The 144,179-nt window shown below is 43.2% G+C and overlaps 1 protein-coding gene across 1 annotated transcript; it reads left to right on the top strand.

Annotated features, from left to right (window-relative positions):
- The first annotated feature begins 28,026 nt into the window (after positions 1 to 28,026).
- LOC124562375 (vegetative cell wall protein gp1-like) lies at positions 28,027 to 138,626 on the top strand. The gene is made up of 3 exons (XM_047130943.1): positions 28,027 to 28,030; positions 38,923 to 39,338; positions 138,351 to 138,626. The coding sequence occupies exons 1-3, from the start codon at positions 28,027 to 28,029 to the stop codon at positions 138,624 to 138,626; spliced, it is 696 nt and encodes a 231-aa protein (XP_046986899.1).
- The last annotated feature ends 5,553 nt before the right edge of the window (positions 138,627 to 144,179 follow it).

Genomic DNA, 144,179 nt, shown 5'->3' with positions numbered 1-144,179 from the left:
AAACTGAGTAGTTTTCTCCTGCTGACAAATCGATTGTGTTTGTGTCAAATTGCAGTGGGGCTAATAATGTTCCTGAAGAGAGTTGTGGTTTTGAAGTTGAGCATTTATCCATTGAAGAGGCTGAGGTTCTACTGAAGGTTCTTAAACGGGTTCCTGATGTTCTGACAGACTGAGGTTCACCAGTAGGATCCGTTAAAAAATACGGTTGATTGATGATGTCCCGATCCGACAACCTCCGTATCGGCGAAAGCCTTATGGCAGATAGTAGATAAAATGCTAGACGAAGGAGTTTTTAGGGTATACTTCCCTTTACGCCTCTCTTATGTTCTTAGTCTCTAAAGGGGAGTCTCGCTGTCGACTAGTGTTGAATTACAGGTCATTTTGGACTCTTTTACATTTCCCAAACTGCATCACTGTTTTACAGGGCTAAGATTTTCATTGTCCTTGCCCTGAAGAAGGTCTATTATCATATTCCCCTGACTGAGGAATTCAAACTGATCACAACCTTTCGCACCGCTTTGTATCTACAGGAGAACAATCGGGTTCCATTTGGGTTGTTCATTGGCAGAACCGTTCTGTCCCTGTTGTTGGATTATGTTTTCAGGGATTTGAAATGTAAATTGGTTTATAATATCTTGACAATGTTGTGGTAGTGCCAAGTTTGAAGAGCTCCTTCAACATCTTGAGCAGGTGTTATTTCGTTTCTGTGCTGCAGGATAAAGTGTTAAACCATCTAAGGTAAGTCTAGCATGCAAATAAATCTCCTTCCTGGGGTATTTAATGTCAGCCGATGGAAGAAACATTGATCAGGACAGGACTAGGGATTTACATAAATTTCCTCCACTAAAACCAAGAAAGGAATTGCACATTTCATTGGTATGAACAATTTTTGAGGAACTTTGTCCCCCATTTTGGCATCTGGTGGCCCCCAGAAACCTGCTGCGTAAGAAGAATGAGGCCATCACGTGGGGGAATCACACCAGTCGGCCTTTGAGGCTATCAAGATCGCATTGTCCTTCCTATTCCTGATATTGATAGGCCTTTTATCGTGCCTCTTATTTGGGCGTGGGTGAAGTTGTGCTGCATGAAGATGAAGCTGAACGTCATTCTGTATTTTACACGTGTAAAACGTTCCTCGCTGGAGAAGTAAAGTATCAGTTTATGAAAGGGAGGTCTTATCAGTAATATTTGCCTTGGAGAAATTCTACTTCCATTTAGAGTATCGGCATTTTGATCTTGAAACCGATACCATGCTTTAAGTTGGGTTTTGGTCCAGTCGAGGACGACCGGACGCATCGGCCGCTGGGCAGTCCGTATATCAGCCTTCTGGTTCACAGTCAGACACATAAGGGATTCCGATAACACGGTAGCTGATGAACTAAGGATTATCTTCGACGAAGGTAAGGACGACAATCAGGATGTGCCACCTAACGAGAAATCCAACTGGGCAATGGGAGTCCTCTCGGAAGTTCCCGAGCTGATTGGCAAGTAGAGGGAAAAACAGAGCCAGAACCCCTCCTTGAAGATCATTAAGCAGCAGGTGCTTGACGGTGCGCAGGTACCAGGATACAGTTTTCAAAAGGGTCAGGAGCGATGGACGCATCAAGATTTGTTTAGCAGGTGAGCTGATTCTAACTATCTATCATCAGTTTCACAGTTCTGTAATAGGGGAACATCTGGGAGTGGCTAAGACTATTTACAAGACTGTAGACGGATATTCAGAAGTTGGTGGATGAATCGTACAATTGTGAGATACCTAAGCCTAATCTTAACTTGAGGAAAGGGTTCTTGCAGTCTTCAAGGGCGGATGGCCCGATGGAAAAGTAGGTCATTGATTACACTGGACCACTGCCCAGGACACGGAATAGCAACCGTTAATATCTTGGTTGTCATCGATTCGTTCTAGCATTTTGTCCGGGTTGTCCCCAGTAGCTGCGTTAAATCCGGTTTAATTAAATCCAGTTTAACTATTCATCGTTTATCCGATTTATTTTCTGTCTTTGGTCCTCAAAGATCACTTGTTAACGGCAATGCCTCAGCCTTTGTGTCACGACAATTTAAGAGGTTTTGTTTCGAGAATGCAGTACGTCATATTTCCACTATATCTTACTGTGCGCAACCTTCGTTTGCAGAAAAGGGTCAATTAGAAACCGAAATACGATCTTGTTGTCAATCCACCAGAATTCTCAGCGGAAATGTGATATGTCACTAGCTTGGTTAAACTTGGCTTTCAGTATCGCTCACCATGAAGCTAGTGAGGCTACTCCAGCTTCCTTGACTTTTAGTTACCCCTGAACGCCTCAGTGGCCAATCTGTGGTCGATTAATAGTCTTATGACTGTGGAGTTATTATGGAAAACTGGAAACGTGTACGTAGGCATACAGAATTTGCACAGATACGCCGTTATAATGAAGGGCATCGCCTCTTTAAGGTGGAGTCGGCAGATAAAGCTATCGCTGATAATTTTGCTGGTGGAGGAAAAGTAAGAAGGCTGTCTCAGATAAGTTGTAACAGTGCTTTGAGAATAGCTCCGATGTTTTAAAGGTCCGTATTCCAGTTAGTCTGTTGATCTGGAATATTCAGATGGGTCAGGCCTCGAGAATCCATGTAGTGCAGGTGAAAAGTGGGGTGGTTGCTTCCTTCCTCAGCTGGTTATAGAAAAACTGGCTGGGTTCTTCGATTTCCTACAGGCAACGTGAGCCGTGTAGCTAGCCAGATCAATCTGAGTTTGAGCTATCTCTCAGTTTCACGCTACAGGGAGGCGACTCGGGACCGGCGGGTTGGAAACGGATACAGCTGCAGAGCAGGCTTTTTCCGGCTTTAGGCTGGAGTTTATCTTCCACACTGCTCTGTGATAGGAGGGCTATTTCCCGAACAGCTCATCAGTATTTCTTCAGTGGGCCGAGCTGCACGGGGAACAACGTGGCTCGTCCTTGTGTTTACGTGGGGCGGCTGGAATGATCTCCCCCGGAATTACTGGTTGCTGGTTGTGTCAACTGAGTGTGCTGTGCTGTAGATGTACTCTGCATCTGCCTGGCCTTTCCAGCAGTGGACTATGAGAGTATATCGCCGTGCTGTCCAAGTTCTTGGCTGCACATTTGGGATGGTCGTCTCTTTAACTGCTTGGCTGTTCTAGTATATTATTCTATAACTGGTTGTTTGCCAAGCATTCATTTTCTGGAGTTGTCATTTCAATATCCTTTGAGTTCTTCGTTTCTTGAATGTCTAAAATTTTCTATGATTACATATTATTGTTTAAAAGGAGAGTTTCTGGTGCTACTGTTATCGCCATTTGGGTGTAACATTTTATCACTCCCAAGAGTAATTATTTTTGAATTTAAATCTGATTTTTAATATTCGTGTTATTTAACATTTCTGTTCCTATGTTTTATTATTTTCTGGTTTAAATGAGGTTTTCCTGCCTTAGACGGTTCCCGTAAATGAAGTTGATTTGAAATTTTCTGTCTTTTAATTTTATTTTTTACTGCTGTAAATAATAATTTTTTCTTACTGTTAACCCCATTGGGACATATTGCATTTATTACTGTCAGAGTCAAATTTGCAGTCAAAATTGATTTCATACTTTCATTCACTTAAATTTACATTCTGACTGACGATTCATTATCCTTACTCTTAATGCCACTTTCGGCATTGTTAATCATTTTGGAACTGCAATTTGATATTTAATACTGGATTTATCTAACATTTGTGCTTCTATGTCTTACGATTTCTGTTTTAAATGACCTAATATTAACCCCTTTTGGGCGTGTAATCTTTATTACTTTTAGGTTTTCCCTGCTTTCCCTAAATCGCCGCAGCAAATACCGGGATGGCTACTTCTAAAAGGTGGCCAGTTTCCTTCATAATCTTCGGTTCGGTTAAAATTCTGATCTTGCGTGAGTGTGCAACACTGTGGCTGCAATCGTTGTCATTCTTCTGGGCGAACAGCACTTGCCAGCCTATATAATTACGCAATGTTTGTATTGCAGCTGAGCAATTAGTTGGAATTTGAGAGCTTTTACTATCGTCAAAACGTTTTTTTAGTTTAGAAAATAAAGGACTATATGTGTGACTACGAATGCTGCTGCCTTTGCATGTTTAACTCGCTCAGCCCTCCACTCCACAGCATATCAGGGTCCTGAGCATATTGCACCCCGAACCATCACTTCTGGTTGTCATGCCGTACTGCGGGCGACCTGTTTGTATCACACCGCTATCTTCGGCGTTTCCAGACCGTCTTCGGTTTGGAATCTCATTGACTGAAGTAGAATTGCCTTCAGTGATGAGTGCAGCTTCGAACTGAGCCCCGATAACCAGATATAAGACGTGTCTGGAGATGCTCTGCACAGCAGTGGGGACATGCCTGTCACCCACCATACAGCCCAACTACACGGAATGATGGTCTTGAGTGTCATTTCTTTCATAGGAGGACCAATTTGGTTGTCAGCCGCAGCACCCTTACAGCGCAGTGATCCGTCGAAGACATTCTGTACCTCGTTTTCTTGCTCATCATGGCAAGCTGTCCTGGGCTTACATGTCAGTGAGGTAATGGGCCTATAATGCCCACCTGCACACGGCGAGAGTTTCCACTGGTCGTTTTTGTGCTTCACAAACTCTACCTCGGTCAGCAAGGTCGCCGCGTCTCTCACCAACTGAGAACGCTTGGAGCATTATGAGCAGGGCCTATACAACCACCCAGGGAGGCTGACGATATAAAGCGCCAAATGCACAAAATATGGCACCATGTCCCTCGTGCCATTTGGATAATTCGTTTTTGGTGCTTCGCCTTTTCTAATTATCTCTTTTTGTCTTGCAGTGTAAGACATGAATTTTTATGGCAATTAACGAATGCCATTCTATTTTTTTAAATTTCCAGATTATTTGGATTTTTCAGTAATCTGGATGACCTACAGTCTCACCTAGTCTGCGTAAACGAGTTTTTGCTGTAGCAATTTATGTGTTTCTCTGGTTAATAAAACAGGTAACTACTGAATGACTGGACAGAGATTAGGATAACACTAAACAATTATCAATTTCGTTCCTCGAATAATGTACAAGTTTTCATGAGAAGTGGATAAAACACGGAACAAATGAAGACAGTTATCCATCGTTATTACAGCCAATAACTTCTATGGCAAAGTATACGAAAATCTCTCGCGGGCCAATTCATAAAACGGTCGTGCACGTTTTATATGCAATCTTCAAGAAATTTCGTTGATCTGCGCTGCAATACTTGATCGCAAATCATTACATTCAATACATTTCGTGACTCAGATGTAATAATATTTGGGCCACTCTTATTGATAACAGCTCTAAACAACAAGGGTGTCCTACTTAGAAATCGATTGCGAATTAATATTAGAGACTAGTTTCGGTTAAATTTCTACCGTATGTATTCTTCAAGGACGACAAGTAACAATACTTAAGTTGAGTGTCCTAACTCGTTACCATTTAATAGTCCTGATACTATTTCTGCATTCTTATTTTTACCCGGAGAATGGCCTCGCATGAAGAGAACGTAGTCAGTGACAGAAGTACTTTATTTTATTTTATTTTTTCTGACAGGCTGCGAACGACGACCTCACGAAGCATGTAGGGGGCGTTGCCCGAGTGGAGGTAAACGAGGAGTTAATCTTCTTTGCATATCTTTGACTCAGCACGAACATACTTAACCTCTATGCACGAGGTCAAGGGTGCGTCCGTACTCGGCACAGAACTTATGGCCACATACTGGTGTCTAGACGACAGGCATGCCGATGGGCGGGGCTAAGGTACCGAGAAACGAACACTGGACGATTGCTCAGCTACGGCGATGGCTACCACATCACTCTCCGGGTTTTCAGTACAATATCAAGTGAACGGGAAATACTTCTGAGCTATTGATTTATTTTCCACAGACCTTCCTTCCTTTTAAGGATATCGTACCTCAATCGGTAAAAACGGAAACCTTATAGGATCAATTTTTTTGTCAATCTGTCTGCCTGTCCGACTGCTTCAAACGTTTTTTCTCAAGAAAGGGCAGATGTACCAAGTTGAATTTCAAGTTACATTTTAAGGTCTACGGTCCCTTGGTGGTGTAAAAACTGGAAGTTTCTACATCAACGCAATCAAAATTTACGACCGTTTATATCACATACACTGAAGCGCCAAAGGAACTGGTAGAGGCAAGCATATTCAAACACAGAGATGTGTAAACAGGCAGGAAACAGCGCTGCGATCGGAAAAGCCTATATAAGACAACAGGCGTCTGGTGCAGTTGTTAGATCGGTTACTCCTGCTACAATGGCAGGTTATCAAGATTCAAGTGAGTATAAAAGTGGTGTTATAGTTGGCGCAGGACTGATGGGACACAGCATCTCCGAGGTAGCGATGAATAGGGGATTTTTCCGTACGACCTTTCCACGAGTCTCCCTTGAATATCAGGAACCCTGTAAAACATCAAATCTTCGACATCGCTGCTGCCGGAAAAGGATCCTGCAAGAACGGGACCAACGACGAATGAAGAGAATCGTTCAACGTGAGAGAAGAGCGACCCTTCCGCAAATTGCTGCAGATTTCAGTACTGGGCCATCAACAAGTGTCAGCGTGTGAACCATTCAACTAAACATCATCCATAAGGGCTTTCGGAACCGAAGGCCGACTCGTGTATCCTTGATCCTTGATGACTGCACCACACAAAGCTTTACACCTCGCCTGCACTGTTTATGACTGGAAACATGTTGACTGGTCGGACGAGTCTCGTTTCAAATTGTATAGAGCGCCAACCTCATGAATCCATGGACCCTGCATGTCAGCATGGGACTGTTCAAGGTGGTGGAGGCTCTGCAATGGTGTCGGGTGTGTGCAGTTGGAGTGATATGAGACCCGTGATACGTCTAGACACGACTCTGACTGGTGATACGTACGTTAGCATCATGTATCATCACCTGCATCCATGCACGCCCATTATGCATTCCAACGGAGTTAGGTAATTCCAGCAGGACAATGCGACACTCCACATGTCCAAAATTGTACAAAATTGTTACACTCTTCTAAGTTTATACACTTCCGCTGGCCACCAGACTCCCCAGACATGAACTTTCAAAAATGGTTCAAATGGCTCTGAGCACTATGAGACTTAACATCTGTGGTCATCAGTCCCCTAGAACTTAGAACTAATTAAACCTAACTAACCTAAGGACAGCACACAACACCCAGCCATCACGAGGCAGAGAAAATCCCTGACCCCGCCGGGAATCGAACCCGGGAGCCCGGGCGTGGGAAGCGAGAACGCTACCGCACGACCACGAGATGCGGGCAGACATGAACTTTATTGAGCATATCTGGGATACCTTGCAACGTGCTATTTGGAAGGGATCTCGACCCCCTCGTACTCATACGGATTTATGGGCAGCCCTGCAGGATTCATGGTGTCAATTCCCTCCAGCACTACTTCAGACTTTAGTTGAATCCACGCCACGTCGTGTTGCGACACTTTGCGTGCTCACGGTGACCCTATATGATATTAGGCCGGTGTGTCAGTTCCTTTGGGTCTTCAATTTGTTTCGGTACTTGAAAACTCATCAAAACCAGTGGGGTACTGGCAGTTGTCCTGAAATTTGGAAATAAGCAATAGTTCACAGTAACACTTACGAGAAAAATTCTAATTGTTAATTTTTTACCTGTAACACACGAAATAAATGTTTTTCGTTATTTGTTATATTTCTGTTTGTCTGCGTGTGTGTTAAGCCTTCTATTTCTCAGGAACGGATTGATGTATCAAGTGCCTTGGCAGCGTAAAAAAATATGCTCTACATCAATGAAATCTAAAGACATCGTCAGATATTTTGATATCTTGTCAGTATGGATATGGACAACAAGCAAAAATCGTCGAAATTACCGAGTGCCGAGATGGATGAACAATCTATATACATAATTAACTTTGTACATGTACAGAACCCTCGATGCGCAAGTCCAAATCGCATTTATCCGGATTTTTTAATATTTGTCATTTATATACTGTGTTTCAAAAAGAATCGTCCAGTTTTTCAAAATTATGCACTTCACAAGAGCACGTCTGCTACGTGAATCAGTGGTTTAGCAGTAAACTCCCAGACTACTACAAACTGTTAACGAAGGTCGGAACGTACGGAGCAGATGACCATATATGTGGAACTACTCGAAGACCTGTTAAGTAATAGAACTCCGTACTTTGTCCTCGACGACGGGAATTTGTCAGAGACGAGGGTACAGCCTGGAGTGCCTCAGGAATGTGTGGGAGGATTGCTCTTGTTCTCTGTGTACACAAACGATCTGACAAGATAGCAGCAGCCTGTGACAGTTTGCTGATGACGCTGTAGTATACAGGAAAGTATCGTCATTGAGTCACTGTAGAAGTGTACAGGATGGGTTAGACCGAATTTCTATTTGGTATAATGAATGGCAGTTTGCTGTAATAGTAGAAATATGCATGTTAATGCAGATGGGTAGGAAAAACTATCCTTAAATGTTCCAATATAGTGTCGTTGGTGTGTAGCATGACAAAGTCACATCGTTTAAAGATATAGGGATAACGTTACAATGTGATACGAAATGAAACGAGCACTTAAATACTGTAGTAGGGAAAGGGAATGGTCGACTTCGGTTTATTGGGCTAGTTTTAGGAAAGTGTATCTCATACACAAACAAGACTTTGGATGGACTGCGCATACTTGAGTGCTGCTAGAATGTTCGGAAGTCCCAGCAGTTCTAATTAAAGGAAGACATCGCAGCAATTCAGAAGCGGGCTCCTAGATACTTTACCGGTGGATTCGATCGCCACGTGAATATTACGGAGATGCTTCGTGAATTCAAATGGGAATCTATTATGGGAAGACGACACTCTTTTCGCGAAATACTATGGAGGAAAGCTAGAGAACAGGCATTTGCATCTGACAGGAGAACGATTCTACTGCCACGAACCCTTATTTCCTGTAGGACAGGGAAGACAAGAAAGAGGAAATAGGGTTCGAACGGAGGCAAATAGACAGTCGCTTTCCCCTCGCTCCGTTTGCGATTGGAATACGAAAGGAAATGACTAGTAGTGGTACGTGATATCCTCCGCCATAAATGGTGACTTGCCGCGTACGTTTGTAGATGTAGATATGGGTACGAGTCCAAGGGTCTTACTATATTCACTGTCACCTACCACTTCTTGCCACCTGGAAATGTGAAAATTTTCGAGTAGCACCGTGATTCCACGATAAACTGTCGGTTCGTCTGTGCCTAGCTGGAGAAGTCAGTTCAAATGTCCCGGTGAATGAACCTACTCGTCCTCTAATTGACTATACAGATGGCCATCTACGCGTGGGCCTAGTAGGATCACAGCTGTGTATGCCCGGGAGACGATCAAGATTGATATGAAAAATGAAGTAACAAACTTCAAAGTGCCACCATTTCTTTAGTAGAGCAATGAATCGGATTACCGGTTTCGGCAAACTGTGTTGGCATCTTGGGATCTGTAAAGGATCGGCCGACTAAGCACAAACACGGTATCAATCCGTGACGTAACTTGTGCACCGTATTTTAAAGGCGATCACGATCTTGCAGAGTCTGAGTTGTCAAGAGCATGCAATGCATGTCCAAAGCAACAGCCACCTCGGTGACTACAGCCGTTAAGAAATACACCCCACCATGCATGTCCGAAGGTACAGTGTGTCGTTTTTCTTAGCAGTGCAGGCACTGCAGTATCGTTAGCTCTCCGCCGATAACAGGCAGCGACTTTCAATTACAATGTCCTCTCCTGTAAGGGAATTACATAACGTGTCCACGAATAGAGCTTGTGAAGCAGGAACTACGACATACGGAAGTTTTCGTCTGGCCGTGAGTTGTGCATGGACAGCCGAAACGGTTAAACCTACCGCTCGCATAAAGTGGGAAACATGGATTCGAGTCCAGGACCAGCAAAAATTTTCACTGTCGTCATTGACCTATATAGCTGATGGTTGTTCGTATTCGCAACTACGAATATATTTCGTGTAGTACACTTTATAGAATCTCATCCATGTGTACAACAACTTGTGTCAAATAATAAATAGACATGGCGTAGTACATCGGCATGTCAAAGTAAAACGATCATTATAAAAAGAATGAGATACAGTGCACCGAATGTACATACTCATGCTAGCTTAAAAACCTCACACAGACTGAGTTTAGGTAGTAAGCATGGCACATATCACAATCAGCCACCAGGTAAAACTACAGTAGTAACAAACTGAATTACAGCGTTTTCTTTAACGTCCAAGCACTCCGTCTTCAGACCCCAAGTGGCCCATCGGGACCATCCGACCGCCGTGTGATCCTCAGCTAAGGATGCGGATAGAAGGGGCGTGTGGTCAGCACACCACTCCCCCGGTCATTAAGATGGATTTCTTTGACCGGAGCCCCTTAAAATGGCAACAGCGCGTGGCAGCCATGATAGACACCCATCCAACTGCCGGCCACGCTTGGCAGCGCTTGAAATTCGGTGATCTGACGGGATCCACTGCGGCAAGGCCGTTGCCTTTTAACGCCTAAGCACAAGCATAAATTTATGTCCTGTTTAGATTATAATTATACAGGGAGTATAATCCAAATAACTTCTTAAAATTCTTTCAAAATTATTTAATTTTATAATTCTTTGTTACCTATAAAAGCATGTGTTGCATATTGATAGTTATAATTCACTGTGACGTAAGGAAGCGAAACACTTGGTATGTTCATACTGAATACATCGACAAACGGTTCGTTAAAGTGAAAGTGAAGGGAACAAGATACATAATAGAAAGCTTGTATTAAAACTCTAATGTTTTTCATTTACTTTTTTTAATTTTTTCATGCTATAATTGTAAAACGTTTTTGCATTGCCTTTCTCCAAATACAAAAAAGTAAGTTTTAATAAGAAATATCTGTACTCTGCCCTGTTCTCTACATGTGATGTGGTTTTTAACGACTTGTTTGTCGATGTATTTTGTTTGAACAAACTATATGTTTCTCTTCCTTAAGACACGCTGAATGATAATTGTGGATAAGCAGCATTTTCTTTAATCATTGACAGATACCAATAAAGAAACATATTTTTAATTTTTTAAGAATTGCTTTTGAAATATGTAAAAAAATTAAACGTTGATTTGGATCGTTCCCTCTATATAGCCGTTACACGAAAATCTGTAATTCAGTTACTACTGTAGTGCTACCTAGTGGCCGATGGTGATATCTGCCAGGCTTACGTCTCAATCTCAGTCCATATGGGGCTTTTAAGCTAGCATGAGCTTGTATATTTGGTGTACTGTGTATGATACTTTATATAATGACTTACTTTTGTCTTGCTAGTATACTACGGCATGCATGTTCTTGGAATTTCTGATTATTACGTGACACAAATTATTGTTCACATGGACGAGTTTCTTTGAAGTGTAGTGCATAAGGTATGTTACAGATCCATATCAAGTCAAAAATCATGTGTTGATGTCCCACACCCAGTTGGTCTATGCCACACACAGCTAAAGATGGCAACATGTTTGCTGAAACCGGGAACCTGAACAAATACTCTGCTACAGCGGTCATGGAGTTCTTACTTTTTTTTCAATGGACTTAAGGCAATCGTTCTCAAAATAATTAGTCATTAATGCAAAACTGTACAGCAATTTACTTTTACAAATAACTTACCTCCTTCTTACGCATATTTTGAATTATCGTCATTAAGTACTGCAAATTTCACACATCGACGACGGTAAGTACTAGGATATTGTGGGATGCTCACAGCATAACAATGGAATTACTTCTAAATTTGGCCACCAGGACATAAACTCTGTTCACCAACCAGTTGCTTATCAGGCCAGTACTTATTATGTGACTTACCTTAACGAACGTGTGCCGATGAACAGTTTGCTTACATTAATAACCGAATCAATCTGATAATTAACAAAAGGGACTATGTATTATGGTTTTAAATCGTAAAGAAATCAGACGTAAAAATTACAGAAAAGTTTCAAATAATCGGTACAGAAATGAGTAATATGATTAGCTCTCGCTATTACGATCAAATATCGTACCCGTGGTCTAGGGGTAGCGTCTTTGATTCATAATCAAAACGTCTTCGGTCCCGGGTTCGATCCCCACCACTGCCTAAATTTTGATAAATAATCAGCATTGGCGGCCGAAGACTTCCGGCATAAGAAGTCAGCCTCATTCTGCCAACGGCCTTGTCAAAGAGGGCGGAGGAGCGGATAGGGGTTCAGGGCACTCCCTTGTCCTAGGGGTGGGAAATTGTCCCTAAAGGCGGAAGAATCAGCAATGATCAACGACATGAAGATGCAGAAGGCAATGGAAACCACTGCATTAAAGACACGTAACGTGTATCCACAGGACATGTGGCCTGTAATTGAAGAAGTGTCATGATGATCTCTCCATTGCAAAAGATTCCGGAATAGCCCCCATTCGGATCTCCGGGAGGGGACTGCCAAGGGGGAGGTTACCATGAGAAAAAGATTGAATAATCAACGAAAGGATATCGTTCTACGAGTCGGGGCGTGGAATGTCGGAAGCTTGAACGTGGTAGGGAAACTAGAAAATCTGAAAATGGAAATGCAAGGGCTCAATCTAGATATAGTAGGGGTCAGTGAAGTGAAGTGGAAGGAAGACAAGGATTTCTGGTCAGATGAGTATTGGGTAATATCAACAGCAGCAGAAAATGGTATAACAGGTGTAGGATTCGTTATGAATAGGAAGGTAGGGCAGAGGGTGTGTTACTGTGTACAGTTCAGTGACCGGGTTGTTCTAATCAGAATCGACAGCAGACCAACACCGACAACAATAGTTCAGGTATACATGCCGACGTCGTAAGCTGAAGATGAACAGGTAGAGAAATTGTATGAGGATATTGAAATGGTAATGCAGTATGTAAAGGGGGACGAAAATCTAATCGTCATGGGCGACTGGAATGCAGTTGTAGGGGAAGGAGTAGAAGAAAAGGTTACAGGAGAATATGGGCTTGGGACTAGGAACGAAAGAGGAGAAAGACTAATTGAGTTCTGTAACAAGTTTCAGCTAGTAATAGCGAATACCCTGTTCAAGAATCACAAGAGGAGGAGGTATACTTGGGAAACGCTGGGAGCTACGGGAAGATTTCAATTAGATTACATCATGGTCAGACAGAGATTCCGAAATCAGATACTGGATTGTAAGGCGTACCCAGGAGCAGATATAGACTCAGATCACAATATAGTAGTGATGAAGAGTAGGCTGAAGTTCAAGACATTAGTCAGGAAGAATCAATACGCATAGAAGTGGGATACGGAAGTACTAAGTAATGACGAGATACGTTTGAAGTTCTCTAACGCTTTACATACAGCAATAAGGAATAGCGCAGTAGGCAGTACAGTTGAAGAGGAATGGACATCTCTAAAAAGGGCCATCACAGAAGTTGGGAAGGAAAACATAGGTACAAAGAAGGTAGCTGCGAAGAGACCATGGGTAACAGAAGAAATACTTCAGTTGATTGATGAAAGGAGGAGGTACAAACATGTTCCGGGAAAATCAGGAATACAGAAATACAAGTCGCTGAGGAATGAAATAAATAGGAAGTGCAGGGAAGCTAAGACGAAATGGCTGCAGGAAAAATGTGAAGACATCGAAAAAGATATGATTGTCGGAAGGACAGACTCAGCATACAGGAAAATTAAATCAACCTTTGGTGACATTAAAAGCAACGGCGGTAACATTAAGAGTGCAACGGGAATTCCACTGTTGAATGCAAAGGAGAGAGCAGATAGGTGGAAAGAATACATTGAAAGCCTCTATGAGGGTGAAGATTTGTCTGATGTGATAGAAGAAGAAACAGGAGTCTATTTAGAAGAGATAGGGGATCCTGTATTAGAATCGGAATTTAAAAGAGCTTTGGAGGGCTTACGGTCAAATAAGGCAGAAGGGATAGATAACATTCCATCAGAATTTCTAAAATCATTGGGGGAAGTGGAAACAAAACGACTATTCACGTTGGTGTGTAGAATATATGAGTCTGGCGATATACCATCTGACTTTCGGAAAAGCATCATCCACACAATTCCGAAGACGGCAAGAGCTGACAAGTGCGAGAATTAACGCACAATCAGCGTAACAGCTCATGCATCGAAGCTGCTTACAAGAATAATATACAGAAGAATGGAAAATAAAATTGAGAATGCGCTAGGAGACGATCAGTTTGGTTTTAGGAAAAGTAAAGGGACGAGAGAAGCAATTCTGACGTTACGGCTAATAATGGAAGCAAGGCTAAAGAAAAATCAAGACACTTTCATAGGATTTGTCGACCTGGAAAATGCGTTCGACAATATAAAATGGTGCAAGCTGTTCAAGATTCTGAAAAAAGTAGTGGTAAGCTATAGGGAGAGACGGGTCATATACAATATGTACAACAACCAAGAGGGAATAATAAGAGTGGACGATCAAGAACGAAGTGCTCGTATTAAGAAGGGTGTAAGACAAGGCTGTAGCCTTTCGCCCCTACTCTTCAATCTGTACATCGAGGAAGCAATGATGGAAATAAAAGAAAGGTTCACGAGTGGAATTAAAATACAAGATGAAAGGATATCAATGATACGAATCGATGATGACATTGCTATACTGAGTGACAGTGAAGAAGAATTAAATGATCTGCTGAACGGAATGAACAGTCTAATGAGTACACAGTATGGTTTGAGAGTAAACCGGAGAAATACAAAGGTAATGAGAAGTAGTAGAAATGAGAACAGCGAGAAACTTAACATCAGGATTGATGGTCACGAAGTTAATGAAGTTAAGGAATTCTGCTACCTAGGCAGTAAAATAACCAATGACGGACGGAGCAAGGAGGACATCAAAAGCAGACTCGCTATGGCAAAAAAGGCATTTCTGGCCAAGAGAAGTCTACTAATATCAGATACCGGCCTTAATTTGAGGAAGACATTTCTGAGGATGTACGTCTGGAGTACAGCATTGTATGGTAGTGAAACATGGACTGTGGGAAAACCGGAACAGAAGAGAATCGAAGCATTTGAAATGTGGTGCTATAGACGAATGTTGAAAACTAGGTGGACTGATAAGGTAAGGGATGAGGAGGTTCTACTCAGAATCGGAGAGGAAAGGAAAATGTGGAAAACACTGATAAGGAGAAGGGACAGGATGATAGGACATCTGCTAAGACATGAGGGAATGACTTCCATGGTACTAAGGGAGCTGTAGAGGGCAAAAACTGTAGAGGAAGACAGAGATTGGAATACGTCAAGCAAATAATTGAGGCCGTAGGCTGCAAGTGCTACTCTGAGATGAAGAGGTTAGCACAGGAAAGGTATGCGTGGCGGGCCGCATCAAACCAGTCAGTAGACTGATGACCAAAAAACAAAAAATTATGATTAAAAGTGCGTTACCTCACAATAGTGTTTATCTGCACATCCAAAACTTTTCTGCTTCACAAACAAAGAAGATAGTATTTCATTGTTTGAAATAATTTAGAACACACTGCATGAAAAATAAATCATAATTCAAGAGTCACAACACCGAAATATGAAGTAAGGAAACAGGAAGTAAGAAAAAATCATTTTCACAGAATCACTCATGAACGGAAATTGCTTTAACAGCACATCCAAACTGTAATGACTTTTACTACCGCTGATTTCTGTATTTTACAAATTGACTGAATGATTAAGACGTTATTACTGAACACTTTAGATTGTTTTCCAACAAAAAATGGCAGGAAGTCATAAATATATTTCTTTCTTTCACAGATTTGATACCTGTTAACGACACTCGGTTTTATTATAATCAGAAAACTACAAGATCCATGCCCAGGAAATAATGAATGAGGGTAATAAGTCATAATTTTGCCTGGCTAGTGTTATTTACTTCTCAATAAAATTTACTTGGTACGTTTTGAAAAAGTTCTAAGCGTAACTGATGTGAACAGTCTTACAGGTTGTCGATACTGCTGAGATGATGGTGTCTACGGCAATGCTTCTTTGACTGTAGTCGTTGTGAGGACACTGTGCTTAGCTGCAGAGGGTTTCGGGGCAGGCTCTTATTATATGGAACTTAATCCACATGCCCACATGTGTTCCTCCTACCGTATTGATGCCCACTTGTAAAGTCACCTGGGCTAAATTAGATTGTTGTTTAGGAAATATTCCAATGTCTTTATAATAATTTCTTATTCTTATTCTTTTTATCATTATTCATCATATCTTATCTAGGAAGGATATTGTTTATTTGTGATTTTGTCGGTTTGAAGATATTTTTATTATCAATCGTGAATGTTATACACTGACAAGCCAGTAAATTATGACCATTGCCCACCACGATGTTGGATTCCACCTAGTGGCGTTGCATACCCACGATGCGGTGGCAGAAATATGCAAGCAGAGCAGACAAGGACAGGAAATCATCCTAGCAAAGCTAAGTAGAAGGGAAATGGCGACACCTCCCGAGTTTTGATATCAATTTGATATGCAAATAAATTAAAGTGCTCAATCAATTGCCACCAACCCCCACTGCTCGCCTACACCCACGTCCACCCCCACCACAGATGACTTCATGTGTTCTCCTCAGCCAGCATGTGGGTCCGCACCAGCTCTCCTCTCCCCACCCCACCGCCTCCACCACCACCACCTACCCCATTGGCGGGAATTTCGAATTTTTGGCGGGGACTTAGATTTTTGGCGATAATTTCGAAATCTGGTGGGAGTTTCTTTGTCCCAGGCCTTTGTTGACGTCAATCTTACCCCTCAAAGGTGAACTGGCAGGAAATTCAAAATGGTGGCTCCTTTTCAAGGTCTCAAGCCAGTCCTTCTGAAATCGAAGTCCAGGTGCACTCTCCTCAACATGTGGAAACTGCCCAGATGCAGGAAAGAACGTTAATTAATGTACCTCATTTATTTTGGTTGGGAGCCTTAAGTATACATTGGTCCCAATTACGTAATTACTCATAAAGATTGGTCCTAATTACACAACTATATGCACAGTGCTACACAAGGAGTGCCTAAAATCGCCATACAATTAAAAAATCACGATACCATACAACTGGTGTTATTCTTCTGGGAATGAATTTCACATTACCACTCGAAAGTACTGGCAGACCCACTCAAAATCTATCCTTCACCCAGAAGCTGTCAGGCAAAAAGGCTGTAGTGAAAGGTACTGTCTTAATTTTTTTGGTGGGATATATGTTAAACTGACAATTTGCTGGTGTTGGACAGAAGTAAGTTTATTAAGTGTATCACCTGTAAGCATACAGTTGAGGACTGTATCTATCGCTGTTTGAGGTTGGAGTTCGCTGTAGACGTCTGCCCATGCATTGCACTACCCTCCCAGCCATGGCAAACGAAGCCAATACATGCAACCGCAATTGAAGGCAAATGCTTCACTGTCCTAATTAGACATCGAAATTTACATAAAAAAACCAACACTCATAATCAATGGGTCATAATGCAACACATGCACAGAGAAAAATCGTCCCCCCAAAAGATAGTAGATGGGCGGCTGCTGGAACTGCGTTCTCCTCGACCTACAGCTAGGTACTACTAAAACTATAATCACTACTACGTCACCTCATTCCTCCCATCCCCTCTCTCCCTCCCTCTCTCCCTCCCTCCCTCTACCTATGGTGGAGACACAGCTTTTTCAAACCGTCAACGCAAGCTGTGTGGTTTTTCTGTAGCCATCCCCCTTGCGCACATGGCCCATCTCGAGGTGACAGTTTATGCTTCAGACTTTCACTAACATAAAAGGATGTAAAGACAACCAAAAATAAGAGATAAATGAGGGCTACCCCAAGTGTACATTGATTGTTTGTATAAAATATAACAGCATCGCCCCACAGTACCCCACTTGTCGCAACCTAGTGGGGGTGCATCTGCATTGCTGACCTCACATACAATGTAGTCATGCCCCAACGCCAACCATTCTGAACGTGAAAACACTTCAGCGTGACAGCTACATTTAACATCAACGCACCTCCCATAAGCGAGCACCCATTAAAAAGGAAAACACAATTGTGACGATGACAAATTTCCTCTTTCTGCAAGAAAAGGCGCAGTCCATTCTCTTTTAGTTTTATAAGCAAAATCGGTATAGTTTTACATTCGACTGTGGAATACAATGTGCATCCTTATATCTACATCTACATCTATGCTCTGGAAACCACTGTGAAGTGCATGGCATTATTTTACGACATACAGTGAAGTGAAGAAAACTATAGAAACGCCGCCGATTACAGATGGCCAGACTGCAACATGTCCACTCAGCCTAAAACCAGAAAAAAACTTTACTATACTGCTGCGAAAATTACCAATCAGCGTAGATTATTCTCGTTGTTTCGAAATGTTGCTGGAGCAAAGAAAAGGCAAGAATTTACACTCTGAAGAAATAACATCTATGTTAGGAGGAATGAGGGAAGGAAGGCGTGCCTATTATTTCACTAGTGCCTGGCCTTACATCGAGGAGAATACACATTCAACGGCCACCCATCTGCAAACTTTTGGGATGACGGTCTTCCCCAGCACATGTGTTGCATTACGACCCATTTATCATGTGTAGTTGTGTAAGTAGAACCGATCTTTATGATTAATTACGTAATTGGGACCGAGCTTTGCTTCAGTTTCCCAATCAAAATTATTAAAGTACACTAACCAAACCTTACTCTCCTGCACCTGGGCGGTTTCCATGTGTGGTGGGAGTCCATTTGGACTTTCTGCCCCAAAGGACCAGGATTTGAATCCTAGAAAGGGACTACATTTTGAATTTAGGGCCAATCCCCAGATGGGATGGGGAGTGGGACGTCAGCGTAGCCCTGGGGGAAAAAATTCCACCTAATTCGTAAATGCCGCTAAAATTAAAAATTCGCGCTGAAATTTGATATTTCTGCCAATAGGGTAGTTGGTGAGTGGAGGCCTGGGAAGGAGGAAGGGTGGGGACCCACTAGCTGGTTGAAGAAAATACATGGCGTCATACAGGCATTGAGCTGGGATTGGATGTGACTGTGGGGCAGGGGTGGGGGTTGGTGGGGGTAATTGATTGATCTCTTTAATTAATTTGCATATTAATTTGCATATTAATTTGATATAAATTTGATATTGAAATTGTGGTATGGGCTAGCATGGGGAAATCCATTAAGATAACCGACTATCAGAAAGAGCAGATTACTATTACACAGAACTTGTCAACGAGTGTCTCGAGAACGGCGGAGCTGGTTGAATCTTGCTACTGTCTTGAGCATCTATGGAAAGAGGTAGAAGGACAGTAAAACTATGAATAAATGCTAAATTGTCGGACGTGCACAATTCTTCACAGAACGTGTGAGCCAGAACCGTGATACAGTGTACTTGTAGCATTACAGTGAACTGACGTTGATGTCTCGGCGACAAAATTGGCCTGATGTAAATACTATCGGGCGCCATGGCCGCTTAAGCAAATCAGCGACCCGTTATTTACGCATATTACGTGACCTGTAGGTATACGTCTAATTTCACATACCTCCACAAACCTACCAAAAAACTGTCGGATTCCTGATGCACAGAATCAGTGATGTATTTCGTTCCACAGACGGACAAACAAGGTATTAAGCAGGTGAGCATGATGTTTTGGATCATCAGAATATAATTTTTTTGTGCTTCCGTGTTTGCATGATTTTTAGTAAAAAATATTTAAAATAAGCCCATGCTCGTACAAACCCCAGCCCAAACTTCACGCCATCCAAATCTCGCGTTTCAAAATTAGTTCTCAGTATTTGGACTTGTTTCACAGTTTCTCGTGTCACGCCCATCAGTTACAAAACAGTAATAGTGAATTGTACATCAACATTGGAATGGAAAAAACAGGAATAACATTATTTAATGTTCAGTGAAATAAGTGGCAGTAACGTTGAAAAGTGGAGGTGCATTTTAGATCAGAGTCTTTGTCATTCCGAGTACTCTTCATCTTCTCTCTCTTAGCATCTGTGCCTGTGTGACTATCAGTAACAGCTGTAAAACATCGTTACAGAAAATATTACGTAGCCCTTTAAAAATGACGAAGTAGATGCATGTAGTTCTACAGTCATTTCGCTTGGCAGGAATGAGCGAAGTAATTCATGGAATAAATCCGGTGGTTATTTCTGAGCTGCATGATGTGCTCTCAGTTACTGCCCGCACGTGACGACGTGAGGAATTAAAACGCTCACATTGCGTGCGCTATCGTACAAGCAAAATGCAGAAATGCTAATAGTTACCCTCTTTTATTTTCTGGCATTTACTCGTTACAGAAACCAAGTAGAATTACGATTTTACATCGTTCCTTACCTTTCTGTTTGTTATCGCTAAAGACCATCGTAAAAATTCTGTGCACGTTTCTTTTCATTGCCAAGTAATGAGATGTATGTTTTTCTCCTCTCTCCCTTGATGCAGTTTATCAGGGCATTCCATCATATTATTTGCAGCCTCTCAAATGCCATTAACACGAACTCAACTCCTCTCATTCCTACACCATAAGATTACGAACACTGAAATAGGAAAGTATGTGAAGGGTAAAACGAAAGACCCATTATGCACTACTGAAACATCGACGAGTAAACGAACGAAAACGGAAAACGAAAACATTGTCTTTATTTTGAGAGTAAACTAGTAGCGTGGTGTAGAGATGATGTTGCATTTTCTCTGTGCTAGCTTCAGAACTGTATTTTTACTGCGACTCAAGGTATCATTGCAACAGACTACGTCCAATGTTCAGTACTTTACACTTTTCATAAGTCAGAAACGATTTAGAAACTATACTTATGACTCAAAGATTTTCTCTGGTAAGCCGGCCGGGGTGGCCGAGCGGTTCTAGGCGCTACAGTCTGGAACCGCGCGACCGCTACGGTTGCAGGTTCTAATCCTGCCTCGGGCATTGATGTGTGTGATGTTCTTAGATTAGTTAGGTTTAAGTAGTTCTAAGTTCTAGGGGACTGATGACCTGAGATGATAAGTCCCATAGTGCTCAGAGCCATTTGAACCATTTTTTTTCTATGGTAAACAAACAGCGTTAGAAAAATCAAGATAGAAACAGTTTGAAATCGAGCAGTTTTGTGCAATCGTTCTCCTCAAGTAGAGATAATATACCGTCACACAATTTCTTAAGTCTTCTGCTCAATTAACGAGAAGAGTAGGAAGTGGAGTGTAACTCGTCTTTTTTTCTTACGAAAGGAAATAACTGTACTCAATGGTCAGTCTTATATTCGATATTTCTCAAAACAGTTTGTCCAAACATTTTGTTCTAACAGTTCTAACGCTTGTGTAAAAAGTTCGACTTTTCACAACGATGACTATGAGCCATGTAGATGACATGGTTTTCTTTTTAAGTACTCGTATGACCACAAGAAATGTTCAGTGTTTTCTCTTGTACAGCATGGAAATCTAAATACTAAATGCAGCACAAAAAATTAGCTTGTATGCCAGTTGTAGACACTAGATACTATGCTATGTGTAAACTGCACTTTTCCACCTCACTCTCCGCCCCCCCCCCCCCCCCCTCTCACTCTCTCTCTCTCTCTCTTTCATTCTGAGTCATCCTCCTCATCCACTGCACCAAGTGTCGTTGATCACCAAATTATGTGTTGGCGGATATCCTTGCAAATACTGCACTATCGCCGAGACAACGCAGTTAAAATCTCTCTAAGCGCTTCTAGTACGTGGATGAGAGCGCATACTGTTTCGTACGAAAGAGATGATATGAGAAGAGCAAATTTTTCCTCTGTAATCGATAATGTAACAATTCTTTTTCGCTGGTCGATAATATGCTGATGGACCCAAGCACCGTCCTGCATTTTAGCTGACTGTCGAAGACAAGTGAATCCCAGAAAATATTAACTACACGTTTTTGAAACTATGACTTATTTTAAGTTGCTGGAGAAAGAGAAGTTACTGATCTCCTGTTTCTGGTTACATAATAAATCTGTCAAAAGTATTGACATGTCTGTGAACGTGTCTGGGTTTATATTCATGGATGACAGTAATAGTAAGCCAAATGAAACTAAAATGTTTGTTTACTGTGAAGAATAATAATAGCAAAAAAAAGCAAACAGTCTTTTTGTAAATACATATCTTTCTACGTCTGTGGGATCGTAATCGCCTCCTGGATGACATTGGGTTCTGTGTCTCACTGCCCAGTACGTTACAACATGCTTGGATCCCCCTTAGTACTGTAAGCACAGTGCTGCCTCACCCTTCAAAAGTAGCCCTGAGGTCATTCACTGTATGGGGATGGTTTCTGCGGCGATGCACTGAAAGATTCAGCTGCACCCAACCACGCTCTGCCGGCTTCGTGTCAGAAGATACCGCAGATCACTTCGCTCGCCTGACTTCCAGTTCAACGAAGGTTTGCATGATCTGGATGCGTTGTGCTCGCGCACCTATCGCCGAGGTGTTGATTGTGGAGCTGTATAGTAAGTTGAACTACACTGCTGAAATACTGTAGCGTCCTCAAATTACATCCGGTTGCAGTGAGAGATGTCCGTCATCGGCCCGTAGAAACGGCCTGAATCATGAGTGACCTAGTGCCGTTCGAATAGGTGCGCCACCACGACTCCAAGGTACTTTTTCAGCTGACTGCTTCCATATTGCTTATATTGTCAAGCTTCAGGCAAATCCTGAACTCGTCCGTGACGAGAACCTGGCACCACTAATCCAGGTTCCATTCCTGGCCGTTCCATTCCCACCTTCCTCGCGCACCATCAAGGTGACGGGGCTTTGTAGTGTTGTTTGTAATGGAGCCCTTGAGTCCAAATTGATCGTGTGGAGAGGTTTGTCTCTGGGACGACAGAGCTCTCTCCCACATGTCTCCAAAATGGCAGCTCGCGGTTACGTCGCATTTTCATCAGGGTACCTAGGAACCATGATTTGTTACCTGCTGGTGTTGCTTATCGCGAATGTACCACAACGAGGCAGATCCTCTCAATGCTTTGTGTCTCTCGACAGCGGTCTGACGTTAAAATGACGTCGCTGTGCTGTACGGCAGAGCCAACTCCATGCGCAGCACGCCACACCCAACTGTACTTGGATTTCAGGACTGCATTATCTCCATTGTACTTAACGATTTCCTGCTATCGAAACAGTGTTGAGAAGAGTTTAGCAATTTTTTAAATACCACTCTGATTGTTTTGATGGTAGTAAAAAACTTACTTTGGGCAGTTTGTTACGCTGCAGTAGATGTCTTCTAAGTGTGTAAAGTACGTGAATGTCGATTTTACATATTGCTCTGAAGAGCTACAAGACACGTACCGAGGGAGGTGGCGCAGTGGTTAGCACCCTGGACTCGCATTCGGGAGGACGACGGTTCAATCCCACGTCCGGCCATCCTGATTTAGGCTTCCCGTGATTTCCCTAAATTTCAGGCAAATGCCGGGAAAATTCCTTTGAAAGGGAACTTCCGACTTCCTTTCCCATCCTTCCCTAATCCGATGAGACCGATGACCTCGCAGTTTGGTCTCCTCCCCCAAATCAACCCAAACCCAGCCTAAGTACGACCTTTAAAATATTACACCATCTTTGTTGCAGCTGGCTCCCTGACATTCACATATCACTCTCAGTTTGTTTTGCTTTGTGCTAATCGGCACGTGGTCCTACGTGCGATGTAACGTTGTTTGATTTTAGGTCGCTTCTGTAGTTATTACTGAATTCACGTACTCTGTTAAATATGTCGCTGATTGTCTGTTGCAAGCACATACTATCAGCAATGCATTAGGGTCTGCGAAACGTAAATTTCAAAAATTTTACATCCTGTTTCTTGAGCTTTCAGTGTATGCAGTTTTGAAAACTTGCATCGTAACGTCTACGTATAGACACTGTTAATTCTTCACATTTTCACGTAAGTGTTTAGCAATAGAGTTGCATGTTTTTGACACCAGTTGTAATATATTAGGGCTGCTTCTAATAAACTTGCTATTATTCTTTGACATGACTGACTTCTGACAATGGACTTACTTCTCAACAGGTTGCAGTTACGTAGTAAACTCAAGGGATTAACACACCATTTACTTTCTCTTTCCTTTCGTTATTAGGTTATTAAATAGTTTAGTCTGAAATATTTCAGTACATGCGCCAATGTTTTATGAAATTAACTATCACTCTCACCAATTAGTAGCGGGTAAAACTGTCTCAGAATTTGTGTTATCTGTGCAAGTCTATACTTTTCAGTGATACATTTTCTATTTTTTATCAGTGGATTAAATAATATGAAAATGTTAAATTATGTAGTGTAAAAGACAATATTTATTTACAAACAAGAGAGCTGAATTATACAGATCTAGATTGTTTTGATGTAGAACAAAGACGAACCAGTCAGTATCTGTGGTCCGATTTTGTGAATGGCAGTAAATGTTTGAAACCATTAATTCTTACGGAAGAAGTCACTTCATCAGAAAAAGATCCAATATTTACTGACTCATGGATAATGCTGTTGCAGAGTTATCGGTACACCAGCGCAAACCAAAATCAGGTCGCTCTTGAAATTTCGGTTTGCCTACAAATGAATAAATTACTACTACTTGTCACTAAATAAATAATCACAGAATTACGGTTTCCACATCAACGCAACCGTTACTTAGCACTGAATTCATTACAAAATATCTTGCTTGTTATATTGCTACTTTATTTTTCCGTTATTATATTTTTAACAGTGTGTTCGAATGTGGTTCTCTTATACTGTCATGGTTTGTCGTACAACGTATTATACAAATGAAATGTTGTTAGACCTCGTTGTAATCACTCACCTTTCCTCCACTATATTTTCTATTTTGAACCATTTTGTTGAAAGGCAAGTGAAAACGGTCTGCCTTCTTTATGGTTGAATGCATTTATGTTAGCTGTTACAGGATTTTGGATGTCTTCTCTAAATTCCTTAGAAGAAAATGTGAGCTACGCTACAAAACCTGATTTCTGCACTAATGTGTCAACTGTAGTGGAATGGAAAGTAATTAATTTTGTCCTGAAACTTGCATTTTCACACCAGTTAATTTAAAGGTTGATGGTTTATCTGTTACTATTTCAGAAGTTAATTTGTTAAATTTTAACTTGACCAATTGATCTAGGCTGAAAAAAAAATCGTTGTAAAACCTGATGTTAAATCTCTGGAGCAAATCTGTTGCCCAGCATTTGTTTCATGCCATGCAGTTTTATCGCTCTTCCTGTAGCCATCTTCTTGTATGAATGTGCTAGCTAGCAGTATGCATTGGCTGCTTTTGTGATTACATATGCTAATATATTTACATTTAGTTGGATTACCGTCTCGAGGATCTTCACTTACACGTGTTGAACAAATACGCAAAGTAAAGTAAAATATAATTCAATAGTGAACCATAGATCGTTCATTACATATAACAACCAGGATATCTTTTGTCTTCGAGTTTTTATGGTAGTAAACTACTTTTGTGTGTTTTCCTAAACAATTGAAGCCCTATGCCGCTGTGACAGAGGTATTATACATATATTTACGTTATTGTTCTCGGACGTCAACAGAATTATCTTAAAAATCAAATCTGCAGCACGATTCTCGTTTATTCAAAATTATTTAATAAAATCTAATCAGCTGTCTAGCGGACGCTGCAGTGGGTGTTGGGAACTGGTCGTGACAGTAGTGACTGCCATAGTGAGAATTACCAAAACTACCGTTCGGTGGCTTAGGTACACAACATAAATTACGTAGTAAGTGGTAGGCTTACCTGTAGTATGGGAGCGTTCGTAGAGAAAGGAATATTAATGAACGGGTAGTACAGAAACTGGGAGCTCACGACTTCTCTTTGTTTTTTCTTTGTTCGGTTGTTCGTTTTACACATAATTAGTACCGTACATCAATCAGTTTTAGTCCAATGTGTAATTTATATCGTTACAGAAAATAAATTGCATTTTATAAGTAATAAAAATTAGTTTATCGCATAACTTCTCCACCTTTATGTGACCAAAGTAATTACTTTTGATGTAAGTACAATTTATATGCAACACACACACACACACACACACACACACACACACACACATGTATATATAATAACAGAAACATGATTTATATAAGTTTGACGATGTACTGAAGTGATGTTTGATATATTTGTATTTTGTGATTTTTTTGCTTTACCTTTTTGCTGAGGAAATTACATTTCCTAGCGCCATACGATAAATCTATGTTGTTTTCTTTATTTTTACCATAATATCCCTCTATTTTGCATTAAAAAACAACAATTTTCGAATAAAACCTTAACTAAACATTAACAGTTTCTATTTTGATACAAATATTGATTATTTTGAAGTAACAGACAGGAGGAGGATAAGTCTGTAGAACAAAAAAGCTACGTAGGTTACCTGGCGCTTTATATATCCTCACGGTTCACTACTTCCAGTTTTAAGGAGAATCTAGTATGACAGTGATCGCAAATGTAAAGAAAGAGATCATTATGAGGTAACCCCCGATAGGCATGCAACACACCTATCATACAGGTAATACGGGTACGACCTTAACTGCCCAAAGCTACTACAAAAACAGTTATTTATAATCCGTCTTGATTGCAAAAATTTTTTTTGTTCATATGACCGGTTTCGGTTCATTCAGAACCATCTTCAGATCAAATCCAGCAACTTTCACAGCATGTGAAAGTTGCTGGATTTGGACGGGTTACTCCTGTAATTGAAATATCAGATCTGAAGATGGTTCTGAATGAACCGAAACCGGTCACATGAATAAAAAAAAATTGCAATCTAGACGGATTATAAGTAACATTGTACAATCACTGATTGCTGCTATCTCATTAGACATTATGTCTGTTTTTGCACTAGAAAAACTATTGTAGGTTATGATAGTCTATAGTAGCCTATGGCAGTTTATAACTGTAGCGAGAAGGGAGGCGGTGTGGCAGAATACCAAAGCGGAGACCATTAAGATCGAGTAAGTGGCTGTTGGGTGTCTTATATAGCTTGACTCATTCTACATCATTGAAGGTTCTGCTTCCTGAAGAGATTTACAGTCACACGAAAAATGAATGAATGACTTATTGTGTGTGTCCTTACACGTTCTCGGTCACGAAGTCCGACGTCGCACAAAGCGTGTGTTTGCGGTCTGCGGAGACTTTGGTCCACACAGTTTTAGAGACTGCACTAAGAAAATGCGAGCACTGCTGCGGGCAGACGGGAGGTGTTTTGTGGGCGTGTGCCTGACTGCGACCGCAGACGGGAGGAACCGGATACGGGCATTACAGGCGCGACCCGGCCACGCCCACACCGCCGCTTGCGTAAGCAAACACTGGCGGCGCCGGCGGCTAATTGGAGGGGCGAGGCCGGCGGCTGCGAGTACACAAGACCTCCCCTCCCCAGCTCTGAGACGCAGGCCAACGCCGAGGCCTCCAAAAGTAATACGCAGCGATGGCGAGGCAGCACTGCTAAAAGCTGCCTGGCCTAGGGCACAGCGGGGGCGACTTGTTTACCTTGCACATCGTGGCTGATACTTTCAGCACCAAATAAAAAAGGAACTCCACGATGATTCGCTAAGGCAAGGCTCTCATCAGCGATAACGTCCGTTTTAACATCACATATGTTGGCCGAGCTTGATCCTGTTGGTTGTAGTGTGCCACTACATTTCTCCAACCTGCTGCCTCCTGCAGTCCTCGAAAGTATCGAAGAAGAGAAGAAGTAACTGGTAACATAACACCAAGGTGTTACATAAGCCCTGCCACGCGTTTCCAGTTGGCATCTACCACAGATTCAGAAGATTACATCTCAACATCAAAACCATGGAACACATGAAGTTCAACAATATTTGTCAATCCAATAACCTTGTACCTAACTAAACAATAACCTACATGTAAAAATGCACAAATCATGTAATATTTCAGGACACCAACTGAAGATGCATTGTAAAAAAGGCGAAACGCATCTGGGTGCATAAAAAAAATCCGATATGCAGCATGCAAAAAAGGCATTTTCTTTGCAACATCTGCAATATATATACAGCTGCTGCGAAAATGGCCATTACAGGAAACGTGAAAATAACATCGATGGAGAGTAGACAACAATGGGTAAGTTAGGTAAAAAATACGAAGGACGTTCAATAAGTAATGCAATACTTTTTTTTCGCGGCTAAATTTGGTTCACAAAAAGCCAGAATTTGTTATTGCACATCGTGAAAGCATTCTTGGCCGCGCGGGATTAGCCATGCGCTCTAAGGCACTGCAGTCATGTACTGTGCGGCTGGTCCCAGGGGAGGTTCGAGTCCTCCCTTGGGCATGGGTGTGTGTGTGTTTGTCCTTAGGATAATTTAGGTTAAGTAGGATGTAAGCTTAGGGACTGATGACCTTAGCAGTTAAGTCCCATAAGATTTTACACACACAAAGCATTCTTGCTTCAGTCCCTTTAGCTCCATGAAGTTCTGATAGGTGGCAGCGCTATACGTAGCCATAAAAATGGCGTTTGTAACAGAGGTGCGTTCCAAGCAAAGAGCTGTTACCGAGTTTCTCTTGGCAGATAATCAGAGCTTCGCAGATATTCATACGCGCTTACAGAATTTCTACGGAGACCTGGCAGTGAACAAAAGCACTGTAAAACGTTGGGCGAGACGCCTGTCGTTCTCACAACAAGGTCACGAAAACTTGTCCGATCTCCCATGTGCCAGCCATTGCAACACATGTGTGACTCCTGCAGTGGTGGATCGTGCGGACACTCTCATTCGAGGTGATCGATGGATCACAATCAAAAACGCCGCTGCACAACTGGGCAACTCTGTTGGTAGTGCTGACACACTTGGCCACCATTTGGGATCCTCGAAGGATCATTCTTCCTAGTCCACCCTACAGCCCGGATCTCGCCCGACTTCCCGCTGCTTGACGCAGTGAAACATGCACTCCGCCAGAAGAAGTATGTTGAAGATACGGAAGTTGTTGCTGCAGCAAGACGTTGGCTCCGACGCTGATCAGTAGAGAGGCGCCATCTGTACATACAGCCTTTCCTAGTAAGGTGGTGTAAGGCCATCGCATTGAACGGAGATTACGATGAAAAATATGGTTTTGAATCAAAAGAGTGGGGGATAATACGGTGTATCGGAAACCTCAATAGCACAAACCGCTTTTAGGAAAAAAAAGTGTTGCATATCTTATTGAATTACCCTAGTAAATTATGTTCTGTAAACTTCTGACATCCACAGATCGCACAAGAACGACTTCTTAATAGAGTATATGCGGTAAGACGAAACAAAGCACACGAAGAAAAGAACATCCTTCACACTCAGCACCCTGTGAATTTCCAAGTGACCGGTCCTCATTGGCGTCCACAGAATTTTTTGCAAAATGGAGTAAGGTTCTAAAATAGGCAGTTTCGGTTTAACTGCTCTACTAAGTTTGAAAACCTGTTTTTCCTGAAGAGCTGAATTTGACAAGAGGTACACAAAATGTGTTGCATCTGAAACAAACAATAGTTATTCACTTAGTATTTTCAACATATGTGAACCTTGAGTTTCTCCCGCTTAAAAAAACTACTGCATAAAATCTACCGTAAGGATGTTTAAACAACTTACCTGAATGCAGCCGGACGATGTGTTCGACAACCACTGATATCTCAACCGGTGAAAACCTCGTAATTTAAAGCACCAATACAACGGAGGGAACAAGTGAAGGAAAATTAATTTTTTTTGCGAGGCGCTCTCTGGTTACATTTATATCTTGAAAATTATATCGTGTCCACCTGTCGAGATGTCGGCGATTGTCGTAGACGATATACGGCTGCGTTTTTGGAAGTTGTTTGAACTTTCTTACGGTAGATTACTTTGATCCCTGAACGGTCACCGTATTTCAAAGATATAAACGATGAATATCTTTTTTCGTATGTGGATGCCACTTATAAAGTTGAAATAGGAAAAAGAATCCGGACGACTGAGAAAAATGCGACTGAATTTCAACAAAAATAACCACATAAATACTCCCTGAAGTAAAGAAACAGAGATTAAACTTTAATTTTCATGTCATCTGCAAAGCAAAAAAATCAAATGGCTCTGAGCACTATGGGAGTTAACATCTGAGGTCATCAGCCCCCTATAACTTAGAACTACTTCAACCTAACTAACCTAAGGACATCACACACATCCATGCCGGAGGCATCATTCGAACCTGCGACCATAGCGGTCGCGCGGTTCCAGACTTAAGCGTCTAGAATCGCTCGACCACAGCGCCCGGCATCTTCAAAGCAACATTCGAACAGGTTGCTATTCGTGGAGAGAACTTGTTTTTTGATCTTGCAATTTCACATGGTTTACTCTCCCCCCCCCCCCCTCCCCTTCTTGCATAGAAAACACTATTTTATTTTCTGGACTGATGCATTTGGGCCTATACATAGTCACATCTATTTGGTCCTGTTCTGCAGAGTCCACTGATATATATGTATCGTGTGAAATTGAACGTATAAGGAGCAAGTCATCACGTGTCAAACGAAGAGCAAAACCTTTCTTGCCGTTTTGCTGGAAAGACGGTAGCATCCATTTGGGAACTGCAAACAGATGACGGGCACATATACTGATCAGCCAGAACATAAGGAGCACAGACCTTCTATCGATATAAACCCATCCGGGCGATAGCTGCGTCACCTGGCGGGGAATGACTGCTGGTCAGACTCACGAACGGTGGATGTTGTGCCAGTCGGGAATCAGCGCGTTAGACCGCGCGGCTAGCTGGGCGGGCTTCACAGTGTCATACTTAATTTTTCCTCAGATGTTCTGACACCTGAAACTCATGTGCGTGTATCAGTTACATTCTACAAATTATCCATTGAAAAGAGTAAGACTGCGCTTGCTGACTGTTTATGAATTGGCAAGATAACAATCATTCAGAAGTTGTGCTCTGCGTCTCTTTCATGTTCGGCTCTACATTCTCTATGACACTATGTGCAGTGTCGCCACTCAATGTCTCACATCGTCTGCAGGACATACCACCAACCTCTACGAGAGATGAATAATGCCAAGCGCCACATACACACTTTGGGTCCGTGAAGCATTGGCAAATACCACTGAGCTCTACGAATATGGTACCACCATTGTTCCAGAGGGAACTTAACACCACAGCTAAAGGCACATCTAACATGCATCAGTGGCAGTCCAAAGTCCCTCGAGAAAGCAAATCAGGCACAATGAATCTCAGGCATGGCCGAACATAACAGTAGAGCAAAATGCCAATATGCTACCAACAAGTGTAAAGACAGGCAAGGCCCAGAATGCTAAACCAACCAGATGTCGACGACCTGTATTAGCCAGCAAGTTTCTGTCACATAATAGTCAACACGATCGACAGAAAAATGGGACACAGTTGTAAGTGTTCACATCACTTACGTATAATTTCCAAAATAATCCCACAGAGTTTGCAGCACATCCATTACACCCTTTTATTAATGTAATAGGATAAATAGACAAATACGGAGATTTCACATCATAGTACAGTTAGAACTGTGTGACGCCGTGACTAATTAATATCAACATCACTCAGAAGGCGCTCACTGTTACTACAAGGCAACCACATATTGCTAGCCTGATTGAGCCAGCATCAATTTTTAACTCAACGTATCGTTTAATGTGACATATGTGATGTACTCGCACCAGTTTCTTAATTTTAATAAATGCAGCTACATTAGGTGTAGTCCAGCAAGTTGATTCGGCTCGATCCGATTACTGCTGTGGGTGTATTATAAGCCTTTCCCACATCCCCATTATGTTAGTCGCGAGAGTGGTCACATAGATGGTGCTGGTTTTGTTGGATTTAGTAGTACAATCTCCAAAATTTCTGCCGGCTGGTGATTGGTCTCAGGTTTACGCCAGTTCTACTCAAATTGACAATTGTTGTTTCCCCTGTAAAAATTGTTCCAATTCCCTCTTCACATTGGTTGTGGTTGGCTATGTCTGAGTCCTCCTGATGCCCTGTTCCTATCACTCCTCAACTCATTATTTCTGCATGACGGCTCGCAAGAGTTTTCATCATAATTTCTCTTTCTCTCTTGGATTATGCGTCTCATACATGAATTCTAAGCCGTGGGGAACGCCTTTCAAAGTTTCCACATTATCCGCACATGGCCCAGCAAGTACCTGTTGTCAGTTAATTGTGAGCTTCATATTGCAGAAACCGATTATTTCATTTGTGCTACACGACGAATCCAGGGACTGATATGTTTTAAGTAATGACTCAAATAAGTTCACTGAGCTTCTGAATCCTGACTATTCCAAACTTGTAGATGTCTTTATCTCTTGTTTGATTTCATCGTGCATCTCATGTGACCGATAGCTGGCAACGAAAGCTGCTCTGAACTCCCTCCACGATCTGTTGGTGGCCGCAATTCCTCAGCTACCGATTCTTCCGTGTGTCTGAAAAAATACTCTAATTTATATTCCAATAGCCAGAATGATGATATTAACGTATAAAACTCGGCGATAGTTTTGGAAGTTGTGCACTAACATAAAGTGTTTGTAGTCGAATGCCTTGTCTTTTCTTCTGATTGTTCTTATCTCGCTGCTGCTACTCTCATTTCCTTCACATTATGTATAAACCTCGTGACGCACATATCTGCTGTTTTGTTCTGCGCTGTTTCGTTGTTACTATGCGTATCACACGTGCTGAGTCAGACACAATTTTCTGAGGGATCGCTCACCGTGTCGCGGCCTGCGGTTCGTGGCTCCACTGACTTCTGCGTGACACGCGTGTACAGGCCAGCCTACCGAGGAGTCTAACACACAAACACACCTGTTCTGTTAGATCGCGGTCCTCCCTTTCTCACTTCCTGCTTCACCAGTTTCAGACGGTTGTCGTTTGAAGTTTTTGCCAATTTGATCTTCTGCCCGTTCTTCTGGAGCCCTAGTTTCTTTGAGTCGTATTTCTGTTTGCTGTTTGTCTATCTCATCTGTTCTCTTCCTTTCCTTGGAAGGTTCTACCTGAGCTTTCTCTACTATGTTTTGACCTCATGCTTGCAGTGTTGCTAGAACTTTCGTATTTCGACTCGCTATATTCCTCGCCAGAGATGTCTGTTTGGCTCAAATGGCTCTGAGCACTATGGGACTCAACTGCTGTGGTCATAAGTCCCCTAGAACTTAGAACTACTTAAACCTAACTAACCTAAGGACAGCACGCAACACCCAGCCATCACGAGGCAGAGAAAATCCCTGACCCCGCCGGGAATCGAACCCGGGAACCCGGGCGTGGGAAGCGAGAACGCTACCGCACGACCACGAGATGCGGGCAGATGTCTGTTTCTTGGCTACTAGGACCACTTTCTTGGCTCTGACAGAATCCATCATGGGTATTCACGCACGTTTCTTAGCTGCAGTGGAAACTTGTTTCCACTCAGCTGACACTTTCCCAGTGCCCATCACCTCGTCTTTAATTTCGTTCAGGTATCTTGTCAACCTCTTTTCTGACTCCTATCTGCATTAGGGTTTCTTGGACGATACTCCTCTGAGTATTTTTTTCTATCATAGAGTCTGGTGTTGTGGTGTGTGACTGCTCCGTGGACGGCAGCTCGGTGTCGAAACTGGCCTATCATAATCCCTTAATAGAATGTTACATATTTTCACTACTGCATCAGTGTCTCAAAAAACGACTAAATCATCATCTCTGCTTGCACAGTTTACTTCATCTAATTCACTCTTATTGGGTGTTCCTTTCTCCATATCGCCTACCCTTGTCTCTGACTGTTTCATTGGAAAGTTAACACCTCCCAACTGGCCGCGTCCCTTCTCTGTTTTGACTATGCTACTTGTCTTTAAAATGTTCACTCTTATCCTCCGCGGTACTAAACTCACTTTCCTTCTGCTTCTCACTCAAGTGGCTGTCTGACATACCAACACGTAAATAAAATCAGTTGGCAAACTATGCCTAACAAAACATTTACATATATAATCAGCCCTCACAAAAATTATAAAATGCTGATGGCGACACCGTTATTTCAAACAGATGTACAACAGAATCCATGGGACTACAGAAGGAATGCTGAAATTAACGCACTTATTAATTATAAGACTCCAGCAACCATACTAAAACTACTGCGTAACTAAAGGAAATATGAAAAATGTAATTAAAATTTTATCTGATTGCGACCAGGGATGTTTCAGTTTGTCAACTATTCTGGCACTACGTCACCTGATTTATACAAGACTAGACATTAAAATCTTCCTGCAAAGTCCAAATCCATGGAAGAGCCGTCAGTTTCGACAAGATGCTAGTGGATTTGGTAATGTGGGAATTGTTATATCCTAGCCAGTAATGCCACCCGAGCCCGCTGCCAAAAGGTTGGCAGCATCAAAGTCCGGACGGCGTCCGCATAAGCAGCGCCAGCGAGACAGCAAATCGCCGCAAGTCTGCGCGCGCCACCGCTGGCTTCTGGTTTCTTAAGCGCTGGAGTCGCGAGCGCTAGGACAGTTCTGTATTCGCCGCTCAGTTGTATACTCGCCACCGAATTGTGTACTTGCTAGTCAGTTGTGTGTTCATCGCAGCAGAGTTGTTGTTTGTCGTCAGCCGACGCTGACCTAGCCGCTCCGACTCGAACTAGACAGATTTCTGTAGACACGGAGTTCACTACTGTTTTGTATCTTCGTTAATAAAGATAAGTACCGACTTTTATTTAATCAGTGTTTGGGTTTTCATCATTCTGTTCACTGTTCCAGCGGACCGGTCGGCCCGCTATTAAAAGTGTGGCGGTGACTTCGTAAGCCGTTTCTACAGCGAATTGCTTGTCGCTACGAACGCCGCCACAAAACTGGCGACGAGGACTTCCGAACTCGTGTGCAGGGCTGGTTCAACTTGTTCTTGTTCTACTAATTATAGAGATAAAATTTTGGTGGCTGGTTTAATTTGTGTTCACTATGTCTGCCGACTTACAACAGTTGATCTTGTTACAGAGTCAGCAAATACAAAGTCTGGTGGAAGCAATCGCCAAACAAGCGGCTAATCCTCCAACACAAAAGGAACAAGCACAGGCAGCACCACCTTTCCGTGCTTTTGATGCATCAAGAGAAGAATGGCGAGAATATTTCGCGCAGTTGCAGGCGCACATGACAGTCCACAAAATCACGGGTACTGAGCGGCAGCTTTATATAATTTCCACTGCAGGCGTGGAAGTCTATCGACTACTTTGTAAGTTGTTCCCGGAATCCAAGCCAGAAGCTTTAGACTATGACGTTGTTGTTAACAAGCTTGCTGAGTATTTCGAGTCGCGAGTTCATGTGGCAGCGGCCAGATTCAAGTTCTTCAGATTAAAGAAACTGCCACATCAATCTAATAAACAGTGGTTAACAGATTTACGGGGCCTCACCCGTCAGTGCCGATTTAATTGTGTGTGTGGAGCTTCCTACAGTGATGTCATGTTACGAGACGCTATTACTCAAAACATTGCAGATTCTCGTATTCGTGCTGCTATCTTAAAGACTGCTATCTTAGAGACTGTGATGAACATCATTGAAGCCCAAGATACTTTTGACTATGCTGAGTGTGAGTTAGATCAGCCATGTATTTCTCAAATTGCCTGTGCTAAGCAAGTTATGTCACGCCCGCGGCCCCACCGGCAGAATCAGACTGTAAACACATTCGTCAGCCGCGTGTGCAAAATGATAGAGTTAAGTCTTGCCCTAAGTGTGTTCTTGCTCATCCTCGTGAACGTTGCCCGTTGAGAAACGCGGTTTGTCACTTTTGTCAAAGGAAAGGACACATCCAGACTGTTTGTTTGCGTAAACGCAAGAACAATTCTAGTGCTGCCCAGCCCATGGATATTCATGTTCTTCAAAGCCAGCCCGCCCAGAAGGTCGCGTTTAAAGACTCTTCCACGGTTCGTGTGGGTAATAAACTTGTTCGCAATAAGCCACCCACCCAGCCCTCTGCTATGCGACCCAAGCGTAATTCAAACGCTGTAAAAAGTAATGTACAGACTGCAAGTGAAGCGGGAGTTGTTGTTCCACCCGCCCAACCCACGAGTTGTCGTAAGCAGCGAACACGCGCTAAACGCGCTGATTTTGTGTCTTCCGCCTCCACTGCACCGATCCAGAGACAGTGTAATAAACTATTTGTGAAGCTACGCATCCAGGATAAGACCTTCAATTTTCAATTAGACACTGGTGCGTCTGTGACTCTCATAAATAGTGCTACGTATGCGGCTATCGGCCGCCCTAAACTTTCAGCGGCAAAACATTCTTTGGCTACTTATAGTGGAGAACAAATTCCTGTGTTAGGTGTATGTAGCGTGCCAGCCACATTCCGTGGCAATACAAAAACAGTTTCATTCACAGTGCTCCGCGCTACAGACAGTGTAAACATTTTCGGATTAGACTGTTTTGACTTGTTTGGCCTGTCTATCCAAGACAATGTGTTGCAAATTAATTCTGTTGTTGTTCCTCAAGACTGCATAACCGATTTGTGTAAACGATACAGCGACATATTTAAAGACGAACTAGGTTGTGCTGCGAACTTTGCCGCTCATATTACGTTAAAAGATAATGCTCAGCCTCGATTTTGTCGTGCTCGTCCAGTGCCTCACGCCCTCCGGGCACCTGTAGAAGATGAACTTCGTCGTTGCCAAAACAACGGTGTTATTCAACCCGTTTCATCGAGCCAGTGGGCTTCTCCCTTAGTTATTATAAAGAAACCGTCTGGCAAGTTACGTTTGTGTGCTGATTTTAAGTCGACAGTTAATCCTCAGACTGTCATTGATTCTTTTCCTTTGCCTAGACCGGACGAGCTGATCGATAAGTTAGGGGAAGCTCGTTTCTTTTCCAAAATTGATCTCCGTGAAGCATATTTGCAATTGCCCCTCGACGAGCAATCACAACAGTATTTTGTCATAAACACGTCGTTGGGGTTGTTCCGTTTTCTGCGTTTGCCTTTTGGTTGTGCGTCAGCTCCAGCTGTTTTTCAGCGTTTTTTGTCACAACTTCTGGCTAATGTGCCATCGTGTTGCAACTATTTAGACGATATTGTTGTGTCCGGTAGGACGCCTGCTGAACATTTCCGTAATTTGGAGTGTTTGTTTACAGTGTTGTCTCAGGCAGGCCTACGTTGCAACATCGATAAATGTTCATTTTTCCTTACGGAGTTGGAGTATCTGGGACATGTTATTAATGCTCAAGGCATTCATCCCTCCCAGTCACATTTAGCAGCTATTCGTGATTTGCCCGCCCCTCGCAATCTGCAGGAATTGTAAGCAGTTCTTGACAAATTGACATATTATATTAGGTTTATACCTAATGCATCACAGATTGCTGCACCGTTGCATCGTCTCCGCCGTAAGAATGTTCCGTTTGTGTGGTCAGCTGATTGCCAATCAGCCTTTCAGCAGCTTAAAGATTCTTTATTGAATGATCGTTGTCTGGTCCATTACGACCCTAACAAGCCTCTGGTGTTAGCTTGTGATGCCTCTTCTTTCGGCCTCGGTGCTGTGTTGTCTCACCGAGTCGGTAACACCGAACGTCCTATTGCGTTCGCATCTAAATTGCTAAACAAAGCTCAGTGTAATTATAGCCAATTGGACAAGGAAGCGTTGGCTATTGTGTTCGGTGTCACAAAATTCCATCACTACCTCTATGGTAGACCATTCTATTTAGTAACAGATCACAAGCCCCTGACGTCACTGTTTCATCCGTCTAAACCAGTTCCTCAGCGGACAGCTCAGAGACTACAACGTTGGGCTCTTTTGTTATCACAATACCAGTATGAGATACTGTATCGCCCTACAGCTCAGCATGCAAACGCTGACGCGCTTTCTAGATTGCCGATTGCTGCGGATGATGTCTTCGATTCCTCTGAAGACTCTTGCCATCAGATTGACGCCGATGAGCATCAATCCCTCCGGGATTTTCCGATTGATTATCGTCAGGTGGCACGTGAGACAGCTACGGATCCTCATCTGAGTTTACTATTACGTTTTGTTCAACGTGGTTGGCCGTCCAAGGCAAAGGACATATCGGATCCTGTGGTTCGTCGCTATTATCCGCAACGTCATCTGTTGTCTGTTTCGCACGGAGTTTTGCTGTTACGCACCGAGAATGACCAGCTTCGTGTAGTGGTTCCCCAAGTGCTCCAATCCAAGGTCCTCGACTTGTTGCATCAAGGTCATTGGGGAGTGGTCCGCACCAAGCAGCTTGCCCGCCGTCATTGTACATGGATCGGCATTGATAAGCAGATTACGCAGATGTCTACAGATTGTTCGACGTGTGCCGAACACCAAGCTGCTCCGCCTCAACGCTATTTTGAGTGGGCACGCCCTGCCGGTCCCTGGCAGCGAGTACATATTGATTTCGCTGGTCCATATTGGCATTCTCGTTGGCTCATCGTGATAGATGCATTTAGTAATTTTCCGTTTGTTGTGCCCATGCAGTCTACAACGTCTGCACAAACTATACAGGCGTTGACTTCAATTTTTTGTATTGAGGGTCTTCCAGAAGTTTTAGTGTCTGACAATGGTCCACAATTTACCTCTGCTGAATTTGAAAGTTTTTGTTCTGCCAATGGCATTCACCATGTTCTTACTCCGCCGTTCCACCCTCAATCGAATGGTGCAGCGGAACGTTTTGTACGCACATTCAAGGATCATATGGACCGCCTTCGTGCTACGCACTCTCGTCAGCAGGCCCTCATCACGTTCCTGTCGTCGTACCGGACCACGCCACGCGACGGCCCTTCGCCTGCGGAGCTTCTCCACGGCCGTCGTCATCGTACCCTACTACGGTTGTTGCACCCCCCGGATCGACCCGCCGCTTCTGAGCATCGCACGCGTTTTCAGCGCAACGACGCCGTTTTTTTCAGAGTTTATCACGGTCGCCGTCGTTGGGAACGTGGTACCGTGATAAGAGTCCAGGGTCGCGGTTTTTATACTGTTCAAGGTGCTACTGGGGTGCACAGGAGGCATCAGAACCAGTTGCGCCGCGCTGGCCGCCCGGATTCTGCCGCTCGTTCTTTGTCCACAGATTTGGTCCGCGGCGGGTTCCAGCCGCGCCTTCCGACTTCGCTGCCGCCCCCAGGGCAGCAGCAGCAGCCGTCGCCGCTACCACGCCGACAGCCCGTCCCGTTGATGCCTCCCGCGCAGCTTCATCCGGGAGCGCCCCAGGTGGTCGCTCCGGCGCCTGCGGTCCCTCTTACGTTGCCACCGCCTTCGGAGCTGATGGACGTCGACCCCTCAGCCGGGCCGCCTTCCCAAGAGGTGGCTGTGCAGCCTGTCCTGCAGCCGCTTTCCTTGGGCGCCCCCAAGGAGTCTGACACCGCAGCGCCTTGTCCGGCGCCCACTCAGCAGCCGTCGACGCAGCGTCAGGAGACGCTGCCTCTCTTCGTGGGTCCCGACGCCCCGTCGCGTCCAGTACCAGAAGCTGCGCCCGTGGTCACAGGCGTGCACCCTGACCTCGGTTTTCAGTCGGTGTTTCCCGAGGCCCTGCGCAGCCCATGCTGGGGTGCGGACCGGGGACTGCCACCGACAACAGTCTCCGCCCCGGTCTCTTCTGCTACGCCTGCGGCCAGACCCCTCCCCCGCCGTCGACGCTCGCCACGTCATTATTCAACGACGGTGCAGCGATTTGGGGGGGAGGAATGTTATATCCTAGCCAGTAATGGCACCCGAGCCCGCTGCCAAAAGGTTGGCAGCATCAAAGTCCGGACGGCGTCCGCATAAGCAGCGCCAGCGAGACAGCAAATCGCCGCAAGTCTGCGCGCGCCACCGCTGGCTTCTGGTTTCTTAAGCGCTGGAGTCGCGAGCGCTAGGACAGTTCTGTATTCGCCGCTCAGTTGTATACTCGCCACCGAATTGTGTACTTGCTAGTCAGTTGTGTGTTCATCGCAGCAGAGTTGTTGTTTGTCGTCAGCCGACGCTGACCTAGCCGCTCCGACTCGAACTAGACAGATTTCTGTAGACACGGAGTTCACTACTGTTTTGTATCTTCGTTAATAAAGATAAGTACCGACTTTTATTTAATCAGTGTTTGGGTTTTCATCATTCTGTTCACTGTTCCAGCGGACCGGTCGGCCCGCTATTAAAAGTGTGGCGGTGACTTCGTAAGCCGTTTCTACAGCGAATTGCTTGTCGCTACGAACGCCGCCACAAAAGGAATTACCTGAGATTAATTTCCGACCCGCAGTGACTGACGACGCAGAAACATTTTTAACAAACACTTCTGAAATTTGTGCGCAGTAGACTATCCGAACGCTCATTAACGTTTTCTGTTGTTGAGATAAAACAATAAGTGGCATGTAACTTCTAAAAAAAAAGTAAAAATTAGCAAATCTACAGGTTAAATTCTCTATTGGTGTCAACAGTCTTGCCTCAGTGGTAACCCCGGTTTCCGTCAGCTCACCGTAGCTAAGTGCTGTCGGGATTGGCTAGCACTTTGATTGGTGACCGTCCAGTCTGTCGACGCTGTTTGTAAGTGGGTTGCCTTGTGAAGCAACTTGAGGAGCTACTTGAATGAGAAGTAGCTGCTCCGGTCACGATAACTGACATACGGCCGGGAGAGCGGTGTGTAAACCTCACGCCCCTCGATATCAGCATCCAGCAACGCCTATAGGCTGAGAATGACACGGCGGTAGGTCAATACCGTTCAGTCTTCAGAGACCTGTCCGGACAGAGCTAATTTCGCTATCGAAATACAAGCTATTATTTGAGATGACTAATTTATTACAACAGAATCTCACATGAAATATTATGTTCACAGTAAACGGTACAGAGGAACAGGTCCTTCAAAACACATCTAGATCACAATTACCTCAATAGTAATCCTCGGTTGACAAAGTTTCCTCAAGGGATGGTATTCTCTAAGTGACGCCTTACTCCTCGTCTAACAACGCTAACGCTATCTGACTGACTCTACCTGACATGACAAGTGATCTGTGAACCACGAAACGAGAAACTATAACAACATGCAGTAGTTAATTAACTGCTGCTGGAAGTTGAAAGAACACGCTTGTGAGGGCGTAGAGCAACTCTTAAAATCCCCTGTGTGCCAGGGCTCCAGAGATGTTTGTCGCAGCCAGCTGCCTGTCGTGGGTGAATCCTGTGCTCGGCGCTGTGAAGAATCAGCGAGTCTGCGCTCGTTATGCCATGCTCAGGCGCCAATGTCGCACTTCGTCTCGATCGCGACCCTCGGACACAACTGTGGGTTCTGAATCGAGCCCCAATGCGTACTCCATGTCATTCCCAAAGGAACTTTCATCACTCCAGTGCTCCAAAAAGAACTCTCCTGGCCTCATTCGAAAATCTCCACTAACAAAAATTGTCTTTGGACATGGGGCGCCTCTGAAACTCGTCCTACGAATAGCATGCAGCAAGATTCCTGGGCCCCAAACACGTAATCAAAGATAGCCGCACTGTCTCCCCCCGGAGATGAAAACAAGACACTTCCCCAATAGAAAGGCTTACCGCCACAAGTTACTGACACCATCGTTATGTGTCTGACATCAACCTCTGATTCCCAGTCATGGAACTTGTTTTTAGCACGCGTGGGAATCCAACTTTCCAAAAAATACATCTGTTGCGTCAGCGACAGACTGCCTGTCATCCAGTAGTGAGAGACTATTTTAGATTCAGAGAAGAATGTTTTAATATGTTTGCGGATAAGCTTCTCTCAGCAAAAGTCCTGGGCCACCCGGCCTGTAGACACCTTCAGATTCCGAAAAAATTACTCTTCCGACCGGGAATAATTACCAGGGCACCTGCTCGTCAAGCCAGAGGGCTTGAAATTCCACTCCTATACACCGGGCTGTGTTAGCAGCACGGCACTGTTGGTCGCTTAGGTCGGTATTACACTATCTTACTGCTTTGGAAAAGAAATATGAGCAAACATTAGTAAATTTTTTTTGACAAAGTTTTCTGCGTTGATGCCAGAAAGTGGTATTACACTATCATCATATTTTTCGTCCAAGTTCAAGATGGCAGACAACAAGGTATTATTACACCCTGCAGTTTGCTTGTAGCATAATTGCATTGTGTGTGTATTTGGAAGAGAAGTGGCAGAAAAAAAGGAAAAATATTTGGGTGAAGCCGTGGGTGTCGAGATGATAAAAGCATTCATCAAAATTTGTTACGAGAGCTGGTAGTGGACGACGTCAAGTCTTCTATAAGTTACCTACGAATGGATGAGAGTACATTTTAGTATTTGCTCAATAGAGTGGCTTTTCATATAATAAAACAGTATACTCCCTTGAGAAATGCTGTATGTGCAGAACACAGACTCGCCATAACACTGTCATTTCTTGATACAGGACAGAGCTACTTTAGTTTACAATTCAGCACTCGAATACCACAGTGCACATAAACCAAAATAATTCCAGAAACGTGTGAAGCGATTTATAAAGCACTGAAAGTAAGTAAATGTTTAGTGCACTGTATGGGCAATAAGAACTATTTTTATTTTTGAATAATTCAATTAATAGAAATAATGTTCCAACAGCTACAAAATTAATAAAAGGTACGAAAAAGATAAAGCACTTTTTAACTCGTGGCATACGGTGTTCAAAACCAGACAACGTAGAATGGAAAGCTAAAAACAAATTGCTTTACTTCCCTATTGCACTGTCAAGATTTTTGATACAAATATTTGACATATCTACTTTGATAAAGAAATAGCGACTCCCCATGGAGTCTCCCATTACAAGAAAGTAGTCACTAGTCCCCGACTGGCGCTCTCCGCCATCCTATCTGCAACTAGCCGCTTCCACCTTCCCCAATTCGACCCATTAAGGTGGCCCTCAGGTAGAAGTCTGAGCAGCGAGTTTCTCCACATATTACGGCAGAACAGATAGAAGATGATGAGTATTTCACTCCTTGAAACACCGCGGTTTTATAATGCTACCACCCGGCTGGAAACCCCAGAGCTTTTCACCAATAATAAGAATGAAAGGAAGGCAAGCGCTGACGACTTCCTATCTTTCATCCCTTATCCCCTTTCAGATTACTTTGGAAATATTGCTTTTCGGAGGGGAACGTCCTTTGAAAGGGGTCATCAATTCATAAATCGACAGGCGATCTTCAGTTTCAATCTGTTTCAAATTTTCTTTCAAACCAGTAAAGAAAGGACGAATTTTAATGAAACTGTCATGATTTGGGTAGTCTCTGCGTCTGAATATATTATCATAATGTCAATTCTATTCCTTGAAATAATTTCTGCAGTTTTGTCTATTCGACCATGTTCATATTATTTTCAATGACTTCATCATCTGAATCTTCCCCCCAGTTCTTCGACATGAGTGAACCACCATTCATCACTCTCTCCAGAATCTCTTCGGCTGACATTTAAACATCTACAGACAGAATTAAAATTGGCTGATTCAAACAGCAGGCATCAGCGGTCAAGGGTTAGGCATTCGATCAGAGAGCTGGCTGGCCTATGTAATAAAAAAAACTGAGCGAAGGGATAAACAAAGAACTTAAACAGATGTCATCTGACGTCCACTACGGCCAAATACAACAAACAATCACGAACAAAATGAAAAAAAAAGCGTTAGTCCCTGTGATTAGTAATCAACATGTCTTCGGCCCTGGTTCAAAACCCGCCATGGATGAAATTTTGATTAACGATCTGCACTGGCTGCTGAAGAGTTCCGGCGTAGGAAGTCACTCTCATTCCGCCAAGAGGGCGCAGGAGCGGACAGAGGTTCAGGGCACTCTCTTGTCCTTGGGGTCGGAAGCTGCCTCTGAAGGCGGAAGAATAAGCAATGTCCACGACATGAGGAAGCAGAAGACAACGGAAACCACTGCATTAATGACACATAACGTATGTTAACAGGACATGTGGCCTGTAATTGAAAAGGTGTCATGATGATCTCTCCACTGGCAAAAGGTTAAGAAATACCGCCATATTTGGATCTCCGAGGAGTGCTAAAGGATAGGCGCCCACGAGAAGGAGATTGAATAACCAAAGACGCCATAATGTTCTACGACTCAGGGCGTGGAATGTCAGAACCTTGCACGTGGTAGGGAAGATAGCAAATCTAAAAAGGGAAATGCAAAGGCTCAATCTAGATATAGTAGGGGCCATTGAAGTGAAAGAGAAAGAGGAGAAGGATTTTTAGTCAGGTGGGTATAGGGTGACAAGAGCATCAGCAGAAAATGGTATAACGCGAGCAGGATTCATTACGAATAGGAAGTGGAGGCAGAGAGTGTGTTATTGTGAACAGTTCAGTGGTAGGCTTGTTCTTATCACAATCGACAGCAAACCAACACCGACAACGATAGTTCAGGTATACATGCCGACGGGCAAGCTGAAGATGAAGAGAAAAATAATATGAGGATGTTGAAAGGATAATACAGTACGCAAAGGGAAATGAAATTCTAGCAGTCTTGGGGGACTGGAATGCAGTTGTAGGGGAAAAAGTAGAAGAAAAGGTTACACGAGGAGATGAAGTTGGGACAAGGAATGAGAGAGGATAAAGGCTAATTGAGTTCTGTAATAAATTTCAGCTAGTGATAGGGAATACTCTGTTTGAGAATTATAAGAGTAGATACATTTGTAAAAGGCCAGGTGGTAAGGGGAGATGTCAGTTAGATTACATCATGGCCAGAGATGCCGACATCGGATCTGGATTGTGAGGCGTATCCAGGAGCAGATATAGACTCAGGTCACAATGTAGCAGTGATGAAGAGCAGTGAAGTAGGAAGAATCAATACGTAAACAAATGACACACGGAAGTACTAGGGAATGACGAGATAATTTCAGCCTCCAGTTGCATAAGCAAAGAAACTTTACCTAGGTTTCGGCTATAATAATGCAACCTTCTTCAGAAATGTCACAATATAAAATTAAATTAAAACATTGGCCTTGTCAAAACTAAAATGATAGTACTACAGTGCATAGTCATAAGACTGCATCACTTCTACTAACGTTATGCCGTTTTGTGCGACCTAACGGCGAAACTTTGGTAGAAGTGACGCAGTCTTATGACTATGTGCTGTAGTACTATCAAGTTTGACAAGGCCTATATCTGGCATTGTCGTTTGTTGTTGTGGTCTTCAGTCCTGAGACTGGTTTCATGCAACTCTCCGTGCTACTCTATCTTGTGCAAGCTTCTTCGTCTCCCAGTACTTACTGCAACCTACGTCCTTCTGAATCTGCTTAGTGTATTCATGTCTTGGTCTTCCTCTATGATTTTTACCCTCCACACTGCCCTCCAATGCTAAATTTGTGATCCCTTGATGCCTCAGAACATGTCCTACCAACCGGTCCCTTCTTCTTGTCAAGTTGTGCCACAAATTCCTCTTCTCCCAAGTTCTATTCAATACCTTTATTTTATTTTATACTGTGACCTTTCTGTAGAGGGCTACATTATTATAGCCGAAACCTAGGTAAAGTTTCTGTGCTTATGCAGCTGGAGGCTGAAATTTAATAGAATTACATTTTACAGTTGCTGATTCTGCTGCAACATGCTAAAAATATTCAAATGACGAGATACGCTTGAAGTCCTCTAAGGCTAGTGATACAGCAAAAAGGAATAGCCTCACAGGGAGTACAATTGAAGATTAACGGACATCTCTAAAAAGGGCAATCACAGAAGTTAGAAAGAAAAACAGAGATACAAAGAACGAAACTGCGAAGAAACCATGGGTAACAGAATAAATACTTCATTTGATCGACAAAAGAAGGACGTACAAAAATGTTGAGGGAAACTCTGGAATGCACAAATACAAATCGCAGAGGAATGGCATAAATAGAAAGTGTTGGGAAGCAAAGACGAAATGGCAGCTTCAAAAATGTGAAGACAACAAAAAAGAAATAACTGTCGGAAGACTGACTCAGCATACAGCAAAGTCAAAATAACCTTCAGTGAAATTAAAAGCAAGTATGGTAACATTAAGAGTGCAACGGGAATTTCACTATTCAACACAGAGGAGAGAACAGGTAGGTGAAAAGAGTACAATGAAGGCCTTTATGAGGGGGAAGACTTGTCTGACGTGATATCAGAAGGAACAGATGTCGATTTAGAAGAGATATGGGGTCCAGTATTAGAATTATAACTTAAGAGAGCTTTGGAGAACTTTAGATCAAAGAAGGCAGAAGGGATGGATAACATTAAATCAGAATTTCTAAAATCATTGCGGGAAATGGCAACAAAATTATTGTATATGTCGGTGTGTAGAATGTATGATTCTGGCGATGTACCATCCGACTTTCATAAAAATACCATCCAGACAGTTCCGAAGACTGCTAGAGCTGACATACGCAAAAAGTATCGCACAATCAGCTTAACAGCTCATGCCACCACATTACTGACAAGAATAACATTCAAAAGATTGAAAGCTTAACTGAGGATGCCTTCGGTGACGATCAGTTTAGCTTTACGAAAGGTAAAGGCGCCAGAGAGGCAATTCTGACGTTGCGGTTGATAATGGAAGCAAGGCTAAAGTAAAACCAAGAGACGTTCTTAGGATTTGTCGACCTGGAAACAGCGTTCGACGATCTGAAATAGTGCAAGATGTTAGAAATTATGAGAAAAAAAAGGGGTAACCTATAGCGAGAGACGAGTATAATAAGAGATGGGGCCCCTCTACGCCCGCATCAGCGTGGTGACCAAACCAAAAGTTCTACTGTCACCTCCGTAAACATGTAAGTTATCTAGTAAGTGGATCACAGGATGCTGGGCTGTGATGTTGTCCGTGCGTCTGCGTAAGACTACGCATTAACACGGTCCGTCAGGTGATAGATAGTGGACGAAACGCGAGTGAGGGTAGCGATTTGAAGAGCAGAGGGAAAAAAGTGCTATGGCTCGTGCCGTGGGAAAAAAACCTCTGCGACAATGGGATGGGTAGTAAGAGCAGTAGTGGCTTACTAGCTGCGATAGCTCATGCAAGGTTCGATTTGTTAGTATAGGTATCATGCATCATTACCGTGACAAGCGATGGCGATGTGTCCCAGTTGCTGCAGCTGCTACATTCCTGGAACAATCAAGATCGTTATACAGTGGTGGGAGATCGGCCATAGATCATCTCACTATGTGGGGGATGTGTGGAGCTTGTTTGCATGCAGTGTACGGTACGGCTTCCCTGTGTGGTGCCAGTTATTCGGCAGTGTATTTCAGCTGGATATCCAGTAATGGTGTCTGATTAACAGGGACTCGCCTGTGCCGTTATGTTTGCGTATGCTTGGCCATAGATGTTATGTCCTTACAAGTATGTCTTTTGGTCTTTTATGTTTCCATCTATGGTTGTGGTCGTAGTTCCCCAGATTCAGAATAAACGGGTTCTGCGAATGTCTGGAGTTTCTGTATAGTCTTGTGGTGAGTTTGTGGATCCGTGAGAGTCTCAAGTTGGTATTCCCGGTGAAGGTCCGCGATGCGTGTGTATCGTGGAGCATTGCTTATGATTTTGAGTACTTTGTTTTGTATGAGCTGCAGACGGCGCAGGGGTGTAGGCGCAGCGTATCCCCAGACAGGAGCTGCGTACGTCATCAGGGGTCGGATAAGTGTCATGTACATGGACCTCGACACCCTTCTGTTCAGTGTCCTACGCCTGTTGAGCATAGGATAGAGCTGTTTGAGCCTCGCGCTAGCTCGGTTGGTCATGTGTTGTATGTGTTCCCCCCAGAGTAGTTTCCAGTCCAGCCAGACACCGAGGTATTTGACTTTCTCGCGGAAACGTATTGGACGTGCATGTAGAGTTATTGGCCTGCAGTAGCGGTGTTTGCGCAGTTGCTTCGGTCTTCTAGTGAACAGAACGGCTTCGCACTTGTCGACGTTTACTCTAACACGCCATTTCTCCAACCAAGGCTCGGCCACTGTGAGTGCAGTCTGTAGGCGTGACGTAATGTTTGATGGTTTCCAATCTTGCGCAAGGATGGCTGTGTCATCCGCGAAGATTGCCATCATTGTGTTGTGTGTGGTTGGGAGATCGTTTATGTAGAGGTTAAACAGTAGGGGCCCTAGGATGCTTCCCTGGAGTACTCCCGCGTGTATACCGTGTCGTGTTGATTGTTTTTCCTGCACGTCAGTGTTGAAACTCCTGTCTGTGAGGTATGAGTGTATTAGACGCAGCAGCCCATCGGGGAATCCCGCGTCGCTGAGTTTGCGGATGAGGCCGTTGTGCCATAGACGGTCGAAAGCCTTTTCGATGTCCAGGAACACTGCCCCTGTAGCTTTGTTTATGTTGAAGCCATGTGTTATATGTTCAACGACCCGTAGGAGTTGTTGTGTTGTGGAGTGGTGATTCCTGAAGCCGAATTGCTCCGGTCTCAGGATGTCATTTGTTATGCAGTGCCTAGTGATGCGTTTGAGGATCACCTACTCAACAATCTTACTGAGCGAGCTCAGAAGGCTGATGGGTCGGTAATTTTGTGGGAGGCTGTGGTCTTTCCCCGGCTTCCTGAACATCAGGACCTTGGCCGTCTTCCAAAAGGCGGGGAAGTGTTGGTGTTTTAGTATGGCATTCGTTATGTGTGTTAGGTACTCAGTTGCTTTATCCGTGAACTCCTGGAAGACACGGTTTTGAATGCCATCATGACCAGGGGCTTTCCTAGCAGCGGAATGCATTATAGCCCAGGAGACTTCGGCTGTGCTAGCATGTCGAATGTCGTCGCGCGATGGTTGGGCTAGAATGCGTGTAAACTCCTGGTCAGTAGCAAGTGTGAACACTGGATCCGATGGTACCAGGTTCGGTGTGAATGACGCTGCGAGTGTGCGGGCCATTAGTGCTGCTTTCTCTTCCGCTGAGTATGCAGGTCCGTCAGGCCCTTGAAGCGTTGGGGTGTATATTTTCTCCCTGGTGAAGTGTCGGGCTAGCTGCCACACGCCAGGTCGTGCGGTGTCCAGCCCTTCGAGTTTTTGGTTCCACTGTTGTGTTCTGTGTGTTTGTATTTTATCGTGTATGATGCCCTGTAGTCTGTTAATGTGCCGTTTGAAGTACGGACGCCTGGTGCGCTGCCATCGTTCTTGAGGCGATTCCTCATTGAGATTAGGCCCAGGATTTCCTGGGGCAGGGCCGCACTGCGTTGTTGTGAGGTGCGATCAGGTATGGTGCCTGCCATTGCGTCCTGGACGGCGTTAGTGAGGGTTTCTACTGCCTCGTCAATTTGTGCTGTTTCATTCATTTCGCGTATAGGTGGGATGTGGCTATCGAGCGTTTGCTTGAACAATGTCCAATTCCCACGCCCGTAGTCCAACATCTTGCGTTGTTCCATGTGCTGCAGTGTTTCCTCAATGTATAGTATTACAGGTTGGTGGTTTGAGGGCAGATCGTTTTCAACGGCAACGTTGAGTGTCGCTGTAATGCCCTTGAAGAGGGCCATGTCTATCACGTCTGGCCTGTGTCCCCTCTGATAGGGAATGTGCGTCGGTTCAGTCGGCGCTAGTATAATGTAGTTTCTGCCTGGTGAATGTTCGTACAGTTTTTTGCCGTTGGGATTTCGTATGCGTGAATTCCATTCTGGGTGTTTTGCGTTCAGATCTCCAGCGACTATTACTCGAGGTGAAATGTTGAATAATGTGCTGATATCGCGTGTTGAGATGCCTACAGGGCTGTTGTATACCGATATCAGTGTGGTGTAGGCTCCGTTGAACTTGACTCTGACGGCCGTAGCCTCGATTTTTTCCAGTTCATGGAGCTCTATGTTTGTGTGCTCAATGTCTTTGTGTATGACGATTGCAGTTCCACCTGCCACGGCGTCGCCCGGTCGGTCGGCACGATAGACACAGTAGCCAGGAAAGTTTAATTGCTTGTGCGGTTTAAGCTTAGTCTCGCTCAGGATTCCCTTGCGCTCCATGAACGCGGAAAATTCTGCCCTTTTGTTGTGGATCGAGTCTGCATTCCAGAACAGGATCTGTGATAGTGTGTGCGGTTCTGCGTTATGGGCCGGGTGTGGCATATTATTCATATAAGAGTGTGAAAGAGTGTTGTGATGGCAGTGTGTATGACAGCCCACTATTTCCCGGGTTCGGCGCTCATGAGCTGGGTGATGAGTGTAGTGACGGCCGTCAGCACCTTGGTAAGGATTTGAACGGTCGTGTGTCGAGGGAATAGTGTTTCCGGCATTCCCCCAGGTGGTGTGTTGGTGTTGGGTGTGGCAGTCTGAGGTGCTGTTGTGGAGTTAGCGGCCGCTTGTGCGGGTATTGGTGTGTTGTTAGGAGCGGCATTTGTGTTTTGTGACAGAGGATGTGGCACCTGTGTTACTTCTGTGGTGAGGGGGATGGTAGTGTGAGTTACAGTGTCGGTGTCTTGTTGACTGTTTTCCTGTGTGTTGCTGTTCTGTTGTTGCTGCGTGGCCTGTTGTGGTTATTTCGCGTTCCCCGCCCTGTGTTTGCGTGTACGTCTATTCCTCCTCTGGGCTTGGGGTTCGGGGGGTTCTTGTGTGGATGTGTTTTCCTGTATATGGTGCGTTTCTTCGCAGCACGTGATTTTCGGGAGTGGGGTCGTGTTGTTTGGGGGCATAGGTGTTGGTACCGATGCTTTCAGGTGTTGTCTGTGACTGTTGTGTGGCTGTTGCAGCGGTTGTTTCGCGTGTGTGTGAAGGGCGCTGAGGTTCCGCGGCCTGTGCCGTTCCGCCAGGGCGAGAGACGAGTAGTACACAATATGTACAAGAGTCAAGTGGAAATAATAAGAGTGGATGACCAAGAACGAAGTATTCAGATCAATAAGGGTGTAAGACAGGAATGTGGTCTTTCGCCCCTACTGTTCAATCTGTACATGGAAGAAGCACTGATGGAAATAAAAGAATGGTTCAGGAGTGTAATAAAAATTCAAGATGCAAGAATATGAATGATACGACTCGCGGATGAATTGCTATCCTGAGTGAAAGTGAAGAAGAATTGCAGGATTTCCTGTATGGAAAGAACTGTCTAATGGGTGCAGAATATGGATTGAGAGTAAATCGAAGAAAGGCGAAAGTAATGACAGAAATGGAGGCAGCTAGAAACTTAACTCAGGATTGATTGTCACGAAGCAGATGACGTTAAGGAATTCTAGTACCTATGGAGGCAGCTAGAAACTTAACTCAGGATTGATGGTCACGAAGCAGATGACGTTAAGGAATTCTAGTACCTATGCAGCAAAATAACCACTGACGGACGGAGCAAGGAGGACATCAAAAGCAGACCAGTACTGGATAAAAAGGCATTAATTGTAAAGAGAAGTCCACTAGTATGAAACATACGCCTTAAACTGAGGAAGTAAGTTCTGAGAACGTACGTTTGGAGTCCAGCATTGTATGGTAGTCAAAGTTGGACTGTTGGAAAACTGGAAAAGATAAGAATGGAAGGATTTGAGATGTAAGCTGCAGACGAATATTGAAAATTAAATGGACTGATAAGGTAAGGAATGAGGAGGTTCTGCACAGAGTCTGAGAGGAAAGAAATATGTGGAAAACACTGATAAGAAGAAGCGACGGGATGCTATGACATCTGTTAAGACATCGGGGAACGACTTCCATGGTACTAGAGAGAGCTGTAGAGCATAAAAACTGTAGAGGAAGACAGAGACTGGAATACATCCAGCAAATAGTTGAGGACGTAGGTTGCAAGAGCTACTCTGAGGTGAACAGGTTGGCACAAGAGAGGGATTCGTGGCGGACCGCAACAGGCCAGTCCGAATACTGATGATGACTCAGAAAATAAAAGTTTTGTTACATCACCTCACTTGTAGGCCTATCCCTAGATACTTATTGACGGGGAAGAGGAGATATGTACTGCCAGGAGTTTGTCGACCGTTATTCATACTCAAGAACAAATAATCTTATACTGATTTACTAATTTCTCTCATTACCTCACTGGGAATGAAGAGAGATTATGTCCTAGGTGCAAATGACGACAGTCGAAAGTTAATAGAAATGTGTGCTTCTTGTAAAAAGATCAATGCTCGAAGCTTGCAACAACTATCACCGGAGAAAATACGGGTCCTACGTAAAATCCTAAGTGGGTCTAACCGGTCAAAGAAACAGGTACTCAGACAACAACCATTGGATATACAATATGTGATCGAAAGTATCTGGACACCCCCAAAAACATACGTTTTCCATATTAGGTGCATTGTGCTGCCACCTACTGCCAGGTACTCCATATCAGCGACTTCAGTAGTCATTCATCGTCAGAGAGCATAATGGAGCGCTCCGCGGTACTCACGGACTTCGAACGTGGTCAGCTGTTTCGGTGTCACTTGTGTCCTACGTCTGTACGCGAGATTTCCACACTCCTAAACATCCCTATGTCCATTGTTTGCGATGTGATAGTTAAGTGGAAACTTGAAGGTACACGTACAGCACAAAAGCGTGCAGACCGACCTCGCTGTTGACTAACAGAGGCCGCCGACGTTTGAAGAGGGTGAGGGTGTGTGATAGGCAGACATCTATCCAGACCATCACACAGGAATTCCAAACTGCATCAGGATCCATTGCAAGTACTATGACAGATAGGTGGGAGGTGAGATAACTCGGATTTCATGGTCGGACGGCTGCTCATAACCGCACATCATACCGGTAAATGGCAAACGACGACTGAACAATGGAAAAACGTTGTGTGAAGTGATGAATCACGGTACACAATGTGCCCATCCGAAGGCTGGGTGTCGGTATGGCGAATGCCCGGTGAACGTCATCTGCCAGCGTGTGTAGTGCCAACAGTTAAATTCGGAGGCGGCTGTGATATGGTGTGGTCGTGTTTTTCATGGAGGGAGCTTGCACCCCTTGTTGTTTTGCGTGGCAATATCACAGCACAGGCCTACATTTAATGTTTTAAGCACCTTCTTGCTTCCCACTATTGAAGGGCCATTCGTAGATGGCGATTGCGTCTTTCAACACGATGGAGCAACTGTTAATAGTGCACGACCTGTGGCGGAATGGTTACACGCCAAAAACATCCCTGTAATGGACTGGCCTGCACGGAGTCCTGGCCTGAATCATATGACCCCCTCTGGGATGTTTTGGAACGTCTACTTCGTGCCAGGCCTCACCGACCGACATCGATACCGTGCAGCACTCCGCGAAGAATTTCCCAAGAAACCTTCCAGCACCTGATTGAACGTATGCCTGCGAAAGTGGAAACTGTCATCAAGGGCTAACACCATATTGAGTTCCATCATTATCGATGGAGGGCGCCACGAACTTGTATGTCATTTTCAGCCAGGTGTCCGGATACTTTTGATCACATAATTTAAGTGTAGATACCGTAAATTCTTGTAGCGAATTCCTGCAGGATTCATGTCGAAAAGCGATGTTTGAGCAAGACATGTTATAATTCTGCCGTCTCCATCGTTTAACTAGTATAGAACTTACGAGATTAAGAAAGGTCGGGAAGCTTACCGAGGCATTGCTACATATATTTTTCCCTCGTTCCATGCATGTATGGGACAAGTCTGGTGTGGCAGTAGAAGACAGCAAAACTAAAGCAAGGTTCGAAATTTCGCTCAGTAATCTTTCACGCAGAATAATCGCACAAACATACCGTCTGACCATCTCACAGACTCCCTTATGGAGGAGAGGGGTAAGCATTGCTGGCGCGGAGAAACAGCCGAAACAGTTGAAAGCAAATAAGTCGCAAGGTGCTGATGGAATCCCAATTCGGTTTTACAGAGAGTACCCTACAGCACAGGCCCCTTACTCAGCTTGGATCTATCGCGGATCTCTCACCCAGCGCAAAGCCCCAAGTGACTGGAGAAAAGTGCAGGGGCTGAAAAAAGCGGAGTTGACTCTTCTATACAACCAGGGTAAAAGAACGGTCACGCAAAATTGCAGACCAATCCCCCTAACATCGGTTTACTGCAGAATCTTTGAACGTGATCTCAGTTCGGCTGCAATAAATTTCTGTTCATAAATCAGCATGGTTTTAGACAGCATCGCTCGTGCTCAGCTTGAACTGCGAACTAAGGATGAAAGACAACAAGCGGATTCCGTATTCCAAGAGTTCCGTAAAGCATTTGGCACGGCGCCACACGCAGTATGTTGGCGTCGACGGCGTGTGTTCATCAGAGACCAAGGTATCGTCAGGAATTCCCCAGGGGCGTGTGACAGGGCCGCTGTTATTTTCTATAGACTTAAATGATATGGTGAAGAGGGTAAGCAGCAGTCTGTGATGTTTCCTGATGCTGCTGCGGCGTACGGGAAGGTGTGACCGTTGAGTGATTGTAGGAAGATACAAGATAACTTAGACAAAATTTCTAGTTGGTGTGATGAATGGCACCAAGTCATAAACGTAAAATATGTAAACTAATGCGGATGAGTAAGAAAAACAAACCCATAATGTTCGAATGCAGCATTAGTAATGTGCTGTTTAACACAGTCACGTCAATTAAATATCAGTTCGTAATGTTGCACAGGAATGTGAAATATATTGAGCATTTAGGAACTGCAGAAGGGAAGGCTCATGATCGACTTCGGTTTATTGCGAAAATTGTAGGAAAATGTGTTTCATTCATGAAGGAGACCGCATATGAGACACCAGTACTGCCCATTGCTGTTCAGTTGCTTGGGATAAGCACCACGTCGTATTAAAGGAAGACATCGAGGCAATTAAGAGGCGAGGTGCTATCGGCAGTTATCGGTATGTTCGAACAACAAGCAAATATTACGGAGTCGCTTCGGAAACCCAAGTGGGAATCATCGGAGGGGAGGCGACCTTCCTTTCGAGGGACACTACTGATAAAATTTAGAGAACTGGCATTTGAGGCTGACTGCAGAACGATTCTCATGCCGCCAGCATGTATTTCCCGTAAGGACCACCAATAGAAGATTAGAGGGATTAAGATCCGTGCGGAGGCATGTTGGTAGTCGTTTTTCCCTCGCTCTGTTTACGAGAGGAACAGGAAAAGAAATGATTAGTAGCGGTACTAGGTACCCTCCGCTAGGCAACGGCATACGGTGGCTTGCGGAGTATGTATGTAGATGCTGATGTAGAATCTAGTTTACGAAATTTGACAGACGTCTCGCAATTAAATGCAATGAAGTATTAATGTATCAGGATGTACGGATAGCAAGTGACGATTGTTAGAGACAAGTCTGTCTGGTCAATTTAGTGCTGCTTTCAAGCATTTTACCCTATTTTCTCCACAATTCTTTTGTTTTCGACAGACATTGATCTCGATGGATATCTAAAATTTTTTGTTCACGATATTTGAGTACGTCTAATTAGAGGATATTGATTCCCTTCACCTATGACGGTTTACGATCTGAAACGAATTGTCCTAGGTGTTCTGCCATTTTAGAAGCTTTTGATTGTTACTGATATTTGATTTCTACTGTATGCTGTTTACACTTTGTCTGGGATTCAGCAACCTGCAAAAAATGCGTGAATACTGCTAGACCATGCTGTTGTACGGTTATAATTATTGTACCCATCGAGCCGCTAGCTTATAAAAGTTCTACAACATCTAAACATTTCTAGATTTTTATTACTTTGCAGTAAGGCACACGGTACGCTGGCACGATTTTCGTGATTCCTGAAGCATGCCTAAAACATTTTTTAAGAACTATGAGAACCGTCAAAAAATACCTTCCAACCCAGTGTGATAAAATACCAATTTCCATCTCCTTGAACCAGCTGAAATGTCTGATAAAGAGATTTTTGCAAGGACTTTAAGTAAACAGGACGTTTACATGCCCGGTTCTTTGTTTTGTTTTTCCTTTCTCACCCTCCCACCTTCTTGTTATTGATCATACTACGCGATGAAGTAGTGTTAACTGTAAACGTGTTCCTCGTGTGTACAGAAGTGACAGAGAGCAAACAAATGAACTGTTCGGGGAAAGCAGCAAACACCATTCATATTGAATATGTTTAGACAGCCCTGTATGCTGCAGCTCTTATCTTCGATCCTTCGCCAGTATTCTTGTGCAACGTTTTCATGTTCACTGCAGAAAACTAGGAATGTGATACTTTGCTTATATTAATCATCGTGATGTCTAAGTCGTTTGGGGTCCCGTTGATGTCGTCTCTTTCCCATTTAGTTCGTCAGTTTTATTTATTTAGAATACAGCGATAGAGAACAATGTTTCATTCTGACAGCGTGTTAATTCTGTAAATATTAGCTGTTCCAGTTTACCGCATTGTAATCACCTATTTCGATAATCTCCTGACAGATGATCAGGGTAGTAAGTATTATACTCAAATGTTTATGTTTTTATGATACACTTTCTCACATGTTCCACACCCACGAGAATGATCTCGATACCGAATGTAATATAATCTTTGGTTTCGCTATGCTGAATTGCAATTAATATTCAGGTGTACAGGCAGGAATGGTATGCTATTCAATTCAGTAGCTTATTTGGAAACGACAAAGCTTCCCGGAGTTTTATGAAATGAATACAGCTCGAAGAGTATGTACAACCTTGCGCTGTGAATAATTACAAGTGTGCCACTTCCCTCTTGCTTTTCATAAGAAAATCTTTTGCTGGTCATGATTTTTTTCTCCGTATGTAAGCCTAGTTTGTAAAACTTGCCGAACGATAGCATCGACTGTATTTTCTAGTAATATATTATCTTCGCCTTCGTTCTAAACTGCTGATCGAACATTACCGGAAAGGATTCCTTCTTTCTTGTTGCTTAACAAGCCTTACCACACTAGCAAATTCATTTATTGTTTTGGTATTTCCTTTTCTAGTTCTTCACTCTTTCACTGTATTATAACAATGTGTTCTGTTTTTGTTTCTTTGTTACATATTCTAATCTGGAGCAATCTTTAACCGCTCTTCAGGATCTCATTTCTGCTGTTTGGATCTTAATCATATCCTCAAGTGTAGGTTTCCAAGTCTTACTACTATTCATTAAAGCTGGTGTTGCCATTATATATTCTGATGTCCTCACTTGTGTTATTATACAACGTTCTGTTTACCGTACCGCATTTTTGTTCCAAATGTTGAACCTTGTTTCTATCTTTCTGTCTTTATCGTGACCTATCTCTACTCGTATAGAGCAGAAATGTGAGAGTTATTCAGTGGCTATTCTGTTGATGATTATAGTTTATCGGACTGCGTATCTCATTTGAAATGCCATTGCTCTAGTTTTAGCGACCTGTCCAAATTTCTAAGCTACATTCTTTGACAGTTTGTTCAAGTCTACACACATATCTTTGAATATTATCTTCTCTTTTTTGTGTCACTGTAAAATAATCCGCAAACAATAAAGCATTTATTGCTGTAACCTGATTTATCTTGATTTCCGATTCTTTAACTGTGCGGACAATGTGTAAGTGAAGTAATTTGGGTGAAATGCTACACCCTTGTCTGAGTCCTTGGGTAGTTCGTAGTTTATTGCTTTGTCATCCCTCCGGTTTTGTTTAGCCTCTGAATTTCACACTTCCTCGCAACGGAGCGACAACTATTTATTTACAGCTCATACAAAATAGACACGTGTTTCAAAGTTTTACTGACCTTCAGAGTAGCCACCAGCATTGTGTTTAACCAGTTGCCAGCGATGTGGAAGTCGTAGGATACTCCTAGCAGTGCCAGTTGTGTTGACAGTTCGAGCGGCGCTGTCTATTGCGCTTCGAATTTGTAGCAGTTCTGAAGCGAATGCCGTCAAGTGTTTCCTTCAGTTTAGAAATCGAGTTGATCTTACGAGGGCTTAAATGAGTGGAGTGCAATAGCTGGTATAGCACTTAGCAGCCCCATCAGTCGAAGAAATCAGTTAACAGCTTGCACAGTACGTGCTTGAGCATTATCCTGCAAAATGGTGGTCAGGTCCTGCGTAAAGTGTCATCACTTTTATGCTGTTCATTTATTTTTGGAACACAACCTACGACCAGCTCTCTCTCATATATATATATATATATATATATATATATATATATATATATACAGGGTGAGTCACCTAACATTACCGCTGGATATATTTCGTAAACCACATCAAATACTGACGAATCGATTCCACAGACCGAACGTGAGGAGAGGGGCTAGTGTAATTGGTTAATACAAACCATAAAAAAATGCACGGATGTATGTTTTTTAACACAAACCTACGCTTTTTTAAATGGAACCCCGTTGGTTTTGTTAGCACATCTGAACATATAAACAAATACGTAATCAGTGCCGTTTGTTGCATTGTAAAATGTTACTTACATCCGGAGATATTGTAACCTAAACTTGACGCTTGAGTACCTCTCCTCCGCTATTCGATCGTGCGTATCGGAGAGCACCGAATTACGTAGGGATCCAAAGGGAACGGTGATGGACCTTACGTACAGAAGAGACTGGAACAGCACATTACGTCCACATGCTAACACCTTTTTATTGGTCTTTTTCACTGACGCACATGTACATTACAATGAGGGGTGAGGTACACGTACACACGTGGTTTCCGTTTTCAATTACAGAGTGGAATAGAGTGTGTCCCGACATGTCAGGCCAATAGATGTTCAATGTGGTTGCCATCATTTGCTGCACACAATTGCAATCTCTGGCGTAATGAATGTCGTACACGCCGCAGTACATCTGGTGTAATGTCGCCGCAGGCTGCCACAATACGTTGTTTCATATCCTATGGGGTTGTAGGCACATCACGGTACACATTCTCCTTTAACGTACCCCACAGAAAGAAGTCCAGAGGTGTAAGATCAGGAGAATGGGCTGGCCAATTTATGCGTCCTCCACGTCCTATGAAACGCCCGTCGAACATCCTGTCAAGTGTCAGCCTAGTGTTAATTGCGGAATGTGCAGGTGCACCATCATGCTGATACCACATACGTCGACGCGTTTCCAGTGGGACATTTTCGAGCAACGTTGGCAGATCATTCTGTAGAAACGCGATGTATGTTGCAGCTGTTTGGGCCCCTGCAATGAAGTGAGGACCAATGAGGTGGTCGCCAATGATTCCGCACCATACATTTACAGTCCACGGTCGCTGTCGCTCTACCTGTCTGAGCCAGCGAGGATTGTCCACGGACCAGTAATGCATGTTCCGTAGATTCACTGCCCCGTGGTTTGTGAAACCCGCTTCATCGGTAAACAGGTATAACTGCAACGCATTCTCTGTTAATACCCATTGACAGAATTGTACTCGACGTTTAAAGTCATCACCATGTAATTGCTGATGTAACGACACATGAAACGGGTGAAAGCGGTGACGATGCAGTATGCGCATGACACTACTTTGACTCAGTCCACCGGCTCTCGCAAAGTCCCGTGTACTCATGTGTGGGTTCATGGCAACAGCAGCTAACACACCAACTGCACCCGCTTCTCCTGTGACGGGCCTGTTACGGACCCGTTTGCGTGCTACGAACATACCTGTTGCATACAGTTGGCGGTAGATGTTTTGCAATGTGCGGCACGTTGGATGCTCTCTATCCGGGTACCGTTCTGCATACACCCTGCAGGCTTCAGCTGCATTTCGTCGACACTCGCCATAGACGAATATCATCTCCGCCTTTTCAGAATTCGAATACACCATGGTCACAGTTCCTGCAACACTACACTATCACAGACGTCTGGTAACACGGTGTACTACAGTTGGTCTGTGTGCGGAGACGAATGCAGATGGCGCAGTGGTTAGCACACTGGACTCGCATTCGGGAGGACGACGGTTCAATCCCGTCTCCGGCCATCCTGATTTAGGTTTTCCGTGATTTCCCTAAATCGTTTCAGGCAAATGCCGGGATGGTTCCTTTGAAAGGGCACGGCCGATTTCCTTCCCAATCCTTCCCTAACCCGAGCTTGCGCTCCGTCTCTAATGACCTCGTTGTCGACGGGACGTTAAACACTAACCACCACCACCACCACCACGAATGCAGAATAACATTAGCAGCAAGCGCTACATGCGGACACTGCGACAGCTAGACCAAACCACAACAGTGCACTACAGCCACACTCGTAAACACGGTCGTCATCGTAATCATGTCCCTGCAGATGCTGCTCGCCGACTGTGGCCCGTGTTTGTTACAACACGCAACTGAACGTCGGAGGTTTCAAGCGTCAACCTTAGGTTACAATATCTCCGGATGTAATTAACATTTTACAATGCAACAAACGGCACTGATTACGTATTTGCTTATATGTTCCGATGTGCTGACAAAATTAACGGGATTCCATTTAAAAAAACCTAGGTTTGTGTTAAAAAACATACTTCCGTGCATTTTTGTATGGTTTGTATTAAACAGTTACACTAGCCCCTCCCCTCACGTTCGTTCTGTGGAATCGGTTCGTCAGTATTTGATGTGGTTTACGAAATATATCCAGCGGTAACGTTAGGTGACTCACCCTGTATATAGGGGAGAGGGAGAGGGAGAGAGAGAGAGAGAGAGAGAGAGAGAGAGAGAGAGAGAGAGATAGATAGAGAGAGTGGAATATATCCAGCAAATAACTGAGGACGTAGGCTGCAAGTGCTACTCTGAAAAGGGACAGGAGAGGAATTCGTGGCGGTCCTCATCAAACCAGTCTAAAGACTGATGACTAAAAAGTATCAAAACCCACCTGGCTGAGAAAGGAAGCAGAGTCCGAGTAACACTTCTCTAAAATAAACAGAAAACTTAGTTTTACCTAGCTCTGCGTGCTAGTACTAGGAAATGGTTCATTGCCGACTTTACGATGACGTCACCTGCAGTGACGGCGGAATAGAGGACTGCTGATATGGTGATGCTGGCGGAAGAGGCAACCACAGCTAATGTACACTAAAGAGCCAATGAAACTGGTAAACCTGCGTAATATCGTGTACGGCCCCGTCGAGCACGCAGAAGTGCCTCAACGCGACGTGGCATGGACTGGACTAATGACTGAAGTAGTGCTGCAGGGAACTGACACCAGGAGTCCTGCAGGGCTGCCGATAAATCCGTAAGTACGAGGAAAGTGGAGATCTCTTCCGAACAGCACGCTGAAAGGCATCCCAGACATGCTCGATAATGGTCATGTCTGGGGAGTTTGGTGGGCAGAGGAAGTGCTTAAACTCAGGAGAATGTTTTTGGAGCCACCCTGTTGAAATTCTGTTGGTGTGGGGTGTCGCATTATCCTGCTGGAATTTCGCAAGTCCGTAGGAAGGCACAGCGGACGGGATCGTACAGAATACTTACATGAGTGTCACCTGTCAGAGTCGTATCTAGACGTGTCAGGGGTCCCATATCACTCCAACTGTACACGCTCCACACCATTACGTAGCCTCCACCAGCTTGACCAGCCCCCTAATGACGTGCAGGATCCATAGTTCATGAGGTTGTCTCCATACCCGTGCAAGTCCATCCGCTCGATACAATTTGAAACGAGTCTCGTCCGACCAGGCAATATGTTTCCTGTCATCAACAGCCCAATGACGGCGTTGACGGACCTGGGCGAGGCGTAAAGCTTCGTGTCGTGCAGTCACAAGGACACACAAGTGGACCCTCGGCTACGAAAGCCCATATCAATAATGATGTTTCGTTGTACCTTCGCAGTCTGACACTTGCTGATGGCCCAGCATTGAAACCTGCAGCAATTTGCGGAAGGGGTTGCACTTCTGTCAAGTTGAACGATTCTCTTCAGTCGACTTTGGTTCTGTTCTTGCAGGATCTTTTTCCGGCCGCAGCGATGTCGGAGATATGATGTTATATGAGATTCCTGATATTCACGGTACATTCGTGAAATGATCGTACGGGAAAACCCCTACTTCATCGCCGACTGTAACACCACTTTAAAACTCACTTACATCTTCGTAACCTGCCATTGTAACAGCAGTAACGATTTAACAACTGCCGTCCGTTGTGGGCGAGCGGTTCTAGGCGCTTTCGCCTGGAACCGCGCGACCACTACGGTCGCAGGTTCGAATCCTGCCTCGGGCTTGGATGTGTGTGATGTCCTTTGGTTTAAGTAGTTCTACGTTCTAAGGGCTGATGATCTCAGATGTTAAGTCCCAGAGTGCTCAGAGCCATTTGAAGCATTTTTTTCTCATTTTAATTTAACAACTTCGCTGGACACTTGTCCTCTATAGGCGTTGCCCACCGCTGCGCCGTATTTCGCCTGTCTGCATATCTGTGTATTTGAATACGCATGCCAGTACCAGTTTCTTTCGCGCTTCAGTGTATGAGGAGCTTTAAATTCGACTACTCATTTAGAGGAAGGAAGCCTCGAACAAAAACCGGCAGGGTTATGAAGCCTCAAGTTGCCAGCCTCATCAACAGATAATACCCAAAAATACTCATACACTTCATGCAGAGAAAATTAATCGCATTATGAAGACGACGGACTAGGCAAGAAAAGGACAAAGGACTTGTCTCTTCACGAATAATTAAGACAGATACATGAAATGTAAGAGTGCCCAAAAATAAAGGCGTTAAACCAATGAATAAAATGAAATTCACTTGATGTAGTTCCGATAACTGAAACGAAAATGGACTAAAAGGTACAAAAGAGCTTGAAGAATACACCATGATGTATAGTAGTTCCCCAGAATAGAATGGCCTTCTTCTTGAGTTACAATAATGATACCTGGAAATCGAAAACAAGAAGCCACTCCTGCGTCCCTCAAAGTACTGTAACTGTGAAGTCAATAATAGGCAATTAACCTAAGGGTATTATCTGCGTTTATGCTCCAGAAAAGTGGAAAAAATAGACGGAACGGTAACATTCTGTGATCCACTCCAGAAGTTATTGAATAAAGCGGTAAAAACATAACATATCTGCATGTACAGCCGGAGACGTCAAAGCTAGAGTGGGAAAATACCTATCGCTAAAGTGGTGGCACCTACGAGGAAGTTGTTTTAAATAACGATGAACAAGAAATTCCACAGTGACCAATATTTAATCAGTTGAATATAATAAATATCTAGTTTAGGAAGAGAGATATTCACAAACATACGTGGACAGCTGGAGGATAACGATCACTCATCGAAAGTACTGTTGTCAACAATAAGAAGAGTGACGTTATTAAAGGCACTAGAGTATTTAGCGAAACCAAAATGTAATAAAAATGAAGATGTTTATGGAGAATATGTTCTGCAAGAAGAGTTTATGAAGTTTTTATACGAGACTGTCAAGCTAATACTATAACAAAAGATGATGGGGAAAGTATAATGAGTGACATATGTAAAGTAAAACGCAAATGAAGTCTTGAGAAAAATAACAAAAATTCGCGAAAGTGAAGGCTTAATGATATGAAATGGAAAAGTAGGTAAAATAATCAAAGAGAAAAACGCAGCCTAATATAAATATCTAAAATTACCCAAGCAAAAGCTTTTGCTAGAATAGTTCACTATCAAGCTTTGGACATATATGTAAGCAATATTAAACATAATGTTTGTGACTGACAAGTGATGGCTCACAAAGTACTAAAAACCTCAACGCAACAGAAAATAGCTAGGTAAGATTAAATACAAATGGTGATTAAACGCAGAAAAACTGCTACGAAATTTTTTGGGATAGTGACATAAAAAATGTAGAAGATAACATTGACAGAGGATAACACTATCAGAATTCCGACAAGCATTAAAAGAACTTTAAAAAATAGAAATGTTTGCTAAAATATGGGGAATGTCTGTGTGTGCGTGTGTGTGAGTGTGTGTGTGTGTGTGTGTGTGTGTGTGCGTGTATGTGGAAATGGTTGCTCTGTGCAGAAATGATCTCTGGTACCTGGCTAAATTAATTACTGAACATGTGAATTTCTCACAGGTGTTGCTTTACTATAATTTGGCCTCAAGCGGCTGAATAGACCCTGGAAATCGAATCCGTGTCCTTCTACACCGAGGGCAGCTACACAAAGCGTTCGGTAACGGAGACGGTCGGCACCATTTTGGGGTTATGGTAGTGAAACATGGACCATTAAGAAGGAAATTAAAAAAAAAAAAAAACCCTTGCATTTTGGGAAGAGTGAGAGAGAGAGGAAAAGACAAAGGGTAGGGTGGGAGAGACAAATTGGTGAAAACACTGAGGTGAGAAAACTAAAAGTAAATACGACCGTACTAAAAGTGAAGAGGAGGTGTCTGCAACCTGTGGGGTGAACTTGTGGTAGGTGGACCAAGGAACTTCTTTGCCAAATTACCGAAAATACCGAGAGAATGAAGTAGTGGTGCTGGACATGCTGTAGCATCATGGACGCATGAAGAGAGTATAGCACTGAAAACAACAGACGTGGCATTCATATAGCGGTGAATGCAAAATAGCTGACGATGGCTATAATGATGGCAAATGAATGGACGTTATTTTGGACATTCTTTACATCTTTCACCAGTGAGTCTTTTGACACCATTTCTGTTTTTCTTCTGCAAGTGAAACTTTCAGGGTGCCGTTGCTAATCTAAAACTTTGTGGGCCTCAGAAAAAGTCGACTGTGGTCTCACAGAGGGAAAACAGGTTCTCTTTAGAGAATAATCTGTAAGAGAATTAAATAACGAGGAAGAGCTGCACCATTCGTTGCAATGCGCGGTAGATAGTGTGTCACGTCCTGCACACGCTCGGTCTGGGTCTCTCAGGAATTTGGAACGACGGTAATGGGAGGGTGCGGCCGAAGCGCGCTATTGGCTTGTAACACCTGCCTCGTCTTGGAACAATGAAGACCCATTTGCTCAGCGAATAGGCAACGGACATAAGCATTTATCACGGTCGACGTCCTGAGAGCTTCGTTAAAATGCATGGCGTCGCCAGCGCCGCCTTAATGGAGCGGTCGAATGCCGCTACTCCGGCGACTAAACGGCATCAGAAGAGGGAAGAGTGAGGGGCGTGGGAGGAGCAGATGGGGGAGAGACACCACGAACACCATTACAGGACATGGCAGGTCGGTGATTTCAAATGCGGCCATTAGAGGCACTCCGAGAAGAATCAACAGTCACAAGCATGCCCTTAATGTGGCATGCAGAAGATCTGTGCGTGGCAGGGGTCCGAACAAGCTGGACGTCTTGCGAGAGAATCAGTCCTGCGGTATTTAATGGTTGCTGATGGTAGCTACTGACAACTTCGATGCTCGTGGCACAGCATTCTTCCCCAGTAGTTCAGTCAACGTAGGAAAAGTAGGGCGAAGAACTAGCGTAGTCGCAAATGTTTGTACAGTGATGAGAGTTCCGTGAGAACGTAGCTGCTAAGCAACCTGGGGATGAGCGCCGGAGCTGGGGTCCATTTTAAGATCGCTTTTTTGTGGAATAAAGCGAAAAAGCCGCCTATGGCGGAAATATAACATTGTGAAAAATTAAACTACATCAAATTTCCTTTCACGTCAACTATTTCTCTAGGACCATGTAAAATCTCAGAAATATAAAAACAATCTTTTACCAGTATAAAATTAATGATAAACACAATTTGAAGTTAGAAATAAAATTCTGTCTTGACTGCCTCTGCCACTGAACGGGTTCCAGTACAGTAGCTCAGCGTGTTTGTCAGTCAGGGACTGGTCAACTTCTGGAGAAAAAAAAAAAAAAGAACTGGGTGAAGTTTAGCGTCAGTGATATTTGAGGGACTGACGAAGCGTGTCGAAGAAGCAGAAAAAAAAGAAAAGGGAGGTCTGGAAGAGGTTCCACTCAGTGACTATCAATTAAAATTGTACGTGAATTACATAATGTACGTATAATTACAGGTTGTGATGCAGGAACGACGACGTATGGAGGTTTGGGTCCGGTCATAGGAAGTACACGGTTAGCGAAAGCCGTTAAGCAAAGCTCACGTAAGGTGGAAAGTCCTGGGTCGAGTCCCAGTCGGACACCAATTTTCACTGTCATGATTCTCTTATACAGTCGACAGTTGTTTTAAACAAGCAACGGTTTCATTGTTAGTAACACAATTATTTAAAAATTATCACAAAAAATACGCTACAGGCAATGCTTAACCTGCAAGTTATTCAAAAAATTAATGATATGAGGCTTTTTTGGTATAAGTGTTTAAAATTCGTGAGCGAGCACTTTGGAATGGGCGCTAGGTGGCACAATATTCTCTTGTCATGGCTGCATCTGCTTCTTCGATGATTCACCCATTTGGCAGGAACTGCTGTACAAATCGCTATTAGGACCTACTCTTCTCGCAGGACATATGTGTAACCTTTCCACATTTTAAAGTGCTTCGAGTGCGCCTTATCAGATACAAATCTGACAATGTGTATCTTTCGGTGTATTCTTCCTACGCGAAAAATTTCAGGGTAGGTTTTGACATGTCAGACAGGATCGTTCCCTTGCACGTTTAACACGTTGCTTGCCACAACGCCGCTGAAAGACATATCAATAGTAGTGGGGCAAAGGGGGTTCTGGTGCAGTTTTAATATCAAATTGATATGAAAATTAATTAAATTGTGACAGCTGATTTCTTAATGACCACAACCTATTGGTTTGCAAATTGGTTTCTCATGCAAGCCCCACACATCATTGCCCCAGGTGTCCCTTAACATACTCTTGTGCTAAGTGGATTTTCATATAACTCCTACCCCTCATCGCCCTTGGAGTCCATTAATCCCTTTTCTGTTAAGTGGTTTACCATGTAACCCCTAACCCTTCTCACCCCATGGGTCCCTTAAACTGTTGCTCTGCTAAGTGTTCCCCCCTTAACCAATTGTTATGCTAATTGATTTATGAACCCCTGGAGTTAATTTATCACCCAGGTAATCTCTCCTTCTAAGAAACCCCATCATTCTTAACCCTTCCCCTCATCCTCCTCATCCCTTTGGGAAAAGAGAGTTTTTATTTAATCAGTTTGCAAGAGCCAGGACTCCCCCAGTTGGTTCAAATGGCTCTGAGCACTATGGGACTTAACTTCTAAGGTCATCAGTCCCCTAGAACTTAGAACTACTTAAACCCAACTAACCTAAGGACATCAGACACATCCATGCCTGAGGCAGGATTCGAACCTGCGACCATAGCGGTCGCGCCCCCCAGTTGGGTAGAGCTCATGTCTGTACCCTCTGCCCCCACATCTCTGTAAGCACCAAGGAATGGACTTAATTGCAGTACATTAGCCACTGTTTTTGGTACTATACACCACCGACTGCAGACCAGGCATTGGTGTCTTGATAAATCAGTACTCGGTAAACCACTTTCACTTTCTCAACTTCCTTTTGTAACACCTGTGCCTCAAACCTGTGGGCTGTGGTGACATGCTTGCCCACCTGAGAGACCTCCATTTGATCTCATGGATCCTGATTAAAGCATCAGGTGGTGGCATTCCTTTGAACGAGAAATTCCAGACTCTCTTCCAGTCTCTGTCTCTCTCAAATATTTACTTCCTGTTTGTGTGAACACATGCATGAACTAACATGTGCAAATACGCAGATAGAGTATTTCACCACTGCTCAGAGTACTGTGTGCCTGTTGGATCCTGTTGGGAACAAGGAAAAAGCTGATGCAATTGAGATATCAAAAATGGCGAAAAATAGCCCATTTGCAATACACTATCAAATTTATTGTCCAACAATTTACAGGAGTCAGATTGTACAAAACACTTATCAGTACTCTATGATGATTCTTCCTCATAATAAAACATATTTTCAATGTTTGAGAACCACACAAAACATTTTGCAAATCAAGTTATTAAATCTCTAACACAAATAGATCATGGCACTAAATATATCAGTTTTGTATGCATCAACATTTGAGGACACAAGCACCCTCCTCCACCACAATGTTTCCAGTAAATATATCTGGAAAATACAACCTTCCGATCGCACAAACTCGCGATTGCGAACTGTGCACCATCTACTGACTGCCAGGGAGCCACTGCTGCACTAGTCGGAGATGCCCACACTCACATCAGCCAAGCTGGTATTTGTACGCACACCTCTAGCTGTACCCGACCTTCAGAGGCCAAAGAGACTGTAACAGTGACCACCAAGCAATCAACAAATCAATTTACAGCACAAACACTCGCGATATTGAATTTTCTCGACACAACACGTACAATCACTTCTGTCACCATATTGGTTACATTGCTATTCAACCACCCAAAGGGCGCCACCATTGTGACTTGTCCTAACAGCTATGGACAAGAGCTGACAGGCTGGAGGATTCTTTGTAACTAAATGTTCATCATGGGCTAAGCTGCAGCTTTCAGTCAGTCAAGCCCCATGACCACACACTGTGAGACAATCAGGTGTTGCTTGGACGTATAGTTCTACCAGAAATTCCACCCCTGACATAGACTCTCCCAAGTTTAAAAAATCCACTTCACCCGATCCGAGACACGAATGTTGTTATCTACAAACCGCGAATTTCTCACGCAAAATATAGATTCATTCCTTTTATACAAGTAATTTTCAAACATGAATCATACAAATATTTTCACATCGCTTAAGTATTGTGCCATGTTGTGAAAATTCTGTACAACAGTATTACATAGGCTATATTTCCTCTAAGTATTTCCTCATTACGTAAAAGAAAAATCTGTTCATATTAACTTAATATCTGTCACATTCTGCATCACAGGACTAGAATATGAAACTCATTTTTGGCTCATGGCAGAGTATTAGGAGCATTTTCTACCTCTGACACAGGGTGTCTTCTTACTTTTGAACTACCTTCAAGTAGCCAAATGCCTCATCACTTACAGGTTAATACTACGCGTAAGTTTATAAATTGGGTAATATAACTGATTTTATTACGATGGACCCCGCCCCTGTGTAGATGGGATATTGAAATTTCGTTAATACATCTTGCCACAACGAAAGAACGCCTGATTACTGCTCCAACTTACGAATCATGTCTGTGGTGCTCTCACTCTCAGCTCTAACTACTGAATGGCTTCTTATTGATACCAAATTGATTGAGTAATTAATTAAGTTGATCATGAGAGTACCTTTGTATGGCGAGTAATTTCTTTCATGCAGGCGGATTACACTCGCCATGTAACCTTTGCAGCCATTTCTGTGAGGTCTCAGCAGATTTCCTACAGGCTGGGTAGTAACTTCCTCTGATACCAAAATGAGTGGTAACTGTCATTAAATAGCTGAAGATATCTAACGCTAGTCGTGTTCTGTCTGTTTGTTGCCTTATGAAGTTGATGCGAGTAAGTCACTCAGAATTCCACTATACTGCTCCCAAACCAATCCTGCTCAGCCCTGTCACTATATGGGAGTAGTAGGACGTTTCACTCTCTTTGGCACATCTGCAACACCACCGCCTTTGTCCCAGCCGCCGCTACCGTCCCACATGCAAAATGCCGACACTGCAGACACTGCCAGTCCTGTATGAGCCTACCGACATGGGTTTCCCTCAGAATACAGCTTTGTAGAAGCATTCCTATTGGCTCCAGCCAAATTAGTGGACGGATGCTTCAAAAACTCAAATGGCAATCCCTGCAGAGAATGTGACGTTTTTTCAAGGAACACAGTTGAGAACTGAAACTTGAAGCTGGCTGCAGAAGGATTCTACTGTCGCCAACATAAATTTCACACAAAGATCACGAAGATAAGATATGAAAAATTAGCGCTCTTCTGGAGGCATATACACAGTCCTTTCCCCTTCGCTCTATTTGCCAGTGGTATGTGAAAGGAAACGGCCAGTAGTGGCACATGATATGTTCTGCCACACATTGTGTGATGAATTCCAAAATAAGCACATAGATGTAAATATAAATTTAGTCTACCGATTGAGATGTCACTCCATCCATTTATAGGCACACAGAACTCATAGACGAATTTTGTCTATTACTTATCGAGAAATCAAAAGATGTAAGTTCTGCTGCTAAATGTCTCTTGGTAAAAATCTTAGTATTCCCCTCCAGTTTTCTCACTGCAGTTGCTTCATGGGACTTATGTGAGAGGCTATAATATCCTTGCCCACAACACTTAGAAGCAGCAGTATAGAGCTCACCTCTCAACTCCCCTCTCGTCAGACTATCACTTACCAGCCATATTCTCACCAATCTTCCAGTCTTCGATTTATAGCACGAATCTGCCGTATCTCAATGAGTAAGAGATGACCCCCGTCAAGTCGCAGACCTTTGCTAATTCTCTCGAAATCCCACTGCATTCTGACAGCACTGTTCCATTAGTTAAAAGGCTGTCTAGTTATCCACCCATCAGTGACTAGGTAGAGATCTATCACAGCTACAACAAGAGCTCATAGGAGGAAATTCACAAGCATGCAGAGTATAGACAGACTGCAAAAATAAATTCAGAAATGTAACACCTGCAAGTCATTTGTATTGAAAGACTGTCTATAAATAGTCCCCTCCTCTACCCTTACATGTCATAATCTCCTTTATGATAGTCCTGTAATTATTACGCTAGAAATATGACAAGGTAATGGCGTCAGAGTCTTCGTTGACAGCACAGTGTGTCTCTCTCTCTCTCTCTCTCTCTCTCTCTCTCTCTCTCTCTCTCTCTCTCAGTCTTCTCGTTACTTTTATAACATCCAGTGGAGTAAAACTATGAACTACAAAAACTTCGCTAACGCCTCCTGGTAGAGAACTCAGTAAGATTTTACCCCATCTCTGTCTGTATGTTGACATCGAGTATATGTAGTGATCCCATTAAAAATAGATGTATTTGTCGACTGGAGCAGGTGACCAGTGATCGAAGTTGCTTCCACAGATCTGCATGTACCTGTAGGAAGTCCATATCTCACAGACTATCAATCACACCGGAGGGTTTCTGTGTTGTTGTTTCAGAAGCTGTTTGATACGTTTTTTTCCTTTTTGTAACACATCGAAGCAATGTATGACTACAGCTTTGTACATACCCATCCATTTTGGTTTCCTACCATGACTCTGAGGTTTGTGTCAGGTGCTAAACCAACATTAACATTTTTCGATCCATCAGCTCTCACAGAAAGCTGGACATTGTAAAGGTGTAAGATAAGCTGCCCCCACAACACTCGGGATGGTTGAAATAAAAGACAGAGGCGGCATTTCTTATTAAGAAAAATGGGGAAGACATCACAGCAAGTGTAAACTGGAAGAGTTGCAGCATATTTTAGAGTTACCAAGAAGCTTGCTGAAGATGGACTATACATTTAAACTCATGTTCCACAGTGACAGAGTAGAAAATGATTCAGCATTCCATTTTCTAAGAGACCATGTGCGTTGATATTGGTGGTGCATATTGCACCCAGGTACATGATCTTGGTTTCGGTCTCCTAGGTGGTAGTCATCATGATCTCCAGATCTTTTGACATTGCATCTTTCAATTTTATGACTTACAGCACATAACAACATGTGGAATGAGGGGGTATTCGGTGTGATTTAAGCCCATAGAGCACCGATAATATGCATCATGAGTTGTCAATCGCACCGCTGGAGGAACGCAGTGATTTTCATACATCCAGGCGAGCATGTAAGTACCCTCATTCATCCACATTTTTGGCTTCTTTTTCTCAGTTTTGAGAATTTTCCATCAATTTTCGTTACTTTACCAGGTTTTCCGTAATTTAAACATGCTTTGCGAAACTATGCAATTTCCAAATCACCACTCCCGAAGACTTGTCACGTCAAGAAAACGACTTATCGCATGAGGCTATTAGACAATGAAACTGCAGTTTGGTTCTCAATTTCTGTGTTATTACTAAGCCATGCCCTCCATTACATTGCGTGTGCTATATGCATGTGAACATATCGAGAACGCTGTTACACTGCCTACATCATGTAATACAAATACTGTTTCTTACACAGGAAATTCCCCATACCACCCCTCTCAGATTTAGTGGTAAGACAGTCCAGTGGACAACCCGTCAAAAACTGAAGACGTATCAAGTATGAATACAGGAAGAAGATGTACTGAACTGTGAAAGAAGAGTCAAAATAGAAACAGTGAACAGTCCATGAATAATAAGTGCAGTAAAGAGCAGCCTGAAGCAAGAGCGTCGTAGGTAAGTGGGCATGGTGTTTGACTGCTAAGCCAGTGAGCCATGTTCAAATCTCCTTCTTTATTTATTTTTCTGCACAAAATTATGAACTGTCTGTCCGGGCATTGAAATGACTGATCTCTTTCTGTAGTCTTGGCAGTTGTCATACTATACATCAGTAATAGAATATGAGTCATATCGTAAGAATACGTTACCATCATAGGTAAATGTGATGAATAATGAGTGAGAGCAGGCGAGATAACATATAGAAGTCTCACAGAAATGAAAACAACAAATAGACGACTGTGAATCATGTTACACCAAAGGAATTCAAGATTCAAGACTTCCAAAACGAACGCAACTTCAAAAACGTTAAAAATATATGTTTCGACAGAGCACAAAGAAACTGTGTGATTGTGAAACTGTTGCGTTCATTTGTTGCATATTATGTGACGAAACTATTATGGTTTCATTGTTTCCTTGGAAGTGATCACATTCACATGCATACGAACAGGCAAGGAGGCACATCTCACTCACTTGCAAGTCGTACAAATTAGGTGCATCGATAAGAGATTCCTATCATTTGACACACGTACTGTCAGTAATGCCATGTATGACACACCGGACGTGTTTTCCGGTGGAGAATTTGGTTGAGTTGTCACCCTGTCATCAAACGTTTGCAGTTCCCATTCGAAAGCCTCTTCCTTTTGGCCGCTAATAGAATAGCTGTGCAGGATAAACTACCTCACACCTCACTGTTGCAAACGGACATTACACCTTCACAGACAGAAATCTGAATAAAGCGAACAGAAAAAAGAAAGAATTGTCATTAGGGAGGTCTGAACAACGCTCTCCCTCATGACAGTTCTACCACTTCACCACAAAGCCATTTCTCTACCCAACTCCTCTATACTGCACTTCTTGTTCTTGGACCGTTCACTGTTTCTAATTTGCTTTTTTTCCCACAGTCCATTACACCTTCTTCCTGTTTTCATGCTTGATCTGTCTTCAGTTTTTGATGAGCTATCCACTGGGCCATGGTACCACTAAATCCGAGGAAGGTGCGACGGTTCGTTTCCCTTCTTAGTGTAGGATATATCCATCAGCAGAGAGGAGGTTCAAAAACTACGATTTTTGGACAAAACACTTAACAAACTTGATAAGATTTTATTACGATTGTCCATTTCTCCCTAGGTCGATGAGAGTCACAGAGTATCTCGCATTCATTGTATAAAATATGAAATTGGAGTATCTTACCAACACAGTTATTATCACCCCAACAATCAAATCATATACATAGCAGCACTCTGCCCTCTATTTGGGAACGATCTGTCCTTTCATTGAATCTATCAGCTAAGGATTCTGAGAAAAACTCTAGATGATCTCTCTATGCATTTTTAACTGTTCCCCTGTCTTTAGCCAATCTTCCCTGCAGCACTGTCTCCGATTTACTTAAGAACTGACCAGAAGTTGAAGGGCACTATACCCGCTACATTCGACATCTCGTGAAGGAACAGAACGAATTGCATTTCACCTAATGAACACATTTCGATATTTTACCTTCGGCAAGCATATAATACATGTTCCAAACTTGCACAAATGACCGAAGCTAGTGACATGGACTGCGTTCTGCGAAGACTGCTCCATACCAATGTTACTTGTGTCACCCATACAATTACACATGATCTCTCTAAATGCATGCATGCTGAGGAGGTTAGCACTCCTTACTGGTGTATACAAGATACGAGCCTGATACACTGGAGAGTTTTAAGGTGATATAACATTCAGTTAAGAAGGAGAATGTATGGTTTATGGAAGATGGAGCCCCAGACAGGAGCAGCTTGAAAGATCTTACACAAATCACTTTTACTATCAATTCGGTAGTACTGTTGTGGTGTTTGGATTCCATACCAAGAAGGTACTGTGAAGAGAGAAATGATCATGGCATATAAACACACACCCCTAACGCTACACAGTTCTAGACGTAACACACTGTAATGTTAAAGATGGGGTTTTCAATATATTAGTCACGTGAAATGCAACGCGCCAACGGCCTTGCCGCATTGGAAACACCGGTTCCCGTCACATCACTGAAGTTAAGCACTCTCGGCCTAGGCTAGCACTTGGATGGGGGACCATCCGATCTACTGAGCGGCAAGCGGGGTGCACTCAGCCCTTGTCAGGCAAACTGAGGAGCTACTTGATTGAGAAGTAGCGGTTCCGGTCTCGGAAACTGATCTACGATTGGGAGAGAGGTATGCTGACCGCATGCCCCTCCATATTCGAATCCAGTGCCGCCTATGGGCTGAAGATGACACGGCGACTGGTCAGTACCCCTTGGGTCTTCATAGCCTGTTCGGGCGGAATCTTTTTTACGTTTACCCAATGTAACGCTGTTAGCACTACAATGCAGGAAATATATTTCGAACACCTGACATACATTGGCTTTTCAAGCTTATCCCACACACTATGACGAGAAACTTTAAGATGACAAAACCACTACCTTTTACACGAAAGGAAAAAAACAAATGTAGATTCTTTGTGACACTTGTACTTTATAGCTTTCTGGAGGTATATAGCGCCCACTGTTCAAGTCTGATTATGGTTTAGAAAATATGCTACGCTTGCATCAGTGCTACAAAATGATCGTCAGCAACTGAAAATGGATCAAATAACGACATATTATGAGAAAACAGACAAATGCGTAGCAGAGGAGTGTGATATTTAAAATTACACAGTGTGTCAAGCAAATGCATACACAAGGGATTGGAGTACCTCACAAACCGCTGTCACTGACTTAGAATCACTGCAATTATGAAACTAAAGATCGATGTTTGTCCAAGATGTGACAGGGAAATGGAGTACTTCACGTACATCGTAATTTGTCTAGAGGAGGATGATGTAATATGTTTTCCATCAGATTGGTGGACATGATTCATATCACGCATGTATTGGAAGTCCTCTGCTGACTGCAGTATGGGGAGATTTGCTGTTAACGATTACTGGTAGATAGAAACCACACACAGAACATGCAGCTGTATATGAGTCGAAGGCAAGTTATACCACACGATTTATACAGCCTAAGAGACCAAAGGAAAGAAATGGTTAAATGTTCTATAAATGACCTGCGCCGGCCTGGGGGGGGGGGGGGGCGAGCGGTTCTAGGCGCTACAGTCTGGAACAGCGCGGTCGCTACGGTTGCAGGTTCGAATCCTGCCTCGGGCGTGGATGTGTGTGGTGTCATTAGGTTGGTTAGGTTTAAGTAGTTCTAAGTTCTAGGGGACTGATGATCTCAGAAGTTAAGTCCCATAGCGCTCTGAGGCATCTGAACCTTTTTTTTAAATGACCTGCCACAACATCTCCCTCTCTCTAGAATGCATCATCGGTTAACCATAAAGTCGCAGCTCATTACATCCCCTCTCAACCGATTACTCCATCTTCTTTCTATCATCCTTTAACGCACATCTATGTCAATTTAGAGTGAGATGGTTCTCTTTTCTAGAAAAGCATCCAAGACAGCAGTCAACTAGCATGTATTTCTATTACCTCAGTAGAAATGCTGCAGAATGCTGTTAAAAGCCAAGGCACAACTGTTCGATAAGTTATTTGTTAGCTGAAACTGCATAGTTGTGATTGGTGGAATGTGCAGAGAAGCACATTATAAGTACTATTTGTTAGAGTTAAAACACTTAAACAGTGTTGCACAGGATCAAACACTCGGTCCATTCTGTAGTTGCATATTGCAGTCCGCAAGCTGCTAATACTATGGTCTCTAAGGAGAACGTAAAGTTTATCGTAATAACATGACTGGACACATCTTCGGCTTACATTTCAGAAAGATAGAGGTACTGTCGTTTGTCTTCGTGCTTGTCAAACCCTACCATGTCCAGTAAGATGAACGTATCTCTCTCCAGTTGAGATCATTTGGTACACTACGGGCAGGGCCCTCCAGCCAGCTCGGGATTTTGAAGATCTAACGCGCCAATTGGATAAAAATTCGCATTATGTGCCTCAGGAGGATATCCAACAACTCTGCAACCCAAGTAAATTATGCCTACTTTCATTCACTGCTTTCGTATGGCATCATATTCTGGGTTAATTCATCGTTGAGTAGAAAAGTATTCATTGCTCAAAAACGTGTAATCAGAATAATTGCTGGAGCCCACCCACGGTCATCCTGCAGACACCTATTTTAGGATCTAGGGATCCACACAGTAACCTCACAGTATATATATTCGCTTATGAAATTTGTTGTTAATAATCCAACCCAGTTCAAAAGTAATAGCAGTGTGCATAGCTATAACACCAGGAGAAAGGATGATCTTCACTATGCAGGGTTAAATCTGACTTTGGCACAGAGAGGGGTAAATTATGCTGCCACAGAAGTCTTTGGTGACCTACCAAACAGCATCAAAAGCCTGACAGATAGCCAACCAACATTTAAAAATAAATTAAAAGAATTTCTAGATGACAACTCCTTCTACTCATTGGCTGAATTTTTAGATATAAATTAAGGGGGGAAAAAAAACTTAAACATTAGTGTCATGCAATATTTTGTGTAATGTAATATCTTGTACAGACATCTTTTATTAACCTGACACGTTCCACATCATTACGAAGTGTCGTATTCATGATCTATGGAACAAGTATTAATCTAATCTAATCTAATCTAAATAACTGCTTGCAAAAGGGCCAGAGGTGGGTTAAAGCGTTTTCGATCAGCTCCATTTTTAATCCGTTTCTCTTGCACAAATCATTCAATTTTTCTGAAACTGTAATCATTTGTTTGTCTGTATATGTACATCTCACCTAACTTTTTGTATTGTATAGCAGAAATAGAAAAGCACGAAAGAAAAGCCGGTAGTGGTACTTGAAAATATATGAAACTTAAACGGCTGGAAGTACTGAGGTTTTGAAACGAGAGGCCAAGTCAGTCACATTCGGTGAAACCTGCAACAAATGGCTCTCGCTACCTTGCTATTCAGAGCATCATTGTTTCTGATTCTCGTTGTGTAACAACTGACCTGCAGCAGTTTGCTTCCTCATTTGCACAGTGAGTTCACATGTTACAAAGATAAGTGACGTGTATGCAGGGATCCTACACACTTCTTCCGAAATTTTGAGCTATAAGGGACTTGTAAAAATAGCGAAGGACCAAAATAACTTTATTTTATGTGATTTACGTATGTTTATGTTGAGCTGAACTGGCCTGGCAATGTGGTAGCCTGCGAGCACACTTCACCAGGTGTGAGGTTGGGCTGTCTGCGCCAGTGACCCCGTTGTCGTCAGTGAGGAAAGCGAACTGCGGATACGTCGGTGAAACTACGAAACAGTGCGCAGCTGCTTCCTGTGCCGTGGTGTGGCAAGAGAGTGGGGACTCTCCTGCTACAGCGTAAATCATATGATAGTATTTTCTCATTATGAGCATACTGAAGGGCAATCTGTTTTAATTGCTAAGAACCATTCAAAAACCAAGATTGCACAAAATATTTTTTATTCAAGACAATCGGTTTCAACAATCTTTACTATCATCTTCAGGTCTTAAACAGCTTTTTGTATTAAAACATGTTCATTGTACGCTGAACCTGATGCACAAGATATCGAGAGTGTAAGGTAGTGAGTTTCATCCACTTGACATCTTGTGCACTAGGTTCAGCATAAAATGATCATGTGTTACTCCAAAAAGAAGTTTAAGTCCTGAAGGTGACTGCAAAGACTATTGAAATCGGGTGTCTTGAATAAAAAATGCTTTGTGCGATTAAAGCTTTTGAATGGTTTTTAAGATGAAACATAATATGATTAGTTGAATTCTCATCAGGCACCTCTGTGTAGATACAGATTACGTGGTACAGATCCCATTTTTTCTGGGATTGCATTCCATGCGAGGTGCCTAGTTGCTAACACCGCACTGGATGAAATGCACAGACTTCTGTTAATTTTGACCAACCTGCAATCTTCAAAAATGTCCCCTGCGCAAACGGCAGCACGTAGGTCGTAGATCCGTTATGTTGAGGCTCTAATGAACTGTTAGTGAGGAGGAACTGATATTACGTAAATAACTGGTTCGTTCACTATTCTGGGCTACCACTCATATTTCTTTAAGTAGAACATGAGAAACTGGAAGTTACAAACTCTATCCACTGTCTTTTGAATAACTCACAAGTTATTAATCTATCTACTAACTTTATCTTACGACACCAGCAATTGATTACATGTTACGGATTTTTAAAATATTCTACTTCATTATTCCTGCACAATATTAAGATTCAGCCGACCGCACAAGAAAACATGTCTGCCACCATGACTGACCCTTATGATCTGGTTAGCACTTTACTGAACTGGCACACAATTGAAACATAATTGTACGTTTCAGACACTCATCTGTCTAGGAGGAGAAGCTAATGGACGCTCAACGCCACGGTTATCAGCGCACCCATCTGTCTACAATGACTGTCCCTTCAGATTTGATTAACTCATTACCGTATTTACATAGAACTGGAGCATAACTGGCCGCGACAGACAACACGTCTGTCTCCCATGGTTACCTGTTCCGATCTGTTTAGGCCGCACCGCTACTTCGCTTGGGAGCCCGGCCTAGATGAGTCCCGAAGACAACCGAAGAGTTTCTTCCACCTTTACGTTTATCTTATGATTTTAGTTTTACTTGTAATTCTGTCTTTCGAAATAAGAAGACGATAGCTTGCTATTTAGAGATACCCATTCCAGAATGTTAATGAAGTTTAATCCACCTTTATTAAAATATTAATGCAAGAAAACTGGCATTTTGGCGCCCAGCCTCCGAACGTATCAGCCAATTATGTTTAAGTCTTATATATGCCACGGCGATAAAACAGGAAACAGCGTCAAGTTGTGAAAATATGGCGAAGTGTGAAATGAAAGCCAATACAGCGTGTCCACAACACATACAATGTATATAGAATAGCAGAAGATAATGATTGCTTTGGATAGACTCTCTGGCATAATAAACATATAGACTCCCTGGCGTAATAAACATATATAGCGCCGCCACAGAGAAAATCGACTAACTCCCTTTCGTCTCGCTGTACACTGTACGCTGTTGGTCTGACTACTTGCAACGCGGAATCGTATATACTGTAAATGGATTACTTTGTGCTTAATTCTGAAGGTAATTCAATATTTAAAATATTAAGCTACTGTGTCCTTTTCAGAAAAGCTCGTCTCCTTGAATTATTAAGTAAATACGTAAGAGTGTTCTAACGGCCATAAACCATTGCAGATCATCGCTGGATCGCGGTCATAAACCACTTATAGCTTTATATTTATATAATAATAATATAGCGGAAATGAGAACTGCGAGTAACCTAACATCGGGATTGATGGTCACGAAGTAGTTGAAGTTATGGCATTCTGATACCTAGGCAGCAAAATAGCCAATGACGGACGAAGCAAGGAGGATATCAAAAGCAGACTAGCGCTAGCAAAAAGGGCATTCCTGGTCAAGGGAAGTTTACTAGTATCAAACATAGGCCTTAATTTGAGGAAGAAGTTTCTGAGAGTGTACGTTTGGAGCACAACAGTGTATGTTAGTGAGACATGGATTGCGGGAAAACGGGAATAGAAGAGAATCGAAGCATTTGAGATGTGCAATGTTGAAAATTAGGTGGATTAATAAGGTAAGCAATGAGCACGTTCTGCCCAGAATCGTGGAGGAAAGAAAAATGTGGAAAATACTGACAAGGAGAAGGGACAGAATGTTATGACATATGTTAAGACATGAGGGTTAGGTTAGGTTAGTGTTGTTTAACGTCCCGTCGACAACAAGGTCATTAGAGACGGAGCGCAAGCTCGGGTTAGGGAAGGATGGGGAAGGAAATCGGCCGTGCCCTTTCAAAGGAACCATCCCAGCATTTGCCTGAAACGATTTAGGGAAATCACGGAAAACCTAAATCAGGATGGCTGGAAGACATGAGGGAATGACTTCCATGGTACTAGACCGCCGCGTGAAACCAGTCAGAAGACTGACGGTGAAAAAGCAAAATAATTTGCTGGTTTCACCTGTGTTATTGAATAATATCACAGGAATAAAAGTCAGTAGAATATTGAGTCTTTAATGATGCCATAACACAAGAGCGCTCGGAAATAATTTTTTTTCAGCTTACGTAATAAAATGCTCTGACTTGATCGACTTCGCTTCACGGCATCTTATAATAGTGGAAGTTTTATTAAAGAATTTACTTGAAGACAAATACTGGACAGATAACTGAAGTCGAATTTTTTCAAATGGTTCAAATGGCTCTGAGCACTATGGGACTCAACTGCTGTGGTCATCAGTCCCCTAGAACTTAGAACTACTTAAACCTAACTAACCTAAGGACATCACACACATCCATGCCCGAGGCAGGATTCGAACCTGCGACCGTAGCAGTCGCACGGTTCCGGACTGCGCGCCTAGAACCGCGAGACCACCGCGGCCGGCGAATTTTTTTTTTTTTTCATTCTGGATGGACAAATAGTAAGAATTACTTTATTACAACAGTATTTTGTTACGTGTTTATGCTGGCAACCGCCCTCGATAGTGTACGTTGTATGACGGGCAATAGTAAACAATATCGATCGTACAACTGGCGTCGTATACGCGAAGCTTTATCCGACATATTGATTCGCAAGATTAATTTCAACAACATTTCAAAATCTTTTGCTCATGTCAAATCATTAACAGTGACAAATATAAGGTTTTTTTCTGTACTTTGCCGCTATATTCATTTTACTGTTTTCACACGCCAAGCGGCTGCAGCGCGCATGTGTGTGTGAATCATTACAGGCAATTCCGGTCGCATAACCACCTACCCACTAAAATCAATAGGATCATTCATTTTTAAACATTATATATAAAATAAATTCAATTAAAAACATACACTAAGAGAGGGAAGGTCACAACACACCCATATTGATAGACTACGAATCTAGCAATCTTTCCGGCAAGAAAAGTACCGTATACTACTGGTACGTCACATCACTTATTACATCGTATGCATAATGCTGCAACCGTAACTACTCTGAGGTGCGCCCCTGGTAGCTGAGTGGTGCCGGTACAGTAGCTCAGCGTGTTCGGTCAGAGAGCCGGTTGGCTTCTGTAATAAAAGAACTGAGTGGAAGGATCAACAAACGAACTTGAAACGATGTCATTGTGACGTCCGCAACGACCAAACACACACACACACAAAAAAAAGAGTTATCAGCGCGACAAATGTCACTCCTAAGGGCCCGGGTTCGATTCCCGGCTGGGTCGGAGATTTTCTCCGCTCAGGGACTGGGTGTTTTTTTGTCAAATCGAAAGACTTGCACTCGGCGAACGGTCTACCCGACGGGAATCACTAGTCACACGACATTTACATTTAACTACTCCGAGGACAGAATGTAGGAGCTAGATACGACGGCTGCTAAACCCAGAAATATCACACTACTCGCTCTTCAGTTTGAAGACGCGCAAACGAGTTTAAGTGCTAGATCGTATTCCGGCGCCGTCTTCCCTCACGCTTCTATCCCGTATCCCTACCGACCCTCCACCCGTCCAGAAATCAGTTTATCCCTTAACGTGGGTCCACTGCACTTAGATGTCGTACAGTCTTCTAACATTCCTTCTTAACCCAATTTATTTTACGGTAAACATTTATTTTATACGATAAATCTGCGATTTTTCCGTACACTGCACCGCACAAACTGTTAGTCCGAGAGAAAAAATGAATAGGGCATTGTTGTAGGAAATTTAACGTACTTTGATTTTACACTGAAGAGACAAAGAAACTGGTACACGTGCGTAATATCGTGTAGGGTCCCCGCGAGAAAGCAAAAGTATCGCAACGCAACGTGGCATGTACTCGACTAATATGTGAATTAGTGCTGGAGGAAACAGAAACCAAGAATCCTGCAGGGTTGTTCATAAATCCGTAAGAGGTGGTGGAGATCTCTTCTGAACAGCACGTTGCAAGGCATTCCACATGTGTTCAATAATGTTCATGTCTGGAGAGTTTGGTGGGCAGCGGAAGTGTTTAAACTCAGAAGAGTGTTCCTGGAGCCACTCTGTAGCAATTCTAGATGTGTGGAGCGCCGCATTGTCCTGCTGGAATTGCTCAAGTCCGTCGTAATGCACAATGGACGTGAATGGGTGCAGGTGATCAGACAGGATACTTACATACGTGTCACCTGGTAGAGTCGTATCTAGACGTATCAGGGGTCCCACATCACTCCAACTGCACACGCTCCACACCATTACAGAGCCTCCATCGGCTTGAACAATCCCCTGCTGATTTGCAGGGTCCATGGATTCGTGACGTTGTCTACATACCCGTTCACGTCCATCCACTCGATACAATTTGAAACAAGACTCTTTCGACCAGGCAATATGTTTCCTGTTATCAACAGCCCAATGTCCGTGTTGACGGGCCCAGGGGGGGGGGGGGGGGGGCAAACTTTGAATCGGCAGTCATTAAAGGTATATGAGTGGGCCTTAGGCTCCGAAAGCCCTTTAGGAAAATGTTTCGTTGAATGGTTTTCACGCTGACACTTGTTGATGGCCCAGCTTTGAAGTCTGCAGCAATTTACGGATGAAGGTGCACTTCTGTTGAACGATTCTCTTCCGTCGTCTTGGTCCCGTTGTTGCGGGATCTTTTTCCGGCCTCAGCGATGTCAGAGATTTGATGTTTTACCGCGTTCCTGATACTCATGGTACACTCATGAAATGGTCGTACGGAAAAATCTCCACTTCATCCCTACCTCTGAGATGCTGTGTCCCGTGCGCCGACTATAACACTTCGTTCAAGCCCACTTAAATCTTGATTACCTGTCATTGTTGCAGCAGTAACCGATCTAAAAACAGCGCCAGACACTTGTTGTCTTATATAGGCCGACCGCAGCTCCGTGTTTTGCCTATTTACATATCTCTGTATGTGGATACGCATGCCTACACCAATTTCATTGACGCTTCAATGTATATGGGGATATGTTTTCGGTACAGGCCGTAGCTTTCTAGTTATTGCAGTAAAAAAACATGGACCTATACACGAACCTCCACCCCAACTCCCACACTCCGCCGACCAGGCTTTTTAATGTGTTGTCCGTAACACTCATTCGACCTCTGTTCAAAACTTTGAGACTATTCGAGTCAGTTCCACCCGCTCGTTTTTCGGTCTTCGTTGCCTGGGCTACACGGGGTAAACTCATTGAAGGTTGTGTTGCGAAATGGGAGGGAGGTAGAGCTACCGAACAAAGATAGAGTAAGAGAGAGAGAGGACAGTAATACGGAGGAAGAGACGGAGATGTAATATGGCTGACAAAGATTAGTGTCTACGCGTAAAGAATAACTTCAGCGGCGTTTTCTTGGATAAGACAACTTTTAATTTGTGCCACTAATTTGGATCAGAGTAGAAAGGACGGAAAATTTGAGTTTAACGATATGCAGAGTGATTCAGCAACAACACCCGCTGCCGTTTTACGCAACCCACAACGTTATATATGGCCTTCATTAGTCATGCGTGAGAGTTTCATATTCTTCATATTCTACGAACAATCTATTAGCCCTACAGGAAAATGCAGAGGATCTCTTTTTCTTGAAAATTTAATGTAGTTAAATTTTGTACTGGGATACGTTTTCATTAGAAGCCGTATTTTTTAATTATTCAAGTAAAACAAACAAAAGTGACCTTCAAACGCATCCACACTCTCACACTCAGCCACCGCCTCTCAGTATTTCTAGCACTCTGTTCGTGGCACTCATTCCTACTACTGCACAAATTTGACCTCTATTTTTCTTCATTTACTGGCCTTATTATGCCGCCAGCTTAGTCGAACACTTACAAATTGTAGCACTGATACCTGTGTAAATTTTATCTAACAATTTTGTGAATTATAACAGCATAAAATAAATATTTACGTCGTTGCATTCGTCAGGCCTTCTGACTACGGAACTACTGTGCTCTCAAGGGTTAAGTTTGTATCGGACTGTCAACGTAATTACTTTTAGCGTAAATTTTACAAACGTTTTCCTTTCATTACCCTCACTGGCAAGTTTAAACTAATAATGTTAACGGAGTAGCCGACTATCCTCACTCAACAGAGACCAAAAAAGTGGAATATCGTGAATCGGCACGTAATAGTTCAGTGATGGGACGGAGTACAGTAATAGGAGGGAGTACTACGAACAACATACTAGAAATGAGGACTGATGACCGGTGAGTGTGGGGGTGGAAGTGGATCAAAAGGTAACTTTGCTTGTTTTCCTTGGATAACGCGAAAACAGTGGCCTCCAGCATAAACGTGTCCCAGTGCAAAATCTAACACATTAAATTTCCTACAAAAAGGTCCTGTTAATTTTTCCTGTAGGATTAATAATTTTAATCTGCTTTTAGCGAGCGAGACAATATGAAAGTCTCATGCGTGGTTTATGAAGGCCAGATAAAATATTGCGGGCAGCACATAATGACATCCCGGTAGGGGCAGCTGAGTCATCCTGTATATCTATATTTCGCAAGTGGTTCCGAAGGGCACTTCTTGATACCAGTGTCTTTTCTCACCACATTCCCTGTTCCAGCGGCGAATTTTTCGCACGAAATAGAATTGTCCGTGAACCTCAGTATGAGATCTAATTTCTCGTCGTGGACGTCTCGTAAGACCCACGCTAGACGAAGTTGCATGTTAGAACACTCTCAACATTGATTACGGCGTTGTGACTCTCTTGGGCGAACAGTATAAACTGAATTTGACAAGATCTCTCTTTAGAATTAATATTGATCTCTACAGAGGAGAGCATTGTTCTGCTGAAACGTCGACTGCGTAAGCATGAACAATATTTCACATCATTTAATTCCAGGTTACCAAACTATAGTAAAATTTAAGATTGCAGTAGGGCATAAAACAACATTTACTACTTAATTTGGTATGCAATATACTATTGGAGACCTAATAACTGTAATAACTAATGCATAACCTATAAATTACGAATTTCTTTGAATAAAATGTGAAGTAGTAAATTTTGCGATGGTTTAATAGCAATGTAACATATTTCCCCCTTTACTGCCCTAGGGTTATTGGTTGTCGTGGCATGTCACGGCATCGAATATTTGATGGCCGCTATTGCATCTTCAGAGTGACAACTTTTACAGCCGAGTGGACAACCCACCTACGGTACGGCTACAGTCTGTCAGCAAACTGAAGAGCAAGCTGGCGAGTCCCTTCTCTGTCCACCCACCTAACGCCGCAAGGAAACTACAAGCTGTTCCACAATCTATTACTACGCTCCCACGGCATGTCTTTTGAGTAAGTGGACACGTAGTGCGTAAACACGTCCAGTAAGTGTTTACTTTCCACTAACTGCGTTACCACTGTACAGAATACAGGTACTGTTAATTATAATTAATATCTGAAACGCATAGGAACAGACTCTACATAAATTACTGTACGCTGTGTTTGTCCAGGAGACAGGAAACTGGTTCTCACTAGGAGAAAACGGGTTATGCCATAACCCGACTTCCTAAAATCTTCGCTCAATGGAAGAGGGGTCAAAGTAAGAGAACACGTGTATCGATTTATAGATAGATACTCGACCGTTTCTGAGAAAATGACGGTCAAAGTTTTCGAGAAACTTTATGTGCCTTTTAGTGAGTAAACACAGCCGAAGCGGTGCCACAGTGCCTAGCGTTACAGCTTTGTAGTTATGCGTTGCTAGTCAGGGTTCCTCCGAGCCATAATCCGTAGGTAGCGGTCATCCACTGCAGTAGTGGCCGTCGGGCACGTCATCGACAGTTCCTGTCTCTCTGAATCTCCTCCATGTCCGAACAACGTCGCTTTGGTTCACCCCGAGACGCCTGGACACTTCCCTTGTTGAGAGACCTTCCTGGCACAAAGTAACAAAGCGGCTGCGATCGAAACGCGGTATTGACCGTCTCGGCAGGGTTGAACTACAGACAAACGAGCCTTGTATCTCCTTCCTGGTGGAATGGCTGGAACTTACCTGCTGTCGGACCCCCTCTGTGTACCGGACGCTACTCATGCATGGTTGTTTACATCTTTGGGCGGGTTTAGTGACATCTCTGAACAGTCAAAGAGACTGTGTCTGTGATACAATATTCACACTTAGCCTCTGTCTTCAGGAGTTCTGGGAACCGTTGAGATGCAAAACTTCTTTTGATGTGAGTATATTATGTAATAAATGTGAAATCGAGTTGTAATTTTATAATTAGTACACCGGCCATATCCCCAACTTCTTCGGCCATGGACAGATAAACGAAAAAATAAATAAATAACTAAAATTACATGACGCAAAAGTGGGACACTGCGACGTAAACCACTGTGTCAGCCTTTCCGTTGATATTATCGCCAGCTGAAGGGCATCTTAAGTACTTCGAAAACGTTGACCGTCATTTCCTCAGAAACAATCGAGTATCTACGCATATACCGGTATACGTATTCGCTTATTCAGACCCCTCTATCATTAAGCCAAGTTTCTGGGAAATCGGGTCGTGACACTTGTCTTCTCCTCGTCAGTCATCCTGTACGGCATTTCTGGTGTTCTTCCGGGAAAGGCCACTTCCCCCATAATTAGCGCTGATTGCTCTTGAGTTTGCAGACAGAGTGCAGGTGTATTGTTGACGTACGCAAGCCACCCCACCGTGGGAAGATGCTTGGTACTTTGGGGGTATCAGAAGTTTGTGTCCCATAACTTTACAACTGTTTGACGTCAGGGATATACAGGGTGGCCGGAAATTCCCGTTACAAACTTCTAGTATATGTATAGGGTAGTGAGTACATAACATTTTGAATAGGAACCCATGTCCGGAAACGTATCGTTTACGTTCTACGACAGTTTGAACGCAGATGATTATCTCATCCACACCCACGTGAGGAATGTATTTAGGCGTGACCCAGTACAATTGTTTCAATACATTTGAAAAGAATACTGACTCGTTCCGTTATTACCTACGCATTTGCATTACTTCTTACACCGAGCGAGGTGGCGCAGTGGTTAGCACACTGGACTCGCATTCGGGAGGACGACGGTTCAGTCCCGTCTCCGGCTATCCTGATTTAGGCTCTCCGTGATTTCCCTAAATCGCTTCAGGCAAATGCCGGGATGGTCCCCTTGAAAGGGCACGGCCGATTTCCTTCCCCATCCTTCCCTCACCCGAGCTTGCGCTCCGTCTCTAATGACCTCGTTGTCGACGGGACGTTAAACACTAATCTCCTCCTCCTCCTCTTACATATTATGGTTTACATTAGTGGACAACAACAAGAACCCAGCACCTACGGCACCCCCCGCAACGTACCGATGCGTTACAACAGCGGCTCGATGTGGCGACCACCAACATTGTTACACACATTGTAACTCCGAAGCATGTTCTCCATCCCACATGATGTCTCTTCAGTGTCTTGTGCAGCGGCCAGAATCGTGCCAGCAGATGTTTCTCTGTCTCTACAGGTGTCTCATAAATTAGGCTCTTCATACGACCCCACAATAAGTAGTCCATAGGTGTTAAATCCGGCGATCGTGGCGGCCACGCGGTTCGACAACCACGGCCTATCCGTCTTTCGCCATGCCGTCTGTTGAGATGTCCTTGGACAGCCAGTGAAAAGTGAGGTGGTGCTCCATCATGCTGAAACCACATTTCCTGACGGACATTCAATGGCACAGCTTCCAAGAACGGGTCCATTACGTGTCGTAGGAAGACTAAGTATGCGGGACCCGTGAGCTTGGATGGAAGGAGGTATGGTCCAATCACATGACCGCCCAGAATACCTGCCCACAAGTTAATTACAAACCTGTCTTGAAATCCCTGAACATGCGTGGCATGAGGGTTTTCGTCCGTCCAGGCGTGGAAACAGGGGAGCGTCGATGCAACGGTGCAGGAACCATGTGCAGAAGGCGACGCGTTGTGGAGAGTCTGCTGGACCCATAGCGTGTGCCCTCTAAGTGGTACGGGTGTAATTGTTGCTCATGCAGGACGTTCAAGACAGTACTGTGACTAACAGCCATTGCACGTGCAATTGTTCGCGAACTCGTTGACCGGCTACTTTAATGCGACGCAGTACATCTTCTTCAAATTCGGGAGTGCGTCGTCGCCGTGAAGCACCACAGTCCTGCCTCCTCAAGGTGAAGGTACCCGTTTCTCGTAGCCGTTGTGCAACTTGGGCAAATACTTTGTGCGATGGAGTGTGAAGGTGTGGAAAACGTTCGTGATACAGCCGACTAGCAGCTCTTCCGTTACCTCCAGCTTCGCCATACGCAAGGAGCATGTCTGTGCATTCCGAAAACGTGTACTGCGCCTTGTTTCCTCTGTCGGTGATGCACAGGTTTTGACTCGGTCTCACAGCAAAGCGGACAGTAAGTGACATCTGGGGATCGTTTGACGTAGTACACGTCATCGTGTCTACCCTGTTCCATACCAGGACAGGGAACTCTGAGACGTTTGTCTTGCCCTAAGCAGACGTTGACGAGGTACGCATGTGAACTGAATCTGTCGTAGAACGGAAACGATACGATTCCGGACATGGGCTCCTATTCAAAATGATCTGTACTCACTACCCTCTACATGTACTACAAGTTTGTAACTGGAATTTCCGACCACCCTGTAGACCTATAATTACTTGTATCTTTACTACGATACTTCCCATTAGAGTCGAGACCAGCAGAGAGGAAGCACGAGCTCAGACTGTGAAAGGGCAGGGAGGGAAACGTCCTTGTCCTTTTTAAATCAGCCATCCCGTTAGAGGGAGGGAAAGGAAAATCGTATATGAGCACCAATATTTCGTTATGTTCACACTGTACGTTCTAAAGAGACAAATAGGCTCTTCTGTCGAATTATGATGACTTCCACCGTCGTTCTACAAGCTATCCATATGACATGGGCTGCATAGATTCCTATTAACTAGTGAACTCCCCCATATATTAGTCTGGAGTAGCTTTTATACTATTTTCCTCCTCTACCTAGGTGACTGCTTTAAATTTTTTTTCTTTTTCTTTTTCTTTTCCTAAGCACATGCGCCATGCAAAAGCTAATATGGAAGTACGCGAATATGTAAGCTTCACAGATTTCCCAGCCTAGTCGCTGACAATAAAGTTGATGGAGGGGCCAACATATTAAGATTTTGGGGTCTCTGGTGGATCCTGTTTTTTATTTTATTTTATTTTTTATTTATTTTTTACTCTATTTCTCTTGTCTACTGAAACAGATCCAACCTCATGCCTGAAGCTGAATTCTCCACCAATCTCTGCGAGAACTGGTGCAATTAGAGAACAAAACGGGCGTCTCTGCGTTTTTCGTCCAAATTTGTTATTGCTTTGCAATAGTGTACTACATAGTACATCAACCAAACGTTTATGGATTGGTTGTACGACACGAGTGTTGGTTACATGAGTAGTATCAAAAATTAAAGACTATGGCCATAGAGGGCAGACTGTCGTTTGCTTTCAACGAGTGTAGAGAATTACGGTAACAAGGACTTCATCTCCAAGAGTAAAAAAGGCAGAGCATTCCCCTGGTGTTTCCTCCGTCCACAGTGCCCGGTTACCGTTCCCGAAGAATCGTCTTTAAAACAGCAAAGCGTTTAATTAACGGAGTATTTTTTACCATGAAGAGCGACTCTAGGATTTCGCTAACAAAGACAAAATGTACAGCGACCATCCGCAGGCTTCGTTGCGGCGCAGTTTTTAATTTCTTACCTCTTTCCCCTCCCCCACTCCGCCCCGCTACCGCCATTAATATCTATTACTGAAAATTCGCCAGAGGCGAAACGAAACGGCGCGACTGCGTATTTTCGGCGCACGCTGCGCGTAACCTGCCGCGACTCAGCGCGGAGCGGCGCGATCGCATTAAGATAAAATCCAGAGCGCGCCCGCGGGCGGGCGAACTGGCGCCAGCGGGAATTTGGCGGCGCAGCGTGAAACGCGGGCTGTAAGCCGCTGCTGGCGCGGCGGCGCGGCCCCCTGGCCGGCCGGGGGCGGCCCTTTTAATCCGGCCGTCACACGGGGCTGAAAGGCAACACACGCGCCGCTTTGCGCCGCTCGCTTACAGATCGCTTTTTCATTTGCGCGAATTACTGGCGCCGCGTTCACGCTTCGTTTATGAGTTACCGAGCGTAGCGCCACGCATTAACTTCATTTCGCCATGGTGACGCACTGGCCACAGGCCATTTTCAGCATCGTATCACAAAACTATAGAAACTTCGCAGGCAGAAATGGAAAGTGTTACACCATCAAGCAAGGCGCCAATATTTATCAATCTTTGTGGACATACAGATCGCCCGAAAAATGCATACACTCTGTGTCAGGCTCTATTGAGATACCAATAATGTCGTTCGATTTCAGTTACGAGTGTGTTCTAGTATGTTCTTTGGGTCAACAGATGTTACTACTTTCATCTCGGTGTTGAGAAAAGAGTAATGTGCTGCGAATACATAGAAAGAAAGATCCTTTATCATTTAGCTACAATATAGCAGGTCAGAAACTGGAAGCAGTTAATTCCATAAATTATCTGGGAGTAGCCATTGGGAGTGATTTAAAACGGAATGATCATATAAAGTTGGTCGTCGGTAAAGCAGATGCCAGACTGAGATTCATTGGAAGAATCCTAAGGAAATGCAATCCGAAAACAAAGGAAGTAGGTTACAGTACACTTGTTGGCCCACTGCTTGAATATTGCTCACCAGTGTGGAATCCCTACCAGATAGGGTTGATAGAAGAGATAGAGAAGATCCAACGGAGAGCAGCGTGCTTCATTAGAGGATCATTTAGATATCGCGAAAGCGTTACGGAGATGATAGATAAACTCCAGTGGAATACTCTGCGGGATAGACGCCCAGTAGCTCGGTATGGGATTTTGTTGAAGTTTCGAGAATATACCTTCACCGAGGAGTCAAGCAGTGTATTGCTGCCTCCTACGTATATCTCGAGTAGAAACCATGTGGATAAAATCAGAGAGACTAGAGCCCACACAGAGGCATACCAACAATCTTTCTTTCCACGAACTGGAATAGAAGGGAGAACCGATAGAGGTGCTCAAAGTACCCTCCGCCACACAACATCAGGTGGCTTGCGGAGTATGGATGTAGATGTAGAAAACGAGATAGCTGGACCACACTTGACACTGAGCAACGAAAATGTATTGTGAAGTGGTTTTTCAAGTTTGATAATGCCGTTGAAATACAACTTCAGTGGAGGTGGGAGTTTGAAACAGAACCGCAAACCCGCCTGACAATTAAACGCATCATTGACAAAAGAAAATCAGGAAGACAGTGTACAGCTACAAGTCCTGCTTTGTCGGCTCTTGTACTGGAAACGTTTGTTAATTATCTACGTAAGTCTGCTACGCAATGTGCACGTGAATTGGGAGTTAGCAGTACAAGTGTACGAACAACTATGAAAGCTGCTAAGTGGAAAGTTTACATTCGACGATTACTGCAAGCGATTAATGATGACGGTCCTGATCACCGAATGCAATTTTGCGAATCTTATCAGCAAATGGTAACTGAAGACGAACAGTTTGTGACGAAGGTAGTGTGGAGTAGCGAGACACAACTTAAACTTTATGGAACCGTGAATCGGCATAACATCATGTACTGGGCGCTGGAAAATCCGCATGTTTTTATGTGGATAAAGCTGTCAATCTACCAGGGGTTCATGTATGGCGTGGACTATCATCTAGGCTTTGTAGGGGCCTATTTCTTTAATGCTACTGTCACTAGAGAAGTGTACCTGAAAATGTTACGCACATCAGTTTTGCCACGTATATGTGCGCTTTATGGAACCGATGAAGAGGTCTTCTACGAACAAGACACCACACTACTTTCCGTACGAGTTTCCCTGGACGACAGTTTTCCGGGGCATTGGATTGGATGAACTGGGCCCCTTTCAGTTCCCTCCACGGTCGCCATATCTAACACCTATGGACTTTAACTTGTGGGGAACTGTGAAAGATAAAATCTATCGACATAAGCCACGCGCGCTGGAGGAACTTCGCCAGCTGATTACAGCGACATGTGCAGCGATCTCCATTGTAACATCGACTGACGTAGTTGCTGCGATCGCTTGCCGTTCTGTTGTGTATAGCCGCCAACGGTGAACATTTGGAACATTTTAAAGTAACCACGTGCTAAACTGAAGGTTGTAGAACATGCATGATCAATTTTTCTGGCGGACTCTGTGTTTATCACATAACGGGTATTGAGTGATTTAAGACCTCATGTCCAACGTTAACCCCAGAATGACGTGTGAGGGGCAGGTGGGCAACAATCTGCTGCTGTTTAGTGATGACAGTGTGATGTGTGGGAAGGTGTCGTCGTTGAGGGACAAATTTTCTCGTTTGTTCGATGGATGGAAGCTTGCCCTAAATGTAAAAAAACGTAAGTTTCTCCTGATAAATATGAAAAAAATATTGCCCACAATCTGCATCAATAATGAAACCATGAAACCGTCGTGTCTTTTTATCTGTTTGAACAATCTACGGTGGTAAGTCAACTATTATCCGCAAAGTAGTTATGATATTTTATTGTAATAGGAAACTTACAAGAACATTATTTTTCGACATAGTCTCCTTGCGTTTCAACGCACTTGGCACATCGTTGTACAAGCTTCCTGATGCCCTCATAAAAGAAGGTTCTCGCTTGAACTGCGAGCCAGGAATGCCCCGCTCCTTTCATTTCTTCGTCCGAGGCAAATCTACGGTTCCTTAATGCCTGTTTGAGTGGACCAAATAAGCGATAGTCACAAGGGGCAAGGTAAGGACTATATGGAGGATGATTCAGTACTTCAAATTTGAGTTCCTGGAGCGTTTCAGAAATGTGCACAGCAGTATGCGGGCGGGCATTGTCGTGCAACAACTCAACACCTTATGACAGAAATCCTCAGCGTTTACTTCAAATTGCAGGCTTTAGCCTGACAGTAAGTATCTGACAGTAACGTACAGTATTTATTGTTAGGCCCCTTTCCCCATAATGCTCCAGTAATGGACCTCGTGCGTCCCAAAAAACCGTAAGCATCAGTTTTCCTGCGGACGGTTGGGTCTTGAACTTTTTCTTGCACGGCGAATTTGGATGTTTCCATTCCATACTCTGCCGTTTACTCTCCGGCTTGTAATGATAGATCTATGTTTCGTCACCAGTAATGATCCTTTCTAAGAAGCTGTCCCCTTTGTTACCATAGCGACCCAAATGTTATTTGCAAATGTCCAAGCGTGTTTGTTTATGCAACTGTGTGAGTTGTTTTGGGACCCATCTCGCACAAACTTTATGAAACTCAAGTCTGTTGTGGATGATTTCGTAGGCAGAGCCGTGACTAATTTGCAGACGATGTGCCACTTCGTCAATAGTTAATCGTCTATCTAAGAGAATCATTTCACGTGAACGCTCAATGGTTTCTTCATTTGTCGCGGTAAACGGTCGTCCGGCTCCTTCATCGTGCGTGACACTTGTGCGACCATTTCGGAATTTTTCAATCCACTCGTAGACACTCCGTTGTGGCAAAACACTGTTCCTGTACTGTACCGAAAGTCTTGATCGAAGACCACAAAAAACGGATCACTGAAAGTTGCTCTTCTTTGGTGCAAATAGAAAGCGGAGCAGCCGTGATTAACAGCACGGCAGCGACAATGAAACTAACCTTGGAGCTTTAATATTGCAAAGATATAGCAACAAATAAACAGAGCATGCGTCATCAACGAAAAGCGACAGTACTACCAAAATAAACAAAAACATATCTAAATTGCGGATAATAATTGACTTAACCTCATAATTTCCAAAATTACCAGACGAATTTTCATTTGGTTTTCACAGGTAAGTTGAGCGTAGCATTGGGCTACCTAGAGGCTTTGTTTCATCATAATCAGATCACGGAAAAATTGATACCGACATTTACATTTTTTATATAAATGCATGGTGTCTGTTGTTTCGGACCTGGCTGAAGGAACGGACCCCACGCATTTATATAATTGATTCCCCTAGATGGGCAATGAATCCGTCACCTTCAGTGCTGATGCACCGTCACCTTCGACCCCCTGCGGGAGTCTCAAAGTAGTGAGCTGGATGAAGTGGACGGGGACTGCCGATAGGTGCCGCAAGACGGGGAGTGTGGGTCGGCCGAGGCGCGAACCGAGGCAGTCGGCGCAGTTGCCATAAATACTGTGTTCAGGTGGCGCAGTAATTAACGGAACTGCCTGGTCAGCAGGAGATCGTGGTTTCGAATTCCTGTGCGGCACACATTTTCAATCGGCACCGCTGATTCCGCACAAAGTCCTGGAGCATCTGATACAATCAGTTCCTTCCCTACCCTTTCCTTCCTCCCGCCTTTACCTTCAATTTAAGTTTTGTCATAAAACTGCCGTGCCTTTCTGTTTGAACACTAATTTCCAATACTAACAGATGCATTTTCATGGGTTTTCTACAGGTAACTTGAGCGTAGATTGGAGCAACGTACAGGTTCTATTTCATGAAAACTGGTTCACGGAAGTAGTAGATGTAGTGATTTAGTTTGCATCTAAAACCGTCTGCTCATCTTAGTAGTACGAATGTTTATCATCGTGGTGTGGCACACCTAAGAACCAATAGATGCCGCTACTAATTTTGTAGCACACCAAAGAAGCAACAGATGGTCGTGTTAAATCCTCTCAACTGACAGATGTATTTTCGGAAGTTTACGTCAGTGGAAGAATTAAGCTTCACGATGTCATCTCTATAATTGCAAACTGACAGCAATTTTGCTTGGGTAGGGTACACGGACTTCCTGATTTTGCTCTCTGCATTAAGAACATCTTTCGATAGGTTTTATTTACATTCTCTTCTAGGAAAAACGGATTTTAAGTTTGCTTTGTGGTTTGGGTGCATACTCACTGCATTTTCATTTCGGATTATTTATGAATAGAAATGCATAGATAACGGTCGTGTCTTTCTGAATACACCAGAATAGCTAAAAGACTGAAGACTAAATAGTCTCAGGAATCCAATGAAGATCGTGAAGCGAGACTTGTTGGAATATCATAGAATTCTGACGGAAATTGCGCAGGTGAGCGAGTTCCCACACCCTGAATCCCACTTGACAATTTAGCATTTCACTTTTAATTTTTAAAATTGTCGATGAGCTTACGTTATTCCATTACCATAAACAAGGCACGAGACGCTGCGTTTTGCGAGCGTGAACCTCAACGACAGTCGCTTTTCGCAGTCATTTATGTTGCTCTCTCCCATGATGGTGAAGCAAAGAAGCTCTTCGTTCTTGTCAACAATCAAACGTCGTACACATATAAGCGATATAAATCAAGAGTAATTTCCAGGCATTGAAATTCTGTGGCAAAGCGTTAAATAAATATGCGGGGAATGCCGCGCCACTTAGCTGGCCTTCGAATACAGCTTTAGTACTGTGCTGCTTGGCACAGCCACATCGATTATAATCTAGGAGTATGATAGCAAAATGATATGAAATGGCAATGACACGTAAGTACAGTAGTACGGAATGCGTATAATCTATCTCGATTTATTGGGTGAGTTCTAAGACTGTGTAGTTCCTCTATACATGAGATCGCTTGTAGAACACTAGTGCAACCCATTCTTCACTACTGCTCGAGGGTTTGGCTTCCCCACAAGATTGGATCTAGGGAACGAACACGGAAGTATTAGGGAGATGCTTCGTCAAACCCAAATGGCTATCCCCGGAGGGAAGAGAACTTTTTTTCCTCGAAACACTGTTGACAAAATTTAGTGAATCAGCATTTGAAGGTGGCTGCAGAACGACTCTACTGGGGCCAACGTAAGTTTCGCGTAGGGACGAAGAAAATAATAGAAATTAGGGCCCGTACGGAGGCATATAGGTAGTCGTTTTTTCCTCTATTTGCGAGTGGAAGAGGTGAGGAAATAGTATAAATTAACCTCCGCCACGCATCATAGGGTAGCTTGCGGAGTATGTAACTACCTGTAGATGTAGACAGACCTCCACAAGGACAAACACATTCCTCTTTAGCGCCTTGCAATAGCAGTGAATGCTTCAGACAGTGCAGATTAGTCAAGCCTTGGAGGGATGTACCTGGCTGAATCGTCACTCTTCGTGAATGGATTAATTAGAAGAAAAGATCGGGTACTCCAGCTCGGCTATTCCTTCTTGCAATTCCACAGATAAATGTAGCTTTCCTGTAATACTGCCTGCCACCTTGACTTTTAGGACTGGACCTCACAGACGAGGAAAGCTGCTTCATTTGAAGCGTGATTAAGTTCTGTAAGGACGGCGGGAGGCATACAGAAGTAGCATACTGCAAGTTGAATTAAATTTGTATACTGCTCTCAAGAGCTGTGAAAAAGGCCAGACAGCCTTCACGAAATGGCACCACAATTCTGGAATACAACTGGCCCCAGCAAATTATCCATGAAAAATATTTGCATTATTTAGAGAGAACCACTCGAGAAAAGATACACACATAATCAGTGAGCTATGAAAGAGACTTAAACGAAGAAACGAGAGCGCGAACGCGTGAGCGCGGACACGTCAGCGCTTTGCTTAACGTAACAGCCGCAGGGCGTTTGTCACGCAGCGATCATGACCCTGGTGTGGCTGTTCTAGAAGTGCAGTCGGATTCTAATGATGTGTTTCTTGGTGACGTCTAGATTCAAAGTAATGAAGTCCAGAGCGTGCTGCGACTAAGACTACTCTGATTCGCATGAAAACCTTCCTATGTCCTGCAAACGACCGACCTCTTCGAAGAGCTGCTTGGGAGTGGACTCGGAGTTCATAGTACATCATGAAAACGATTTTCTTGATATGTTTCTACATTCTCCTTACCTACTTAAATGAAACTTGGGCAGATTGGTATTAAGGAGATTGGTATTAAGCAGAGTATCTCGAAAACGGCGAAACTGATCGAATGTTCACGTGCTACTGTCGTGAGCGTCTACGAAAAGAGGCAGAAGGACAGTGAAACTACCACTAGGCACTAATGGCTGGATGTCCACGACTCTTCACGGAACGTGGGGTTCGAAGGCTTGTCTGCCATGTAAATTATTACATATGATGATCTGTGCCCTTATGCCGAATAGACACAATGCTGGTGCACGCACAAGCATTTCATATCACACCGTTCATCGTACATTGTTGAACATGGAGCTCCACAGCAGACCACACCTAAGTGTTCACATGTTGACCTATGACTTGATCAACTACGATTGCAATGAGCACGGGACCATAGGGATTTGACCTTCGATCAATGGAAGCGTGTAGGCTGTTCGGATGAATCACAAATTTGCTACGCCACAAACGCCGTCATCGAAGTGAACAGCGGCTCGAAACGTACAGCGCTACGGTCGCAGACTAGTGGGAGCAGATTTATGCTATGGGAGACATTCTCCGGCACTTCCATGTGACCTATGGTGGTAATCGAAGACATGCAGACAGCTGAGAATCACCCGCATCCCTTCATGCTTGATGTCTTCCCGGTCGCCAAAGTTATCTTCCAGTAATATAGTTTTTTGAGGAGCATTATAGTGAACTCAAGCTGATGTATTGGCAACCAAATTCGCCTGATGTAAATCCTATGGAACCCGTCTGGGTGGCTATCGGGCACCATCACTGCGTACTCAAGTCAGCGGTTCGTTATTTACGCGAATTACACGACCTGTGCGTAGACATCTAATGTCACATATCTCCACAAATCTACCAACAAACTGCCGGTTCCTTGATACGCAGAATCAGTGATTTATTTCGTTTTAAAGATGGACAAACAAGCTAATAAGCAGATGGTCATTATGTTTTGGCTCGTCAATCTAATTTTGCAGGTACATTCAGTGGTGTATGTGGCTACTGTCTGAAAAATGCTTCGTGAACACAATTAGTAGTAAAGGAAGAATCAATTGAAGTGTTATGATTAATACGGCAATGTTACAGCATAAAAAGCGAAAATATAATAAGCACATATTTTTTTACTTTCATCATTTCGTGGGGGTTTTCAGTGAAAAAAAGTTCCATAACGGTGTAAAATTATCTAGAAAGTTTTTTGCAAGTCACTAAGTGTTCTCGTTTTCCAACACTCAATGAATAAAATCAACGAATTCGCGCGTAGTGAGCTACACTACTTTTTCATCCCCACCCCTGCCCCTTTCATACACTATGTGTTCAAAAGTATCCGGACACCCCCAAAAACATCTGTTTTTCATACGAGGTTCATTTTCCTGCCACCTACTGCCAGGTACTCCATATCAGCGACCTCAGCAGTCATTAGACATGGGGAGAGAGCAGAATGAGGCTCTCCGCGGAACTCACGGACTTCGAACGTGGTCAGGAGATTTTCTGTCACTTGTGTCATACGTCTGTAGGCGAGATTTTCACACTCCTAAGCATCCGTAAGTCGACTGTTTGCGATTTGATAGTCAAATGTAAACTTGAAAGGGCATGTACAGCACCAAAGCGTAAAGGCCGACCTCCTCTGTTGAGTGACAGAGACCGCCAACATTTGAAGTGGGTCGTAATGTGTAATAGGCAGACATCTATCCAGACCATCACACAGCAATTCCTAACTGCATCAGGATCCACTGCAAGTACTACGAAACTTCGGCCGGAGGTGAGAAAACTTGGATTTCATGGTCGAGCGGCCGGTAAATGCCAAACGACGCCTCGATTGGTAAGGAGCTTAAACATTGGACGATTGTACAGTGGAAAAACGTTGTGTGGAGTGACAATTCACGATACACAATGTGGCGATCCGATGGCAGCCTGTGGGTATGGCGAATGCCTGGTGAACATCATCTGCCAGCGTGTGTAGTGCCAACAGCAAAATTCGGAGGCGGTGGGTTAAGGCGTGTTCGCGTTTTTCATGGAGGGGGCTTGCACCCGTTGTTGTTTTGCGTGGCAGTATCACAGCACAGAACTACATTGATATCCACCTTCTTGCTTCCCACTGTTGAAGAGCAATTCAGGGATGACGACTGCCTCTTTCAACACGATCGACAACCTGTTCACAATGCACGGCCTGTGGCGGAGTGGTTACACAACAGTAACATCCCTGCAAGGAACTGGTCTGCACAGAGTCCTGACCTCAATCCTACAGAACACCTTTGTGATGTTTTTGAACGCCGACTTCGTGCCAGGCCTCACTGACTAACATCGATACTTCTCCTCAGTGTAGCACCCCGTGAAAAACATGCTGCCGTTCCCCAATAAACCTTCCAGCGCTTGCTTGAACGTATGCCTGTGAGAGTGGAAGCTGTCATCGAGGCTAAGTGTGGGCCAACACCATACTGAATTCCAGCATTACCAAAGGAGGGTGCCATGAACTTGTAAGTCATTTTCAGCCAGGTGTCCGGATACTTTTGATCACATAGAGTGCGTTCTTACCGCCACAGCGATTCTATCCAGACCGTAAGTGATGTATGTACCAAGATTGCTTTAAATAGGTCCGTTGGTGTAGTAGGATATGTGGAACATACGTGCGTAATATACTCTGAAGAGCAAAAGAAACTGGTACCACTGCTTAATATCGTGCAGGACCCTCGCGAGCATGCACAAGTGGCGCAACACAATGTGACATTGGCTCGACTAAGGTCTGAGGTAGTGCTGGAGGGATTTCGCGCCATGAATCCTGCACGGTTGTCCAAAAATCCGTAAGAGTACGAGGGGGCGCAGATCTCTTCTGAACAGCATGTTGCAAGGCATCCCAGATATACTCAATAAGCCTGGGCTGTTTGGTGGTGAACGGAAGTCTTTAAACTAAGAAGAGTGTTTCTGGAACCACTATGTAGCAATTCAGGACGTGTGGGGTGTCGCATTGTCCTGCTAGAATTGCTCAAGTCTGTTGGAATGTACAATGCAAATGGATAGGTGCAGGTGATCAGACAGAACGCTTACGTACGTGTCACCTGTCAGAGTAGTAATTAGATACATCAGGGGTCCCATATCACTCCGGCTGCACACGCCCCGCATCATTACAGCGCCTCCATCAGCCTGAACAGTCCCCTGCTGACATGCACAGTCCATAGACTCATGAAGATGTCTCTGTCCACTCGATACAATTTGAAACGAGATTCGTCCGACCAGGCAACATGTTTCCAGTCATCAACAACCCCATGTCGGTGTTGATGGGCCCAGGTGAGGCGTAAAGCTTTATTTGATGCAGTCATCAAGGGTACGCGAGTGGGCCTTCTGTTCCGAAAACCCATATCGATGATGTATCGTTGAATGGTTGTCACGCTGACACTTGGGTGGCCCAGCATTGAAGTCTTCAGCAATATGCGGAAGGGGTGCACTACTGTCACGTTGAACGATTCTCTTCAATTCTCGTTGGTACCGTTCTTGCAGGATCTGTTTCCGGCGGCACAGATGTTGAAAAATTGATGTTTTACGGGATTCCTGATATTCACGGTGCATTCGTGAAACAGTCGTACGGAAAAACCCCCACTTCATCACTACCTCGGAGATCCTGCGTCCCATCGCTCGTGCGCCGACTGTAACACCGCGTGCAAACTCACTTAAATCTTGATAACCTGCGATTGTAGCGGCAGTAACAGATCTAACACTGTGATTTGTGTGTGCGGATGCGAGCCGAGTTGGTGACACTTCGCTCTCAGTTCCAGGCTATGATGTCTTCGGGACCCAACGGACGTCCAGCACGTCCAAATCCTCCGATCGGTTCTCACCGATGGCTAGTCCAATTACTGCTTACATTGAGATTGACCCCTCACCTGAAGTCGAGTGGGAGGTCGCCCCAGGGCGTAGCAGGCGACGAAAGACTTCCCAGGGGGCCACACGTAGTCTCCCTGGTTAGTCTGATAAACAGGTTCCAGGTGCTGTATGTGTCTGACACTGCCACACAGCCAGATGTCGTCGCCTGTCCCGTTTCAAAAGAAATCTCTCTGCCTTCAAGATCCCGACAATCACAGGGGCTGGGATTATTAATAGCTGGAAGCTCCAACGTTAGGTGCGTTATGGGGACCCCTAGGGACATGGCAGCCAATAAGCGGAAGAAAGCCAATATGCACTCTATGTGCATAACGGGTCCATCCAGTTGCCATGAACAGCACAGGGTGCAGCCAACTCCAGGTGGTGGATACGTCGATACCAATGGTGTGTGTCACTTTGGATCAGAAGATATTCTCTCTGGTTTTGAGCAGCTAAAAGAAGTGGCAAAGGCTGCCAGTCTTGCTTGCAAGATGAAAGCAGAGCTGACCCTTTGCAACGTAGTCGACGGGGCCGATTGCGGACCTCTGGTACAGAGCCAATTGGAGGGTGTAAATCAGAGGCGTAGACGGTTCTACGACTGTGTAGGCTGCAGATTTCTCGACTTGCGACATAGGGCGTTGGGTTTAGGGTTCCGCTGAATAGGTTCGGACTCTACTACACGCAGGAGGCAGCTACACGGATAGCAGGAGCTGTGAGGCGTGGACTGGGCGGTTTTTTAGGTTGGGCTTCAGTCACAAAGTGTGCAGGCTGAATACAGGGAAAACTTAGATCAGGAAGCATCGGTATAACAGTTATAAATTGCCATAGCTTAGGAAAGTACCAGAGCTCCAATCGGTAATAGAAGATGCTGATGCTCAAATCTTCATAGCTACTGAAATCTGGCTCAAGCAGATAAGTTCAACTGAAATTTTTGCGACGAACCTAACGGTGTTCCGATAGGATAGGCTAAACACAGTTGGCGGTGGCCTGTTTGTTGCCGTTAGAAGTAGTTTATCGTGTCGCGAAATTAAAGTAGATACTTCCAGTGAGATAGCATGGGCAGAGGTCATTGTTAGTAAACAGAATAAAACAATAATTGGATTATTTTACCGACCTCCCAATTAAGATGATACAGTTGTTACAGTTGTTGAAAGGTTCAAAGAAACCTGAGCTTGATTTCGAACATGTACCCGGTTCACACAGTAATAGCTGGTGACGACTTTAATTTACAATCGATATGTTGGCGAAAATACATGTTTAATTCAGGAGGTACGCGTAAAACATCATCCGAAATTGTGCTAAACGCTTTCTCTGAAAATTACGAGGGCTATTCGGAAAGTAAGGAACGATCGGTCGCGAAATAGAAACCACTGTAAAAATCCGACAAGACTTTTCACAGACATTTTGGGCAGTGTCTCTAGAATGCCTGTCGATCGCATCAAGACGCTCTTTTCAGTTGTGAGGGCACTGTGAGTGAGTAAAGGTCTCCCGCCAAGTAGGAGGGCCCACTGAGAGGCTTCGCCTTAATGAATGCAGCCCACCTAACTCAACTGCCACGCACTTCCTTCTTCATGGAAATTTCTGACACTCTCTGCAGGGGCAGTGAAGACGCTCCTGCAGCCTTTTCGATGGGAAGTGTTCGATCACCTATCCCACAGCCCTAATTGGCACGTCCTGGGTATCATCTCTGTTCACTTGAAACTCTGGATACGAAGACAACACTTGGGCGCAGGCTGCGCGCTATAGACCAGCGTAGAGAATTATCGGATAGCAAAGACGGTTGCCATCTATGACGATGGTGTTGGAAATTTTGTATAACGCTCCGACAAATGTCTAAGTCGGAGCAGCGACTATGTAGAGAAGTACCTGGAATGTGTAGCTAAATGTGCAAAGAAAACAGTTTTGATTTCCACTGTGGTTTCCATTTCGCTACCGATCATTCCTTACTTTCCGAACAACCCTCGTATTTCGAGCAGTTACTTCATGAGCCCATGCGAACAGTAAACGGTTGCGAAAACAGACTTGACCTCTTAACAACAAATAATCCTGAGTTAATAACGAGCATCAAAACGGATACAGGGATTAGTAAACACATTGTTGTCGTTGCGAGACTGAATAGTGTAGCCCCAAATCCTACAAAAGTAAACGAAAAATATAAATTTTCAGAAACGCTGATGAAACTTCACTTGATGTCTTCCTGAGAGACAGTCTCCACTCCTTTGAAATTAACAATGTAAGCGTACACCAGATGTGGCCTGAATTAAAAGAATTAGTATCGGCAGCAGTTGAGAGATTTATACCAAATAAATTGACAAACGACGGAGCTGATCCTCTTTAGTGCACAAAACGAGTCAGAACACTGTTGCAGAAACAACGAAACAAACATGCCAAAATTAAACAGAAGTAAAATCTCCAAGATTGGTAAACTTTTACAGAAGCTCGAAATTTAGCTCGGATTTCAATGTGAGATGCTTATAGTAGTTTCCACAACGAAATTTTCTCTCGAAACCTGGTAGAAAATCCAAAGACATTCTGATAGTATGTAAAGTATGCTAGCGGCAAGATACAATCAGTGCCTTCTCTGTGCGATAGGAATGGAGATACTATCGAAGACAGTGCTGCCAAAGCAGATTTACTAAGCACAGCCTTCCGAAATGCCTTCACAAAATAAGAAGAAGTAAATATTCCACAATTCGAATGAATAACAGCTCCCATGAGTAACGTAGAAGTAGATACCCCTGGAGTAGTGAATCAATAAAAGTAACTCTTTTGGTCGAGACTGTATACCAGTTAGGCTCATTTCAGAGTGTGCTGATGCATTTGCTCCGTACCTAACAATCATATACCACCGTTTTCTTGACGAAAGATCCGTATCCAAAGACTGGAAAGTTGCACAGGTCACACCAATATTCAAGAAAGGTAATAGGAGTAATTCACTAAATTACAGGCCCATATCATTAACGTCAAAATGCAGCAGGATTTTGGAACATATATTGTGTTCGAACATTATGAATTGCCTCGAAGGAAATGATCTATTGACACATTGTCAACACGGATTTAGAAAGTATCGTGCTTGTGAAACAGAACTAGGTCTTTACTCGCATGAAGTGTTGAGTACTATTAACAAGGTATTTCAAACTGATTCCGTATTTCTGGATTTCCGGAAGGCTTTTGACACTGTACCACACAAGCGACTTGTAGTGAAATTGCGTGCTTATGGAATATCGTCTCAGTTATGTGACTGGATTTGTGATTCTCTGTCAGAGAGGTCACAGTTCGTAGTAATTGACGGAAAGTCATCGAGAGAAACAGAAGTGATTTCTAGTGTTCCCCAAGGTAGTGTTATAGGCCCTTTGCTGTTTCTTATCTACATAAGTGATTTGGGAGACAAACTTAGCAGTCGTCTTAGGTTGTTTGGAGATGACGCTGTCGTTTATCGACTAGTAAGGTCATCAGAAGATCAAAACAAATCGCAAAATTATTTAGAAAAGATATCTGTCGGTGCAAAACTTGGCAACTGACCCTAAATAGCGAAAAGTATGATATCATCCACATGAGTGCTAAAAGAAATCCGTTAAACGTCGGTTGCACAGTAAACCATTTAAATCTAAAGGCCGTAAATTCAACTAAATACCAAGGAATTACAACGACGAAGAACTTAAATTGGAAGGAACACATAGAAAAAATTGTTGGGAAGGCTAATGAAAGACTGCATTTCATTGGCAGGACACTTAGGAAACGTAACAGATCTACTACGGAGACTGCATGCACTACCCATGTCCGTCCTCTTTTAGAATACTGCTGCGTGGTATTGCATACCTACCAGATAGGATTGACGGAGTACATCGAAAATGTTCAAACAAGGGCAGCTCGTTTTGTATTATCGCGAAGTAGGTGAGAGATTGTCACTGAAATGATACAGGATTTGGGAAGGACATATTAAAACAAAGGTGTTTCTCGTTGCGGAGAATCTTCTCACAAAATCACAATCACCAACTTTCTCCTCCGAATGCGAAAATATTTTGTTCACGCCGACCTAGATACGGAGAAACGATCAGCATGATAAAATATGGGAAATCAGAGCTAGTACGAAAAGATATAGGTGTTCGTTCTTTACGCGCGCTGTACGAGATTGAAATAATAGATAATTGTGAAGATGGTTTGATGTACCCTCTGCCAGGCGCTTAGGCGCTTAAATGTGATTTGTAGGGTATCCATGTAGATGTACCTATAGAACAACTGTGCCAGACACTTGTTCTATCATACAGATGTTGCCTACCGCAGCGCCGTATTCTGCATGTTTACATATCTCTCTATTTGAAGACACATGCCTATACTAATTTCTGTAGCACTTCAGTGTACGAACATATACACATACATACTGCATATACGTACATCCGTTTTAATAATACACACATCAAAAAAGTTTTGCATCACCTCGGTTACGACAGTTCCGGAACCTGTACAGAAAATTTAAATAGAGATCAACATAAACATCATTCCCACCATTTTTACTGCTCATGAAAACCACGCATTGCATGCTGTACCACCATACAGCGAGACCTTCAAAGATGGTCCAGATTTCTGTGCACACTGGTATCTCTAACACCCAGTACCACATCCTCTTGCATTGATGCATGCCTGGTTTCGTCGTGGCACACCATGCACAAGTTCATCAAGCCACTGTTGGTCCAGATTATCCCACTCCTCAACGGCAGTCCAGCGTAGTGGCGTAGTGGTTGCTGGGCCATGTCGTCCATAAACATCCCTTTTCTGTCTATCTGAGGCATGTTAGATATGGTTCATGTGTGGAGAACCTGCTGGCCACTTTAGTCGAGCGACGTCGTAATCAGAAGGAAGTCAATCACAAGATGTGCACGATGGGGCCAGAATTGACGCCCATGAAGACGAATACCTCGCCATTATGCTTTCGATATAGTTGCACTATCGGTCGGAGGATGGCATTCACGTATCGTACAGCCATTACGGCGCCTTCCATGACCACCAGCGGCGTACGTCGGCTCCACATAATGCCACTCCAAAACCTCAGGGAACCTCCACCTTCCGGCACTGGTTGGACAGTGTGTCTCAGGCGTTCAGCCTGACCGGGTTGTCTCCAAACACGTCTCCAACGATTTTCTGGTTGAAGGCATATGCGACACGCATCGGTGAAGAGAACGTGATTCCAATCCTGAGCGGTCTATTCGACATGTTGTTGGGGCCATCCGTACCGCGCTGCATGGTGTGGTTGCAAGGACGGAACTCGCCATTGTCGTCGGGAGTGAAGTTGCTCATCATGTAGCCTATCGCGCACAGTTTGTGTAACACCACGTCCTGTGGCTGCACGAAAAGCATTATTCAACAAGGTGGCGTTGCTGTCAGGATTCCTCCGAGCCATAATCCATAGGTAGTGGTCATCCACTGCAGTAGCAGCCCTTGGGCGGCCTGAGGGAGGCATGGCATCGACAGTTACTGTGTCTCTGTCTCTCCTCCATGTCCGAACAACATGGCTTTGTTTCACTCCGAGACGCCTGGACACTTCCCCTGTTGAAAGCCCTTCTTGGCACAAAGTAACAGTGCGGACGCGATCGAATCGCGGTACTGACCGTCTAGGCATGGTTGAGCTACAGGCAACAAGAGCCGTGTACCTCCTTTCTGGTGGAATACTGCGACTGATCTGCTGTGGGTCCCCCTTCGTCTAATAGGTGCTACTCATGCATGGTTTTTTACATCTCTGGGCAGGTTTATTGACAGCTCGTAACAGTCAAAGGGACTGTGTCTGTGATACAATGTACACAGTCAACGTCTGCCTTCAGGGGTTCTGGGAACTGGGGTGATGAAAAATATTTTTTTTAATGTGCGTATGTATGGGTATACATACGTCAGTGAAGGACATGTTACTGATTCACGGGATGTGGATTCGGAATAAGTAGGACGAAGAATAACGGGCTTCACAGTCGACTAACCGAAAATACTGAATGCAAATAACAACCAGACCCTGGTACTGTGGACTCAAGTGTAGCCTACACTGAAATTTGCAGTTGAGCCACTGCCGCTGTGCACATCACTTACGCCACATAAGCATAACACCATCTCCATTTTGTGACTACTGTGATGTGGAAAACACAGTCCACAAATCTTCTTGGTGCTTGTAGCAGTGCGAAATCATGTCAAAATTAATAACAAATTCGTAAGAAATTTTTTAATCGCCTCCGGCCATCCGAATTTAAGTTTTCTTGATTTCCATAAATCACTCCAGGCAAATGCTGGGATAATTCCAAATTCTGAGATGGTTCCAGTGAAAGGGCACGGCTGATTTCCTTCTCCGTCCTTGAAATAATCCGAGCACGTACTTTTCCCTAGTGACCACGATTTCTACGGGACTTTAAACCCAATCTTCCTTCTTTCTTGAGTAAGAAATACTAGTTACCAACATCTAAACAGACATTAACGACCGTGTTTTACAAAGAACGTTGCTCCTTGTTAACGGATGCAAATAGAGATATATGAATTACTTGGCAAGATTTTCGGTAATCTCAGTACGTTATTTCAAGTTATTTCAAAAAATGGTTCAAATGGCACTGAGCACTATGGAACTTAACTTCTGAGGTCATCAGTCCCCTATAACTTAGAACTACTTAAACCTAACTAACCTAAGGACATCACACACATCCCTGCCCGAGACAGGATTCGAACCTGCGACCGTAGTGGTCGCGCGGTTCCAGACTGTAGCACCTAGAACCGCTCGGCCACACCGGCCGGCAGGTTGTTTCATCCTTCGTTTTTATACCATTATCATTAGGATTTGTTTTACCACTTTGGTTGGTGATCCGTATCAAGTGTGTGTCATTCGGATTTATTTAAGTGAATGGCAGTTTGGAGTATACTCAAACGGCCAATAAAAAAGTTTAAAAAATGGTTACGTCCAGCATTTCAGATTACCCTATAAGACGTATGGGTTGTGATGTAGGTAGCTAAGACAATATACTCTTTCGTACTTGGCCCAATCCTTCAGGATTTTGGACTGTTCTTTCTTTATGCTATGATTTGGTACCTAAGGCCTTTATGGTATAAAAAAATTCTTCCTCATGACTTTGATGGCAGATAGGATGAATTGTGTTCACGGTCTGAAGGTCGGATAGCCGTTTGTTGAGGAACACCGGTTGCGCAGAGATCCTCTCTTTGCAGTGTTCCAGGTGGTCTCCTCAGTGCTGTCTGTCTTGACGTGCCCCGCAACCTTAACAGGCTGTCCGGATACCAGACACGCATAGCCGTGGGCTGCAATTAATGCGTAAGCCATTTAGCGATAAAATCTTAACGCCGGGGAACAGAGCAGCGGGGTTAATGAGAGCGCGAGTTAATAGCGGCTCCCCAGGGATACCGCGCAAGGCGACCGCGCCACACCAAAGGGTGAAGGCTCCCTCTTCCCAGCTACCGCTGAGGAAGCAGCCATTCAGCAGCCGGGAAGCGCCTATTAGCACGAGACTAACACCGCCGTGCATGCCGGCAGAGCGTGCGGAATACGCAATGCCGCCTCGTCTCCAATACGGAGATCAGCAGGTGTAGAGCCTGCACGGCGGTCGTAATGGCCGTTGGTGTTATGATGCATTCCGTACTGTTCCATTTACAGCTTTTGCTTTTATGAATATGGCTCGCACTCTTTTAAGGCTGAGTTACTGGCTTACTATTTAGTACAGCGCTTTTACGTTACAGTGGAAAGAATTTAGCAGTGAGGTTACCGATATTGTGATTGTCACTATTATCTACGGTGTACAGCCGAGTTGACGGTTTTGTTATTAAACACAGTAACCCGCTATTAGCTCGTTTAACAAGACGGATTGCTCTGCTCCCTTCGATCTTCTTCATAATTCTAGGACCTGAATGTCATTGCCCAACGTAAGTTTCCTAACCTCTTGAGTCCTTACACAGTGTACACGCGACATCCAATTATTTTTAGCTCACTGGATATAAGTAAACTCCCTATATCCGACTATAGCATGTACACTCGTGTGCAAAACTTAAGGACAAATATAACTTCTGAACGATGCCTCAGATCAATGAATCTTTCACCACACATAGAAAGAACTGCCACACTGTAGTACACAAGGTAACTAAAAGAAATATGCAATGAGGTGAACAGAAATGACATATTTGTTTGATGACAAAATTACACTGATGTTAGCGCGATTTATGAAGGTCCTATGGACACTGCGACAGGCGTGACATAGTTCTTCATACGTTGTTTGATCGCCACAGACAGCAGTGTGTGTTCTGCAACGTGCAGCCATGCTGGTCGGAAGGTTGGTGATGAGTTCTTCTGGTAGAGTGTGCCATTCCTCCACCAGGGCGGTGTAAAAATTCATTTTCAGTCAGTGGTCAATTCTGTGCAAAGATAGTGTTAAAGAAAGATGTTTATTAGTTAAAAAACTACAAATAACGCCATCACAGTAGCTATGCATCTTCAATACTTGGCAGTATCTTTTCACGCAACGTTTCAGTGTTATTTTACATAAAGGCGTCTCACCCTGAAATAGATTTATTCTGTACTGACGAAAGTGTCTTTTGTTGCGGTAACGAAAGTAATGCATGCGTAGGATCCATATTGTCCATATGCAGTGTATGTCGTCATTTCAGAGTGATTATGACTTACATTGTGTGCTCCCCCCCCCCCCCCCCAGCTTGCTTGCCAGGTTACTATATAGGTTCCAATTATTCAAAATTAAGGATTGTGTGGTAACGGCTTGGCTCTGCAGTGCTTAGAGCGATTACTGAAATCAACTTACTGCACACGAATGTCCGCCCATTGTAATTACGAGTCCGATTGCCAACAACAGTCATTTATAGTTGAAAACTGATCCATATAAAGATCGAACTGGGTGGGGCATCGAAAGGTGGAGGAGCTCTTGAAATGAGAGGATATTCGACGAATGGACTGACCTCCCCATTTCCCCGACTTAAATCCCGCCGATTACGTTTGGGTTGCGTTGGGAGATTGTAGCAGCACGTCCACATGCACCGAGGCCTATCCAGCACTTGTTAACTGGTGAAGCAATGGCACACCCTGTCACAAGAACTTCTTACCCCCCTTGCGACCAGCTTGCGAGTATGTTGCAAGACATGCAACCTTGCCCGCGATATTCACACATGCTATTAAGAATTATATCCTACCAGTTGTAATGTCCAGGGGAGTATTATAGATCGCAGCGACTACAGTGTAATTATTCTCTTTGAATAAAACTGTCATTTCTGTTCATCTCACTTCGTATTTCTTTCAGTCACATTTTGCAGTACACTGCAGCAGTTCTTTCTTCATGTGGTTCAAGGTTTGTCGAGGTACGTTAGTTGGCGGTGAAACATCATGAGGAAGTTAATTTTCTGCTTCTGTTCTGCACATCATATGCCATTTGCCTATTATTTGTTCTTCTGTCTGCATGTTTCCAGTATCTGTTTATGGTCTTTTAAACTAGAATGTCTTTAGAATGCATTGTAACATATTAATATACCCGACACCGTCGAATGGGCGACTTTTTATTTCATCAGAACAATACAGTGACATTTTTTTTTTCTATGTAGCATTGGGACTATATTCTTCGACGATCTATATGTATACTTTCACTTGTACCCATAGTTTTTATGTCTAATAGTTCATTGTTGCATATATTTAACCAGTTTTCTAATGTAAATTGAATTAATATTAATTAATGTTAATTGAATTGATTAAGTCCAAAGATTTTCATACAAATTTTTGCAATGCATTAACAACCAAAATAAACTTTTTGTTCATAAGATACAATACCCCTTACTATCCATTTGTCCAAAAAATCTTTAAAAAATCGCGTTTGAGGATCACAAGATTTCAGAGCGCTAAGGAGAACAAAATAAGTCATATGTATTGACACTGACTGACGCCCTGCTCAGTACGGTAAATGTGATGTCACAGTTAGATTTTTGCTAGGTAAAGCAACAGGAAGCACACACACGCAAAAGAACCACTTCCGCATCACACACAGAGACATAAATAATGAACAGAAGTCGTCGTAATTCGCGCTACAGTTTTTCATAGCCTTTCTCGCCACTTGCGATACGCCTCTCGCGACACACGCGAACAGCAAGATGGCGTAATATTCTGGATCAGAAAAAAAGTGCAAAAGTTTTCTTTTTCTATGTAAAAAGCAGCCACACACCAGCCAACGAACGTGAGCACACGAATAACCAAGAAGCACCTAAATACACAGCAAAATTGTAAGGTATCAGGCAAATCCAACACCTTCCATGAAAACCCTGACATGATAAGCAAATCCAGTAGTATGTCACATAGCTCCTAATAAATCGTGACATTAAATTAACCAAAGTAATACGAGTAACGAGCGAGCAAATGGAATACCACAGACTAACACAAGAATGCCTAAATGCATGTCATACCTTCCCACCGTGAGACAGACGCAGTTCCGGGGGGAGAAACGAGAACAGAAGCCGAGAGCAGAACCGTGTTAAGCGAGAAGGCCCTACGATAAGTGACGGACACCCACGTCGCCAGCTAACCGCTACGACCACACCACCCGCAAGTTTTTAGCGTGAGACTTTTGCGCGTCTCTGTTACGTTAGGACCACCCTCCAGCCCATGTTAAAAGCTAGAGCCCTCCAGAAGAACAGTATAGATCTTACGATAACACAAAAAGGGCCACACCACCCGCAAGTTTTAGGGTGAGACTTTTTCGCGTCTCTGTTACATCAGGACCACCCCCCCGCCCATGTTAAAAGATAGAGCCCTTCAGAAGACCAGTATAGATCTTACGATAACGCTAAAAAGACCACACAAGCTGTAAGTTTTAGCGTGAGACTTTTTCGCGTCTCTGTTACGTTGCAGACTTTAAAAACATTGCCCCACCACGAAAAGTATAACGTTTCTCATTGGATAGAAGGAATTTCTGTAGGCGGAGCTTAAGGTTAACATTGAGACCCTGACTGGTCAGATGAAAACACAGCCAGATAGTTTTTTTAAACCAACTTCGGTAAATTGTAGTAATGAGAAGTTAGGAGAGAGTTGCTTCAGAGTTGCTTCCGAGAAGGCGAGCTGGACGGAGCTGCGCCGGCCGCCGCCCCTGACGAACACCGGCAAGGTAATGAACGCACGCGATGTCACATTTTTGAGCGCATAAGGCTTCACTCAGAACTGCAGAAGTCTCATCTGTTACATCCCCTTTACGTAATACTAGTGTCGATCGTCAATTAAAGCTCATGGTGTTCACGTTTGCCACTTGAAGTAAAAATCTGAAACACGATGATTTTTCTGTTATAGTTATTGAGAAGCCACATCAGCCACTGTAATAATAGATAGTAAGATAGATAGTAAGAAAGTATTCAATAGATAGACATTCTGCCAGAGACAATAGCATAATTAAGTTATGAATTTTAATATTGTTAGAATTAAGTTTTCTCTCCAATGCAAGCGCACAGGTGGCGGACACATCGTTGACAAGTTGGTTCTAACCCAACAAGTAAGGGAATGGTTTGTCATGTCGTGTGAACAAAAAGTTTATGAATCGCGTGAGATCGTATGAGAGCATGTTGACTCGAAGTAGGGCGCGTGAATTGCTTTTAAAACAGAAAATAAGGGATTCCGCAAGATTAGTAATAGATAAGTAATTAAAGATAATTGAGGCTCACTGTAGACCATTTTGATAGTTTTCTCTCTTGATAATTAATTTAAACCTAGATTATAGATGTGATATGGCATAGGTCATCCTTCAATCCTTTATAGAACTTGTAAACCCATTCAGGGAATATTCGTTCACATTTTTCTTGAACGCAGATGGTTTTTACCATCCTGTATTAAAACATTTCCTTTTATCAATAGTGCAATTTATAAACAATGTTTTGTGAGTAGAATAAAATTTCCAATGGTAAACTTAACTGCTTTTTCGACGTTATTTTACCAGATAACTAAAAATAGGAAAGCCTTGAACCCCTTCCACTAAATTTAATGAGTATTAAGATTCTTTTACAGGGAGTGCAGTGGAGCTGACGCTGAAATCATTAAGTATTTGGTTATATCATCGCTAGTCTCACTGAACTCTTCTGAATTCTACATGTCATGTGTGGTCTGGCATCTCCTTACCAGCAACAGGTCCCAGGTTCAAAGTAGTCAATTCCCTAAAAAAAAAACATGCTCAGAGCGTCGTTGCGCGAAAGTGGTAGGGAGACACGATATAGAACAAACAGACACCACGCAGAATGTTTAGAAAATGGCGACCCTGCCAGGATGGTAAAATTCCATGATTGAAGGTCGACCACATGCCTAACTAGGTCAGAAAAATATCCTGTTGAAAAATTTTCGTAATAAAATAAATTTTTTTTGAACGTTATATCTAGTTGAAAACAGTAGCTGCAGCGATAGATAGTAAGAAAGTATTCAATAGATAGACATTCTGGCAGAGACCATAGCATAATTAAGTTATGAATTTTAATATTGTTACAATTAAGTTTTCTCTCCAATGCAAGCGTACAGGTGGCGGACACATCGTTGACAAGTTGGTTCTGACCCAACAAGTAAGGGAATGGTTTGTCATGTCGTGTGAACAAAAAGTTTATGAATCGCGTGAGATCGTATGAGCGCATGTTGACTCGAAGTAGGGCGCGTGAATTGCTTTTAAAACAGAAAATAAGGGATTCCGCAAGATTAGCAATGGCAGATCGAGACCTTGACCGAATTGAGGTAGAGACCCAGCATGAAAATGGACAGAGAATAGAGGACAGTACAACAGACGATGCAGTTTCGCGAGAAATAGGACATATAACGCACCATAGCGAGGATAATGTACGTCAAGGCACAAAAAACCTAGGTCACCATACGACAGAGGGGCAGGAAAGTAGAGAGACAGTCGATGAGGATTCTAACTTGCGTCTTGAATACGTAGAACCCATAGTACAAGTAATCAGAGCTCCCTCACCACAGAGTACAAGGAATGCGAGCAGAAACGTGTCACAGCACAGTTCAGTGCAATCGGTTGCAAATCAACACTCGGGCGAAAACACAGAGCGTAGGACGTCGGAAGAAAACGCAATAGGACCCACCAATCTGGCAGAATTATTACAATTAATTACGGAAACCATGACAAGGTAAAATAAAGAAATTGCGAACCAAATTAAAATTCAAAATGCAGAAACGACGAAACAAATTGCAGAAACCACGAGACAAATGTGTGCGATTAAAGAACAAAACAAAAAAATTCAGTTACACCTAAGTCATAATGAAGACGAGGCAAAAGAATCTCGAGAAGTGATAGGAATCTTAATAACGGGTTACAATCAATTGAGAACAGACATTTACAAGGTACAAGTGCACGTACAAACATTGCGTAATGACATTCAGGACGAGATCAAAACGTTACGTAACAGCACCCAGGGAGAAGTCAAGAAACTAGAGAAACAGATAAACGTAATTACTAGACAAGCAGCAGGTACAGCGCGTGAAATTGTTGAATACAGTGTGTCACACAAACGTATCACAAAAGCAGCGCTGAAAAGATATGATAACCGCATAGTCAAAATAGAAGCGCAAACGAAGCGACAATTTCAGAAATTGCGAACAGAGTTGTTGCAAACCATTGAAGAGCGTAGTGAACAGGATCGAACAAGCACTGAGTCTGCAACCACATCCGTATCTGTAACAGCACCGGAAAATCAAGTAATTAACGAAGATATCATGCATTTGCGATTCCAATCACAGGCGGAAAGTAACATACGTGACAATGGAAAGCCAGGTCGCGAAGAGTACAGTGCAATGCATTCAGCTACACGTTCACAACCGATGGAAGAAAATTATTGCGTACCACTCCAACGATACTACGCAAGGGTAGGCGAAAGTTACAGTGGAAAATATGCAATGGATCTACCACAACCGGAAAGAACGACGGGAGAAATGATCAGAAACAAAAGTGGCGAAGAATCGCGAATTTCATATGGAACTATGACGAAGTACGACAACGATCATTTCCTCACAGTCAGAAAATTTCAACACTTTCGAGAAGGAAACTCATTACATCCACGATCTTTTATTGATCAATTCTGAGTAGGATTACCAGAACACTGAACGCTAGCACACAAATTAGACTTTATATGTGCACACATGTCAGGAACAGTCGCAGAAACCATGCAGAATGTTGCAGCGACGTGCCGATCGTACGAAGATTTCAGAGAGAAGTTTCTCTCACGATATTGGTCCAGCGAAGCACAGAACAGAGTGAAGTACGAATTATTACAGAACCCATATTTGAAAATTCAGGAGAGAAGAGTCCCGTGAAATATTTCGAATTAATGGCAAAGAAAAATCAATGCTTAGATGTACCATACAGTGACGGAGAGTTGATTAAATTATGCACGATGAAGCTACCATTGAAATACCAGCAATCATTAGTAGGTCACGGAGGCAATGACGTCGAAGCATTTAAAGGTATTCTAAGGGAACTAGAATTCATATTTTCGGAAGATGACGCAAGAAAAAGACGAAGCGCACGTGAAAACGAAAGCAAAAGGCAGTGGAATCCACAGGACACAGTACGAAGAAACAATAATTACGAACCATGTGATAACTTCGCACCAAGAAACGACAATAGATTTCAACAAAGAACCGGTTATGGATTTAGAAGAGAATATGGCAATAACTATAATTCACCCAGGAATGGCAACAACTACTACAGAGGGAATAACGACAACCGGAACGGGTACTGGAGAACCAATAGACCGACAAATTATCAACAAAGAAACCACTATCAACAAGCTGAACAAGAAAAGAGAATAAAGATAGAAGAGGTGGGGTAAGACCACCAAACCCCTATAAGCGTTCGAATTGACAGCGAAGCGCCCATGCCAAAGAGAATGACGCACCGACCCAGGAAATTGCAGCACCTTGAACAGAGAAGTAAAAATCTTATCACGAGAAGAGAAGAAGGAAGAAGCAAATCCGCAGGGACCAGATGAAAACGAAGACAAGAAAATAACAATATCGTGTTGGGATGAAATTAATTGGGAGAATACTGACGAGGAAGATGAATTACCAGAGGCATGCACAACGAATGTAGGAGGAAAGGACGAAGTAATGAGTATTGCAGAGCTATTTGAGATGGAAACCAGGGAAAGCGAATTCAATGAGGATAATGCGCAGTCGACAGAAGTTGAAAAAAAGTTACGAATGGGCCCCACAACCCAACGTATATAATGAAGGAAGTTATGAAGCGATAATTAGAGCATTTAGATGCGATTATGTGGAAGTAGCGACGAAGAAGGAGAAGATAGACGAGCATGAGAAAAAAGTAGAGGATGTTGAAGAAAGCGTAAATGAAGGAAGAAATAGAGAAGAGGAAATAAAAGAGAGAGAAGTAGCAGTCGTAGCTTATCCTACAGAAAGTTCGAATTCAGAAGTGAAATTCCTAAAAAGGCTCATGTATGATTCAGTGGAGGATTCGTTGATGCAAGAAGAAGAAGAACAGAACCAATCCTTTCAAATTCAACCAATTGTGAAGGCCATGGTAAAGCATATCCCAGTCAATATTGTAATTGATAGCGGAAGTGAACTGACTGCGATCTCAGAAAATTTATTCATGCAGTGTAATGCCAATGAGGAATTGCCAGTTCAGAAACCACGTAAGATTAAAGTAAGAGGTCCTATTAGAAACAATGCTGCGGAAGTTACGAGACAAACAAGGTTAACTCTTTCGTGCCAAGGTCAAAAGATCGAAGCCAACTTCGTGATTATACCTAAACTAACTGTAGATTTGATTATAGGTGCAGATTTTTTAAATGAGAGACGAGCGATAATAGATATGGGGAAAGGTAGCGTAACATTCGGGAATGTCACACTTCTCTTTGAGCAGAAGCTAAAATTAGAAGACATACCAGTTATAAACAAACAATTAAGAATGACGCGAGATGAAGAGGATGAAGAATTAGAATGGTATGCACAAAAGAGGGAATCGCATCAACTCATGTTAGAAGTTCATAAAGAAATCGACGAAAAATTGGAAGAAGTTCAAGGTATTTTGGAACACAGTAAAAGAGAATGAGAGGGTATTTTACGAGATAAAGCAGAGGTATTTTTACCTAAGACTGGCAGTATTAAGCACTTTCAGTGCAAGTTTGAAGTAAAACAGCACAAACCATTTAGAGTGCCACCCTATACAATCCCATTAAGCTACAGGAATAAAGTATTCCAGGAGATATCTAAAATGTTAGATGACGATATTATTGAACCAGCTACCTCCACATATAACAGCCCGCTCGATATTGTACAAAAACGAGATGGGAGCATCAGGGTAGTGCTTGATTCCAGACAGATCAACACAATCATAATCACTGAGACAGATCGCCCAGAAAAATTAGAGGAATTGATACAAAACTTCCACGGTGCTAAGATATTTTCATCAGTTGATTTACTGAGTAGTTTCTGCCAAATAGAATTGGCCCCAGAATGTAGAAAATTTACAGCATTTATAGTATTCGGTAGATGTTACCAGTTTAAACGATTGCCATTTGGTTTAAACATATCATCAGCAGCGTTTATTAAGGGATTTAATACTATACTCAGTCCTGAAATTTTACAAAAAATTACTTGTTATGCTGATGATGTGATTATAGCAGAACCCTCTTGGGAACATCACAACGACACATTAAATCAGTTTTTACAGATCATGAAAGAGCATCGGGTCACAGTAAATATAACAAAATCCAAATTTGGGAGGCGAGAGGTCAAATTTCTAGGACACATAATTTCCGAGAAAGTGGTAATGCCCGACACAGAAAAACTAACGGCAATCAAAGAATTCTGTGCTCCATATAGTAAGAAAACTCTCAGAAGATTTCTAGGTCTCAACGGATTCTATAAGAAATTTATTTGGATCGACTCTCTCGCAACACCATGCCTATGTGCATTGACTGGAAAAAACACGCCATGGGTATGAAATCAACAAGCCAATGAAGAATTTTTAAAAGTGAAAAACGCACTAACTACAACACCGATTTTAGCACATCCTGATCTAATACAAAATTTTTGTATGGCCACTAATAGCGCGAAAACAGGTTTAGGAGTTGTTTTATTCCAAGAATACGAACCGGCAGGGCTAAGATCATATAGAACAATTGAATTTGCCAGTCGGGTACTCACAAAAAGCGAGAAAAACTATTCAGTCACGGAGCTCGAAGCATTGGCCATTGTATGGGGCTTCCAACGATTTCGATACTTCCTATTCGGAAGAAAAACAAAAGTATACACTGACCACAAAGCATTAGAATTTCTGTTATCCGTCAAACTAACTCATGGCAGGTTAGCCAGATGGATGTTAATACTACAAGAATTTGACTTCACTATTACACACATACCAGGACCAGCGAATGTATTGGCAGATGCTTTATCACGATGTCCACAGGGTGCACCCAATAACATAGTTTTGGAAGCAGCAGGAGACCGGTTTACAATCTACTATATGAAACAAGTACCTTTCGAAAACTACATTATGACAGCATTGAAAAACATAGGCAAAGAACAGGACAAGGATCCCGAAATACTAGGAATCAAACACATGTGGAGAAGTAAGGATTTTCCAGACATTCGACAGCACTATCTCGTAAAAAACAATGTTTTATTTTTTAGACGAAATGTTGCAACGAATGAATGGTTAATTTATATCCCAGATGAACTAATTAATAAGTACATATGGTATACACATTTAAGTAATGGCCACTTTGGACCAAAGAAATGCTTTTTAAAAATAAAACAAACAAGCATTTTTCCTAATATGGAAAGATGAATTAGAACAGTATTAGTCAAATGCAAAAAATTGTATGAGGGCTAAACACGTCACTTTCCAAACCAAACCACCTATGTTTCCAATAATCCCTAAAAGATTAAAACAAATACCTGCAACAGATTTGATGGGGCCCCTCCCACGCACAAAAAGTGGATATATTTTCATATTTGTCGTTTTGGAACTTACTCCTAAATATGTTACCTTGACACCATTAAAACGGGCAACAGGTCTTACTATAAGTAAAGCATTTAGACAAGATTTTCTCAGACAAGTAGGTCGAGTGGAACGAATAATTTCGGATAATGGCCCACAATACAAATCAGTGCAATGGCAGAACACGTTAAAACAATACAAAATAAAACCTTTCTACATATCTAAGTACAAACCTAGCGTAAATGACATATTGATCTATGAAGGACATAGGCACTTTCTGCCGATTATATGCAGGCAAAAGACACAACACTTGGGATATATACCTTAAAGATTTTCGAGAAGTAATAAATGAGATGCCACATAGCACTACACTACTACCTCCAGTTACTGTACTTAAAAATATTGAACCTCCAAATATAACCAGAGAAAATGTTAGATTTCCTATTGTACCACGTAGACAGCACAAACAAGTCATAGCAACAGCACTCTCCAACATCAGGAAGGCAGCCATTAAAAGAAAAGAAAGAAGAGATCGAACAGCAATTTAAAGAACATTCTCAGTAGGCCAGAAAGTATTTGTAAAGACACACCATCTCTCCAGCAAACACAAACACAAAATACATAAGTTTTATGCTGCATACAAAGGACCTGTCATAATTAGCCGAATTGCTCATGATAATGCTGTGGAACTAATGAACCCAAAAACAGGCAAAACCTTAGGACTTCACCATGTGAGCCGTATCAAAAAGTTTGAAGATTAATTTTATTACTGGTAAATAATCACCACATTATTTCAAGATTATGTTGCACGTAAGATCGTCAGGAGAAAGATGAATGAAGAGAGAGGAAGGTAGGAAAAAGAAAGTAGCTTCAATAAAAGCAAAAACAAAAATAACACCAATAGTACCATAGATTAAGGTGAAGGGATAAAGTGTAGATAGTCTAACAGCATGAAATACTAAAATGCTATACACCACAACACTACACAAAAAATAAATAAAAAAACGAATTTGAGGTTTCTTGTATAAGTTAAGACTCAAAATATCTTAGAATTGTAACATGGAAAGGGCGCCAAAATTTGTAAAGCATTTTAAGAAGGCGTAAAACAATGTAGGTACTAGATATATGTTAGATGAATATTAGTAAAACTTTTTGTAAGAACCATTGTAAAAAACTCCAGCAAAGACCAGATGCAACGACCCACAAGTTGCAACACGAGAAGTATCAAGAAAGAAAAGGACGTAATTAGCAGTAATTAGCAAGACACGATTTCTACAAGGCAGAAGCGTCGAGAGAAGGGAAAGGACAGCGAGACCAACAGAGGGCCCTCGTAGAGTGGGCAATAAATTTGCCCGCTAGGCGGAACCCTGCTGGGATGGACCACGGACCCGCACAGTAGCGGAGCCCTGCAGAGACACAAAGGCATGCCGAACGCCGAATGCCGGAAGGGTCTCTGAGCGCCCCCACTCAGCGGAGCGAGCAAAAAACGGCCCGACCAGAAGACCACTTGGGCAAGCTACCACTGGCAAACAATATGTGTAAAAGTCACACTACTGCTATTAAACAGCACACTGATGCACGAAACTGAAGAAAACGTCCACAAAGTAGAAATGACATGTCCATTTATCAAACTGTTACTAGGAGGAGAACTTCAAAACGACTAGTTATCAATAAATATTTCCATATACTGCCCAGAGAAGAACCAAGAAGCAAGTAAGAAGCAGAGAAAAAGCAGAAAAAACAGAAGTTGAAGATTCGTAAGATTGAGACCAAGAAAGAAGATGGGTGAAGAATAGACAACATACCTTCCCAAATCCCTATCCTATTGTAAACTAGTCGTCTGTGAAGTATTACAACGAAAAACGACTGCTTTCAGCGACACATAACGATGACCTTCACGCACACAAAGCCAGTAAACCATGAGATTCTGCACTCACAGCTCCATTTCATTATGGGACCTCCACAACAGCAACACACACTTGCAAAGCCAACAAGGAACGATGAATGAACCTGTACATCAAATACTTGACCACATCCATCTCGCTCAAGTCCATCACCTTCGTGCAAAAACATTGGCCAACCTCAAGCTTAAACATTCATAGGATTGTGTGAATGTGTGAAATCAAATTATGTGATTTAGGAATTGTGCAAAAGAAATGTGTGAAAAACTAAATAAGTTAAGCACACCAGACAGCTAATAAACTACAAAATAACAGTCATTGACTATGGACTTAAATAAAAAATAAAGCATCGATAATAGTTCTGAAATGGACAGTATATAAAGAACAAAAGTAAGGCATAATAAACACTAAAACTATATGTCACTTATTTTCTCCTCATAAAAATAAATGAATAACTACACTCCTGGAAATGGAAAAAAGAACACATTGACACCGGTGTGTCAGACCCACCATACTTGCTCCGGACACTGCGAGACGGCTGTACAAGCGATGATCACACGCACGGCACAGCGGACACACCAGGAACCGCGGTGTTGGCCGTCGAATGACGCTAGCTGCGCAGCATTTGTGCACCGCCACTGTCAGTGTCAGCCAGTTTGCCGTGGCATACGGAGCTCCATCGCAGTCTTTAACACTGGTAGCATGCCGCGACAGTGTGGACGTGAACCGTATGTGCAGTTGACGGACTTTGAGCGAGGGCGTATAGTGGGCATGCGGGAGGCCGGGTGGACGTACCGCCGAATTGCTCAACACGTGGGGCGTGAGGTCTCCACAGTACATCGATGTTGTCGCCAGTGGTCGGCGGAAGGTGCACGTGCCCATCGACCAGGGACCGGACCGCAGCGACGCACGGATGCACGCCAAGACCGTAGGATCCTACGCAGTGCCGTAGGGGACCGCACCGCCACTTCCCAGCAAATTAGGGACACTATTGCTCCTGGGGTATCGGCGAGGACCATTCGCAACCGTCTCCATGAAGCTGGGCTACGGTCCCGCACACCGTTAGGCCGTCTACCGCTCACGCCCCAACATCGTGCAGCCCGCCTCCAGTGGTGTCGCGACAGGCGTGAATGGAGGGACGAATGGAGACGTGTCGTCTTCAGCGATGAGAGTAGCTTCTGCCTTGGTGCCAATGATGGTCGTATGCGTGTTTGGCGCCGTGCAGGTGAGCGCCACAATCAGGACTGCATACGACCGAGGCACACAGGGCCAACACCCGGCATCATGGTGTGGGGAGCGATCTCCTACACTGGCCGTACACCACTGGTGATCGTCGAGGGGACACTGAATAGTGCACGGTACATCCAAACCGTCATCGAACCCGTCGTTCTACCATTCCTAGACCGGCAAGGGAACTTGCTGTTCCAACAGGACAATGCACGTCCGCATGTATCCCGTGCCACCCAAAGTGCTCTAGAAGGTGTAAGTCAACTACCCTGGCCAGCAAGATCTCCGGATCTGTCCCCCATTGAGCATATTTGGGACTGGATGAAGCGTCGTCTCACACGATCTGCACGTCCAGCACAAACGCTGGTCCAACTGAGGCGCCACGTGGAAATGGCATGGCAAGCCGTTCCACAGGACTACATCCAGCATCTCTACGATCGTCTCCATGGGAGAATAGCAGCCTGCATTGCTGCGAAAGGTGGATATACACTGTACTAGTGCCGACATTGTGCATGCTCTGTTGCCTGTGTCTATGTGCCTGTGGTTCTGTCAGTGTGATCATGTGATGTATCTGACCCCAGGAATGTGTCAATAAAGTTTCCCCTTCCTGGGACAATGAATTCATGGTGTTCTTATTTCAATTTCCAGTAGTGTATATTTTACTTATTTTCTCCTTATAAAAACAAAGAATAAAAAATTATCTTGTTGGATGTTTTCCCTTTTTCTTAACATTTGTACCATTTGTTAGGATAATATCTCAATACTTGTGTAAGTATATATCTTTGTCAAAGCAAATCTTGGAAATAATTCTTATTTGTTAGTGTAACAATGTTAAAATGATTTATAAAAAAATATTTCTAAGAAAATCGATGTGAAAGACTCCTCACTTTGATAACAAACTTCTTAAAAAACAAATTTCACACTTAAATAAAGAAAGAAAATAATTAAAAATTAATAATAGCATAAAAAAATTCTTCTCTTGTCATTTTTAAGAATGATGTGGAAGAATATAAAAATATGAATTAGTAATACAAACTAGCATAGAACCAGAATAATGTGGCTGAACAGTAGGCACTAAAATTTAGATAAAGCAATAATTTTTGACTGACTTAGACAACGATTCAATCATGGCCTAAGTTCAGTGCAAAAATTAAGGTCGAATGGTGGTGATATGTAAGATGTCATGTACATCCAACACCTTCCATGAAAACCCTGACATGATAAGCAAATCCAGTAGTATGTCACATAGCTCCAAATAAATCGTGACATTAAATTAACCAAAGTAATACGAGTAACGAGTGAGCAAATGGAATACCACAGACTAACACAAGAATGCCTAAATGCATGTCATACCTTCCCAGCCTGAGACAGACGCCGTTCCAAGGGGAGAAATGAGAACAGAAGCCGAGAGCAGAACCGTGTTACGTGAGAAGGGCCTACGATAAGTGACGGACACCCACGTCACCAGCTAACCACTACGACCACACCACCCGCAAGTTTTTAGCGTGAGACTTTTTCGCGTCTCTGTTACGTTAGGACCACCCCCAGCCCATGTTAAAAGCTAGAGCCCCCCAGAACAGTATAGATCTTACGATAACACAAAAAGGGCCACACAACCCGCAAGTTGTAGCGTGAGAGTTTTTCGTGTCTCTGTTACATCAGGACCATCCCCCAGCCCTCCAGAAGAACAGTATAGATCTTACGATAACGCTAAAAGGACCACACCAGCTGTAAGTTTTAGAGTGAGACTTTTTCGCGTCTCTGTTACGTTCCAAACTTTAAAAACATTGCCCCACCACGAAAAGTATAACATTTCTCGTTGGATGGACAGAATTTTTGTTGGCGGAGCTTAAGGTTAATATTGAGACCCTGATTGGTCAGATGAAAACACAGCCAGATAGTTTTTTTAAACCAACTTCGGTAAATTGTAGTAATGAGAAGTTAGGAGAGAGTTGCTTCAGAGTTGCTTCCGAGAGGGCGAGCTGGACGGAGCTGCACCGGCCGCCGCCCCCTGACGAACACCAACAAGGTAATGAACGCACGCGATGCCACATTTTTGATCGCATAAGGCTTCACTCAGAACTGCAGAACTGTCATCTGTTACATCCCCTTTACGTAATACTAGTGTCGTTCGTCAATTAAAGCTCCTGGTGTTCACGTTTGCCACTTGAAGTAAAAATCTGAAACACGATGATTTTTCTGTTATAGTTATTGAGAAGCCACATCAGCCACTGTAATTTACGACAAGTTAGATACGTAATTAAAGATAATTGAGGGTCACTGTTGACCATTTTTATAGTTTTCTCTCTTGATAATTAATTTAAACCTAGATTATAGATGTGATATGGCACAGGTCATCCTTCAATCCTTTATAGAACTTGGAAACCTATTCAGGGAATATTCGTTCACATTTTTCTTGAACGCAGTTGGTTTTTACCATCCTGCATTAAAACATTTCCTTTTATCAATAGTGCAATTTATAAACAATGTTTTGTGAGTAGAATAAAATTTCCAATGGTAAACTTAACTGCTTTTTCGACGTTATTTTACCAGATAACTAAAAATAGGAAAGCCTTGAACCCCTTCCACTAAATTTAATGAGTATTAAGATTCTTTTACAGGGAGTGCAGTGGAGCTGACGCTGAAATCATTAAGTAATAGGTTATATCATCGCTAGTGTCACTGAACTCTTCTGAATTCTACATGTCATGTGTGGTCTGGCGTCTCCTTACCAGCAACAGGTCCCAGGTTCAAACTAGTCAATTCCCTAAAAAAACACGCTCAGAGCGTCGTTGCGCGAAAGTGGTAGGGAGAGACAATATAGAACAAACAGACACCACACAGAATGTTTAGAAAGTAACTGGTTTCCACGACACTACCACAACCCCAAGTACATACTGCTGACATACGAAGTTCACCTTTGAATATTTGTTTACTAACAGCCGCTCACATGGTTGCAGATGACATGATGTTTGCTAAGTAATAAAGACGGCAACAGAAAAAAGAGCCAGAAAATATGTCACAAACAGCGCCAACAATAGCTTAAAACATGCTGTAGCATACAATAAATACGGTAGTATGACAGTACGAATATAAAAGTATATTTCCAAAGACGATTTGTAAAAATGTAATAATGTTTTACTGTGAATCTTCCTAGCAGATTAAAACTGTGTGCCCGCCCGAGACTCGAACTCGGGACCTTTGCCTTTCGCCGGCAAGTGCTCTACCATCTGAGCTACCGAAGCACGACTCACGTCCGGTACTGACAGCTTTACTTCTGCCAGTACCTCGTCTCCTACCTCCGCAATATCCTTTCTTTCAGGAGTGCTAGTTCTGCAAGGTTCGCAGGAGAGCTTCTGTAATGTTTGGAAGGTAGGAGACGAGGTACTGGCAGAAGCTGTGAGTACCGAACGTGAGTCGTGCTTCGATAGCTCAGATGGTAGAGCACTTGTCCACGAAAGGCAAAGGTCCCGAGTTCATGTCTCGGTCGGGCACACAATTTTAATCTGCTGGGAAGTTTCATATCAGCGCACACTCCGCTGCAGAGTGAAAATCTCATTCTGGATGTATTACTGTGTTTGTACAACCATACAATGTCTGCATGTTTTAGATTAAAAAAACGCCGAAACTAGTTTGGGATAATAAAGAAATAAACAAATAACACGGTATTTTGCATCAAGGCGGACTCAATTTGTGATATTACTTTTTTTTCTGCAAACACGGACCAAATGGAAGAGTTGCAAGATAATATTGTTGTGTATATTAATATCTAGTAGGTACGTCGGAAGCTTTTTAAGATTGTTCGCAGATGATGCGGTTATCTATAAGAAAGTAGCAACGCCAGAAGACAGTATTGATTTGCAAAATGACCTAGACTTACAGAAGACTGATGAAAGGCGCAGTCTTTGGCAGTTGACCCTGAACGTAAATAAATGTAAGATATTGCACGTATATAGGAAAATAAATCCAGTACAGTACAACTACACTAATGATGACAAATTGCTCGCAGATCGACCTTAAGTGGAATGACCACATAAAATCAGTATCACGAAAAACATACGTCATACTAAGATTCATAGGAATTAACGTAAGAAAATGTAGCCTACAAGGCGCTTGTTCGACCGATTCTTGATCACTGCTCACCAGTCTATGATTCTTGCCAGGTCGAACTGATAGAAGATCAGAAGAACGACTGATGAACGGTGAGTTTTGTTAGGAGATCGTTTAGTCAGCGCGGGAACGTGACAGATATGCTCAACAAACTCCAGTGGCAGATGCTACAAGAGTGGCGTTGTGCGTCACGAAGAGGTTTCCATTGAAATTTCGAGAGAGTACTTTCCGCGAGAAATCGGACAACATATTACTTCCTCCCACATACATCTCACGAAATGACGACGGTGAAAAAATTCGAGAAATTACTGTAATACAGAGGCTTGTAGGCTCGCGCCATTTGCGAGTGGAGGGAAGGGGGGACTCAGTTAGTGGTGCCAGAGGTACGCTCCACCACACACCTTGACGTGCCTTGCCGATTACTAACGTAGATGCAGAGATACCGAAAAACTGAAATTGACAGACAATTAAGGACAGACACGTACTATCCTGCGAAAGGTTGCTTAAAAAGTTTCAAGAATTAGTATTTGGTGAGTTATCTAATTAGATACTACAGCCTCCTACATATATGTCATGTAGGGACTGCGAAAACAATACTAAATTAGTTACTGTATGCACATGGAAATTTACCCACTTTTCCCTTGCTCTGTATGCGAATGGAGTGGAGAAAAAAACGCTAACATGCAGAACAATTGGAAGTACACTTCGTCATACACTTCACAGACTTTTGCAGCGAATAGCTGCAGGTTGAACGAGATGTTCAACAATAAAACTTCGGAGTTTGTTCAGGAATACTTCGTGTATATTTTCCTTTGAGGATCAGGTGGGTTACAGCGGTTCGCTATAGAGTATTTACATTCAGCTTTTCTTATCCCATTGTATGGTGGCATGGTCTCCTGACCTCCATTTCTCACATATTCCCACCTCACCATCGTATTCTGCGTATCAAGACGTTTCATTCGAGCCCAAATGGTACTTTGTCAGATCAATACGTTGCGCATCTCGTCAACATAACACCAACAGACTGACACCATTTATCTTTTTATCTGCACTGGAATGAAAATACGTAGGTGGATACGAAATGCATGATCAAAACGAAACATTGTGTGATGCAAGACATAGTCTGTACTCCGAGTCACCGAAAATAAGGAATTGGAGGAATACGGTGACTACGGAGGATGCCCGAATGTGGGAGAAAGAACACATAATAATAGCTCACATAACACCAAAATATAACAATTGCAAGGCCCATATTAAAATGTTGAAACAGAACGACAGCAACGCTTCAGGTGACATGGCAGTGAACTTTCAAATACGCGATTTCGACGGCATTCGACGACAATATTTTTAATTGCTTATGGATGGGCCGCTGCTTTGAAATGTGCGGCAAGAAGCAATACTACTCAGAACAGGATTACGTACTCATTCCGTGAAAAGATGTACTGAAACTCTGTCGAAAGCTGCTGAGTACTCCATTATATGCGAGGAACTGCGAAGAACGAATGCGAACAATGGTGAAGTAAAAGATGAACAACATACTTAACAACGCATTTAAACCAAGCGGTTGACACACAGATTCGTAAGCGCTAACAGTTACATGTGAGTCCACAGGACACCATGCTACGAAACATTCTTGTGTCATATATGAAACAAAGAGAATTATGGTATCATTTACTCCACCCAACATTACGAACAGGAGCAGTATACATCGCAATTTAAAGAGCACAATATATCGAGGAAATCGCAATCAGGAAAACCATTATATGAAACCAGCTTTTAATTCATACGAAATCAAAACAAATACAGAAGTCTATAAATCCCCCAAAAAGCAAAACCGGTAATTCAGGTTTCAGTGATCCAAGTATTCTCGCAGCAAACCAAAAGTTGCGTTACCGGAAGTCCCTACACAAGTATCCGCCCGTGGAGTAACTAAATGTTTCAGAACCTCCCAGTCCGGTGAGAATACGAAAACTACCGACTCAGCTAGCAAGGAAGAAATCATGCCAGTAACGAAGCGCTTCAGGTAGAAATAAAAAGGTACTTGGAGTCTCGTAAAATACTGGTTACTCAGTAACGAAAACATACGATATGCAAGAGCCTTCAATTGTTTTCTGCGTGTTGGGTGGCTCCATGTTTACCGTGTATGTATGACATGTTCGGCCAGTTTTTGGTGGCACGCGAATGGAGGCCATTTTGTCGGTTGGCCTGGAACAGCGGCTGCAGCCGAGCGGGACTGCGGAGCAGGGATCGCGGGATTACAGCGGTGGCCGTAATCACGGCACTGCGGTTTTCATTACGGACGCTGGCGCTGGCGCTGCACTGGCGGGCGGGAACCGACGCACCGCGTTGCAGGCAGCACGCACCCTACACGCACGTCCGTCTCCTCTCAGCAGACACGAGGCCTCGAAACAGGTCTACGCCAGTCACTGTGTACTGGCGGCACAGGCAGGAACCTCAACATACGCAGAACGCCTTAGCTAACAAAACATACATACAGGAATCAACCAGACATAAACAAGGTCTCCTTGCACTTCGCTGCTACACTGGTGGAGAAAGAATTGCAGCACCGAAAAGTAATTAATGTAGAATAATGAAATACTGGGAATACATTTCTCTAGGTAAAATATTTAAACGACTGACAATGCTAGATCACAGGTTAATGTAAGTGCGAAATAAGCCATTGCAAATGTGAAATGCTGGTACATTAATAACCAATGTAACCGTCAGAATGTTGAATGCAAGCATGCGAACACGAATGTGTTGTGTTTTACTGGCGTCGGATATCAATTTATTGTATGGAGTTTCGTGCCTGTTGCACTTGTTCGGCCAATACAGGGACAGTTATTGCTGGTGTGGATGACGCTGGAGTTATCGTCCGATGATGTTTCATATATGATCGCTTGGAGACAGATCTGATGACCGAACAGGCCAAAGAAACGCATCATCACACTGTGGAGCATGATGGGTTACAATACCGATATGCGGACGAGTGTTATCCTGTTTTAAAATACCACCTGGAATGCTGTTCATGAAAGGTAGCACAACAGATCGAATCACCAACCTGACGTAAAATTTTGCAGTCGGGGTGTTGTCATACGAAATCACACCTCCGATAACGCCAGCTGTAGGTGCAGTGTATTTAGCACGGAGACAGTGTAGTGTAACGACGGAAGTTTTGTATAAATGATTTTCTTTGGACATATGACCATGTGCAGACTTCGTCAGTTACAACACACTTCAAAATATTTTAAACTCTTTTTAAATTGTCTCCGAATGGTTCTTGAACGAAACTGTAAAACATCATTTGAGTCGCATGCGCAGAATTACGTCACTCAATCCAATTGGTTTGCGTAAACTTTTTCAATTTAGATGTCGTTTGTTTCTCCTCAGAAATTATATTAATGCAGGTTATCTGCTTTAATAGATATTAGAGCCACATTGAATAAACTTTCAAGACTCAAACTCGCGATGAACGCTGTCAAAAATTAATAATCTTGTCAAATGAATTACTTAACATAATTCTTCATAAATAAATTCTCGGAACACGTATTTAAACTTTTGCAGCATCCACTAGTTTATTATCTTCCTACATATAGACGTGAACCTGAGCCTTGACAAGACAGAACTGAACATTTACAACAAGATTAAACTTCCTATGACGTCATTGTTGTACAAACCATTACAAATTCCTATTTTTTCGATTTTTAGAAGCACGACGCAACAACTCGCTTTCAGGATCTTCTGTTACTCTTTGGCTGTCGACCCGCGACGTGTAGTGGCCAGCAATTTTCTCTCTGGTCCCGGCAGCGAAGATGCTGTCTCCGTTCGTTGCGCCGCCCTCTCCGTACATGAAACATAAAAAATAAATACAAACTTTAGACAATTCACAACCATTACAAATATTACAAAAAATACATAAACAAAACTAAATTAAACTTATGTTCACCTGCAAACTGGGCTGACACTGGTGGATGGGTGAGGCTTCAATTTCGCGTCCCACTACAACAGGTTGAGTGCAGGCTTCGAACTGCCCTGCTTGTAAGCAACACACGACCATGGCGGATCTCTCACTTGACGTCACTCCCGTCGGAAATGGCGTCTATCTCGGAGCTGTTCTTGAAATTACCCATTTGTAACAGCTCGTTGTGTCACTGTGGTGCCAACTGCTGCTGCTGATGCGCCAGAGCCATACGCCGAACAAGGTGGCCTCCGCTCTCGGTAATGCGACGAGGCGGTCCAGAGTCCGCTCATCTTGCGACCGTACATTCTCGTGACCACAACTGCCAATCAGTTGCCAGCAATCACAACTGCCAGCAATCATATACAGTGCCTACGTTCCTGCCAAGTCTTCCTGCATCCTCGCAGTAGGAACATTCAGCTTCTTGTAGTCCTATTACACGACTTGGTTCAAACTCAGTGAGATGTTGATAATGACATCTTTCTCGCCATAAAGACATTCTAGACTAACATCAACTCACCAATCTCAAATTAACGCTCGCGACCGTTATAGTACGTATTTTAAAAAAAACCTGATTTGTGTCCTCATAGCGGCGCTCTCGCGCTACTCTTATGCGACTGGTGCGAAATTAGATTAGTATCATCTTTCAGATGTAGAAACGCGACTACGGACTTTCGCTTATGTCACACAACTCCTTGGTGTTGCTGCGATTTTTTCCCGTCAGTTTATATTGTACCATCGTTATTATTTGTCTCCAGTTTCCTAAAACTCTTAGTTTCTATTTGAATGGAGAAGTATCCCATCAAAAACACAAGTGAAAAGGTTTGTTGAAATATATAAAAACGTCAATAAATGTTAGTAGAGCTACAAAATAGATCAAAGTACGAAGTATAGCATTCAAAATATGAATGAAAACTTGAAAGCAACAATTTGCAATATAGACAGAGGTTACCCGGAGATTGTTTGTTATGCGAGTTTGCCTACTATAACGTCATGTGTACATGTTTATCCTGGCGGTCTGCGCACGCCATTTTGGTGAGGTGTCAACATTGTATTAATGTGGTGGTATTTTTATTCATGATGTATGTCGTATTGTTGGGTCACTTATTTTCAGTTTAAGGTAAAAAATTGTCAGGCCCATTTGGAAATAAATCACCAGCAGATCGTCACTGATGTGTTAACGTGACTGCACTCTCAGTACGCTACAGGGCGGTTGTCGGCTGTATTTGCTTCGCGAACCACACAGCTTCTTGGCGTGAATGAACGCACGTAGAATAGCTCCGTTTACTCAATTATGCTATTGTCAATGGAGAGCGGACAAGAGCGCGATGAAAATTCCGGACTCGGTGATAACTTGAACAGGGAGCTGCTGGTAAAACGATCTGATATCCATACTAGGAGAAGTTTTTCGTTAAACCAACTGAATTTTCATTCCATTTTCGCTTTTAAATAGAATATAGTTAAGGTATACTGTTGGACTAACAGTGCAGTTACACGTCGCAACGGGTTTTCGCTCATAATAAAATCACCAAATTTAGAAAGTTATTCAGCTAAGGAACGCGGTATGAAGCCAGCATTTGCAACTCGCTCATGCCGCCACTAGATATTTCTCCAGTATTTGTAATACATTCTGCCTTGATGTCACGTCAGAGGTTCTGTGATATACCCACTGGGTTATAGGTTATGATTGATAGAGGATCACAAACAGTTGATGGTGTGCTGACTGAGGTCGTAAGAAATGTGCAGTAGCTTTCCAGATCTCTAGTGTTAGACTTTCTGGTAGAAATGATGTCTGTGATTTGGAATCAAGTCTTTCCGTTCAAACACATACCCGCACAGGAGCCTATGGAAAAGTCGTTTGATGGTTACAGCCACTAGTGAATCATATTTCTGGCACTCTCATATCTCGAAATGAGTCACCTTTTTCGAACCCATCTGTTACAGTAAAATTTTGGATAGTCCCCACACATCTTTCAACCACTGTCAGACTCTGCACAGCCACCCTGCGGCTTTGTGCATCTGATCGTTCCAATTTAAGACGGAACTGAGCATAAGTGGGAGACAGCTATATCAACCACATTCTGCAGCCCATGTAGAAACACTCTAAGCTGAGTCAGTGCGACAGGACCATGTTTTGACATTTCATTGCAAATGGGAACATGTTGTTGTAGCTCTGATAACATTGTACGATGTGTAAGGTCAGCACCAGAGCAAACCCACTCCTGCAACACAAGGTAGTATAAAGGCGAACAGTTATGGTAGTGTTTCTTATCGGTAGAACTAGGAAGACTCGACATCGTACAAGTACTGGAGTCCTAAGCAGATCTGCTTCCCTAAGGGTCAACTCACCTCTATCACCACAACATTCTATCATCGTTATTCCATACCACCCAACAAAGAAAAATTTCGAACTATAGAACTTCATCTGATAGAGAATTCAACAAGATTTTTACCGCATCTCTCTCTTCGCATATATTGAAAACAAATACTGTCTGCGAGTGCATGTGGCGATCCTATTAAATCTACAAGTATTGGTCAATTGGAGCAGGTGACTAGTGATCGAAATCGCTTGCACAGACCAGTGTAAGGTGTCAATGTCAGTACTGTAGGAGGATGACTGCATCCTACAAACTATACTGTCAGTCACAAGAGAGGCTCCCTGCATCACTGTTTCAAATATTGTTTTTTTTCTGCTGTAACATGCTTTCTACACTGCTATACATTTTGTTTTTACCACCACGGCTTCGAGGTCTGTGTCAGTTTCTAAACTGACATTAACACGTTCTGATCCATTGCCTCTCACATAAAACTAAATATGGCATGGTGTAGATCATGTTGTTGCCGATGCTACCACAATACACACACACACACACACACACACACACACACACACACACACACACACACACATACTGGATGATTTTAAATAAAAGACAGTCAAAACATAAGGAAACTGGAAGAGTTTGGCAGTGTTGTGGAGCATTTTCATTCTGCTGTCCAATGGTGATTGACGACCTCTACATTTAAACTCATCTGTCACAGATAAGGGATAGCTGATGACTCTCTGTTCCGTTTCGACTGATTCCTCACATTGCTACTACAATACACACACACACACACACACACACACACATACACACATACACACACACACATACTGGATGATTTTAAATAAAAGACAGTCAAAACATAAGGAAACTGGAAGAGTTTGGCAGTGTTGTGGAGCATTTTCATTCTCATGTCCAATGGTGATTGACGACCTCTACATTTAAACTCATCTATCACAGATAAGGGATAGCTGACGACTCTGTGTTCCGTTTCGACTGATTCCTCACATTGCAGTCATGTATATGATCACTGTTTCGATGCTACCAACCCCCAAAAAGTGTTGCCCCTCCACCAAGACTCTTTCTCCATCTCAAACAAGTGATTTCAATCAATCATTATGTGGTAAGCAACAACGTACCGTGGATGGATGGGATGGAAAAGACACCGTCGATGTACTGTAATAATAGGCATCACAGTTGATAGTGTGAACAATTTAAACAATTTTACAGTAATTTGAACACCGAGCAATGATGCAACAGCATGCTTTCCAATTTCAGTATCATCGCTAAACAACCACTCTTCTACTTTGCGAGTACCACTGCGAATGTAGATATATGACTGGGCAGTATATCCATTCATTGTTAATTCTCGAGCATATACATCATCAAAGTAAACCAGACAGCGCTCCACATATTTCTAACACCTCGAGCATAGTGTGTAATTTACGATCTGTCTCTATGCACATGGGAGTCACAGGGGATTCTCGCATACTTAGGATAAAGTTGGAGACCGAAAGATCCATTCGCACAGTCTTTGACCAATCCATCCTGCAGCAGCATTACCGACTTAATCTGCAGCTGACCACGAGCAGACCGCTACATTCCATGTCTCGTGAATGAATGGGGCTTTCTGATTCCACACCCATCCAAGTGCACAAGATTTCTCTAGGTACGCACATATCGAACAGGTTAGCACCCCTTATCGGTGTATAGTAGTAGATTTGAAAGTGTTGCGATGTAATAGCAGATGGTTGAGAGTAACAAGAAATGGGTGGTTTTTATGCATGATGTAGCTCCAGACGGATGGAGTTCGAAGCATTTTATGTAAATCAACTACGCTATCAATTCTATAGTATTGTTCTAGTGTCTGGCTTCAGTACCAGGAGGCTACTGATAAGAGAGAACATAAACAGTTGCACTCCTAAGGCTACACGATTTCACACTTGAAACATGTTATAATGTTAGATCGCTTCAGTTTCTGACCTATTTGTCATGGGAAATGCAGCGCTGTTAATATTCCTGTGTAAGAAATATATTTACAGCACATGACATACATCCTTCTTGCAGGTTTCTCTACGATAAACTATTGTAACCAACTGTAAAACTAAAAAAAACTACATCCTTAAAACATCGGTTCTGTGTGGTACATGCACAATATAGCTTTCCAGACGTGCATAGAATCCATTGTTCACATCTGATCAAGGCTAAGAATTTATATTGTGCCCACATGAGTAATGGAGGATACCTCTTACAAGGAAACAGATAAACGCATAGCAGTGGCGTATTACATGTGTAATTACACGTCATACTGCCACTAACTCTGTACATAGGACATCTGTCAAGCAAATGTATACACAGGGATTACAGTGCCTCACAGACACCTATTGCTAACTTTAAATCATCTTAACTATGAATCTGAAGTCTCGTTTTTATACTCAAGATGCGACAGAGGAACGGAGTACATTGCATAAATCTTCATTCGTTCAGATGAATGTGTTAAAGCAGGATGGTCACGTTTCATCACATATGAGATGGAAGTCCTCTGATGACCGAGAGGTTTGCTGTTAACGACCACAAGTAGACTGTGCACTAAGACACACACAGAACATGCATTTGAATACAAGTCGAATGCCGGCTGTGTCTCAGAATAGAAGCATCCTGACAGAACATCGGAAAAAATTGCCAAATGACCTGCAGCAACGTCTCCCTCTCTCTCTAGATTACATCATCAATCTACCATTAAATCCTACCTCGTTACAACTCCATCTCAACCGATCACTCCATCCACTCTCTGTGATCCTTTAATGCAGGTGCCAGTAGGTTTAGAGGCAGATGGTTCTCTGTTTTTCTCGGAAAGCATCAAAGGCAGCAGTCAACTCATGTGTATCACTATTACCTCAACAGACATACAATAGATGCTGCCTCAACGAAGAAACCGACTGTTTCCCTGGTTCCCGATGCTTCCATGTCTCCATTTTCTCGTTTTCCTCTTGCTGTCGCATACTCGTTCCCAAGCACAAGAATTCATCTGCACCAACCAGAAGACAAGCAAGTACATCCTCAATTTCCCTGTATTGCGGTGTATTTTCCTTGAATTTATATGTATTTTCCGTCAATTTTCGTGATTTTGTCGATTTTATGTCACTTCTATCCATGCGATCATGACATCACGTCTCCTTCCGTGTTCTAAAATTGCTTGTAAATGTAGTAAGCTGCCAATACATAGTGTAAATGCACTATTTTTCTTGTCGGGCGGCATAATATAGCACTGTACTCGAATTCGTCCAGTAACCTCCACCCACAAATGTGAAACGCTGGTAGATTTATAAGCGATGTAGCTGCCAGAATGTTGAATGCAAGCACTCAAAGGTGCGTCAATTGTTTGGTACAGGTGCTGGATATCAGTTTGTGGAGTGGAATTTCATGCCTGTTGCACTTGGTCGGTCAATACAGGGATGCTTAATGTTCTTTGCGGGTGACGCTGGAGCTGTCGAACGATAATGTCCCATATGTGCTCGACTAGAGACAGATCTGATGACCGAGATGGCCAACACAACACGTCGACACGCTGTAGAGCATGCTGGGCTACAGTAGCGCTACGAGTACGAGCGTTACCCCCCCCCCCTTCCCCCTGGGAACGCTGTGCTTGGACGGCAGCACATCAGATCGATTCACCAGACAGACGTACAAATTTGCATTCAGGGTGTGTGGTAAAGCCACGAGAGTTTTCTCCCTCTCATTCCAATCGCACCCCTGAGGATAACTCAAGGTGTAGGTCGAATGTGTGTAGCAGACATACAGGATTGTTGCAGGCAACAGCCTTCTGGATTCCCTCTAATCAAGACATGGCTATCGCTGGCATCGAAGCAGAAGCAGCTGCCATCAGAAAACACAGCACGCCCTGCCCTCCAATGCGCTCTCTGCTCTCACTTGACAGCACTGAAGGCGCAAAGGGCGGTGATTCCGGGTCAGTGGAATGCACGCCACAGGGCGTCTGGCTCGGAGCTGTCCTTGAGGTAACCGATTTGTAATACTTGGATTTATCACTATGGTGCCAACTGGTGCTGAAATTGCCCCTTCAGATGTAGTGCGATACGCCAGAGTTATACGCCTGATACGACGGTCTTCCCTCTCGGTAGTGATACGAGGCCTGCGCGGATCTCGGTCCTCTTGCGGCCGTATACTGCCGTGAACATCGCTGCCGGCAGTCATTTACAGTGGCTACATTCCTGCCAAGTCTTTCTGCAGTGTCGCAGAAGGAACATCCAGCTGCTCGTAGCCCTATAACACAACGTTGTTCTGACTAACATAAACTCACCACGTCCGGACTCAAAGGTAACTGTCGCTTACGACCGTTACAGAGTGTGTTTAAAGGAATCCTGATTTGCATCGTTTTAGCGGCGCTACTAGTGCCACTCTTACGCAACTGGCTCGATAATCGCTCAGATGACGGGCATACGATTAGTGAAACTGAACAGTTCAAATTTCTAGGTGTTCAGATATATAGTAAACCGTCATGGGAAGCTCACGTTCAAAGACTTAAAGCTGCCATTTTGACTATTCGAACGGTATCTGAAGTAAGTGATCGTTCGACACGAAAACTAGTCAACTTGCCCATTTTCATTCGCTTATGTCTTACGGTATTATATTCTGGAGTAAATCTTCCCATTCTAAAAAGATATTTTTGGCTCAGAAACGGGCAGTTCGGGCAATAGATGGTGTAAGTCCGCGAACCTCTTGTCGACCCCTTTTCACATTGGCCTCTCAATATACAGGGTGTAAATTTTAAGTTGACAAACCAGAATAACTCGAAGAATAAGCTTTACACGAAAAAATATATAGAATACAAAGTTGATTATTTTCGAGGGGGGCATCTGCTGGTGCTAAAATTAGCCCACCACCCCAGCCCCCTGGGGGTAGGGCGGGAGGCAACTTAAAAATTTCAAGTGGAAACCCCCATTTTTATTGCAGAATATAATTCTACATAAAAAGCTACGTACATTTTGTCTTAAACATTTGTTTTGATTCTTGGTAGTTGCCGCTGTAATTCAAGAAAATCCATGTTCTCATTTTTGCGTATAAAGTTGTTACGGATAAATAAAAAATACTTATTTACTTCGTACATTTTGATTCGCTAAAGCTAAAACTCTCCCTCTCTCCCCATAGGGTGGGGTTTGAGAGAGGGGAATTAGTTTTACGAATGTTGACCCAAAAAAAAGTTAATATGTGGGTTAACATTTGTAAAACTGTAAGTCCTCTCTCTCACACCCCACCCTCAGGGGAGAGAGGGAGAGTTTTAGCTTTAGCGAATCAAAATTTACGAAGTAAATAAGTATTTTTTATTTATCCGTAACAACTTTACACGCAAAAATGAGAACATGGATTTTGTTGAATTACAGTGACAACTACCAAGAATCAAAACAAATGATTAACATAAATTGTGCAATAAAAATGGGGGTTTCTACTTGTAATTTTAAAGTTGACTCCCGCCCCACCCTGCAGAGGGCTGGGGTGGCGGGCTAATATTAGCACCAGTAGATGTCCCCTCGAAAATAATCAACTTTGTATTCTACACATTTTTTCGTGTGAAGCTTATTCTTCGAGTTGTTCTGGTTTGCCAACTTAAAATTTACACCCTGTATATTTTCTTTACTGTTGTTGCTTGTTAGAATTTCATGTTATTCCCAAGAATTTGGAGCTTTCACTCAGTTAATACTCGGCAGAAATCAAACCTGAATTTGGATCGGGCTTCCTTAAGTCTTGTGCAGAAATGCGTGCAGTACACTGCTACATCCATTTTCAATAAGCTACCAAAAGAATTCTAGAATCTTAGCAGTAATCCACGCGCTTTCAAATCGAAACGAAAGAGTTTCCTCATGAGTCACTCCTTCTATTCTGTTGAGGAGTCCCCTGAAAAATTAAGCTGATTCTTATGTTATGCCGGCCGGTGTGGCCGAGCGGTGCTAGGCGCTTCAGTCTGAAACCGCGCTACCGCTACGGTCGCAGGTAAGAATCCTGCCTCGAGCATGGATGTGTGTGATGTCCCTAGGTTAGTTAGGTTTAAGTAGTTCTAAGTTCCAGGGGACTGATGACCTCAGATGTTAAGTCCCATAGTGTTCAGAGCTATTTGAACCATCTTATGTTATATTATTGACTGCGTTTATTTAAACTTATGGCTTGACTTATTTGGGTTCATAAACATTTTATATGTTATTACTTTTATGTCGTAATTTTATGTATTTACATGTCCCATGATCTTGGAGATTTGCTCCTCAGTTTGGTCCTACGGAACTAGACGAGTAAATAAAAAAATAAATAATTGTAGAAACATGCCAAGCAACTTTCGTTTATATCGCACAACTCCTTATTAGTTCCATTGTAGATGTTGAGATATCTTTTCCGCCATTGTAGATTTTTGAGGGACGTCTCAGACAGTTCTAACTGATGTGACGTTGAAGCAGGCCGTGAACAGCACTAGTGCTTTACTTTTCTGAAGGTTTGCCTACATTTTGGCGACACTGAAAAATAATGGCTCACAGTTGTTGTTGTTGCGTATTGTGAACTCTGTGAATCGTGTTTTCTCAGGTCAGATGTCTAGACTGCAGTAGTTTCTCCCTGGTGCCGTGAAGCGTCGCCTCGGCTGATGCTGCAGTACAGTGGCCAGCCTGTGGCAGTGACAGAGACGCACCGCGGTGGCTGTGAATGGCGGCGCGGCGCAGCCCGCTGTCTCCCGTGGCTGCGGCCTGCACAATGGGCTGGCGGCGCCGCGTGCCTTGCCGTGCAGTGGCGGCGCGTTAGCCTGGCCGGAACACGGCGCGCCGCTCCCATTCACGCCGTGGGAACCTTTGGCTCTGGCTATGCGCCGAGACGCGGGAAGCGCGCCGGAGTATCCGACATTCCGCTGCCTGCGCGAGTTCACGGCGCGCGATCCGCCCGCCACACGCCGCCTGACGTGACATTAATTCCCCCCGGCACGCTGCGTAAAACAGCGCCAGGCGGCGCTGCAACGACCGTTCCCTTAATTACCCCAGTGTCTGTGTTTGCGTCCGTGTTCCCACAATTTAACCGTCTCGTATTCTAACACCGAGATTACATGAAGGCATCTCCAAAGTGTAGCAGGTAAACCTGGTGGGATTTCTGCGAGAAGGTATCACAATTGTAGTTTGGATAAAGAACGCAATTCAGAGGCGGGCTGCTAGATTTGTTACTGGTATGTTTGATCATCACGCGAGTGTTACGGAAATGCTTCAGGAACTCGGGTGGGAGTCTCTGGCGGAAAGGAGGCGTTTTTTTCGTGAATCGCTACTGAGGAAATTTAGAGAACCAGCATTTGCGGCTGACTCCAGTACAATTTTACTGCCGCCAACTTTTATTTCGCGGAAAGACCACAAAGATACAGATCGTACAGAGGCATAGAGGCAGTCATTTTTCCCTCGTTCTGTTTGGGAGTGGAACAGAGAGAGAAGATGCTAGTTGTGGTACGAGGCACCATCCGCCACGCACCGTATGGTGGATAGCGGAGTATGTATGTAGATGTAGATGCAGAAAGCGCGCAGTGAATGCAGACTCGACAAACTCGATACACATCACGTAAGAGTTCCTTACCAAGTGAGATTACTATGACCGAACAATGAAAATTAGTTTTCAAAGTATGTGCTCCAGTCGCCTGCATAAAAATGTGCTGTAACACTAAATTTCTATAATTTATCAAAAAAATGGTCCAAATGGCTCTGAGCACAATGGGACTTAACATCTGACGTCATCGGTCCCCTAGAAATTAGAACTACTTATACGTAACTAACCTAAGGACATCACACACATCCATGCCCGAGGCAGGATTCGAACCTGCGACCGTACCAGTCGCGCGGTTCCAGACTAAAACGCCTAGAACCCCTCCGCCACCACGGCCGGCTATAATTTATCGCTTGTCACTTCCAGCCTCAAACTATATAGTAACTCAAACTGAGGTTCAGGGACATATTGTTTACGTTTATAATGTCTCGAATTATTTGCAGAAAAGTAGAAAAAATATGTTGGGGTTCATTGATGGCCGGGAGGCCCCATTCGGCGAAGTTCGGCTGCCGCGTTACACGTTGTATTTCAGACGACGCTACATTCGGCGACTTGCGTGTCGGTCATGATGAGAAGATGATGAGCACAACGCAACACCCTATCCACAGGCGGAGAAAATTTCCATTCCGATCGGGAATCGAACCCGGGACCGCTGCATAGTATCCAAATGTGTTACCCACTGTTTCTGTTCGCTACTGTTCATTGCATTTAGTGTGGGCGGACGTCACATGATATCCGTTCGAGTTGATCGTTGATTGCTTTACTCACTTTCTTATTACAGAGGGCAAGCAGCCCTTTGACCGAACTCGTTGAGCTACCGTGCATTTATAAGGCGGCTATTTGCAAAGTAAGGTCCAGTCGATCGCCAAATGGAAACCTCAATGAAAATCAAAAATGTTTTATTTGCAACAGTTTGCCGCACCCTTCCGTTACTTCTATACATACCTGCCACTCCAACTGAGACTTCCCAATACCCTCGTCAGAGAAGGCAGCCGTCTGTGCTTTCTGCCACTTCTGTACGCTGATCTGCAGCTTCTTTATTCAAGCCGTAAGCATAGATGAGCATCAGAGGCATCCAAGTCCGGGCTGTATGGTGGGTGATCAAACACTTCCCACAGAAAACGCTGCAAGAGCGTCCTCATCGTCCCTGCAAGTTTGCGGTCGAGAATTGTCATCAAGAGACGGAGACTATTTCTAGCCATCTTTACGTGCTCATTGTGTACCCCGAGCTGACTAGAGCGAATCGATGCGATCGACGGTCCCACTAGAGACACTGACAAGACATCTATGCAAAGCTTCGCCAGTTATTCACAGTGGTTTCCATTTCGTGATCTCACGTTGCGTATTTGGTCTACACTCTAAAAGTGTGAAGAGAGCATAGGTAAACATACTGCGAGCGAAACGTTATTTGCCGATTGTACAGACTCCAGAATGCAGTTGCATGAATCGAAGGTCATGAAAGGAAAACAATGGTTGAAAATGGAGTAAGACATGGTTGTAGTCTGTCCCTTCTGTTATTCAGTCTCTACACGGAGCAAACTCTAGTGGAAACGAAAGAGGATTTGGAAAGAGGACTAAAGTTCAGGGAGAAGAAATGAGAGGTTAGCAGTTTGCCGGTTGAGTTGTTTTTTGTCAAGGACAGCAAATGACATGGACAAGCTGTTCAACACAATGGACATTGTCCTGAAAAAAATTTAAAATGAATATCAACTAGCCGGCCGGAGTGGCCGAGTGCTTCTAGGAGCTACAGTCTGGAACCGCGTGACCGCAACGGTCGCAGGTTCGAATCCTGCCTCAGACATGGATGTGTGTGATGTCCTTAGGTTAGTTAGGTTTAAGTAGTTCTAAGTTGTAGGGGAATGATGACCTCAGAAGTTAAGTCCCATAGTGCTCCGAGCCATTTGAACCATTTGAACCAATATCAACATAAGCAAAATAAGAGTGATAGAATAACTACGAATTAAATTATGCTGAATGAATCAGATAAGGAAATGAAACACTAAAAGCGATGACTTCTGCTGTTTGAACAGCAAAATAACTGATGATGTCTGAATAAGAGGAGATATATCATACAAAATGGCTATAGAACGAAAGACATTCCCAAAAAGTGAGAATTTATTAATGTGGAATACGAATTTAAGTATTAGGAAGTCATTTATGTGGGTATTTGTCTGAAGTGTAGCCTTGTATGAAAGTGAAACGTGGTTGACAAGCAGTTCAGACAGGAGGAGAATTGAAGTTTTTGAATATAATACAACGGAAGAATGCTGAAGATTTGGTGGGTAGATCAAGTAGGTAATGACGAGATATTGAGTTGAATGAGGGAAGAAAGAAATTTTTTCAAATGGTTCAAATGGCTCTGAGCACTATGGGACTTAACATCTGAGGTCATCAGTGCCCTAGAACTTAGAACCACTTAAACCTAACTATCCTAAGGACAGCACACACATCCATGCTCGAGGCAGGATTCGAACCTGCGACCGTAGCGGCCGCGAGGTTCCAGACTGAAGCGCCTAGAACCGCTCGGCCACAGCGGCCGGCAATAAATTTGTGGCACAACTTGACTAAACGAATGGATCGGTTGGTAGGACATATCCTGAGGCAGGAAGGACTCGTAAATTTGGTAATGCAGGGAAGTGGGGGGATTGCAGAGGGATGAATTCAGTAAGCAGGTTCGAATGGATGCAGGTTGCCGTAATTATTCGGAGATCAAGAGGATCCACAGGATAGACAAACATGGAAAGCGTCATCAAACTGATATTCGGCTTGAAGACCACAACAGTAAAAAAAACTACGTATTATCTCTTTTGAGAAAATGAAAAGAAATAAAGCCTATTGACAATGCACTTTACTGATAATTATAGCCTGTCGGCACTAGGAACTGATTAAGAATATAGCTGAGGGACGTGCCCACTCATTTTTTTCCTCTTTTTAAAAATTTTGGATTCTTGATTGCATTTTCAGCTTATAAGTTGAACAGTGATGTTACGTTCCAAACCTCTTCCATATTTCTGTTGACAGTGAATTTTCTAACTTCTAGCATGTTGGCGTAGCTTGGGTCAGCAACTTCAGGTAATAAATAGAACGAAAAACCAGTCCAAGTTGCCAATTTTTTACTATTTATTCATTCAATGAACTGTTTCTGACCGAGACCCATTTTAAATCAACATAACAAAGTCGAAAGTGGCATTTCCGAAGATGTCAAAATTGTGCAATGAAATTTTACAGTGTATTCAGATGTAAATGATCATTACACATTTTTTAAAGCTTCTGAATTGCCGTTTTCGACATTGTTATGATAATTTGGAAATGGGTCTCGGTCCGAAATTAGTCATCGAATGAATAAAATTATAAAATTTTCCACTTGGAGTGATTTTTCATTATGTTGAGTAAATATTCTTTCTTGATCTTCCGTTTCTGTTGATGTAAATCATTGTTACAGACATCTGAGCCACTAGAAGACAGTTTCACGATCACACGAAACATCACACATCGAAAATAGTTGCACGACTATTGCCAGAGAAATCACTACTGTAGCCGCAGCCATAATCGGCTTTGTCGGATTCCACTGCTGCTGGTCTGCTGCAACTACTTCTAGTACAGTTAATTGTATTACCTTCCACTCACAATTGATGTAAATGTAGGACCCAATAACGAGAGATAATTTCCGTTTAAAGAAGACCTTTACAAATGTGCAATGACTACGACGCACTTGATTAAAGTGTGAGTGCAGAGAATGTAATGGAGAGCAGACACAATGTACCATCTCCTGGAATGTAATAAATACTCCCATAAATGTACTGAATCTCAAAGACTCATCAACAAGCAGCAGACGAACAATCACTCAGAGATGGTAAAGATGTTATCAAAAAATGAACAACGTTGTCTTTGATTATATGAGAACATTAACTTGACTTTTTTTATGTATACACACAATCTCTGACTGCTCTCAGCTGATTCTTAAGGTCTGTAAACAAAGGCCTAGAAACTGGAATCCGAAACCAGGTCCGCCGTCACAACAAGGACGGAATATGCAGATTAACCAAATGAGTGCAGTCTCAATGCCTGAGTCAAATCGTACGCAGCATTGTCAGTATTCGATACCAAACATGCCACAAAACCCACCAAAGCCGCATAATGTACGGATTGTGGTGGTAACCGATACTGAGCGAGTCGGATTTTCACGAGCGTCAAACTTTACGTGGCCACTGTAAACCTTCCACAATTGGTTGGGCCGCAGCGTTAAGGTACACAAAAAATTATGAACATGTGGAGGTACAACAAGGGAAACAATCTTAGACAAGAAACGTCTGGTGAATCTCACACTTGCAAGAAAGAGGACGTCGAGGTCATTCAAGCCGGAATTAAGAGAAGCGTACACAGTATTAATGTGCAGTTAGTAATTGATACTGGGGCTTCAGTCTCAGTGATGAGCAGTGAGCTCTTTTTAATAGTGTTGATCAGGTCGGAAAACTGCCCATGTTTCCAGTGCAAAACCGTAAGTCTGTAGGCGCAATTAGCGCTAAAAGTAAATTCATTAAGTACCTGGTGCAGGCCGATGCGGTAACGGGTGAAGGGACGTATAGATGCACTTTCCTCTTAGTAAATAATTTTTCGGTACCTGTTATCCCGGACTGCAAATCTATGCGTGAGAGGAAGGCAAGAACCGACGTCTCACGTGGACTTTGTTGGCTGGTAGAGAACAGAGAGGAGAGACGAATGTAAATGGTAAGAAAGATAGACTTATATGGCAAATACCGTCATGTCGTGACGGTAATGTTTATTAGACCAAACCTATTACTTGTAAACGATAATTCATCCAGGAAGAGCTACTGTAACACTGAGGCTAACCAACGTGAAGAATCACATGCCTTTAAGAAGATAATCAAGGATAAGGTAAGCGACTCTGGCTATTTCTGCCAGCAATAGAAAGAACT

Source organism: Schistocerca americana, chromosome 1, assembly GCF_021461395.2.
Source record: "Schistocerca americana isolate TAMUIC-IGC-003095 chromosome 1, iqSchAmer2.1, whole genome shotgun sequence".
In the NCBI taxonomy this organism is placed as follows: domain Eukaryota; kingdom Metazoa; phylum Arthropoda; class Insecta; order Orthoptera; family Acrididae; genus Schistocerca; species Schistocerca americana.
Note: the sequence above shows the minus strand (reverse complement) of the source record. Positions and strands in the feature narration are given on the sequence as shown.

Coding starts and splice junctions, on each gene's coding strand:
- LOC124562375 (XM_047130943.1), top strand. Junction 39,339..138,350: donor CTGCGCCCGTGGTCACAGGC/GTGCACCCTGAC, acceptor TGGCAGTGACAG/AGACGCACCGCGGTGGCTGT.